This window comes from Ranitomeya imitator, chromosome 2, assembly GCF_032444005.1.
Source record: "Ranitomeya imitator isolate aRanImi1 chromosome 2, aRanImi1.pri, whole genome shotgun sequence".
NCBI lineage: Eukaryota > Metazoa > Chordata > Amphibia > Anura > Dendrobatidae > Ranitomeya > Ranitomeya imitator.
Window position 1 is genome coordinate 67,596,417 of NC_091283.1, and position 144,179 is coordinate 67,740,595.

Below are 144,179 nucleotides of genomic sequence, written 5' to 3' on the forward strand. Positions count from 1 at the left end.
TTCTATAGGGTTGAGATCTGGAGACTGGCTAGGCCACTCAAGGACCTTGAAATGCTTCTTACGAAGCCACTCCTTCGTTGCCCTGGCGGTGTGCTTTGGATCATTGTCATGTTCAAAGACCCAGCCACGTTTCATCTTCAATGCCTTTGCTGATGGAAGGAGGTTTGCACTCAAAATCTCACAATACATGGCCCCATTCATTCTTTCATGTACCCGGATCAGTCGTCTTGGCCGCTTTGCAGAGAAACAGCCCCAAAGCATGATGTTTCCACCACCATGCTTTACAGTAGGTATGGTGTTTGATGGATGCAACTCAGTATTCTTTTTCCTCCAAACACGACAAGTTGTGTTTCTACCAAACAGTTCCAGTTTGGTTTCATCAGACCATAGGACATTCTCCCAAAACTCCTCTGGATTATCCAAATGCTCTCTAGCAAACTTCAGACGGGCCCGGACATGTACTGGCTTAAGCAGTGGGACACGTCTGGCACTGCAGGATCTGAGTCCATGGTGGCGCAGTGTGTTACTTATGGTAGGCCTTGTTACATTGGTCCCAGCTCTCTGCAGTTCATTCACTAGGTCCCCCCGCGTGGTTCTGGGATTTTTGTTCACCGTTCTTGTGATCATTCTGACCCCACGGGGTGGGATTTTGCGTGGAGCCCCAGATCGAGGGAGATTATCAGTGGTCTTGTATGTCTTCCATTTTCTAATTATTGCTCCCACTGTTGATTTCTTCACTCCAAGCTGGTTGGCTATTGCAGATTCAGTCTTCCCAGCCTGGAGCAGGGCTACAATTTTGTTTCTGGTGTCCTTTGACAGCTCTTTGGTCTTCACCATAGTGGAGTTTGGAGTCAGACTGTTTGAGGGTGTGCACAGGTGTCTTTTTGTACTGATAACAAGTTTAAACAGGTGCCATTACTACAGGTAATGAGTGGAGGAAAGAGGAGACTCTTAAAGAAGAAGTTACAGGTCTGTGACAGCCAGAAATCTTGATTGTTTGTTTCTGACCAAATACTTATTTTCCACCATAATATGCAAATAAATTGTTAAAAAAACAGACAATGTGATTTTCTGGATTTTTTTTTCTCAGTTTGTCTCCCATAGTTGAGGTCTACCTAGGATGTAAATTACAGACGCCTCTCATCTTTTTAAGTGGTGGAACTTGCACTATTGCTGATTGACTAAATACTTTTTTGCCCCACTGTATGTTCTCTCGGTGTTTGCGTGGGTTTCCTCTGGTTTCCTCCCACATTCCAAAGACATACTGATAGGGAATTTCGATTGTGAGTACCATTGGGGACAGTGATGATAATGTGTGCAAAGGGCTGCAGAATATGTTAGCGCTATATACAAATAAAGATTATTATTATTAACACTGGTAACTGGTATACCACCCACACTGGCATTGCTGGTCAGACTGAGGCCTGGAATGACTGAGCACACAGGATAATAACTGTGGGTGGAGCAGCGCCATCTGCTGGTAACCTGCATGTATTTCCCTACACTTTCCACCATGGGATAAAAGAAGTGCTCTCATTGATGTACAGTATGTGAGTAACACCAATGTATCAGAGCTTGTTACTTTGTGTCTTTTCCCAAGTGCTTCCGTGATATACAGGAGTCCTTGTGCCTGTTCCAGCAGTGCCCAGGGTCCTGGCAGCGCCTGCCCGGTAGTAGCAGCTCCATGTCCCTATTTGGCATCCTCAGGAGATGGCATGGAGCCAGGACATGCGCTGCAGTGGGATCACTCAGCTCTGATCTCAGGGAGCTCCCAGGGCAGCCATGGAGGTGGAGGAAAGTCTGTCTGAAGCTGAGGGTCAGGAGGAGAATAAGAAAATTGACATGTCCTTGGGTAGGTGACTATCACTAGTGCTGTGCTCCATTGTGGAAAGTTCTCAGCTGGCGTCCTGTGTAATGGACGGCGGCGTTATATAGGGCGGCGGGACAATTACCACCCTGACACATACACACATAGACTACGCTTACACTTCACTTTAATTATTTGCTAGATCTGTACAAATGGTCATTCGTAATCTGAGCAACGTTACTCTCATTAGTCATACCCAAGAAATGAGCTGGAACATATGTTGGCGCGTAGGCGCACATTCACACAGACAGAACCTAGAATAAGAAAAAGAGTAAATACCCTGCAGTAAGTAAATACTAATAGTAAATGATGTAGGGTACCTAGCCGGCACCACTTCTATCGACAGAAGCCAGTCCACCATGACGAGGTGTCCCCGATCAGGATGGTCCTTCACGCTTGTAGATCACCTCTCCTGGAGTCCGCAGACCTCCGAATAGACGAGGACAGAGCAGTGGCCAGACCTGACTGATTTATCATTAGCCTTATGGTACTGTCTAGAATTGTTCGGAACTGTCGCAGAACGCCCCACGGGTCTGAACTTCAGGCTTCCAGAGAGCTTGGTCCTTAGGTTAGGTGCCGTGATTGTAAGGTGAAAGCATAGACATTATTTGTGCTCCATATCACGTTTGATTATTAGGTGATGAATGCACCCCCGTAGAAACAGCCGTGGCAGGATTTATTTCAACAACTTGTCATTTCACATCTCCCCTGAAGTCGACGCAGCTCATTGGTTATCGCTAGAATAAGCAGATTGGACGCCGACATCAGTTGCTCTAAACGCGAGTAGTTGATCAATAAGACCACTTCAGTTTATGCCTCTTTTAGGGTATGTGCACACGATGCGGATTTAGTGCGGATCCGCGGCCAATTTTTCCGCGCAGAAACGCTGCAGATCCGCGCTGTGATTTACAGTACAATGTAAATCAATGTGGAAAAAAAAACGCTGTGCGGAAAAATCTGCGCGGAAACGCTGCGGATTTAAAAGAAGTGCATGTCAGCATTTCTGCACCCTTCCATTATAGAAATCCGCAGTGGTAAAAACCGCAGAAAATCTGCACAAAATCTGCATCAATTCCGCATAAAAACCGCACAAAATCCGCATAAAATCCGCGGCAAATCTGCACCTGCGGTTTCTGCCAGGAGATGCGGATTTTGTGCAGAAAATTCTGCACCCCATTCCGTAACGTGTGCACCTAGCCTTAAGGGCATCAGTCAGCAGGATTTCACACTATTTATATGCACATGTAGCTCTTTCAAAGATAAATCCATCAATACCTTTACCTGGCCAGAATGTTCTTCCATTATTAAGAAATCAGTGTTTGAATTGATATGCAAATGAGACTGAAGAGCTATGGTAGATCTGAAGCCTCTGTCACTCCAGCTCTATGTCTCGTCCAATGCTGCATCCTCTTATTTGACTGATGGCTCCTTCTCCTGAGATCGCACAGCATAGAGGCTGTCAGTCAAGCAGGAGAAGGCGGCGCTGGGCAGAGAACAGAGCTGGAGCGACGGAGGCTTCTGATCTACAATAGCTCTTCTTTCTCATATATATCAATTCAAATGCTGATTTCTCAGTAATGGAGGAACAGACCGGCCATGTAAAGGTATTGTTGGACTTGTTTTTTTTAAAAAGCTACATTAGCATATAAATAGTTAAATCAGTTATGCCTAATAAAGCCATCAACCAGTCCTTTCCTTAATTCTCCGGGGGGGGGGGGGTGTCTTTCATTTATCTGGGAGTTTTGCTTCTCCATTGGTGGGACTCGCATCTTTCAGCAATGTATTTCATATTCTGTGGAAATTTCACATATGTGTCAGATGGGAATACGTAGGGAATAGCCGCAATTATTGCTGAGAATACTTGCCACGTTTTTATATTGGATTGATTATGCTGTATTACAATCAGATAATCCTGTGTATTCATATAGTAGTTTTTTTATTAGTGCGACAGTGACTAGACACATAGCTCCCGCACAGTACGGGGATCTTTTCCTGGCCGCGTCCGGTGGAGACACCAGGGGATATTCTTAGCAATCTATGAGTCAACACAGACTACTATATCCAGAGCCACTGACTACTCGGCTTCCGGTGTCACAGGAGAGAGGTGGAGAGATTTAAAAAAAGTTTTTCCACCTTCTCCATTATGACTGCACATGGATGGCATCCTGGAAGGGGTCTGATGTTTTTCACGGACCCGCAGACAATCAGACACGTGCACGGCCCCATAGAATATGATGAGTTTGAGTGCTCTCTGTGAAAATCACGGCTAGCACTCGTCTGATATAACCGGTCGTGTGCCCTAAACCTCGTACCAAGAGCTGCAATACCACCACATGTACAAGCGAAGAACGCTAGGAAGTGCAGGGGGCTCGATGGCAACTCCGTACATGTCTGATACCATACAGAGGCATCCTGGGGTGTCCTCTCAAATTCTATACGAATCGCACAGAAAAATAATTATGATGTGGCAGATTATCCCTGGCAGAAGATTAATTTTTTACCTAAAGGACACGGACACCTTTGCAGACATTTTTTTTTTTTATCCCCAAAAGATCAAGTTATTGCCTATCAAAAAGATTAGGATAACTTGATGATCACAGGGGGTCCAACAACTGGAGCCCCCAATGATCTTGAGGTCAGGTCTCCTCTGTTCCACTCATTGTTTATGGGGGGGTTATACAAAGCTCATGGATATGGAGTGTAGTCACCAGACTTTCAGTACCTAGGCAAAGAATGATTTAAGCCCCCCAAACTACCAGCAATTAATTGTCCATGATGGCTGATAATGATGTGCTTCTATGTATTCTTCATAATGTAGAAAAATCTGAAAATGGTCACTGGCAATTCCACTGTGAAACCCGCACAATTTGGTGTAGATTTTGTTACTATGAATTTGCTGTGGACATACCGTTAGAAGTCAAAGCGGGGGGAGCCGCTTTGCTGGAAAGTCACATTGACTGTCCCTCCTCTGGCCTGAATGATGTCCCACAAGTTGGGCACATTATCCCAAGTTTCTTTCAGTGTCTTTCAGTCCACTACAATTCAGACACTGAGAAGTCGGTATATACATCACATAGGAAACACCGAGACTGCTGTATATATATCACATAGGATAGACTGAGACTGTTGTATATGTACATAGATAACACCAGTATTGGTGTATATGCATCACATAGGAAACACTAGGGCTGGTGCATATAGATCACATAGGAGACACTGAGAGTGATGTCTATACATCACATAGTATACATCGAGACTGCTGTATATATATATCACATAGGATACACTGAGACTGTTGTATATGCACATAGATAACACCAGTATTGGTGTATATGAATGACATAGGAAACACTGGGGCTGGTGCATATAGATCACATAGGAGACACTGAGACTGATGTCTATACATCACATAAGATACACCGAGACTGCTGTATATACATCAGATAGGATACACTGAGACTGTTGTATATGTACATAGCTAACACCAGTATTGGTGTATATGCATCACATAGGAAACACTAGGGCTGGTGCATTTAGATCACATAGGAGACACTGAGAGTGATGTCTATACATCACATAGGATACACAGAGACTGCTGTATATATATCACATAGTATACACTGAGACTGTTGTATATGTACATAGATAACACCAGTATTGGTGTATATGCATCACATAGGAAACACTAGGGCTAGTGCATATAGATCACATAGGAGACACTGAGACTGATGTCTATACATCATATAGGATACACCGAGACTGCTGTATATATATCACATAGGACACACTGAGACTGTTGTATATGTACATAGATAACACCAGTATTGGTGTATATGCATCACATAGGAAACACTAGGGCTGGAGCATATAGATCACATAGGAGACACTGAGAGTGATGTCTATACATCACATAGGATACACCGAGACTGCTGTATATATATCACATAGGACACACTGAGACTGTTGTATATGTACATAGATAACACCAGTATTGGTGTATATGCATCACATAGGAAACACTGGGGCTGGTGCATATAGATCACATAGGAGACACTGAGACTGATGTCTATACATCATATAGGATACACCGAGACTGCTGTATATACATCAGATAGGAGACATCTATGAGAGTGTTTAGCAATCTAGTATACCTGGTTTCATAGAGCAAGTGTCAAAAACTGCTGGATGTTGGCTTGTGATAATGTACCCGGTCTGTGGGATGACCTTCAGTCCAGAAAGGGATGGCCAGGGTGATTCTTCAGAGTTGTCAGACATGTAATGACAGGTATTTACATTTTTTGTAAAGTGAAATGGATATTATTAGTGTGCTTTCTGCATATATAGAATTGCCAAGACCATTCATGCATCATATATGAGAGGTTTTGTAGAAGAAAAAAAAAGACAAAATCTTTATTTTGTATTTTTGAATATTTTCATTTTTTATCAAAGTAAATGCATTCAATACCTTCAAGCTTGAACAGAGAATTTTGTATGTGTTATGTTACTGTTTAAGAATGCTTCTCTGTAACTACAGCATATATTTAAGTCGTCTTCAAAGAGCCGAGACGCTTTGATATATTATTTACCGGTTACATGTGTTTGGTTATAAAATATATTACGCTCGTTACAATGTGTCAATTGTTGTAATGGCAATAAAATGAGGAGCAAATCACAGCCAAATGTATTCTTGACAGAAACTGGATTACAATATCTCAGATCCACAAGGAAGTCACAGTCACAAAATCGCAACATCATCCTCTAATGTTTAGGGCTGTACAACGAAGAGTTTTTCTAAAGGCCGCCACCAAGCGCATTAGATGAAAACCAATTTTGGCCATATAATGTGTCCAGACTCTGGAATGTCAATGCATGTTACTTATTTATTATGCTTTTATCATATTCCACAGCACTTTACAGACATTATCATCGCCATCCCCATTGGGGCTCACAATCTAGATTCCATAACAGTATGCCTTTGGAATGTGAAAGGAAACCCACGCAAACAAAGGGAGAGCATACAAACTCCTTGTAGATGTTGTCCTTGGTGGGATTTGAATCCAGGACCCCAGCTCTGCAGACTTGAGTAAATCAATCATTTTCTTACAGGTGGTGTTCACTACATGGACAACTCCTTCTTCCAATGTAAAATAACAACACTAAGTGCTCTCTCACACTGCCATATATTCTCTCATATGAGAGAATCTGGTCCGTTATGCTAATGACACTCGGCTCAAACGCTGATCAGAATATCATCCGAGTGTGATCCGATTCTCTCGCATGAGAACATTGCTGTAATGTGCTGCTGCAGTGCAGTATAGAGCAACCTCCACCAGGGGGTGCTGGTTAAGGAAAAGAGGTTGTACACACAGCACAGCAACACTGAACAACAACACAGGTGTCACAGGTAATGAAAGGGACGTCAGACAAGCCAAGGTCATACACGGAGATAGCAGCACGGTACAGAAGGGGCGAGCAGAGAATAGTCGGGGACAAGCAAGTAGTCAGAGCCTACCGGGAACGTGGTAACCAAAACGTGAGACGTAAGACGGAGTCAGGGTACAAGCCAGAGGTCAGAATAAGTCATAAACGGGTGCAGGCAGACAGAGGCAAAAGGAACACTAGTACAAGTATCCAGGTCAGGTGCTCAAACCATGCAGCATGAACTATAGCTGACACTGGCCCACAGGCTGCAGAGGACTTAACTAGCTCAGCCAACTTCAAAGTGAGGCAGAGGGGATTAACTCCCACATGACCAGTCCAGAGATAAGACAGCTGAACATAAACAAACTCAGAACTGGATGATGACAATTGCATCACAGGTGTGAAGAAGACGAAGAACTTAATTTCATCATATTGTCAGTTGACTCTGTGCGAGTACATCGGACTGCACTCGGATGACGCACTCATAGACTTGAATGGGTGAGTGCGATATGATTATCGGAGGCACTCGCAGCATTCTGCGATTATTTTCTCATGCTGAATTGTTATGAGAAACTAATCTCCACTGCCCTACAGTATAATGTTGGGTCACGTGCTATCATATAAAACATCGGATAACACTCGGCCACGTTATACAGCAGTGTGAGCGAACCCTTATACTCACCTATGGTGCCGGCGCAGTTCAAGCAGTGTCAGCGTTTGCTCTCCCGGGGATTGCATGACATTGTTATGTCACGCAATCCCCGCTGCTAATTAGCGCTGGCTTCACTCTCCCTGCCTTTGCACTTATCACATACATCCAGAGGAAGAGAGAGCTGCTGTCAGGCAATCCCCGAGACAGCCAGCGCCGTCATCGCCTGTACAGTGCCGACACCGGAGGTGAGTATGTGTTATTGTTTTACAAGGGGGAAATATAGGGATGGAGCTTCAAAAACTCATTGCAGGAACAGAAAGCCTATATGTCCGCACCATCTTCTAAAATAAAGACATCAATACTTTCCTTGATTCATTCCTGTATTGTCTAGTTTTATACTCACAATCATAGTTGACAACTGCTAGTAAATTCCTGGACAATTAGTCAATATCGAGTACTTTTTTCTACCCCAAAAAATGTGATGCATGTATGGTTTTCTATGAATCTGGAGGATCTTTAGCAGGACATTGTCAGTCTCATAATTTAATAGCTCAGAGTAAATGCAAGTGATATTTTTATGTCAGTGTTTTTGTGAATAGACGTATATCTCTAATAATCTTCATTATTCATTTTTATTTCCTAATTATTGTTTGAAAAAATGTTGGCTCTATGTGATTTTTGGATAACTTGTCCGGAAAAATAAAAACAGCTTGGTATTCCTGTCCACTGAGCCCAGAAAAACACTCATAGATGAATGAATCTTGTTACTGTGGCATCATTTCACAGCCTGGATTAGAAATCCCATAATTGCCAATTATGGAGTCAGTGACAGCTGTTACACATCCTTATCTGTAAACCCTATTTAGTGGAGCTGATCTTTCCATATCACAGTTCAATGGACTATATCAACAAGAGTGTGATGATGATGAAGCCTGAAGCAAGTGTCCTGTGTCCACCATTTAACATCATGTTATCTTTAGATCCAATATTTGGGAATGGTGGAACCACTGTGCCGTGGCCCGAGGAGAGCCTGGAAGGGCATGACTAGGTGAACACCTGACTCTTCACTAGAGCCACTGATGGTGGGGTTAGGCTTGGCTCCAATGGACACCAGGTGCTACTCCAGGACTGATCTCGGACACACGACAGCTGACCCCCAAGGGACAGGTAGCTGGAACGGGTAGGTAGGAAAGTACAGCTGATACAGGCAGGCACAGCATGAACACAGGATCCACAGATGCAAGTGGGTATGGCTGGTATACAGATAAACACTGATAGGTGCAGGCAGGTACAGCTGGTATACAGATAGGCACTGGCAGGTGCAGACGGGGACGGCTGATCTACAGATTGGCACGGCAGGTGCAGGCAGGTCCGGCTGATATGTCCAGCTGATATGCAGACTGGAATGGCAGGTGCAGGTGGGTCCGGCTGATATACTGACTGGTACAGCAGGTGCAGGAGGGTCCGCCTGAGATACAGACTGACAAGACAGATACTAGCAAGGGCACACTAGAACAAAGCAAGAACCAGCAAGTAGTGCTAGGGACAGGCAGACACTAGCGGGTGCTAACAGACAGGGATGTGTTGGGAAAAGACTAACAGCGTTGGACAGGCACCTCCATGCAGGTGAAGATGCCTTAAATAACAAGTGTTTCCCAGTAATTGGCTGGGGAAACTTTAGGACTGTCCGCTCAGCCCCTTTAAGAAAGAGGGAGCGCGTGCGTGCCCTGAGCACAGTGCCTGGGGATCTGCTTGCCATGCAGATTCCCCAGGCAGCAGCCGGAGAAGAAAGAAGAGGAAGAGCGTGACGGGGGCAGCGGCAGTGTGGGAGTCATCATTCCTGCCGGGGGAGAGGCGAAACTTTCAGGGATGCCAGTGCTACCATTCTATTTTAACTAATTTCCTAATTTATATATGTAGCAATCAAAACTTTTCTGTTACACACTTCAATTCCCGTGTGTACACATAGAGTTAAAGGGGTTAGAAAGAAAATTTTAAAAAATAATCTCAAGAGTAAAGCACATCATTAATTTAAAGCACCACTCCAACAGGTTTTCTTTTGTATTTTACCATTGGAGAGGTGCCACTAATCTAACTTCCCCGCCCCTAGTCTTATACTTACCAGTCGCAAGTGTTCAGCTGGTATTGACACCACACCGGTCGGTCTTCTGCTGGTTGTGATTGTGACCTGCCAGATCGCCCCAGTGTTTGCTGGTTGAGCCAGAATTCACAACTTAATGTAAGACCATGAGAGCCACAACAAGACCAGAATGAGGTAATAGACTTACACCGAGAGCTTGTGACCGTAACTCTGACTTCTGGTCAGTTAGAAGTGGTGGTCACAAGATGGCGGATCAGGACCCGAGCAGCGCTGGGAAGAACTGAAGACAGCGACTGGTGAATATAATACCAGGGTCAGGGAACGTATAATAGTAGCACCACTCCAGCGCTGAAATAAAAAAATACTGGAGTGGTGCTTTAACCATATTAATGCAAAAAAAAACTCTGAAAAGTAATTTCCATCCAACTAAGCCTTTTTACTTACTCCTCTGCGGTTCTGGTCTCTTTACTTATTGTGTGTGGGCAGCTCCTTGTTCCATGTGTCCAGGAAGCAGTCCCTCACACGGAGTTAGTTCTTTTTTTCCTTTGTTTCGTCCTCCCCATAGCAGAAGTCCTACTTGGGCCCCTCCCACCTATAAACAAAAAAAAAAAAAATAATCATCAGGGACACAGAAGAGCATATCTCACAACTTTGCAGCCCTTACAAAGTAAGGTTGCCCCTATGTAAGCCACTTTGTGTTCCCACGCACTAGCTTACCTCTTTCATCACCCCAATAAAATATGATTCCAACAAATCTTCCCTCCAAACACAGTAAGATAACCCAGCAGTACCCTCCACATACACAGTATGATGGCCCTACAGAACCCCCCACAAAGTATGATACCCCTACAGTGACCTCAACACTGTATGATGACCCCTATAGTCCCACACACACTATGATGCCCCTTACACAACCCTCCATACAGTATAGTGGCTCTCCATACAGTATAGTGGCTCTCCATACAGTATAGTGGCTCTTCATACTTTATAGTGGCTCTTCATACTTTATAGTGGCTCTTCATACTTTATAGTGGACCCCACAACCCTCCACATAGCACAGTGGCCCCCACACAACCCACTACACTGTATAATGGCACACACATCAAGACAGTATAATGGCCCCCACACAATCGTCCACACAGTATAATGGCCAGGAGGTGGATACAGTTGTAAGTGTGATGCCAGGCGGGGAATTGGGCAGTGCTGTTACCGTGCCACCCCGTGATAATGGTATGCTACTGAAGGTGGATACATACTTCAAGTTAATGCGTGAGTTTCACCTGCGCTATCTACACAAAAGTGACAATGCAAAAGGGCTATAGCAATTGGTATGAGAGAATAGAAATACAGTTAGGTCCATATATATTTGGACAGAGACAACATTTTTATAATTTTGGTTATGGAGATTACTACAATGAATTTTAAACAAAACAATTCAGATGCAGTTGAAGTTCAGACTTTCAGCTTTCATTTGAGGGTATCCACATTAAAATTGGATGAAGGGTTTAGGAGTTTCAGCTCCTTAACACGTGCCACCCTGTTTTTAAAGGGACCAAAAGTAATTGGACAATTGACTCCAAGGCTATTTCATGGACAGGTGTGGCCAATCCCTTTCTTATGTCATTCTCAATTAAGCAGATAAAAGGCCTAGAGTTGATTTGAGGTGTGGTGCTTGCATTTGGAAGGTTTTGCTGTGAAGTAAACATGCGGTCAAAGGAGCTCTCCATGCAGGTGAAACAAGCCATCCTTAAGCTGCGAAAACAGAAAAAACCCATCCGAGAAATTGCTACAATATTAGGAGTGGCAAAATCTACAGTTTGGTACATCCTGAGAAAGAAAGAAAGCACTGGTGAACTCATCAATGCAAAAAGACCTGGGCGCCCACGGAAGACAACAGTGGAGGATGATCGCAGAATAATCTCCATGGTGAAGAGAAACCCCTTCACAACAGCCAACCAAGTGACCAACACTCTCCAGGAGGTCGGCGTATCAATATCCAAATCTACCATAAAGAGAAGACTGCATGAAAGTAAATACAGAGGGTTCACTGCACGGTGCAAGCCACTCATAAGCATCAAGAAGAAAAAGGCTAGACTGGACTTTGCTAAAAAACATCTAAAAAAGCCAGCACAGTTCTGGAAGAACATTCTTTGGACAGATGAAACCAAGATCAACCTCTATCAGAATGATGGAAAGAGAAAAGTATGGCGAAGGCGAGGTACAGCTCATAATCCAAAGCATACCACATCATCTGTAAAACACGGCGGAGGCAGTGTGATGGCTTGGGCATGCATGGCTGCCAGTGGCACTGGGTCACTAGTGTTTATTGATGATGTGACACAGGACAGAAGCAGCCGAATGAATTCTGAGGTATTCAGAGACATACTGCGTGCTCAGATCCAGCCAAGTTCAGCAAAACTGATTGTCCATTTGTAGTATGAAACGACGACCAATGACCCAAAACTGAAAGCCAAAGCAACCCAGGAGTTTATTAAAGCAAAGAAGTGGAATATTCTTGAATGGCCAAGTCAGTCACCTGATCTCAACCCAATTGAGCATGCAATTCACTTGTTAAAGACTAAACTTCAGACAGAAAGGCCCACGAACAAACAGCAACTGAAAACCACCGCAGTGAAGGCCTGGCAGAGCATCAAAAAGGAGGAAACACAGCGTCTGGTGATGTCCATGAGTTCAAGACTTCAGGCAGTCATTGCCAACAAAGGGTTTTCAACCAAGTACTAAAAATGAACATTTTATTTAAAATTATTGAATATGTCCAATTACTTTTGGCCCCTTTAAAAACAGGTTGGCACATGTTAAGGAGCTGAAACTTCTAAACCCTTCATCTAATTTTAATGTGGATACCCTCAAATGAAAGCTGAAAGTCTGAACTTCAACTGCATCTGAATTGTTTTGCTTAAAATTTATTGTGGTAAGGACTATAACCAAAATTAGAAAAATGATGTCTCTGTCCAAATATATATGGACCTAACTGTATATAGGTTCAAGGCACTTACTGTTTTTTTGCCATAGATGGTTATGTGTAGAACCTGTTTTAAGGTTGCAGTGGGATGGTAAAGAGATGAAAAAGCAAATGTGTGCTTTTTTAAAAAAAATTTTATCTATTGGGTTTGCAAAAAAAAATGTGAGATGGTAAAAACGCATATGTGAGTATTAGTTCTTACTCACTTTGCGTGATTGGTGTAGATGCACATCGACAATTCCTTCTGTTACAGATGGGAATGGTTATTTCCCTGGGTTTTAACGATCCTTCCTGTTTAAACAGATTTGCAAACTTTATGGTCTATGATCTAGATGGATATCCATATAGTGAATTCAATGATGTTGGTTATACTCACTGAGGATACAGAAGAATAGTGGAACTATGTGAACTTTGCAGGAATGGGATACTGATGAGCTGGTTAAATGGTGCTGTAATTACGACAAATGTTACATATGTATAGGTTTGGACAGAGCCTTTCCTGATGCACTAGATATATCTATTATGCTGATTCCACAAGTTGTGTGCATACATATGTGATCAGGATGTACTCACTGTTTTCCTTAATGGCGGAATGCCGTGATCCCTCGGGTAGCGGGTGTGCCGCTGATGCTGCCGCTGTGATGGTGCGGTCAGCTGGGAGAGACGTAGCGGCAGGAGCCGCTAGACCGCGAGAACCTCGTGCGCCCCGGCCGGAAGCAACAGCGAGGTGGCGGTAAAGAGTGGTTGGCGGAGCTATAGGTCACTGAGCTACGGAGCCAGAGGAGATAGATGCGATATGGGCACTAAACCAACGCGTTTCAAGGCCTCTAGCCCTCTTCATCAGGGTTATTAGTGCCCGCATCCAAACCTACCCTTTATATATAGAGATCTGTCCTCCCCCTTGTGCTATTCCCCATTAATTATTCAATTAAGGATCCAATTTGGGATTGATTGCAAGCAGATTAAACATGTGTGTTAATGTTCAAGCGTGTGTGTTGATTGAGCTAACTACTAATGAGGACTGGGAATGTGAATTCTAGATGATATATAACAGAAAGTTATTAAAAAATATGTATAATAACAATAAAATACTTTATTAATAATACCTAATTAAAACCGATTGAACATGATTAAAATAAGGTTTCGCTTCCTCAATAAAAAATGTATATATATATGCGCGTGACCTATTAAAAAATACAAAGTGGATTATACCACATTATCATTATCCAGAGCTGTGCATATAGGATTCATAGGCTGTTGGAACTTTCCAACGGCTGGGTGCGTGTACCTGCATTTACGCTTACCGGTTTACCGTATTATGACTGGTTGGGTTTGTTGTTTTACACTTCCCTCAGGTGCAGTGATATTAAAACTTATTGTGTTAGATTCTGCAACTTATGCCCTGAGAAGCAAAGTTTTGTGGAATAAAATATATAAAAAAATCAATAAAAAGCATAAAGCTCTATCTCCTGATTTAACCCTTTGGGTGCTAGGCTATCCAGGGAGAAGATCCACTTAGATTCTGCCCTTGACATTATTTTGATGTAACATAGTAACATAGTAACATAGTTAGTAAGGCCGAAAAAAGACATTTGTCCATCCAGTTCAGCCTATATTCCATCATAATAAATCCCCAGATCTACATCCTTCTACAGAACCTAATAATTGTATGATACAATATTGTTCTGCTCCAGGAAGACATCCAGGCCTCTCTTGAACCCCTCGACTGAGTTCGCCATCACCACCTCCTCAGGCAAGCAATTCCAGATTCTCACTGCCCTAACAGTAAAGAATCCTCTTCTATGTTGGTGGAAAAACCTTCTCTCCTCCAGACGCAAAGAATGCCCCCTTGTGCCCGTCACCTTCCTTGGTATAAACAGATCCTCAGCGAGATATTTGTATTGTCCCCTTATATACTTATACATGGTTATTAGATCGCCCCTCAGTCGTCTTTTTTCTAGACTAAATAATCCTAATTTCGCTAATCTATCTGGGTATTGTAGTTCTCCCATCCCCTTTATTAATTTTGTTGCCCTCCTTTGTACTCTCTCTAGTTCCATTATATCCTTCCTGAGCACCGGTGCCCAAAACTGGACACAGTACTCCATGTGCGGTCTAACTAGGGATTTGTACAGAGGCAGTATAATGCTCTCATCATGTGTATCCAGACCTCTTTTAATGCACCCCATGATCCTGTTTGCCTTGGCAGCTGCTGCCTGGCACTGGCTGCTCCAGGTAAGTTTATTATTAACTAGGATCCCCAAGTCCTTCTCCCTGTCAGATTTACCCAGTGGTTTCCCATTCAGTGTGTAATGGTGACATTGATTCCTTCTTCCCATGTGTATAACCTTACATTTATCATTGTTAAACCTCATCTGCCACCTTTCAGCCCAAGTTTCCAACTTATCCAGATCCATCTGTAGCAGAATACTATCTTCTCTTGTATTAACTGCTTTACATAGTTTTGTATAATCTGCAAATATCGATATTTTACTGTGTAAACCTTCTACCAGATCATTAATGAATATGTTGAAGAGAACAGGTCCCAATACTGACCCCTGCGGTACCCCACTGGTCACAGCGACCCAGTTAGAGACTATACCATTTATAACCACCCTCTGCTTTCTATCACTAAGCCAGTTACTAACCCATTTACACACATTTTCCCCCAGACCAAGCATTCTCATTTTGTGTACCAACCTCTTGTGCGGCACGGTATCAAACGCTTTGGAAAAATCGAGATATACCACGTCCAATGACTCACCGTGGTCCAGCCTATAGCTTACCTCTTCATAAAAACTGATTAGATTGGTTTGACAGGAGCGATTTCTCATAAACCCATGCTGATATGGAGTTAAACAGTTATTCTCATTGAGATAATCCAGAATAACATCCCTCAGAAACCCTTCAAATATTTTACCAACAATAGAGGTTAGACTTACTGGCCTATAATTTCCAGGTTCACTTTTAGAGCCCTTTTTGAATATTGGCACCACATTTGCTATGCGCCAATCCTGCGGAACAGACCCTGTCGCTATAGAATGATGTCGCTATAGAATGATGTAATAACCACCCCTTCGATTTTTAGGTACAGTTTGGATGCCAAAAAAGGAAATTCCCTTACACGATCTATTGTGTTTCTCATAAAAATGCTGTGATAGGGGATGTCCCATAAAGCCCTTTTTGATGTTGTCCAAGTGTTCCTTGATACGGACCTTAAGGGGCCTTTTTGTGCGACCAACGTAGATTTTTTCACATGGGCATGTGAGAATGTAAATGACCCCCACTGAGTCACATGTTATTGCTGACTTGATTGAATATTTATGGATGTTGTTTGCATCCAAAGAAGACGTGTAGGTTTTTTTGCCACAATTAGTGCATTTGCAGCAGGAGCATTGGCCGCATGATGTGAAACCCATAGTTTTACTGGTTGGATACTTGTCCATCTTCTTGAGGTTGCACAATATTGGCTCAGTAGTGGGAGCGAGTAGGAGACCTTAATTTTGGGCTTTTGTGTACACAAACCTTGGGTTTTGAGGTAGTAGATCCCTAATACATTTATCCTCCTGAAGTATGGGCCAATGCCTGCAGATTATATTGTTGAACTTCCTATATCCAGCATGGAATTGGGTAATAATGGGTAACCGGTTTATCTGTTCCTGGATTGTGGATGAGCCAGGATTCTTGTTGGGTTTGTATATCATAGCTTCCCTAGACATGTGTATTACTTCATTATTAGATTGACTTAGGGTTAGCGGGTCATACCCCTTCTCTAAAAAATCAGCTGTTAAACGGTTAATTTCAACATGGTAATCTTTTATGTTGGTGCAATTGCGACTGATACGCATGTATTGACCCCTTGGGATGTTTGTTAGCCAGATAGGAAGGTGACAGCTGGTCATGTGAATAAAGCTGTTGGAGTCTACGTCCTTGCAGAAACATTTCGTTATCAATTTGTTATTTTCTACACAGATGGTTAAATCCAGGAAGTTTACACTTGTTTTGCTTACAGTTGGTGTGAATTCTAGACCGTATTCATTGGTGTTTAGGTTTGAGAGAAGTGAATGTAGGGTTGCAGCTGGACCATTCCAAATGAATATGAGGTCATCAATGAAGCGGCGCCATAAGGTCAGTCCTGCCCGCAGAGTGCCGCTTTTATATATGGTCGTCCTCCCATTTGCCTAGATAGAGGCTTGCATATCCGGGCGCGAAGCGCGTACCCATCGCGGTCCCGTGCGTTTGAAGATAGTATTGATCTTCATACCTAAAATAGTTGTGTTTTAAAATGAACTCAATGCTATCCAAAATAAATTCAGTTAGTGATTCTCTGTATAGCCTAAGTGCCTGGAGGTAAAAATTTGCCGCTTGGCAGCCCTTTCCATGATCAAGTACAATGTAAAGGGATTTAATGTCTAATGTTCCTAAAATGAAGTTTTCACGCCATTCTAGTTGGTTTAGGATTTGCGGCGTGTGATTTGTATCTTTTAAATATGCCGGTTTTAGTTGCATGCACCGTTGTAGGTGCGAGTCTGCATAGCGTGACAAATTAGCTGTTAAGCAGTTGGTGCCAGAGATGATTGGCCTACCAGGGGGGTGTGTTGTGTTTTTGTGGATCTTGGGAATGTGGTAAAAGATTGCTACACTAGGGGTTTTATTGTTGATGAATTAACATTCTTTTTTGGTTAGGATGCACAAAAATTTCCCTTTTACAGCTAGTGTGTTGAGTTTCTTAGTGAATTGTAGCGTGGGGTCTGAGTGAATTTTTCTATATTTGATAGTAACATTCAGAAGTCTCAATGATTCATTGCAGTACATGGAACGGTCCATTACTACAATACCACCCCCCTTGTCTGCCGGACGGATGATTATCCCATTATTTTCTTGGAGATCAATAATCGATTGTCTTTATTGACAGTTCAGGTTGTAATATGTGAATTTCTGGCATTTTTTGCTTAATTTCTTAATATCCTTAGTGACCGTGGTTTCAAAAGCGTTAAAAGAATTAGAGTATTCCTGAACTGGGTTAAATGATGATGGTTGTGAAAGGTTGGTATGGACATAATCTGAGGTGGTGGTTAGGGTTGAATAGTGTGTACTAGGGTTGGTAACAAGACCAGGCAACATAATATAAACGAGCCAGGCGCACCGGGTGCGATCCACGAACGGGGTTGGGGGTTGCGTTCGTGGATCGCACCCGGTGCGCCTGGCTCTGGGATCTTGCACTGGTAAGCGCTGCTCTATATAATTTATTTTATCTCCATGCCACTGGGCTCTGGTGATTTATTGGTATATATTCTATATAATCCACAGCAGCACTTCTCTGCTACTAAGCTAGTGTATTGGCCCCATAGTCAGTGCGCACCGGGGGGATACCCACTCATGTCTTTTATCATCCTTGCACATCGTATTTTTTGATACTATTTTGATGGTACTGTTTACACTTTTGTAGTAAAATATGTGATATAATAAAGTATTGTTACTCTTTTGATTACCTATATGCTCCTGTCGTACTCTTTTTCTCATAACGTGTACTAGGGTTGGTAGCATTTTTCTTTAAAAAATATTTTTTTATTGCAAGATTGCGGCAACATTTTTTTGTGCTTACATATAAACTGAATGGGTTGGCAGTGGAGGTAGGAACGAATTTCAGTCCCTTTTGCAAGAGTGATTGTTCATTTGGAGATAGTTCATGAGAGCTTATGTTGAACATTTTTTGATTATTCACACTATTTGTACTGTTTTTTATTGTTTTCTTTTGGGCAAGTTTCCCACCCCTCTTGCCTCTTTTTGTTTTAAACTTCGTACCCGAAAAAAATCCTGATTCATGGCTATGTTTGTTTTGGAATGGGTATTTTTATTGTTGGGGTTACCTGTACCGACAATGGGCCTATTCGGGATTTTTCTTGAATTAGTTGTCTGTATACGTTTTTTGAAGGAGTTAATAAGTTTTAAAAAGTTCCGATTGGTCTGTTGTGTCCACTATCAGTTGTTTTAGAGGGTGACCTCCGATATTGAGATGTGGATGGAGTAGACTGTTCCCGTTTCTCCACATTGGTTCCTCCACCTGTAAGGTTAATTGAGAAAACCGATTTTGGGTTGGGATTCCAATTGTTTCTAGAATTGGAGATTCTAATGGTAAAGAGTCCACCCCATTGGTTTGTGTAGTATATGCTAGTGCCTTATTCTGAGGTGAATCGGTGTGTGTCGGGTTGTTGCTATTCCAAGTAGATACTGGCGTATACTGTATGGAGTTGCTATACGTTGAAAAGACCAGTGACGCATCCATTGTGTTATGTTAAGTTTAGGTCGTCTAAGGTTACAAACTTGGTTACTGAACCTGCATTAGGTTCTTCATAACTTTCTGGTAACACGGATGCTGGTGTTTCTGCCAGTGGGATATTGTCACGGGCAAATTTTCTCATTTTTTTTATTTATGATCTCTTTCTCTTTTTCTTTTAATTTATACATGATGTTGGAAGTAAAATCATGAATACTATCATCATGATTAAAAGCGTCTAGTTGGTTAAAGAGTTGAGAGATCGCGGAACTGGTCTTGCTAAGGTTTGACAATCGTTTGTCAATAATAAACTGCAAGGCCTGATTGGAGAAACTCGAAAATAGTTTGTCCCATTCTGCCTGTATGGTGGGGTCGCCAAAATCACCTGCAAGTGTTTTGTAGATTTTAAGACCCCTAGGGACTGTGCCAGCTTCGACGTATTTCTCCAATGAAGCCACCTCCCAAATATCTCTCATTTCAAGGATTAGTTGTTTCTCCAATGCTCGAAGTAGATTCTTAACTTCATTTTGATTTCGGTTTGTGGTGCAGTTTTTGCTGTGGGAGAACTGTTTTTGGATGTAGTTGCATCGGAAGTCCCTATCTCTTTTGAGGGCATCGATGGCCATGATGGAGCAGTCTATGTGGTTAAACACAGAAGAAAAGACTATATATAGAAATGGAAGAAACACTGGCGCTCCAGATAATTCCCAGAAAGGGAGAGAGAAGGGAGGCCAGAAGAAGAACTGATTGGTCAGTGTGGAGTGCTGCTGGTGATTGTTACAGGTTCTGTGTTGGCCTGTTGAGTATGTATAACTAGTTAATGCGCGAGTTTCACCTGCGCTATCTACACAAAAGGGACAATGCAAAAGGGCTATAGCAATTGGTATGAGAGAAAAGAAATACATAGGTTCAAGGCACTTACTGTTTTTTTGCCATTGATGGTTACGTGTAGAACCTGTTTTAAGGTTGTAGTGGGATCTTAAAGAGATGAAAAAGCAAATACGTGCTTTTTTTTTATCTATTGGATTTGCCAAAAAAAAAAGTGAGATGGTAAAAACGCATAGGTGAGTATTAGTTCTTACTCACTTTATGTGATTTGTGTAGATGCACATTCACAATTCCTTCTGTTAAATTTGGAGCTATAAGAAAGTCCACACTGCTAAGTATTTCTACTTATTCCTCCGATGCTACAGCATGACAGCACAGATTACCTATCCTACAATCCACCATAGTTAATGTAACATAGATGTGTGGATATACAATGACTCCAGCCTTTCTCTGGGGAGCATTGGGTACGTGGTATTCTGCTGTCATTTAGCATTATCTCTAGCTCAGACACTCTGACAGCATCTAGCCACTAATCTTTTATGCTCCATAATACAAGTCAGACTATAGTCACCCTTGAGGCACAATTTCAATTTCTAAGAATGCAGAGTAAGATGAAGAGGGGAGAATATACATCTACAAAGGCAGATTGTTGGATAAGAAGAAAAGACTCACAGTGTAGAACAGTCTTAATGGTCCAGACCTTCATCAGTCACATTCAGGACCATTAATCTGTAGACGGGCAAAATACACTCAGGCTAATATTATTATTCAGGGGAAGACGTTGCACCACACTTATTAAACCGAAGGCGTATTTCTAGCCTATTAAACATAAATATCATGAAAGTCTCTTTGCTATTGTGGAAAGTCGTATGTGGAACCTCTGGAGCTTTTAAGAACTGACCTGCTATTAATTCTCTGTAGTAGGGAAGTCTTATCTTTGAGAACCACAGAATAACAATACAGTAGAAGCAATAAATGTCTTTCTTTCTATTCCAATCTGGTTATCTTCTTTCTTATTCTCTATATATCATCATCGATTTGTCTTTCTCTCTCTCTTCTTTCTTTAATCATGTATTGATCTTTCTTTATTTCTCTCTTTCTTTCCCTCTACTATCTATCTTGTTTTTCTTTTTATTTACATACCATTATTATCTATTTTTTCTCTTTCTTTTTTTCTTTATCTATTTTTATCTATTTTTCTTTATCTTTTTCTATTCCTCTATCATATTCGTGTTTTTTTTTCTCTTTCCTTCTTTCTTTTTTTTCCTCCTCTCTTTCTATCTCACTAGTTTTCTCTCTCTCTCCTCTTTCTTATATTGACCGCAAATGAACAATCAGTTGATATGCTAGAAGCAGGAGAAATGTGCAAGATTTAGAATGTGAGTGACTGTACTAAGGACCAGATTGTGAAGGCTGGATGATTGGGACAGAGCGCCTCCCAAACAGCACATCTTGTGAAAAGCTACTGTAGGACAAATTGCTAAAAAAATGTACTGCCGCCTATGTTGTCAGAACACACAGTATGAGGCTTTGCTGCAGATCAGAGTGCATATGCTGACTCCTATTCACGGTTGAAAATGCCCACAATGGGTATGTGAGCTGCACTATAGCAGAATGAAGCAAGGTGGCATCATCTTGTACGGGGCGAGACTGGCCAATGGTTACTTCCACGTCCCTAAACACCCTATATAAGGGTCCCCTGTTGTGTGCACATGTGTACGATTGAGCACCTGTATCTCGTAGCAAGATGGGACCTTTTGTTTCCATGAAGTAAGAAGCAGGTGTTAATAATAAAATAAATTCTTGTTTACTACAGTTAACCCTGTCCACCCCTGTACACAGGAAAACAACATGTCACATTATATATACATTCAGGAGTCTTCAGAGTGTTCAGTCATCTTTTCCACCTTTCCACTACTCCCCTCTTTAATGACTGCCGTCCTCGGCAATTCAGGACCTATAAAAACTGGGTTAGAGTAGCAAAAAATACAATAAAACAGAGCTTAGGATGTCTGGATGTCTTCTCCTGAGTAGCTGCTATCGGCACAGAATCGGTCCTTCTAGGCTAAGAACCCTGGAAGACAGCATCACAGTCTAAAACACTGCTACTGTCATTAAAACATAACTGGATCCAGTCCTTCTGGGTAAAGACCCTGGAAAGGATGTAAAACACAGTTCCTAAAAATCACAGTCCCTTGCTGAATGTGTCAGACCCTCCAGTTGTGCTGGCACATGCAATCACGCAGAAAATGGCGCAGTGGGTGCACCAAAACAAAAAGAGAAAGTTTATCCTATTCTCCTATCTCAGGCCCACTTGGCTAAGAGAGTGTCGTAACAGTCCCTATAAATTTTATTGGCAAAAACTCATAGCCTTATGGCCACGAGGGTAAAAACACAAACCGTTCCTCTAACAAAGGCTCTTCTGCCTTCAACTGCTTTCTTTTTTTTCCAATACCCAACTGGTCTCCGGGCATCCATCAGATAAGAGAGGATCTTCTCAACTCAACTAAAATCCCAACTTAAAGTAAACTTCTGGCCTACACAGACTACAAAGGCATTCTGATGGGGCAATAACGAACACTACTCTTCTCGGGTATTTACTTTGGTGCCTTGTACTGACAAGGCTGTTTTTGCCATCTTATGGGCTGCTCAGTGTACCTTCTGGTGGGTGACAGTACTGATTCTTGTAGTTGCAATTCCAGGTTTTCATGAATTTTTGACACATAAATGTTGATGATGGTGTTGGGCTCTGGCGCTGGTGTGGCTGCTGTGACTCCTAGGCCTCTAGTGAGGTACTCCTCTCCAGAAGCTCTGTCACGGGAAGGAGTAGAACAATTTTGATAATAATCCCTGTTGTGAATTCTGTGGCTGAGTTCACTTCTGTGGTCACAAGTGGTATTGCAGTCTCTGGGCTTCCTCCCTCAGGTGTTTTGGTGAGCTCGTTGGCTGCCTTGCTATTTAGCTCCACCTGAGTCTGTCTTCCTTGCTCCTTGTCAATGTTCCAGTGTTGGATCTGAGCTACTGCATCTTTCCTTGGGCCTGCTGCTCTGCTGGATAAGTGCTTCTAGTTTGTTTTCTGTTTTTTTCTGTCCAGCTTGCTATTGTCTTTTGCTGGAAGCTCTGAGAAGCAGAGGGGTGCACCGCCGTGCTGTTAGTTCGGCACGGTGGGTCTTTTTGCCCCTTTGCGTGGTTTTCGTTTTAGGGTTTTTTGTAGACTGCATAGTTCTCTTTGCTATCCTCGCTCTGTCTAGAATATCGGGCCTCACTTTGCTGAATCTATTTCATTCCTACGTTTGTCTTTTCATCTTGCTAACAGTCATTATATGTGGGGGGCTGCCTATTCCTTTGGGGTATTTCTCTGAGGTAAGTCAGGCTTGTATTTCTATCTTCAGGCTAGTCAGCTCCTCAGGCAGTGCCGAGTTGCATAGGTAGTTGTTAGGCGCAATCCACTGCTGCTTATAGTTGTGTGAGGATAGATCAGGTACTGCAGTCTACAGAGATTCCACGTCTCAGAGCTCGTCCTATTGTTTTTGGTTATTGCCAGATCTCTGTATGTGCGCTGATTACTGCACGCTGTGTTGCCTGATTGCCAGCCATAACAGTACAAGGAGCCACACCAATGATTCCCAATAGAGGGAAAAAAGAAATCCTGACATCATTTTTTTTTCTTAGCTCTGTCTTCAGTCTTTTTTTTCCCCTAGACATTAGAGTGCTTCAGGACACAGCTGTGGACATGGATATTCAGGCTCTGTGCTCCTCAATGGATAATCTCGTTGTAAATGTACAAAAGATTCAAGATACTATTGATCAGAAATCGATGCTAGAACCAAGAATTCCGATTCCTGATTTGTTTTTTGGTGACAGAACTAAGTTCCTGAGCTTCAGAAATAATTGTAAGCTATTTTTGGCCTTGAAACCTCATTCTTCTGGTAATCCTATTCAACAGGTTTTGATTATTATTTCTTTTTTGCGCGGCGACCCACAGGACTGGGCGTTTTCTCTTGCACCAGGAGATTCTGCATTGAGTAATGTTGATGCATTTTTCCTGGCGCTCGGATTGCTTTACGATGAGCCTAATTCAGTGGATCAGGCTGAGAAAAATCTGCTGGCTTTATGCCAGGGTCAGGATGATGTAGAAGTATATTGTCAGAAATTTAGGAAATGGTCAGTACTCACTCTGTGGAATGAATCTGCACTAGCGGCTTTGTTCAGAAAGGGTCTCTCTGAAGCTCTTAAGGATGTAATGGTGGGATTTCCTATGCCTGCTGGTTTGAATGAGTCTATGTCCTTGGCCATTCAGATCGGTCGTCGCTTGCGCGAGCGTAAATCTGTGCACCATCTGGCGGTACTGCCTGAGAGTAAACCTGAGCCTATGCAGTGCGACAGGACTATGACTAAAGTAGAACGGCAAGAACACAGACGTCTGAACAGACTGTGTTTCTATTGTGGTGATTCTACTCATGCTATTTCTAATTGTCCTAAACGCACTAGGCGGTTCGATAGCTCTGCCGTTATTGGTACTGTACAGTCCAAATTCCTTTTGTCCATTACCTTAATGTGCTCTTTGTCATCGTATTCTGTCATGGCGTTTGTGGATTCAGGCGCTGCCCTGAATCTGATGGATTTGGATTATGCTAAACGTTGTGGATTTTTCTTGGAGCCTTTGCGGTGTCCTATTCCGTTGAGAGGAATTGATGCTACACCTTTGGCCAAGAATAAGCCTCAGTACTGGGCCCAGCTGACCATGTGCATGGCTCCTGCACATCAGGAAGTTATTCGCTTTCTGGTACTGCATAATTTGCATGATGTGGTCGTGTTGGGGTTGCCATGGCTACAAACCCATAATCCAGTATTGGATTGGAACTCTATGTCGGTAACCAGCTGGGGTTGTCAGGGAGTACATGGTAATGTTCCATTTTTGTCTATTTCGTCATCCATTCCTTCTGACATCCCAGAGTTCTTGTCGGACTTTCAGGATGTATTTGAAGAGTCCAAGTCTGATGCCCTACCTCCGCATAGGAATTGTGATTGTGCTATCGATTTGATTCCTGGTAGTAAATTCCCTAAGGGTCGTTTATTTAATTTGTCCGTACCTGAACACACCGCTATGCGCAGTTATGTGAAGGAGTCCCTGGAGAAGGGACATATTCGCCCATCGTCGTCACCATTGGGAGCAGGGTTCTTTTTTGTAGCCAAGAAGGATGGTTCGCTAAGACCGTGTATTGATTACCGCCTTCTTAATAAGATCACTGTTAAGTTTCAGTATCCCTTGCCATTGATTTCTGACTTGTTTGCTCGGATTAAGGGGGCTAGTTGGTTTACTAAGATTGATCTTCGTGGTGCGTATAATCTGGTGAGAATCAGGCAGGGAGATGAATGGAAAACGGCATTTAATACGCCCGAGGGTCATTTTGAGTATCTGGTGATGCCGTTCGGACTTGCCAATGCTCCATCTGTTTTTCAGTCTTTTATGCATGACATTTTCCGTGAGTATCTGGATAAATTCTTGATTGTTTACTTGGATGACATTTTGATCTTCTCAGATGATTGGGAGTCTCATGTGAAGCAAGTCAGAATGGTTTTCCAGGTACTGCGTGCTAATTCCTTGTTCGTGAAGGGATCAAAGTGTCTCTTCGGTGTGCAGAAAGTTTCATTTTTGGGGTTCATCTTTTCCCCTTCTACTATCGAGATGGATCCGGTTAAGGTTCAGGCCATCCAGGATTGGACTCAGCCGACATCTCTAAAAAGTCTGCAGAAATTCCTGGGCTTTGCTAATTTTTATCGTCGCTTCATCTGTAATTTTTCTAGCATTGCCAGACCATTGACCGATTTGACCAAGAAGGGTGCTGATTTGGTTAATTGGTCTTCTGCTGCCGTGGAAGCTTTTCAGGAGTTGAAGCGTCGTTTTTGCTGTGCCCCTGTGTTGTGTCAACCTGATGTTTCTCTTCCGTTCCAGGTCGAGGTTGATGCTTCTGAGATTGGTGCAGGGGCGGTTTTGTCACAGAGAGGTTCTGGTTGCTCAGTGTTCAAACCATGTGCTTTCTTTTCCAGGAAATTTTCTGCTGCTGAGCGTAATTATGATGTGGGCAACCGAGAGTTGCTGGCCATGAAGTGGGCATTCGAGGAGTGGCGTCATTGGCTTGAGGGTGCTAAGCATCGCGTGGTGGTATTGACTGATCATAAGAACTTGACTTATCTTGAGTCTGCCAAGCGCTTGAATCCTAGACAGGCCCGTTGGTCGTTATTTTTTGCTCGTTTTGATTTTGTGATTTCATACCTTCCGGGCTCTAAAAATGTGAAGGCGGATGCTCTGTCTAGGAGTTTTGTGCCCGACTCTCCGGGGTTATCTGAGCCGGCGAGTATCCTCAAGGAAGGAGTCATTGTGTCTGCCATCTCCCCTGATTTGCGGAGAGTGTTGCAGAAATTTCAGGCTAATAAACCTGATCGTTGTCCGGCCGAGAAACTGTTCGTCCCTGATAGGTGGACTAGTAAAGTTATCTCTGAACTTCATTGTTCGGTGCTGGCCGGTCATCCAGGAATCTTTGGTACCAGGGAGTTGGTTGCTAGATCCTTCTGGTGGCCATCTCTGTCACGGGATGTGTGTGCTTTTGTGCAGTCCTGTGGAATTTGTGCTAGGGCTAAGCCCTGCTGTTCACGTGCCAGTGGGTTGCTTTTGCCCTTGCCGGTCCCGAAGAGGCCTTGGACACATATTTCGATGGATTTCATTTCTGACCTTCCCGTTTCTCAAAAAATGTCGGTCATTTGGGTGGTCTGTGATCGCTTTTCTAAAATGGTCCATCTGGTGCCCTTGGTTAAATTGCCTTCCTCCTCTGATTTGGTGCCTTTGTTCTTCCAGCATGTGGTTCGTTTACATGGCATTCCTGAGAATATTGTTTCTGACAGAGGTTCCCAGTTTGTCTCGAGGTTCTGGCGAGCCTTTTGTGGTAGGATGGGCATTGACCTATCTTTCTCCTCGGCCTTCCATCCTCAGACTAATGGCCAGACCGAACGAACCAATCAGACCTTGGAAACATATCTGAGATGTTTTGTTTCCGCTGACCAGGATGATTGGGTGTCATTTTTGCCGTTGGCTGAGTTCGCCCTTAATAATCGGGCCAGCTCGGCTACCTTGGTCTCTCCATTTTTCTGCAATTCTGGGTTCCATCCTCGTTTCTCTTCAGGACAGGTTGAGTCTTCGGACTGTCCTGGTGTGGATTCTGTGGTGGACAGGTTGCAGCAGATCTGGACTCAGGTAGTGGACAATTTGACCTTGTCCCAGGAGAAGGCTCAGCTTTTCGCTAATCGCAGACGCCGTGTGGGACCCCGACTTCGTGTTGGGGATTTGGTTTGGTTATCTTCTCGTCATATTCCTATGAAGGTTTCCTCTCCTAAATTTAAACCTCGTTTTATTGGTCCGTATAGGATTTCTGAGATTCTCAATCCGGTGTCTTTTCGTCTGACCCTCCCAGACTCCTTTTCCATACATAATGTATTCCATAGGTCGTTGTTGAGGAGATACGTGGCACCTATGGTTCCATCTGTGGAGCCTCCTGCCCCTGTTTTGGTGGAGGGGGAATTGGAGTATATTGTGGAGAAGATTTTGGATTCTCGTGTCTCTAGACGGAAACTCCAGTATCTGGTCAAATGGAAGGGTTATGCTCAGGAAGATAATTCCTGGGTTTTTGCCTCTGATGTCCATGCCCCAGATCTTGTTCGTGCCTTTCATGTGGCTCATCCTGGTCGGCCTGGGGGTTCTGGTGAGGGTTCGGTGACCCCTCCTCAAGGGGGGGGTACTGTTGTGAATTCTGTGGCTGAGTTCACTTCTGTGGTCACAAGTGGTATTGCAGTCTCTGGGCTTCCTCCCTCAGGTGTTTTGGTGAGCTCGTTGGCTGCCTTGCTATTTAGCTCCACCTGAGTCTGTCTTCCTTGCTCCTTGTCAATGTTCCAGTGTTGGATCTGAGCTACTGCATCTTTCCTTGGGCCTGCTGCTCTGCTAGATAAGTGCTTCTAGTTTGTTTTCTGTTTTTTTCTGTCCAGCTTGCTATTGTCTTTTGCTGGAAGCTCTGAGAAGCAGAGGGGTGCACCGCCGTGCTGTTAGTTCGGCACGGTGGGTCTTTTTGCCCCTTTGCGTGGTTTTCGTTTTAGGGTTTTTTGTAGACTGCATAGTTCTCTTTGCTATCCTCGCTCTGTCTAGAATATCGGGCCTCACTTTGCTGAATCTATTTCATTCCTACGTTTGTCTTTTCATCTTGCTAACAGTCATTATATGTGGGGGGCTGCCTATTCCTTTGGGGTATTTCTCTGAGGTAAGTCAGGCTTGTATTTCTATCTTCAGGCTAGTCAGCTCCTCAGGCAGTGCCGAGTTGCATAGGTAGTTGTTAGGCGCAATCCACTGCTGCTTATAGTTGTGTGAGGATAGATCAGGTACTGCAGTCTACAGAGATTCCACGTCTCAGAGCTCGTCCTATTGTTTTTGGTTATTGCCAGATCTCTGTATGTGCGCTGATTACTGCACGCTGTGTTGCCTGATTGCCAGCCATAACAAATCCCTTACTATTCTGGAGGGCGGCTCCTCTCTTTTGTCAGAGACCTTCACCTTACCATGGCGGCGCTGTTTTCTCAAAGCCTTTCATCTGTACTTTCATTCTCCCAATCCTCCATCTTATGCCGTATAAGGCCGCGTTACCCCCACAACGAGCAATGGTCTCTACTGTGCCATTTTGTAGTCATAAAATTGGGTTGTCACTTATGGACTATACTGTGCACACACACTGCTACTTTTTCCTTTGGCTCCTGCCTTCCAGGAGCCATACTTCTGACGCGCGCACAATGTCATACATCACTCTTAAATACTCCACCCCTGACCACTCCTCCTGAGTGCTCCATGCTTTTCCCAAAGCACAGGACATCCATTTCCATCGCATCCTCTTCTGATGTGCTCCTTTTAGCTAGGGCCAGGTCTTTGCTTCAGAACAATCCCCCTTTTGGGCTGGTCTTAAAGTGGGCTGGGAATTCTTTAGCTCTTCCAGGCACCATTGAATCCCACAATAGATGGTCTTTACTTCTAATGCACCGTGAGTCACCATTTTTTTTAACACACATACAGTACCTTCAGACACCAGCTTAGGGTACTTTCACACTGGCATTTTTTGTAATACGTCACAATGCATCGTTTAGGGGAAAAAACGCATCCTGCAAAGTTGTTTTTGCCCCATAGCGTAACGTTACCGACGCATTGCGACGTATTGACACACGTCACAACCGTCGTGCGACGGTTGCACCGCGTTGTGGCGGACCGCCGGGAGCAAAAAACGTTAAATGTAATGTTTTTTGCTCCAGACGGACCGCTTTTTCCAACCGCGCATGCGCGGCCGGAACTCCACCCCCACCTCATCGCACCTCACAATGGGGCAGCGGATGTGCCGGAGAATGCATCCGCTGCACCCGTTGTGCGGTGCTAGCAATGGGCCGAATTCCGATGCTAGTGTGAAAGTAGCCTTAGTTGCATCACTCAGCTGTTGCTCCTGTGTTTTTCATTCACCTACCAATAGGCAGGACTTTTCTTTTCTTTGCGCCTTCTGCTGGCATGTTCCTCCCACAGTGGGTTAGGTTCTCTTCTTTTCGCTGCACTTTGAATGAGATGTGAGATGTGCTCCTCCTCAAACCATGGCCTGGCCCTAAAAATTAACCCTGTCCACCCCTGTACACAGGAAAACTGCAGCCAACATGAGGATGAAAACACATAAAACATCATTCTGAAGTCTTGAAAGAAGGTGTTCAGACATCTTCTCCACCTCTACAACCTCATTAACCAGACACTAAGTTGAGCCAAACATCCCACCCTATAGTAGCAGCATATTCTGTAATCTGTTAACCTTCCTACTGATATAGAGGGTTAAGTGTCATTTGAGCCAGGATCCTAAAGATGACAGAGGCCTAAAACTTGTATGAAGCGGCAGCTGTGCGCCTTTGCTCACACTGGCACCCAGATTGTCTGACAGGAACAGTTTCGGAAATGAAAATCTGCCTCAAAGTTCTGCTGCTGGACATTCTAAATTGAATCCTGTCATCTTGCACAGTTAATTGCACTGCTGTCTCCATGATGGAGTAACTAACAAGGACATGAATCTGCATTCAACGGCTTCAAAGAAGGAGCCCTCCCGCGATATTACTAAAAATGACAGTGCAGATCAGAGTTTTTTCTGTTTGCCTTGAATAGATCCTTTTCCTGGCGGTGGCATATATTCTTCATCAGGTGACATGAATAGAGGATTATGAAAAATATGAATGTAGCTAGTAAATTGCTACAATAAAAAACTACTGTAAATATCAAATACATTCACACTATTGTTATTGTAGTTGTATCTACAGGCGTAATATACAGAATTTTATACAGATTTATCACAATTACAGCGAGTTGACTTAGATTTTTAAGGCTGAATGTAGTGAATGGCTTACAGGGGAAGACTAGGGTTAAAGAAGGCCATTGAGCAAAAAATAATGGAGGCCCCCAACTTCCACCTGTTTCCCTCCTGCATTAAAATTAACGAGGCAGAAGCGTTAGCTACTTCCTACTAGTGAGGTGGATCCTCAAAGTCCTGAATCTAGATCTAGCTCTAGAGCAGACAGGTGGCACTAGGGCAGCAGGAGGGAGGGTAAGTTCCCACCATCAGTTTTTGTTGCGTTTTTGATGCAGGGTATTTTCACTAAGTCAAAAATGCAGTTTTATAGAAGTACTAGCTGAAGAGCCCGGCGTTGCCTGGGTATAGTAAATATCTGTGGTTAGTTATAGCACCTCACTTCTCTTATTTTCCCATCACGCCTCTCATGTTCCCAATCACATCTTTCATTTTCCCCTCACATCTCTCATTTTCTCCCTCACTCCTCCCATTCCCCCCTAACACTTGTCATTTCGACCTCACATCTGTCATTTTCCGATCACTCCACTATTTTCCCTCACTCCTCTCATTTTGCACTCACACCTTTTCATTTTCACCTCACACCTCTCATTTTCAGCTCAGTATATACCTGTTTGTCATCTCCCTTATATATAGTATACACCTGTATGTCATCTCCTGTATATAGTATATACCTGTATGTCATCTCCCCTGTATATAGTATATACCTGCTGTGTGTCATCTCCCCTGTATATAGTATATACCTGTATGTCATCTCCGCCTATATATAGTATATACCTGTATGTCATCTCCTTCTATATATAGTATATACCTGTATGTCATCTCCTCCTGTATATAGTATATACCTGTGTGTGATCTCCCCTGTATGTCATCTTCTATATATAGCATATACCTGTATGTCATCTCCTCCTGTATATAGTATATACCTGTAGGTCATCTGCTCCTGTATATAGTATATACCTGTGTGTCATCTTCTCCTATATATAGTTTATACCTGTATGTCATCTCCTCCTGTATATAGTATGTACCTGTATGTCATCTCCTCCTCTATATAGTATATACCTGTGTGTCATCTCTCCTGTATATAGTATATATCTGTGTGTCATCTCCTCCTGTATATAGTATATACCTGTGCATCATCTCCTCCTGTATTAGACCTCGTTCACACGTTATTTGCTCAGTATTTTTACCTCAGTATTTGTAAGCTAAATTGGCAGCCTGATAAATCCCCAGGCAACAGGAAGCCCTCCCCCTGGCAGTATATATTAGCTCACACAAACACATAATAGGTCATGTGACTGACAGCTGCCATATTTCCTATATGGTACATTTGTTGCTCTTGTAGTTTGTCTGCTTATTAATCAGATTTTTATTTTTGAAGGATAATACCAGACTTGTGTGTGTTTTAGGGCAAGTTTCGTTTGTCAAGTTGTGTGTGTTGAGTTCCGTGTGGCAACATGCATGTAGCGACTTTTGTGAGATGAGTTTTGTGTGGCGACATGCGTGTAGCAACTTTTTGTGTGTCGAGTTGCATGTGACAGGTTAGTGTAGCAAGTTGTGTGCAGCAAGTTTTGCGCATGATGAGTTTTGCGCGTGGCGAGTTTTATGTGTGGTGCCTTTTGTGTTGTGAATTCTGTGGCCAAGCTCCCTCCTGTGGTCGAGAGTGGTACTTCGGCTGGTTCTGTCTATGAGCTTCCTTTGGTGGATGAGAGTGGTACTGCGGCTTCTGAGTTTCCTTCCTCAGGTGATGAAGTTAAGTCGTTAGGTGCTGCTCTATTTAACTCCACCTGGTGCTTTGATCCTGGCCTCCAGTCAATGTTCTAGTATTGGTCTTGCTTCCTCCTGGATCGTTCCTGTGGCCTGTCTATCCTGCATAAGCTAAGTTTTGCTTGTGTTATTTTTTGCTTGCTATTTTTTCTGTCCAGCTTGCTTTATTGGTTTTTCTTGCTTGCTGGAAGCTCTGAGACGCAGAGGAAGCACCTCCGTACCGTTAGTCGGTGCGGAGGGTCTTTTTGCCCCTCTGCGTGGTTGTTTGTAGGTTTTTGTGTTGACCGCAAAGCTATCTTTCCTATCCTCGGTCTATTCAGTAAGTCGGGCCTCACTTTGCTAAATTTATTTCATCTCTGTGTTTGTATTTTCATCTTACTCACAGTCATTATATGTGGGGGGCTGCCTTTTCCTTTGGGGAATTTCTCTGAGGCAAGGTAGGCTTATTTTTCTTTCTTCAGGGCTAGTTAGTTTCTCAGGCTGTGCCGAGTTGCATAGGGAGCGTTAGGCGCAATCCACGGCTACCTCTAGTGTGGTGTGTTAGGATTAGGGATTGCGGTCAGCAGAGTTTCCACGTCTCAGAGCTCGTCCTTGTTTTTGGTAATTGTCAGGTCACTTTGTGTGCTCTGAACTTCAATGTCCATTGTGGTTCTGAATTACCTGTTCATAACAGTACTGGAGGCCCAAAGTACTAATGCTTCTCAATAGAGGGAAAAGAGAAGTTCTGAGACCATTTTTTTTTCTTTGCACTGTGTTCTGTCTTTCTTTTCCCCTTTACATCAGGGTGATTCAGAACACAAGTGTGGAAATGGACATTCAAGGTCTGTTCTCTTTGATGGATAATCTCGCTATAAATGTACAGAATATTCAAGATTTAGTGGTTCAGAATCCTATGTTAGAACCTAAGATTCCTATTCCTGAGTTATTTTCTGGAGATAGAGCAAAGTTTTTGAATTTTAAAAATAATTGTAAACTATTTCTGGCTTTGAAACCCCGCTCCTCTGGTGACCCAGTACAACAAGTTAAGATCATTATTTCTTTATTATGTGGCGACCCTCAAGACTGGGCATTTTCCCTTGCGCCAGGAGATCCTGCATTATGTAATATTGATGCGTTTTTTCTGGCGCTCAGATTGCTGTACGACGAACCTAATTCAGTGGATCAGGCAGAGAAAAATTTGCTGGCTCTGTGTCAGGGTCAGGATGAGATAGAGATTTATTGTCAGTAGTTTAGAAAGTGGTCCGTGCTCACTCAATGGAATGAATGTGCACTGGCAGCTATTTTCAGAAAGGGTCTCTCTGAAGCCCTTAAGGATGTCATGGTGGGATTTCCTATGCCTGCTGGTCTGAATGAGTCTTTGTCTTTGGCCATTCAGATCGGTCGACGCTTGCGCGAGCGTAAATCTGTGCACCATTTGGCGGTATTATCTGAGCATGAACCTGAGCCTATGAAGTGCGATAGGACTTTGACCAGAGCTGAAAGCCAAGAACACAGACGTCAGAATGGGCTGTGTTTCTACTGTGGTGATTCCACTCATGCTATCTCCGATTGTCCTAAGCGCACTAAGCGGTTCGCTAGGTCTGCCACCATTGGTACGGTACAGTCGAAATTTCTTTTGTCCATTACTTTGATCTGCTCTTTGTCTTCCTATTCTGTCATGGCATTTGTGGATTCAGGCGCTGCCCTGAATTTGATGGACTTGGAGTTTGCTAGGCGCTGTGGGTTTGTCTTGGAGCCCTTGCAGTGTCCTATTCCATTGCGAGGAATTGATGCTACGCCTTTGGCCAAGAATAAGCCTCAGTATTGGACCCAGCTGACCATGTGCATGGCTCCTGTGCACCAGGAGGATATTCGCTTTTTGGTGTTGCATAATCTGCATGATGTGGTCGTGTTGGGGTTGCCATGGCTACAAGTCCATAACCCAGTATTAGATTGGAAATCTATGTCTGTGTCCAGCTGGGGTTGTCAGGGGGTACATGGTGATGTTCCATCTCTGTCTATCTCATCATCCACCCCTTCTGAGGTCCCAGAGTTCTTGTCTGATTACCGGGATGTATTCGATGAGCCCAAGTCCAATGCCCTACCTCCGCATAGGGATTGTGATTGTGCTATCGATTTGATTCCTGGTAGTAAGTTTCCTAAGGGTCGACTGTTTAATTTATCTGCACCTGAGCACGCCGCTATGCGGAGTTACGTGAAGGAGTCTTTGGAGAAGGGTCATATTCGCCCGTCATCGTCGCCATTGGGAGCAGGGTTCTTTTTTGTGGCCAAGAAGGATGGTTCGCTGAGACCTTGTATTGATTACCGCCTTCTAAATAAAATTACGGTCAAATTTCAGTACCCCTTGCCGCTGCTGTCTGATTTGTTTGCTCGGATTAAGGGGGCTAGTTGGTTCACCAAGATAGATCTTCGTGGTGCGTATAATCTTGTGCGTATTAAACGGGGCGATGAATGGAAAACAGCATTTAATACGCCCGAAGGCCATTTTGAGTACCTGGTTATGCCATTCGGACTTTCTAATGCTCCATCAGTGTTTCAGTCCTTTATGCATGACATCTTCCGAGAGTACCTGGATAAATTCCTGATTGTATACTTGGATGATATTTTGGTCTTCTCGGATGATTGGGAGTCTCATGTGAAGCAGGTCAGAATGGTGTTCCAGGTCCTGCGTGCTAATTCTTTGTTTGTGAAGGGGTCAAAGTGTCTCTTTGGTGTTCAGAAGATTTCATTTTTGGGGTTCATTTTTTCTCCTTCTACTATCGAGATGTACCCTGTTAAAGTTCAGGCCATTTATGATTGCACTCAGCCAACATCTCTGAAGAGTCTGCAGAAGTTCCTGGGCTTTGCTAATTTTTATTGTCGCTTCATCGCTAATTTTTCTAGCATTGCTAAACCGTTGACTGATTTAACAAAGAAGGGTGCTGATGTGGTCAATTGGTCTTCTGCTGCTGTGGAAGCTTTTCAGGAGTTGAAGCGTCGTTTTTCTTCTGCCCCTGTGTTGTGCCAACCAGATGTTTCGCTTCCGTTCCAGGTCGAGGTTGATGCTTCCGAAATTGGAGCAGGGGCTGTTTTGTCGCAGAGAAGTTCTGATTGCTCGGTGATGAAACCATGCGCCTTCTTTTCCAGGAAATTTTCGCCTGCTGAGCGAAATTATGATGTTGGCAATCGATAGTTGCTAGCCATGAAGTGGGCATTCGAGGAGTGGCGTCATTGGCTTGAAGGAGCTAAGCATCGCGTGGTGGTCTTGACTGATCACAAAAACTTGACTTATCTTGAGTCTGCCAAACGGTTGAATCCTAGACAGGCTCGTTGGTCGCTGTTTTTCTCCCGTTTTGACTTTGTGGTTTCGTACCTTCCGGGCTCTAAAAATGTGAAGGTGGATGCCCTGTCTAGGAGTTTTGTGCCCAATTCTCCGGGTTTGTCTGAGCCGGCGGGTATTCTCAAAGAGGGGGTAATTTTGTCTGCCATCTCCCCTGATTTGCGGCGGGTGCTGCAAAAATTTCAGGCTAATAGACCTGACCGTTGCCCAGCGGAGAAACTGTTTGTCCCTGATAGGTGGACGAATAAAGTTATCTCTGAGGTTCATTGTTCGGTGTTGGCTGGTCATCCTGGAATCTTTGGTACTAGAGATTTGGTGGCTAGATCCTTTTGGTGGCCGTCTCTGTCGCGGGATGTGCGTTCTTTTGTGCAGTCCTGTGGGATTTGTGCTCGGGCTATGCCCTGCTGTTCTCGTGCCAGTGGGTTGCTTTTGCCCTTGCCGGTCCCGAAGAGGCCTTGGACACATATCTCTATGGATTTTATTTCGGATCTCCCCGTCTCTCAAAGAATGTCGGTCATTTGGGTGGTTTGTGATCGCTTCTCTAAGATGGTCCATTTGGTGCCCTTGTCTAAATTGCCTTCCTCCTCTGATTTGGTGCCGTTGTTTTTCCAGCATGTGGTTCGTTTACATGGCATTCCAGAGAACATCGTTTCTAACAGAGGTTCACATTTTGTTTCGAGGTTTTGGCGAGCCTTTTGTGCTAGGATGGGCATTGATTTGTCTTTTTCCTCGGCTTTCCATCCTCAGACAAATGGCCAGACTGAACGAACCAATCAGACCTTGGAAACATATCTGAGATGTTTTGTTTCTGCTGATCAGGATGATTGGGTGTCCTTTTTGCCTTTGGCTGAGTTCTCCCTTAATAATCGGGCCAGCTCGGCTACTTTGGTTTCGCCGTTTTTTTGCAATTCTGGGTTCCACCCTCGTTTCTCTTCAGGGCAGGTTGAGTCTTCGGACTGTCCTGGTGTGGATACTGTGGTGGATAGGTTGCAGCAGATTTGGACTCATGTAGTGGACAATCTGACTTTGTCCCAGGAGAAGGCTCAATGTTTCACTAACCGCAGGCGCTGTGTGGGTCCCCGACTTCGTGTTGGGGATTTGGTTTGGTTGTCATCTCGTTATATTCCTATGAAGGTTTCCTCTCCTAAATTTAAGCCTCGTTTCATTGGTCCATATAGGATTTCTGAGGTCCTTAATCCTGTGTCTTTTCGTTTGACTCTTCCAGCTTCTTTTTCCATCCATAACGTGTTCCATAGGTCATTGTTGCGGAGATACGTGGCACCTGTGGTTCCATCTATTGATCCTCCTGCTCCGGGTTTGGTTGAAGGGGAGTTGGAGTATATAGTGGAGAAGATTTTGGATTCTTGTGTTTCGAGACGGAAACTCCAGTATCTGGTTAAGTGGAAAGGTTATGGTCAGGAAGATAATTCCTGCGTCTTTGCCTCTGATGTCCATGCTGCCGATCTGGTTCATGCCTTTCATGTGGCTCATCCTGGTCGGCCTGGGGGCTCTGGTGAGTGTTCGGTGACCCCTCCTCAAGGGGGGGTACTGTTGTGAATTCTGTGGCCAAGCTCCCTCCTGTGGTCGAGAGTGGTACTTCGGCTGGTTCTGTCTATGAGCTTACTTTGGTGGATGAGAGTGGTACTGCGGCTTCTGAGTTTCCTTCCTCAGGTGATGAAGTTAAGTCGTTAGGTGCTGCTCTATTTAACTCCACCTGGTGCTTTGATCCTGGCCTCCAGTCAATGTTCTAGTATTGGTCTTGCTTCCTCCTGGATCATTCCTGTGGCCTGTCTATCCTGCATAAGCTAAGTTTTGCTTGTGTTATTTTTTGCTTGCTATTTTTTCTGTCCAGCTTGCTTTATTGGTTTTTCTTGCTTGCTGGAAGCTCTGAGACGCAGAGGAAGCACCTCCGTACCGTTAGTCGGTGCGGAGGGTCTTTTTGCCCCTCTGCGTGGTTGTTTGTAGGTTTTTGTGTTGACCGCAAAGCTATCTTTCCTATCCTCGGTCTATTCAGTAAGTCGGGCCTCACTTTGCTAAATCTATTTCATCTCTGTGTTTGTATTTTCATCTTACTCACAGTCATTATATGTGGGGGGCTGCCTTTTCCTTTGGGGAATTTCTCTGAGGCAAGGTAGGCTTATTTTTCTTTCTTCAGGGCTAGTTAGTTTCTCAGGCTGTGCCGAGTTGCATAGGGAGCGTTAGGCGCAATCCACGGCTACCTCTAGTGTGGTGTGTTAGGATTAGGGATTGCGGTCAGCAGAGTTTCCACGTCTCAGAGCTCGTCCTTGTTTTTTGGTAATTGTCAGGTCACTTTGTGTGCTCTGAACTTCAATGTCTATTGTGGTTCTGAATTACCTGTTCATAACACTTTTGAGTATGTGCAAGTTTTGTATGAGGCAACTTTTGCATGTGTTGCAACTTTTGTGCATGTGGCAATTTTTCCACGAGTGCAAGTTTTGCATGTGGCGAGTTTTCCATGAGGTGAGTTTTGCACTTGTGGCGAGTTTTGCGTGAGCCTAGTTTTTGCATGTGGCCAGTTTTGCGCGTGGCGAGTTTTGAGCGGCGACTTTTGTGTTTCGACTTTTATGTGGCGAGGTTGGTGTATGTGTGGTGAAATGTGTGCTGAGGGTGGTATATGTGTTCAAGCACGTGGTAGTTTGTGGCACATTTTGTGTGTGTGTTCATATCCCCGTGTGTGGTGAGTATCCCATGTCGGGGGCCCACCTTAGCAACTGTACGGTATGTACTCTTTGGCGCCATCGCTCTCATTCTTTAAGTCCCCCTTGTTCACATCTGGCAGCTGTCAATTTGCCTCCAACACTTTTCCTTTCACTTTTCCCCATTATGTAGATAGGGGCAAAATTGTTTGGTGAATTGGAAAGCGCGGGGTTAAAATTTCACCTCACAACATAGCCTATGACGCTCTCGGGGTCCAGACGTGTGACTGTGCAAAATTTTGTGGCTGTAGCTGCGACGGTGCAGATGCCAATCCCGGACATACACACACACACATTCAGCTTTATATATTAGACTAGCTGAAGAGCCCGGCGTTGCCTGGGCATAGTAAATATCTGTGGTTAGTTATAGCACCTCACTTCTCTTATTTTCCCATCACGCCTCTCATTTTCCCAATCACATCTTTCATTTTCCCCCTCGCATCTCTCATTTTCTCCCTCACACCTCTCATTTTCTCCCTCACTCCTCTCATTCCCCCATAACACTTGTCATTTCGACCTCACATCTGTCATTTTCCGATTACTCCACTATTTTCCCTCACTCCTCTCATTTTGCACTCACACCTTTTCATTTTCACCTCACACCTCTCATTTTCACCTCAGTATATACATGTTTATCATCTCCCTTATATATAGTGTACATCTGTATGTCATCTCCTGTATATAGTATATAACTGTATGTCATCTCCCCTGTATATAGTATATACCTGCTGTGTGTCATCTCCCCTGTATATAGTATATACCTGTATGTCATCTCCTCATATATATAGTATATACCTGTATGTCATCTCCTTCTATATATAGTATATACCTGTATGTCATCTCCTCCTGTATATAGTATATACCTGTGTGTCATCTCCCCTGTATATAGTATATATCTGTGTGTCATCTCCTCCTGTATATAGTATATACCTGTATATCATCTTCTATATAAAGCATATACCTGTATGTCATCTCCTCCTGTATATAGTATATACCTGTAGGTCATCTGCTCCTGTATATAGTATATACCTGTGTGTCATCTCCTCCTGTATATAGTATGTACCTGTATGTCATCTCCTCCTCTATATAGTATATACCTGTGTGTCATCTCTCCTGTATATAGTATATATCTGTGTGTCATCTCCCCTGTATATAGTATATACCTGTGTGTCATCTCCTCCTGTATTAGACCTCGTTCACACGTTATTTGCTCAGTATTTTTACCTCAGTATTTGTAAGCTAAATTGGCAGCCTGATAAATCCCCAGCCAACAGGAAGCCCTCCCCCTGGCAGTATATATTAGCTCACACATACACATAATAGACAGGTCATGTGACTGACAGCTGCCGTATTTCCTATATGGTACATTTGTTGCTCTTGTAGTTTGTCTGCTTATTAATCAGATTTTTATTTTTGAAGGATAATACCAGACTTGTGTGTGTTTTAGGGCGAGTTTCGTTTGTCACGTTGTGTGTGTTGAGTTGCGTGTGGCGACATGCATGTAGCGACTTTTGTGAGATGAGTTTTGTGTGGCAACATGCGTGTAGCAACTTTTTGTGTGTCGATTTGCATGTGACAGGTTAGTGTAGCAAGTTGTGTGCAGCAAGTTTTGCGCATGGCGAGTTTTATGTGTGGTGCCTTTTGAGTATGTGCAAGTTTTGTGTGAGGCAACTTTTGCATGTGTTGCAACTTTTGTGCATGTGGCAATTTTTCCACGTTTGCAAGTTTTGCGTGTGGCGAGTTTTCCATGAGGTGAGTTTTGCACTTGTGGCGAGTTTTGTGTGAGCCTAGTTTTTGCATGTGGTGAGTTTTGAGCGGCGACTTTTGTGTTTCGACTTTTATGTGGCGAGGTTGGTGTATGTGTGGTGAAATGTGTGCTGAGGGTAATATGTGTTCAAGCATGTGGCAGTGTGTGGCGCATTTTGTGTGTGTGTTCATATCCCCGTGTGTGGTGAGTATCCCATGTCGGGGCCCAACCTTAGCAACTGTACGGTATATACTCTTTGGCGCCATCGCTCTCACTCTTTAAGTCCCCCTTGTTCACATCTGGCAGCTGTCAATTTGCCTCCAACACTTTTCCTTTCACTTTTCCCCATTATGAAGATAGGGGCAAAATTGTTTGGTGAATTGGAAAGCGCGGGGTTAAAATTTCACCTCACAACATAGCCTATGACGCTCTCGGGGTCCAGACGTGTGACTGTGCAAAATTTTGTGGCTGTAGCTGCGACGGTGCAGATGCCAATCCCGGACATACATACACACACACATACACACATTCAGCTTTATATATTCGATTATGTCCACTGTGCTTCTTTTTTACGCTGCATAATTTCACCAGTGGTGCGTTTTTTCAATCTGCAGCATGTCGATTTCTCTTGCTAGTATGCCGAGTCTTCTGTGCCAAATTTCCCCACTATCTTGCATTAGATGCGGAAATTCCACAGGTAAAAAAGCAAACATGCACTTTTGGTGCGTTTACACAGCAGAAAAGCTTCAAAAATGCATATAATCTGCACCTAACAATGTCAATACTAGGAAGTTTCCAAAACAAACAACTTTATTTAAAGTATGACATACCAAACAGAAACAAAAGACACAGTGTCATAAAAATGCAATAAAAAAGCACACAAAAAATGAAAAAAAAAAAAAAATGCAAGTAACCTAAGGTGCGTAGATGGTTCAGAAATTCTGTAGCGTAAAAAACTTAACACAGACTTATCGTGGGAATGTATCCGATTCCTAATACTTGATGAATTAGTAATAACTGGTGAAGCAGAGCTGGATCACTGATGACTGGTGAAGCAGAGCTGGATCAGTGATGAATGGTGAAGCAGAGCTGGATCAGTGATGGCTGGTGAAGCAGAGCTGAATCAGTGATCAATGGTGAGGCAGAGCTGGTTCAGTGATGAATGGTGAAGCAGAGCTGGATCAGTGATGATTGGTGAAGCAGAGCTGGATCAGTGATGACTGATGAAGCAGAGCTGGATCAGTGATGGCTGGTGAAGCAGAGCTGAATCAGTGATGACTGGTGAAGCAGAGCTGAATCAGTGATCATTGGTGAGGCAGAGCTGGATCAGTGATGAATGGTGAAGCAGAGCTGGATCAGTGATGACTGGTGTTGTGAATTCTGTTGTCAGGCTCCCTCCTGTGGTCATGAATGGTACTTCGGCTGGTTCTGTCCATGGACTTCCTCTGGTGAGTGTTTCTGAGTTTCCTTCCACAGGTGACGAGGTTAATTCATTAGCTGCTGCTCTATTTAACTCCACTTAGATCTTTGCTCCATGCCACCTGTCAATGTTCCAGTATTGATCGTTCTTGTGACCTGTCTTCCCAGCAGAAGCTAAGTTCCAGCTTGTATTTCTTTGGTTTGCTATTTTTCTGTCCAGTTAGCAATTTTTATTGTTGTCTTGCTTGCTGGAAGCTCTGGGACGCAGAGGGAGCGCCTCCGCACCGTGAGTCGGTGTGGAGGGTCTTTTTGCACCCTCTGCGTGGTCTTTTTGTAGGTTTTTGTGCTGACCGCAAAGTAACCTTTCCTATCCTCGGTCTGTTCAGTAAGTCGGGCCTCACTTTGCTAAATCTATTTCATCTCTGTGTTTGTATTTTCATCTTTACTCACAGTCATTATATGTGGGGGGCTGCCTTTTCCTTTGGGGAATTTCTCTGAGGCAAGGTAGGCTTTATTTTTCTATCTTCAGGGCTAGCTAGTTCCTTAGGCTGTGCCGAGTTGCATAGGGAGCGTTAGGCGCAATCCACGGCTATTTCTAGTGTGTTTGATAGGATTAGGGATTGCGGTCAGCAGAGTTCCCACGTCCCAGAGCTCGTCCTTTATTATCCGTAACTATCAGGTCATTCCGTGTGCTCTTAACCACCAGGTCCATTATTGTCCTGACCACCAGGTCATAACAGTACAGGTGGCTACAAAGTGCTAATGCATCTCAATAGAGGGATAAGAGAAGTTCTGAGACCATTTTTTCTTCTTTGCAGTGTGTTTTGTCTTTCTTTTCCCCTTTACCTCTGGGTGGTTCAGGACACTGGTGTAAACATGGACATTCAAGGTCTGTCCTCTTGGATGGATAATCTCACTACAAGGGTACAAAACATTCAAAATTTTGTGGTTCAGAATCCGATGTCAGAGCCTAGGATTCCAATTCCTGATTTGTTTTTTGGTGATAGATCTAAGTTCTTGAATTTCAAAAATAATTGTAAATTGTTTCTTGCCTTGAAACCTCGCTCCTCAGGTGACCCTGTTCAACAAGTAAAGATCATTATTTCTTTGTTACGTGGTGACCCTCAAGACTGGGCATTTTCCCTTGCGCCAGGAGATCCGGCATTGCGTGATGTTGATGCGTTTTTCCTGGCGCTTGGATTGCTTTATGACAAACCTAATTCAGTAGATCAGGCAGAGAAAATCTTGCTGGCTCTGTGTCAGGGTCAGGATGAAGCGGAGATATATTGTCAGAAGTTTAGAAAGTGGTCTGTGCTCACTCAGTGGAATGAATGTGCCCTGGTAGCAATCTTCAGAAAGGGTCTCTCTGAAGCCCTTAAGGATGTCATGGTGGGGTTTCCCATGCCTGCTGGTCTGAATGAGTCTATGTCCTTGGCCATTCAGATCGATCGACGCTTGCGTGAGCGTAAAGCTGTGCACCATTTGGCGGTACTATCTGAGCATGGGCCTGAGCCTGTGCAATGTGATAGGACTTTGACCAGAGCTGAACGGCAAGAACACAGACGTCTGAATGGGCTATGTTTTTACTGTGGTGATTCCACTCATGCTATCTCCGATTGTCCTAAGCGCACTAAGCGGTTCGCTAGGTCTGCCACCATTGGTACGGTACAGTCAAAATTTCTATTGTCTGTTACTCTGATTTGCTCCTATTCTGTTATGGCATTTGTGGATTCAGGCGCTGCCCTGAATTTGATGGACTTGGAGTATGCTAGGCGCTGTGGTTTTTTCTTGGAGCCCTTGCAGTATCCTATTCCATTGAGAGGAATTGATGCTACGCCTTTGGCCAAGAATAAGCCTCAGTACTGGACCCAATTGACCATGTGCATGGCTCCTGCACATCAGGAGGATATCCGCTTTCTGGTGTTGCATAATCTGCATGATGTGGTCGTTTTGGGGTTGCCATGGCTACAGGTTCATAATCCAGTATTGGACTGGAAATCTATGTCCTATTAGGTATATACTCACCCTCGGACGCGCCCTGCTTCTTTCCGGCAGCCTTCCTTCCTAAGAATCAGCCCTTCCAGGACCTTCGGTGACGTCGCGGCTTGTGATTGGTTGCGCGAGCGGTCACATGGGCGGCCGCGCGACCAATCACAAGCCGCGACGTCACCGCGACGTCACCGCAAGGTCCTGGAAGGCTGATTCTAAGGAAGGAAGGTTCCCGGTTAGTACCAGGGCGCGTCAGAGGGTAAGTATGGCGATATTTTTTATTTTAATTCTTTATTTTACACTTAAATCTGAATTCCAATACCAATTCCCAATATCTTAAACATATCGGGAATCGGTATCGAAATTCCGATTCCAGATTCAGAAGATCGCCGACTTCATGGCCGACCCCACACAGGGGTCGGGTTTCATGAAACCCGACTTTGCCAAAAGTCGGCGACTTCTGAAAATTGCCGACCCGTTTCGCTCAACCCTAGTCCTGACCACCAGGTCAAAACAGACTGGTGAAGCAGAGCTGGATCAGTGATGAATGGTGAAGCAGAGCTGGATCAGTGATGGCTGGTGAAGCAGAGCTGGATCAGTGATGACTGGTGAAGCAGAGCTGGATCAGTGATGAATGGTGAAGCAGAGCTGGATCAGTGATGGCTGGTGAAGCAGAGCTGGATCAGTGATGACTGGTGAAGCAGAGCTGGATCAGTGATGAATGGTGAAGCAGAGCTGGATCAGTGATGGCTGGTGAAGCAGAGCTAGATCAGTGATGACTGGTGAAGCAGAGCTGGATCAGTGATGACTGGTGAAGCAGAGCTGGATCAGTGATGACTGGTGAAGCAGAGCTGGATCAGTGATAACTGGTGAAGCAGAGCTGGATCAGTGATAAATGGTGAATCAGAGCTGGATCAGTGATGAATGGTGAAGCAGAGCTGGATCAGTGATGAATGGTGAAGTAGAGCTGGATCAGTGATGACTGGTGAAGCAGAGCTGGATCAATGATGAATGGTGAAGCAGAGCTGGATCAATGATGAATGGTGAAGCAGAGCTGGATCAGTGATGAATGGTGAAGCAGAGCTGGCTCAGTGATGGCTGGTGAAGCAGAGCTGGATCAGTGATGAATAGTGAAGCAGAGCTGGATCAGTGATGAATAGTGAAGCAGAGCTGGATCAGTGATGACTGATGAAGCAGAGCTGGATCAGTGATGAATGGTGAAGCAGAGCTGGATCAGTGATGACTGATGAAGCAGAGCTGGATCAATGATGAATGGTGAAGCAGAGCTGGATCAGTGATGGCTGGTGAAGCAGAGCTGAATCAGTCATTGGTGAAGCAGAGCTGAATCAGTGATGACTGGTGAAGCAGAGCTGAATCAGTGATGAATGGTGAAGCAGAGCTGAATCAGTGATCATTGGTGAGGCAGAGCTGGATCAGTGATGAATGGTGAAGCAGAGCTGGATCAGTGATGGCTGGTGAAGCAGAGCTGGATCAGTGATGGCTGGTGAAGCAGAGCTGGATCAGTGATGAATGGTGAAGCAGAGCTGAATCAGTGATCATTGGTGAGGCAGAGCTGGATCAGTGATGGCTGGTGAAGCAGAGCTGGATCAGTGATGACTGGTGAAGCAGAGCTGGATCAGTGATGAATGGTGAAGCAGAGCTGGATCAGTGGTGGCTGGTGAAGCAGAGCTGGATCAGTGATGACTGGTGAAGCAGAGCTGGATCAGTGATGAATGGTGAAGCAGAGCTGGATCAGTGATGGCTGGTGAAGCAGAGCTAGATCAGTGATGACTGGTGAAGCAGAGCTGTATCAGTGATGAATGGTGAAGCAGAGCTGGATCAGTGATGGCTGGTGAAGTAGAGCTAGATCAGTGATGACTGGTGAAGCGGAGCTGGATCAGTGATGAATGGTGAAGCAGAGCTGGATCAGTGATGACTGGTGAAGCAGAGCTGGATCAGTGATGACTGGTGAAGCAGAGCTGGATCAGTGATGAATGGTGAAACAGAGCTGGATCAGTGATGGCTGGTGAAGCAGAGCTGGATCAGTGATGACTGGTGAAGCAGAGCTGGATCAGTGATGACTGGTGAAGCAGAGCTGGATCAGTGATGAATGGTGAAGCAGAGCTGGATCAGTGATGACTGGTGAAGCAGAGCTGGATCAGTGATGACTGGTGAAGCAGAGCTGGATCAGTGATGAATGGTGAAGCAGAGCTGGATCAGTGATGGCTGGTGAAGCAGAGCTGGATCAGTGATGACTGGTGAAGCAGAGCTGGATCAGTGATGACTGGTGAAGCAGAGCTGGATCAGTGATGACTGGTGAAGCAGAGCTGGATCAGTGATGACTGGTGAAGCAGAGCTGGATCAGTGATGACTGGTGAAGCAGAGCTGGATCAGTGATGAATGGTGAAGCAGAGCTGGATCAGTGATGGCTGGTGAAGCAGAGCTGGATCAGTGATGAATGGTGAAGCAGAGCTGGATCAGTGATGAATGGTAAAGCAGAGCTGGATCAGTGATGAATGGTGAAGCAGAGCTGGATCAGTGATGGCTGGTGAAGCAGAGCTGGGTCAGTGATGGCTGGTGAAGCAGAGCTGGGTCAGTGATGGCTGGTGAAGCAGAGCTAGATTGGTAATGACCGGTGATGTTGACCTGAGTAGGTGAAGCAGAACTGTATTGTTGATAACTAGTGAAGGGGAGCTGAATTAGCGATGAGTGGTGACGCAGAGTTATTTTGATGATGACTAGTAAAGCAGAGCTCAATTAGTGATGATTGGGGAAGTAGAGCTAGAGTGACAACAACTGGTGATGCTGACCAGGATAACTGATGACTAGTGAAGCAGAGCTGGATCAATGGTGATTGTTGAAGTTAAAGGGAATCTGTCATCCCATTTTTCGGCTATAAGCTGCGGCCACCGTCATCAGGGGCTTATCTACAGCATTCTGTAATGCTAACAGGAACACATGGGCTACTTGCACAGTGAACAAGTCTGTATGATCATGTTCACACACCACCAAGAAACCTGAAGACACAAAAGAGAATAGTAAAACCAATTGAGTGTTTTTGGTTTTACTATTCTCTTTTGTGTCTTCAGCATTCTGTAATGCTGTAGATAAGCCCCCGATGTAACCTGAAAGATAAGAAAAACAAGTTAGATTAAGCTCACCCAGGGGCGGTCTGGTGCGGTCCGGTCCGATGGGCATCGCTGTCTGGGTCCAGCGCCTCCCATCTTCATGCGATGACGTCCTCTTCCTTGTTTCCTGTCACGGCTCCTGCTCAGGTATACTGATTTGCCCTGTTGAGGGCAGCGTAAAGTACTGCAGTGCACGAATGCCAGGCCTCTCTGACCTTTCCCGGCGCCTGCGCACTGCAGTACTTTGCTCTGCTCTCAACAGGGCAGACAAAGTGCACCTGCGCAGGAGCCGCGACAGGAAGCAAGGAAGATGACGTCATCGCATCGCATGAAGATAGGAGGCGCCGGACCGCGACGCCCATCGGACCGGACCACATCTGGACCGCCCCTGGGTGAGTATAAGCTAACTTGTTTTTCTCATCTTTCAGGTTACATCGGGGGCTGATCTACAGCATTACAGAATGCTGTAGATAAGCCCCTGATGACGCTGGCCACAGCTTATAGGCCAAAAATTGGGTGACAGATTCCCTTTCAGCTGGATTGATGAACCCAAACTGTAAAGTTCAGGACTGTACCGAACGGTCACACGGTCCCGAACACGGGTTTCCATGGGAAACCCGTGTTACAGTTCGCGTCCTGTTCGGGCTGTAAAAAAAAAAAGCTGAAAATTAATAATAAACATTAGAACTATACTTACCTGTCTAGCGACGCGTCCTCCTGTCCCGCTGTCTCCCAGCCGCATTTGCTTCCAGGGCTGCTCATTACCTTCTGTCGATATTCACTGCACTCGGCAGTCTTCGGCTTTTTCCAGCAGTGTTCGTGCAGTGACGTCCCTGAAGACTGCCGAGAACAGTGAATACTGCCGGCAGTTAATGAGCGGCCCTGGAAGCAGATGTGGCTGGGAGACAGCGGGACAGGAAGAAGCGTCGCTGGACAGGTAAGTATAATTCTAATGTTTATTATTCATTTTCTGCTTTTTTACAGCTCCCCCTCCCCATGCCATATATGTAAATTCCGAGTTCCGGTTTCGGACGCAAGTTCGTGTCATGTCCGGCTCCAAACTCAAACTTTACAAAAAACTCGGGCGAGCCCGCCGATCCCGAACATCGGTGGGTTCGCCCATCACTATTGGTGAAGACTGGTAAAGCGACCCTAGATAGATGATGACTGGTGAAGCAGAGTTGGATCAGCGAAAACTGATGTAGAAGAGCTGAGGAATTTAATTTCATAAAGCTTGTAGGCATTTGCCTGTATTCTATATTGATAAAGCCATTGGAGGCCTGTAATGCAGAATCGGTGAATGTCACGTCTCCATGGAGGAGTGGATTTCAATAAAATATGAGAAAGCGTTACAATATAAGCATTCTATCCTGGATGCTGAAATTTGTTTCTGCTTCTGTCACAGTGATACATAGTTGAATTATTCTGCCAAATCTGCAAAATCAGTCCAGCCAATCAATCAATACTCTTTCTAAAGGCTAAATGATGCTTCGACTGATTGGCTGAAAGCCATCCATTCTCGGTCAGCTCTCCTATACAGAGGAGTGCTCTTTTGGCTGTAGAGCTGAAGCCTTTGTCACACCAGCTCTATTCCCCACCCAGTGCCGCCTCCTCCACAGGAAGAAGCTGTGCTGGGCGGGCAATAGAGCTGGAGCAACAGAGACTTCAGATCTATAAATATTTCCACGGCCTCAATTGCATATCAATTTGAATGCTGATTTCTCAGTAATGGAGGAAAGGACCGGCCATGTAAATTTATTGCTGATCTTGTCATTGAAACAGCTACATGCACATACAGATATTTTGGGATGTGAAATCCTCCTGACGGATTCTCATTAAGAAGGATGTACACAATAATTTATCAGTGTAACTAGACTACATGCACAAAAAAGGTCTATCTGTGAAAAATATTTAGAATTGAGTCCTCAGTGGTTGATACCTTTTAATGGCTAACTGAAAAGATGGTAACAAATTGCAAGCTTTTGAGACTACACAGGTCTCTTCATCAGGCAAAGACATTCCTATGTACAGTGGATATCTCTCAGAAATATCTGTGTTGATCTTTTAACTCTATTTTGTTTTCAGATGACATCATAAAACTTCAAAGAGAAGAATCAGACGCTCAGTCCTCCGTGAATCAGACCGGCCAGAATGGCAGAATAAGAAGAGGAAATTTCCAAAACAAGAGATACTTCAGGAATCCACCAAGAAATCGGCAAGGTTTGGCCTTAGTAATGACATTTTAGTTTCGTAATGACTCATTTAGGGATAGTTTTAATAACATGTTATCCTGTTCCCCAGGACCTGGGAGACCTAGACCAGGTTTCAACCAGCAAAGGTATCATGGTGTGATCAGAACCAATGCCCTTGGTCCAATAACCAGACAAAGAGCAAGATCTGCTGCCTCACTGAGTAATGTCAGCCCACTAAATAGGCCAAATCTGACTTCAGCGGTAAGTATATGTTCACGTCAAACGCCTGCTGGATCCTTGAGCCTCTCCAATGTGCAGTCTTAGAAATGCATCCTTACCAAGAGAATCACCAGACAGTCTTGGGTCCTTGCTTCCATCTTTCTGTAGCTGCGCTTTCATTCAGGGGCTTCATTTATCACTCACAACATAGAGCAATTTGAAGGAACATATATTCTGGAGTGTTCCTCTCATTTGTGCATTACACAGACCATTGATTTCATAAGGCATCATGAAACGCGTAAAGCACCACTCCAGTGTCTTATTTTTCATAGCTGGAGTGGCGCCTTAAATGTAAGCTCCCTGCCCTCCCCTTCCGGCGGCTTCACCATTTTCGGACGCCACTCCGGTCCCGCGGCACCATCTTATGCCCATAAGTTCTGAATGGCCAGAAGGCAGAAGTTACGTCACAGCCTCTCAATGCAAGTCTATGAGAACCAGAGCGAGGCCAGAACACTCACATTAAAAAGTGACATCCGACACGCTCCAGCAGACACCGCAGTGCACCGGGCAGGTCACTTCTGGAGACAGAATGTTGCAACGTTGGAAAAGAATTAAGGGGATAACAGTTGAGTTGACAGGGGGCAGGGGAATTACATTTAAAGCACCACTCCTGCAATGCTATAAAAAAAAAACACTGGAGTGGTGCTTTAATTTTTTTTTCTAATAGTGCTGCAGTGGAATTAAACTCAATCCTGGATCGTGGTCCCACCAGCAGAACATCCTGTGACCAATTTACTGACATTTCACGTAACTCTCGATAATAATTATGGAAGTTGGAGGGAGCTGGTTTTACTTAAATCGAGCCTGACAGCTGATTCAGTGGCCATCATTGCAGCCGTGTATGCTTTACTCTAAAAAGATTGATTGTTTTCAGTGGGAGAAACAAAATAATATTCTTGTATTATTATTTTGTTTCTCCCACTAAGAACAATCAATCTTTTGTCAACTGGTTAACATGGTACCAAAACCTTTTTTGTTTTATAAAAAACAGCTTTTAAAACAGCGACCAGGGACAAGGTGAAAAGAACTAGTCACGGATGTGCGTCCCCTGCTCCAGTGTCTTTCTGCCTGACTCAACATCATTCAGTTCACGGCTGGAAGAACATAAAAGCGCTATAGGGTCTTATCTGGGTGTAAGGAGATAAATTCTGGTCAAATTTACTCTCCAGATCCAGCCCTTACACAGGCTCATAGAAATGTAAGCTGCTGCAGATCCACCGGTCTCCTTGAGACCAACCAAAGTAAAAAAAAATGTGATATAAGGGTAGATTCTTCTCTGCGCCCCTTGAAGAATTAGAAGTCCATATGGGTAATCCAATGAAAAAGTGGCTTTATTCAATTCTTTTAGGAGCACCAGGGCTCCTTCATCAGGATACCACACAGAATGTTCCTTCTGTGTTGGATCCTGATGAAGGATCCCTGGTGCTCCGAAACGCCTTGAATAAAGTCACTTTTTCATTGGATTACCCATATGGACTTCTAATTCTTCAAGGGGCGCAGAGAAGAATCTACCTTTATATCACATTTTTTTTCGACTCAATATCATTGTCAGATCTCTCCTCATACAGACGAGGGACACAAAAAACTGACAGGCACTTCCCAACAGAACAAAACAAGTGTGAACAAGTGCGAGCTGCTAAGACTGCATAAAATATCAAACAAAAAAGAATGCAGCAGCCTCTGTAAGCACTATGATGTATACAAACATTGAATATATTACATTTAGACTGCATTACTTCTATATAGAATATATGTCACAATCCATTTTTTGATTTGTGGCAGCTCTTGTTCCACTCGGGGGTTAATGTCAGCTTTTCCACTGCTGGCAATCTGATGTTACTGCAGTGCTGCTGGGTCAGCTGATGCAGGTGGTGACCACTCCCACCATCCTTTAAAAGGTCACCTGATGCATCAGCTGATTGTTGGTGATACATTTTCTTTCTGGAGACCAGCCTAGCTGGAGCAGCTCTCTGGTGTCAGCCACGTCTGGTGATTGGAGTCCAGTTGCTGTTGTTATCTGCGGTGTGGAGCTTAGCAGCGGTCTTCATAAGCTAAGTGTGGTGTTTTTTTTCACCTTGTCCCTTTGATGTTTGTCACTTCCACTTGTGTGTATTGTCATGGACTAAAGGTATCCTGATGGCGGTGGGGGGAAGGACCCACTTAGGGCGTTAAGGGAGTGCAGGGACAGGCTCAGGCTTGAGCTCAGGGGTGTCCCTTCCTTCGTTTCCCTATTGATAGGGCCTTCCTCCCCCCCCTTTTCGATCCCGTTGTGAATTTGTGGTGTCATCCATTGACCGACCACTCATTGGGTCGGGTTCACACCGTGACAATATATTTATAAAAATGAAGGTACAGCCATCGTGTACAGAGAAAGATGCAGGCATGGATTGTGAGCAGCATCAATGGCAGGGACACGACATATGAATTAACTGCATGTCAAAGGTCATGAAGAAGTTAAGTTTAGTAATTGAAGAAAATTCATCCACAGGCATCCATCCTTATGGGCTGCAGAGAGTACCTGCAAGGAGCCTGTACATTCTAGGCTCAACGACACACACATGGCGAGACACATACACATGGACTTACTACCAGTCCATCTTCTCTTCAGTCTTTCTGACTCCCGCAGAGCCCTGGGGCTGTGTGACAGTGGTGACATCACGGTCAGTTGACTGGTTATGTGATTAAGATGTCACCAAAGGTTCTGAAGTTCCGCAGAGTACAAGACCTGTGGTAACATCATGGTCACATAACCCCGATGTCACGAAAGGACCTGAAGCAGTCTGAACATCAGAAGCTTCACTGATAATAGCATTATCAGTGAAGCTCCTGGTGCGAATACTTGGGTCCCCAAAGAGAATGGGGGCCCTGGGCAATTTCCCAGTTTTCTTCCCCTTAATGCTGGCCCTGCTTCTGGGCTACAAATTTTACAGGGCAGATACAATCCATCCCTAATTAAAAACTACCTTATGTTGATGGGAGGGCGAGTGCTCATCTGGTCAGTTTTTTTGAAGCATACTGTTGGAGGTGGTGACTGCCTCCATATTTGACTGAGCTGCTATCATTAGCCTGAGGCTGCTTTTAAATAATACTTCTCCTACCTGCCCTGTAAAAGGCTGTAGACGTTTAGCCCGAGAGAGACGTTTGATAAATATTAGGTCTAGGATCCTATCAAAGAAAGGCCTTGTTGTGACTGATGGGCTCTGATGAATGGATCAATTAAGCCGTATATTCTATATAGCAGTAATGCAGTCCAAATTTCATATATTCAATTTTTGCATACATCTTAGGCCTCTTTCACACTTGCATCAGTACGTGTCCGTTGCTATGCGTCGGGCCGACATACCGATGCACGTTGTGAAATTTGTGCACGACGTGGGCAGCGGATGCAGTTTTTCAACGCATCCGCTGCCCATTCTGAAGTCCGGGGAGGAGGGGGCGGAGTTTCGGTAGAAAATGGCGGACGCGACTGACAAAAAAACCTTCACTTGAACATTTTTTCGTGCCGACGGTTCGCCAAAACACGACGGATCCGTTGCACAACGGATGCGACGTGTGACCATCCGTAGCGATCCGTCGCTAATACAAGTCTATGGGTAAAAAACGCATCCTGCGAACACATTTGCAGGATCCGTTTTTTCCCAAAACGACGGATTGCGACGGATTGCTAAAAACGCAAGTGTGAAAGTAGCCTTAGTGCATAGAGTGCTGCTGCTGCTATATTCTTTTTTTTTTTTTTTCCACACACACAGGTGAAGCAGGAGGGGAGGGACTCAACTTTTTGTCTTGTCATCCAAGTCGCCTCATCCTGATCTACAGCTCTAAAGTATACACGGCTGCAATAATACAGCCGGGTGCTAATTCATGCTGCTTGTGATTCGGGCTGCATGACTAATCTAATTTATAGAGACCAGATAAATATGAAGTCTTATTGGCAATGCTTTATGGAAAATAAAATTCTGTAAATTAGCTCTCTCCAGAGAAAATAAACTAAATGCGGTAGTTTCTAAACTAAACATAAAAATAAACTCATAAGTGCCACCTATTGGAAGTAACTCTGTTAGTTGATTTACAATGAGGCATTGCCAAAAAAGGCTACATATTAATCTGACAATGGGAGGATTACTGGAGCCTGCTTATAGATGCTGAGGGTTGTAGTTTTGCAACATGCGCAAAGCCACAGCTTGGCAGTTGCAGAATGTTGACTGTAACTGGATGTAAATGATTGTTCCCATGTCTGCGGACTGTATCGCTCTCCTAACATTTAGTCTCCTTACAGAGTACTCAGAACTTGGTAACAATTCAAACCCGAAACGTCCAACAAAGCACAAAGCCGTACAGGGCAGCGAATATTCCTGTGCGCTCACTAGCCAGGAGGTGAGACTACATCATTAAGGGGCCATTTTGTAAGAATTCAATTGTCTGTCAAACTATAATTAATTAATTTATTCTAGGAGAATTAACACACAGAATAGAAGACCGCAAATAGGAGACGGGCGAAGGCAGCAAAGAACAAATATAGTCAACCGAAATAGAAGAGTAAGTCGCCTGGTCAGACGGTGTATGGTCATTACTAGACAGTGATTTGTAGCCGTCAGGGCATAAGCGTGGTATTATCATATTTACTGGAAATTCTCTATGTAGTGTAATATTGTGATCAGAGTCGTTAAACAATCTCCAGCATTCAATACATGGAAAATAATACATGGAAGGAAGATAAGATAGGGCATGGCATTCAGCAGAGGTTGCAGTTGCAGCCAAGTCTTGTGTGGGCCCAACAGTCACGTCAAAGAATAGCAGTGGTTATTCCACACATTCTGACAGTATGGCATTAAAGAGTGATTACTAGATTTAAAAATTAACATTTTTCCATAGGATAGTAGATAAGTTACTGATTGTTTGGGGTCCAACCACTGGGACCCTCAGCTTCCCTGAGAATGGGGCTATGGATCGAGCAGAGGTGCGCATACTCGACCTCCGATTTACTTATTTTCTGCTGGAGAAAGCCCAGTACAGTGCTTAGCTAGTCCTGGCAGTCTTAGTGAAGAGAAGCTCCATTTCTGGTTTTGCTATGATGCTAACTTGCCATATGAAAATTAATAATGCATTCAATGTTTTTTCCTTTCCATTTCCAGTTGATACAACAAGTCGCTATAAATCGTGGGAAGAGACAGACCAATGCTGGAAGGTCATTAACATTACTGGCTTATCATCATTAACGTCATTTGGATCTTATAATGAATCTACCCTTCTTCACCAGGTGGCAGAACAATGACGGTTTTGGATCCACCTTAACTGTTTCAGTTCCCAACCCTAAAGCAGGTTTTATTCCTCAGTGAGTAGAGATCTCCATCTCACATGATGCTCAATAACGAGTGCTTTAGTTATTTAAAGGGGGCCAATCACCAGGTCACAAGTGGACAGTATTTTGCTCTTATTTTATTCTCGCTGTTCCCCTGTGTATTATGTTTTTTGTTTTTTCTGAATCCCCCATGTGGTTCCAAAGTTCTGGATCTTTTTACTAAGTTTTTATATTTGTTTTTACTAAGGGGACGGTGCTCATAGGAGACATGCCCCAGAGAATCCTTTTAGCTACGCCTCTTTTCTAACGATCATTCAAAATTAGCTCCAATAAAAAGTGTTGTGAATTCTGTTGTCGGGCTCCCTCCTGTGGTCATGAATGGTACTTCGGCTGGTTCTGTCCATGGACTTCCTCTGGTGGGTGTTTCTGAGTTTCCTTCCACAGGTGACGAGGTTAATTCGTTAGCAGGCTGCTCTATTTAACTCCACTTAGATCTTTGCTCCATGCCACCTGTCAATGTTCCAGTATTGGTCTAGTTCACTCCTGGATCGTTCTTGTGACCTGTCTTCCCAGCAGAAGCTATGTTCCAGCTTGTATTTCTTTGGTTTGCTATTTTTCTGTCCAGCTTGCTATTTTTATTGTTGTCTTGCTTGCTGGAAGCTCTGGGACGCAGAGGGAGCGCCTCCGCACCGTGAGTCGGTGCGGAGGGTCTTTTTGCGCCCTCTGCGTGGTCTTTTTGTAGGTTTTTGTGCTGACCGCAAAGTAACCTTTCCTATCCTCGGTCTGTTCAGTAAGTCGGGCCTCACTTTGCTAAATCTATTTCATCTCTGTGTTTGTATTTTCATCTTTACTCACAGTCATTATATGTGGGGGGCTGCCTTTTCCTTTGGGGAATTTCTCTGAGGCAAGGTAGGCTTTATTTTTCTTTCTTCAGGGCTAGCTAGTTCCTTAGGCTGTGCCGAGTTGCATAGGGAGCGTTAGGCGCAATCCACGGCTATTTCTAGTGTTTGATAGGATTAGGGATTGCGGTCAGCAAAGTTCCCACGTCCCAGAGCTCGTCCTTTATTATCAGTAACTATCAGGTCATTCCGTGTGCTCTTAACCACCAGGTCCATTATTGTCCTGACCACCAGGTCATAACAAAAAAGGCTCTTATCTCTGGAACGGTATGACGATATTTAAAACAACAAAAAAGGGACACTCGGGACAGCAGGCGGAATAAAGTAAAAGCAAAAAATGGCCACCTTTGACCTGGTGAAAATTCCTCTTTAAGAGGCGTTTCAATAAAATTGATGAATGATTTTGAGTTTTTCTCCCAATTTCACAGACCCAAAAAGCCAGCAATGAAGCAGCCAGGAGGGAGATTTAGGAAAACAGGAGCGCAGCCCACAGATCCCCCTCCAAAGGGAGTTCCTCTAAGATTTAATTTCCGGGCTATGGCCAATCACGTGAGTTACAAGCTATGATTGAACTTGCAGTATATGTTGGATTTTCTGCTTGAGCTAAATCTAAACAAGGTACAAGTTACAGACTTTTCAGTGTTGAGCAAGATCATCACACATCGAAGCCATATTCACACTCCAGTATTTCATCAGTACTTGTATCCAAAGCGTAGAGTGGCCTAAAAACAAAGAAGAGGTGTGACTTTTTCCAATAGTACGTCAAAACCATTCAAGGCCATGAACCAAAACATTATACAGTAGCTTTATTTTAAAATAATCACAGATAAATGAGAAAACACAATCAACAGAGTTAAAGAAGATGGGGCACATAATATACATGTATAAAAGTCCTTATGTGAATATGTATGTACAGAAGTGTAGAGGCTGATTAACCTGGTGACAGATCCTCTTTATATCTATTGTTCTTTTCTTATGGGCCAAAGATATTGGCATAACTAAAGTCCAATGGGCCCCAGCCCTAAATTTGGATCTGTGCCCCCCACCAGCATGTTGGTCAGTTGTTCTGGGCTCTTTGCTAATGTCCTTCATCCTCCTCCCTATCCTGCAATAATATCCTGGGAGCCAGTGGCTCTCTGAGCCACGATACATTTTCACTGAATGTGCGTCTTCAGGTGAAAACGGCGCTGGTGTCAACGGACCTATTGACTCCATGGGCCTGGTCACAGTCACATCTGCTACTCAAATCTTTATGCCCTGGTCAAAGGGACCGCTAAGGACCACCTAGACTCCAGTAACCAAGTTTGATTGGAACACCAACCATACTAATTTTCCTGCATATCTCCAAAGTAGATTTTCTTGAAAGAAGAGTACTGGACAGGTTCTCATCACCCTTTAAAAAAGGGGACGGGAGCACGCAGGATTGGGTTCCTTTTCTCCAAGGGTCTTATAGCTGCCATATGATCTGTTTCTATGGTATGTGTGCGTCTTTTCTCAGTGTAATTGTGAAGATACAACCTATAATGCTTGAAAATTCATAGCACTTAAAGTTATTATCTGGGAGTACATTTTTTTTAATAATATGCCTAGGAACTAACAGGGAAGTAGTTGCAACTTACCTGCCTGTTGTGGCTGGTGTTGATCTCCGTTGGCACAGAGCAATCACAGACCATTAATGCCGGCGATTCACCGGCGTCTACTGACGTCACATTGAAGGAACAGCAGCTTCTCATCTACTCTGCTCTGTTGACAGGTGCTTGACTGTTGACATTTTGTGGATTGACAGTCGGCTCCCCGCTGCCTATCTGCAGGGAGCCAACTGTCAATTAACATGACATCGGCAGACACGCCCTGTTGACAGAACATCATGGAAGAAGAAGAGCTGCCCTGTTGACGTGGAGCAGCTGAAAAACAGTCCTGGACAACCTCTTTAATGGGCTGTCCCTGTCTCAGTGGTACCTGCTTATTTAGATGTCTTATTTTGTGCATCACTTTTTTAGATTTATTTTGATAAAACATTCACATTTCATTGCTGCACTGGAGAAGATGAAACGCTGATGTGCTATTGTGTATTTTTCAGACAAATGTCACACTGAATGACCGGTTTTCTAGTCTCAAGATTAAAGGACGGTATGCACCAGCGAGAAGAGGGGGGCGGACAGTCATGCTCGCTTAGCATCAACTCCTTGTGGACAGAAGAATGCACCGTCCATATTACATGTAAACCTCTGCTGCTCTTCTCCGGGACTTTGGTTGTGAATAGAGACAAGTTACTTAATGCGATGCGCTAAAGCATCACGGATCACAACTCCCACCATACTCATATATAATAAAGTTTTTTAATTGTATTACTAATTGTCTTATTTCTGAATTGTTACACATTGGACCTAGGGATTTTTCTTGGGACTTTATAACTAATTTTATGTTCTCTGGCCTTCTCATAGACGTGGAATGGAGGAGAGGTCCAGCATGTGCACCTCTGCTCCATTCATGACCGGGCCGCAGAGCCACGATTTACAGGTCTCTGGGATCAAATTGGTTGAACTCCCAGTAATCGATAAACCAAGTTATAACCTCTTTTTTTGTTTTTCTGGATGTAGGAGTGGAGAACTAATTGGGGATAACTTTATTATCATATACTGATACTGTATATGACCCACAGACCTAGAACTCCCTGCTTTTTGATTGACAGCTCGAGTTCCAGGTTTGTCGCTTCTGTGCAGAGTGAGCTGTCAATCAAAGTAGCAGGGAGCGAATACAGCCGCCAGTCACAATATAGTGATTGAACCGCTCAGTGCGCCCCTGTGACATAAAGCAAGCAGCTCCAGGAAGGATAGAACTTAATTTTCTCCTTATAGCCGTGATTCCAGTAGGGCGGCTGGGCAGCATTTTAGAGCATATTACCATCAAATTAACCCTATTTCCCTGGTTAAATAGCATTTTTGCACATGACAGGCTCCCAGGGCCGGCGTCAGCACCCAGGCAAGTGCCGGGGCCCTGAGCGGGCAGGGGGCCCACTCGCCATCAGGGACACTGGCGTGCTATAGTTCCGGCCCCCACGAGTGGACCCCCAGCCTGCTCCGGGCCCCAGCACTTGCGATACTTACCTCTCCCAGTTCCAGCGCTACAGCGTCTTCCATCCTCTGACTGTGACGTTCAGGTCAGAGGGCACAATGACGTCACCAGTGCGCGCCCTCTGCCTGAGCAGTCGCAGCACAGAGAGCAGGATGACGCCGATGGTGAGGAGTGCAGAGCAGAGCAGTGTCAAGCAACGAGAGGTGAGTATTTTATTATTATTATTATTTTTTTAATATTTAGAGCAATATATGGGGACCATCAGAAGGGGCCTATATATGGAGCATTATATGGGGCTAATTCTATATGGAGTATCTTATGGGGCCAATAATATACTGAGCATCTTATGAAGCCAATTCTATAGGGAGCATTACATGGGGCCAATTTAATATGGAGCAGTATATGGGGCCAATTACATATGGAGCAGTATATGGGGCCAATAATATATGAAGCATCTTATGGGACTAATTATATGGAGCATTTTATGGGGCCCATTATACATGGAGCATATTATGGGGCCAATTATTTTTGGAGCATTATATGGGACCCATTCTGTAAGGAGTATTATATGGGGCCCATTCTGTATGGAGCATCATATGGGGCCCATTCTGTATGGAGCAATATATGGGACTCAGTATACTGTATTGGGCCGATCATATACTGTATGGAGCATTATATGAGGCCCATTATAAATGGAGCAATAGATGGGGCTCATCATATACTGTATGGAGAATTATATGTAGCTCACTATACTGTATGGAGCATTATATGGGGTCAATTCCATATGGAGCAATGTATGCAGCTCATTCTGTATGGAGCACTCTGTGGTGCCCATTATACTGTATGGAGCATTGTATGAGGCTCATTAGTCTGTATGGAGCATAATATTGGGCTCATTATTCTGTTTGGAGCAATATGTGGAGCTCATTAATCTTTATAGAGGACTATATGGTACCAATTATACTGTATGGAGCACTATATGGGGCCATTATACTGTATGAGGCAATATATGGGGCTCATTCTTCTGTTTGGAGCAATATATGGGGCTCATTATTCTGTATAGAGGACTATACTGTCCGGTTTCTGAGCTAATGTAGAATGCACAATAGATATCACTCATGTAATGTAAGAAGTAAGTGAAATCTTTGGCATTGTACTATACCTATATTTCTCTATCATATCCGTACATTATGAAGTGTGGTATGTGTTAGACTGTCGCCACACTAGCAGTATTTGGTCAGTATTTTACATCAGTATTTATAGCCAAAACCAGGAGTGGAACAATTAGAGGAAAAGTATAATAGAAACATATGCACAACTTCTGCATTTATCACCCACTCCTGGTTTTGGCTTACAAATACTGATGTAAAATACTGACCAAATACTGCTAGTGTGACGGCAGCCTTAAAGGGGCCCACCGGGACTCTTTCGCCAAGGGCCCATGAAAACCTGGAGCCGGCCCTGCAAACTCCCTATAACTTACAAGGTAGCTACCTCAATTTTCAAATAGTTTTTTCTCATTCCAGGAGAGAGGAAATTGGCATATTTTTCCTATATAGCATATAGTGCATTGGCAATAAGACTCCAAAGAGGCGCTGCAGTGCCCTGTCTGATGGGAGCGGAGGCAGATCAAGCATGCCTCCCCTAAATTCTTTTTACCTTAGACTGTCAGAGATATAAAATGGGTGTTCTTAACCATATCTGGCCATCTCATAGAGAATGAATGGAACTCTGCAGCACCACATTACTGGAATTATCGGGGGTCTTATCCTTCATAATATCACACTTCTGGAGCACCTTTTTTTTCCCCAAAACTATGGCCGACATTTATTAAAGGGGGTTGTCCAGGTTTGTGATGAAAGTTTGCAGACACTATTTTATATTGAGTGCGGATGGAATATGTTCGGATATGTGTATATCATATATCTGCGGTCTCGCTGCCTGCACCAGAGAATCCTGACTTTGCACTTCCCGCATTGTGAGGATTCCAAATTCTGCAGCCACATAGAGTGGACAACCTCTTTAACTTTAGCGTTTCCTTCACCAATCTCAAACTATTTTATCGATTAAAACGCACCAAATTAATTAGAAGGTGCAAGCTTCTTAATTTTATTAGGCAGACAAGAAAATGAAAAGCACAAATTCTTTGGTCCTGATGGCGGACTTCAGCAGTCACATGCAGTACTCATGATATCACACTATGGAGTAAAAAAATTAAATGAGGACGCACCTTTGAAGACTTGGGCAACTCTTATGTTCCACACCTTTTCAGATACGATGTTCGGCAAATTTGTGTCTCCGACTTGCTTTCGCATGCAAATTGCACAGAAGTCTATTGGGATGAGGTTGTCTGTGGCTCATAAACTGCAATAAAAGATACAACAAAGCTGGATATTTTGTGTTGGCTGGAGCAATCAATAGGTACGAGGTAGTAGTGATGTGTAAATATTGGTAAGAAGCCATAATATGAAGGCGCATTTATGCTGAAAGATTATTGTGAATCAGTCTATACGAGCTGCCAATCACCTGATGAACCAGAAAGACGCTCGTTCGTCGGGTGAAATGATCTTTTGGTTTCACTTACTGTTAGGGCTAGCGGAACGCACCAAGTAAATATAGAAGTTTTATTGCAATAGATGCGTTCGCAGCCCGGGGTCCACAGTGCAGGAGAACCTGCTGCTAGCAAACGGCGGAACTATATGGCAGTATGAGCTAACTCTGTTACTTCACAGAGTAGCCGTGAAATCAACGCACTGTGCCCTGTTTGACTTCACAGAGGCACAGGCTAACTACCCAAGTGAGAGCAGTCAGTGGTCATGCATGCACACAAAACTCCTCGGCAGAGGTGCCAGCATTCTAGGGGCTTATTTCAGCCAGGTCCCTGAATACATACACACAAAATCTCCTCGCCGGAGGTGCCAGCATTCTATGGGCTTATTTCAGCCGGGTACCTGAACACAAACTCTCATGACCACACTGGCGCAAAGCACATAACATAGCGAGATACTAGCGCATGGCCGTGCGGCCATGCGAGCCTTAAATAGTTGCAGCACGTACAGGACTTTCCTAGAAGGACCAATGAGAGGCTGCTACAGAGCCTGCGCACCTACAGGACCTTCCTAAAAGGACCAATAGATTTGGCTGCAGTATCTGAACATGTGACCCTCGATCTCCACTGAGAGATCTTAATCTGGGCATGCTCTGTTATGATAAGGTGGTCTAGGAGCAACATGGAACGAGCTCTGAAGGAAGTGGTAACTGTACTGACCGCAGTCCCTAAGCTCAACACAACACTAGAAGTAGCTGTGGAATGCTCCTAACTCTCCCTAGGCATCTCGTCACAGCCTAAGAGCTAACTACCCCTAAAGAAAGAAGCAGGAAAGCTATCTTGCCTCAGAGAAAATCCCCAAAGGATATATTAGCCCCCACAAATAATGACTGTGAGTGGAGAGGGAAAAGACATACACAGAATGAAACCAGGATGAGCACAGGAGGCCAGTCTAGCTAAACATATAGGACAGGATGGAATACTGTGCGGTCAGTATAAAACACTACAAAAATCCACGCAGAGTTTACAAAAAATCTCCACACCTGACTAAAGGTGTGGAGGGCAAATCTTCCTCCCAGAGCTTCCAGCAAGACAGAATTGATTAACACTGATAAGCTGGACAAACATAGAAAGCACAGAATGGATAAGTCCACAATCTATGGACAGAAAAGAGCAAGCAAAAACTTAGCTTTGCTGAACTGGTCAGGATAACAGGGAACTCCAAAGAGATGTGAATCCAACCAGGAACCATTTACAAGTGGCACTGGCCTAAATAGCCGAGCAGAAGAGACGATAAGTGGAGGCAGCTGATGACAGCTAACTCCAAGGAGCAGCCATACCACTAGAAACCACAAGAGGGAGCCCAAGAGCAGAACTCACAAAAGTGCCACTTACAACCACCGTAGGGAGCCCAAGAGCGGAATTCACAACAATGCTCAGAACGAGAAAAGCAGGACTTAGTCCCAGAAGCGTCTGCTCGCCACTGCCCAACACTGACTTCAATGGCAGAAGCAGGAAAAGCAACAGTAACTCTTTGTACAGAGTCAGCCTGAGCGAGACGCTGGGACCAACGTCTCCGCTAAGCAGGCTCCACTGCGGCAGGAGAAGAATGGGAGACCGCAGCGGAGAAGGCCCGAGATTCCCCCTGTGCAGAGGTGGGAACTTGACCCTTAATATTACCCCCCCTCCTAGGGCCCCACCTCGGGCCTCGCTACGTTCGAAGGCAGCAATGAGCTGTGGAGCCCGAATGTGCTCAGCAGGCTCTCAGGACCGTAACCCTTCCAGTCCATCAAATAAAATTTTTTGCCACGTACCACCTTGCACCCCAAAATAGCATCCATCTTGTAATCGTCCGTAGACGAACCCGATGTCCCGGCAGATGACTCAGAAAACCGGGACATGTATACGGGCTTAAGGAGGGGCACATGAAAGGTGTCGGTGATACCTAGGCGTGGAGGAAGGGCTAGATGGTAGACCACAGGATTAACCTGTTCGAGGACCTTGAAGGGACCCAAGTAGCGAGGTGCAACTTAGTGGACTCAACACGCAGCATGATGTTATGGGCGGAGAGCCACACTAAGTCGCCAGGAGCAAACGTCTGGGCAGGGCGCCGATGTGCATCGGCGGAGGATCTCATTCTCTCCTTGGAGGCCCGGATGGCATCCTGAGTGCGGTCCCAAATGTCTCGTGCCTCCACTGCCCAGTCTGCCACCCTGGAGTCAGCAGAGGACACGGGCATAGGCACAGGAACCCACAGATGCTGGCCGTAATTAAGGAGGAAAGGAGTCTGACCAGTGGAGTCGGCTACAGTGTTGTTAAGGGCAAACTCTGCCCACGGTAACAAGGATGCCCAGTCATCCTGCCTGGCAGAAACAAAATGTCGTAGATATGTGACCAGAGTCTGATTGGCTCTCTCAACCAACCCATTCGTCTCGGGATGAAAAGCTGAGGAGAGATTCAACTCAATACTGATTAAACGACAAAGCTCTCTCCAGAATCGAGACGCAAACTGGGGACCCCGGTCACTGACAATCTTGTCCGGCATACCGTGTAAGCGAAAGATATGTTTGATGAACAACGCTGCCAGAGCCCGTGCAGAAGTTAGCTGTGGAAGAGGCACCAAATTAACCACTTTGGAAAAATGGTCGGTGATTACCCAGATAATGGTGCAGCTACGAGACTTGGGTAAGCCCACCACAAAGTCCATCCCGACCATCTCCTAGGGCCTGTCCGCCATCGGCAGAGGGTAAAGCAACCCAGCTAGCCATTGCTGAGGGGACTTGTTCTTGGCGCAAGAGACACATGCCCGAACATAGTCTGCGACATCACGAGCCATATGCGGCCACCAGTATGTCCTCGCCAGTAACTCAGATGTCCTTTTGGAACCAAAATGTCCACCCACCCTGGACGAGTGTGCCCAAGAGAGAACCTCCGGTCGCAAACTGGATGGTACAAAAGTCTTGCCCAGAGGCACAGACTCTAGCGAAACTGGGGCCACAGTTCTCAGACCCTCGGTGGGGATAATAAGCCGAGGCTCCTCTTAATCCTCCACAGATGATACAACAGAGCGAGAGAGAAAGTCGGCACGAATGTTCTTCTCCCCAGAAAGGAAATGGAGGCTGAAATGAAACCGGGAGAAGAACAAGGACCATCTGGCCTGGCAAGAATTTAACCGCTGGGCTGTCTGCAGATACACCAAATTTTTGTGATCTGTGAAGACTTGGAAGGGAAAACGAGCTCCCTCCAAGAGATGTCTCCACTCAGAGAAAGCCAAATTATGGCTAGCAGCTCCCTGTCCCCGATGGAATAATTCCTCTCTGCTGGTGAGAAGGTCTTAGAAAAGAAGAAGCAAGGATGCTTCCGACCTTGAGCATCCTTTTGGAAGAGGACTGCTCCAGCACCAACAGATGAGGAATCCACCTCCATTATAAATGGCTTATCTACATTGGGGTGATGTAGGATGGGAGCGCTAGCGAAGTGTGACTTAATGGAGTTAAAGGCCTTGGAGACCTCCTCAGACCACAATTTGGGATTTGCTCCCTTCTTGGTGAGGGCAACCAAGGGAGCTACCAAAGTTGAGAAGTGTGGAATGAACTGGCGATAATAATTAATGAACCCCATAAAGCGCTGCACCGCTTTAAGAGAATGGGGTTCCTGCCAGTCTATCACAGCCTGTAGTTTGGCAGGATCCATAGCCAATCCCTGGGCGGAGATGATATAGCCTAGGAAAGGTAAGGACTCCTGCTCGAGCATACACTTCTCCAACTTGGGATTGAGAGAGTTTGCCCGTAGGAGGTCGAAGACTTTTCAAACATCTTTCTCTCAGGTGGGAGTCAATATCTGGAGAGTAGATGAGAATATCATCCAGATAGACTACGACCGAGGTGGAGAGCATATCCCGGAAGATGTCGTTCACAAAGTCTTGGAAAATGGCTGGGGCATTACAGAGCCCGAAGGGCATCACCAGATATTTATAGTGCCCATCCCTGGTGTTAAAAGCCGTCTTCCATTCGTCCCCCTCACGGATGCGAATCAGGTTGTAAGCACCCCGCAGATCTAATTTAGTAAATACCCTTGCTCCCCGAAGCCTACCAAAGAGCTCAGATATCAGGGGCAAAGGATACTTATTCTTAATGGTGATGGCGTTAAGACCCCTGTAATCTATGCATGGACGTAGTTCCCCATTCTTCTTCTGCACGAAGAAGAACCCAGCCCCAGCAGGTGACACTGACTTCCTGATGAACCCTCTTGCCAGATTCTCTTGAATGTACTGTGACATTGCCTCCGACTCCGGGAGAGATAACGGATAGACTTGACCCCGGGGAGGCTCAGCACCAGGCAAGAGGTCAATTGTTGTGAATTCTGTTTTCGGGCTCCCTCCTGTGGTCATGAATGGTACTTCAGCTGGTTCTGTCCATGGACTTTCTCTGATGCCTGTGGGTGTTTCTGAGTTTCCTTCTACAGGTGACGAGGCTAATTCGTTAGTGGGCTGCTCTATTTAACTCCACTTGGATCCTTGTCCGATGCCAGCTGGCAATGTTGTAGCATTGGTCTAGTTCGCTCCTGGATCTTCCTGGTTACCTGTTTCCTCCAGCAGAAGCTAAGTTTTGCTTTGCTTTTTCCTTGTTTGCTATTTTTTCTGTCCAGCATGCTTATGTGAATTTTGCCTTGCTTGCTGGAAGCTCTGGGACGCAGAGGGGCGCCTCCGCTCCGTTAGTCGGTGCGGAAGGTATTTTTCCCTGCACTCTCTGTGTGGCTTTTGTAGGGTTTTTTGCTGACTGCAAAGTGACCTTTCCTATCTTCTGTCTGTTTAGTAAGTCGGGCCTCTCTTTGCTAAATCTATTTCATCTCTGTGTTTGTGATTTCATCTTACTCACAGTCAATATATGTGGGGGGCTGCCTTTTCCTTTGGGGAATTTTCTCTGAGGCAAGATAGGCTTATTTTTCCTATCTCTAGGGCTAGCTAGTTCTGAGGCTGTGACGAGGCGCCTAGGTCATGATAGGAGCGCTCCACGGCTATTTCTAGTGTGCGTGATAGGATTAGGGATTGCGGTCAGCAGAGGTTCCACTTCCCAGAGCTTGTCCTGTATTAATGTGCTATCAGGTCTTTTCTGGTGCTCTAACTACCAGGTCCACTATTTGTCCTAACCACCAGATCATAACAGTACAGCTGGCCAAAAGTATTGATGCATCTCAATAGAGGGATAAGTGAAGCTCTGAGACCATTTTTTTTTCTTTGCAGCTTGTTCTGTCTCACTTTTCCCCTTTACCTCTGTGGTTCAGAACACAGGTGTGGACATGGACATTCAAGGTCTGTCCTCTTGGATGGATAATCTCACTACAAGGGTACAAAACATCCAAGATTTTGTGGTTCAGAATCCGATGTCAGAGCCTAAGATTCCAATTCCTGATTTATTTTTTGGTGATAGATCTAAGTTTTTGAATTTCAAAAATAATTGTAAATTGTTTCTAGCTTTGAAACCTCGCTCCTCAGGTGATCCTGCTCAACAAGTAAGGATCATTATTTCTTTGTTACGTGGTGACCCTCAAGACTGGGCATTTTCCCTTGCGCCAGGAGATCCGGCATTGCGTGATGTGGATGCGTTTTTCCTGGCGCTCGGATTGCTTTATGACGAACCTAATTCAGTGGATCAGGCAGAGAAAATCTTGCTGGCTCTGTGTCAGGGTCAGGATGAAGCAGAGATATATTGTCAGAAGTTTAGAAAGTGGTCGGTGCTCACTCAGTGGAATGAATGTGCCCTGACAGCAATCTTCAGAAATGGTCTCTCTGAAGCCCTTAAAGATGTCATGGTGGGATTTCCTATGCCTGCTGGTCTGAATGAGTCTATGTCTTTGGCTATTCAGATCGATCGGCGCTTGCATGAGCGTAAAACTGTGCACCATTTGGCGGTACTATCTGAGCATGGGCCTGAGCCTATGCAGTGTGATAGGACTTTGACCAGAGCTGAACGGCAGGAACACAGACGTCGGAATGGGCTATGTTTTTACTGTGGTGATTCCACTCATGCTATCTCCTATTGTCCTAAGCGCACTAAGCAGTTCGCTAGGTCTGCCACCATTGGTACGGTACAGTCAAAATTTCTATTGTCCGTTACTCTGATTTGTTCTTTGTCTTCCTACTCTGTTATGGCATTTGTGGATTCAGGCGCCTCTCTGACTTTGATGGACTTGGAGTATGCTAGGCGCTGTGTTTTTTTCTTGGAGCCCTTGCAGCATCCTATTCCATTGAGAGGAATTGATGCTACGCCTTTGGCCAAGAATAAGCCTCAGTACTGGACCCAATTGACCATGTGCATGGCTCCTGCACATCAGGAGGATATCCGTTTTTTGGTGTTACATAATCTGCATGATGTGGTCGTTTTAGGGTTACCATGGCTACAGGTCCATAATCCACTATTGGACTGGAAATCTATGTCTGTGTCCAGCTGGGGTTGCCAGGGGGTACATGGTGATGTTCCATTTTTGTCAATTTCGTCTTCTACTCCTTCTGAGGTTCCGGAGTTTTTGTCGGATTATCAGGATGTATTTGATGAGCCCAAAGCCAGTGCCCTACCTCCTCATAGGGATTGCGATTGTGCTATTAATTTGATTCCTGGTAGTAAGTTTCCTAAGGGCCGATTGTTCAATTTATCTGTGCCAGAGCACGCCGCTATGCGGAGTTATATAAAGGAATCCTTGGAGAAAGGCCATATTCGCCCATCGTCATCACCGTTGGGAGCAGGGTTCTTTTTTGTGGCCAAGAAGGATGGTTCTTTGAGACCTTGTATTGATTACCGCCTTCTTAATAAAATTACTGTCAAATTTCAGTATCCTTTGCCGATGCTGTCTGACTTGTTTGCTCGTATTAAAGGGGCTAGTTGGTTTACCAAGATAGACCTTCGAGGGGCGTATAATCTTGTGCGTATTAAACGGGGCGATGAATGGAAAACAGCATTTAATACGCCCGAGGACCATTTTGAGTACCTGGTGATGCCATTTGGGCTTTCCAATGCTCCATCAGTATTTCAGTCCTTTATGCATGACATCTTCCGAGAGTACCTGGATAAATTTCTGATTGTGTATTAGGATGATATTTTGGTCTTTTCGGATGATTGGGAGTCTCATGTGAAGCAGGTCAGAATGGTGTTCCAGGTCCTTCGTGCGAATTCCTTGTTTGTGAAGGGGTCAAAGTGTCTCTTTGGAGTTCAGAAGGTTTCATTTTTGGGGTTAATTTTTTCCCCTTCTACTGTCGAGATGGACCCTGTTAAAGTCCAGGCCATTCATGATTGGACTCAGCCGACATCTGTGAAGAGCCTGCAAAAGTTCCTGGGCTTTGCTAATTTTTATCGTCGCTTCATCGCTAATTTTTCTAGTGTTGCTAAACCATTGACTGATTTGACCAAGAAGGGTGCTGATGTGGTCAATTGGTCTTCTGCGGCCGTGGATGCTTTTCAGGAATTGAAGCGTCGTTTTTCTTCTGCCCCTGTGTTGTGCCAGCCAGATGTTTCGCTCCCGTTTCAGGTTGAGGTTGATGCCTCTGAGATTGGAGCAGGGGCTCTTTTGTCGCAAAGAAGTTCTGATGGCTCGGGAATGAAGCCATGTGCTTTCTTTTCTAGAAAGTTTTCGCCTGCTGAGCGCAATTATGATGTTGGTAATCGAGAATTGTTGGCCATGAAGTGGGCATTCGAGGAGTGGCGTCATTGGCTAGAAGGAGCCAAGCATCGCGTGGTGGTCTTGACAGATCACAAAAATTTGACTTATCTTGAGTCTGCCAAATGGTTGAATCCGAGACAGGCTCGATGGGCGTTATTTTTCTCCCGTTTTGATTTTGTGGTTTCGTACCTTCCGGGCTCTAAGAATGTGAAGGCTGATGCCCTGTCAAGGAGTTTTGTGCCTGACTCTCCGGGTGTTTCTGAGCCTGCAGGTATTCTCAAGGAGGGGATAATTTTGTCTGCCATCTCCCCTGATTTGCGGCGGGTGCTGCAAAAATTTCAGGCTGATAGACCTGACCGTTGCCCAGCAGAGAAACTGTTTGTCCCTGATAAATGGACTAGCAGAGTTATCTCTGAGCTTTATTGTTCGGTGTTGGCTGGGCATCCTGGAATCTTTGGTACCAGAGATTTGGTGGCTAGATCCTTTTGGTGGCCTTCTTTGTCACGGGATGTGCGTTCTTTTGTGCAGTCCTGTGGGACTTGTGCTCGGGCTAAGCCCTGCTGTTCTCGTGCTAGTGGGTTGCTTTTGCCCTTGCCGGTCCCAAAGAGGCCCTGGACGCATATTTCTATGGATTTTATTTCGGATCTCCCCGTCTCTCAAAAGATGTCGGTCATTTGGGTGGTTTGTGATCGCTTTTCTAAGATGGTCCATTTGGTACACTTGTCTAAATTGCCTTCCTCCTCTGATTTGGTGCCATTGTTTTTCCAGCATGTGGTTCGTTTACATGGCATTCCAGAGAACATCGTTTCGGACAGAGGTTCTCAGTTTGTTTCGAGGTTTTAGCGATCCTTTTGTGCTAGGATGGGAATTGATCTGTCTTTTTCCTCGGCTTTCCATCCTCAGACAAATGGCCAAACCGAGCGAACTAATCAGACGTTGGAAACATATCTGAGCTGCTTTGTTTCTGCTGATCAGGATGATTGGGTGTCCTTTTTGCTGTTGGCTGAGTTTGCCCTTAATAATCGGGCCAGCTCGGCTACTTTGGTTTCGCCGTTTTTCTGCAATTCTGGTTTCCATCCTCGTTTCTCTTCAGGGCAGGTTGAGTCTTCAGACTGTCCTGGTGTAGATACTGTGGTGAATAGGTTGCAGCAGATTTGGACTCATGTGGTGGACAATTTGACATTGTCCCAGGAGAAGGCTCAACGTTTCGCTAACCGCCGGCGTTGTGTGGGTCCCCGACTTCGTGTTGGGGATTTAGTTTGGTTGTCGTCTCGTTATGTTCCTATGAAGGTTTCCTCTCCTAAGTTTAAGCCTCGTTTCATTGGTCCGTATAAAATTTCTGAGGTTATCAATCCTGTGTCATTTCGTTTGGCCCTTCCAGATTCTTTTGCCATCCATAATGTGTTCCATAGGTCGTTGTTGCGGAGATATGTGGCGCCTGTGGTTCCATCCGTTGACCCTCCTGCTCCGGTGTTGGTTGAGGGGGAGTTAGAGTATGTGGTGGAGAAGATTTTGGATTCTCGTATTTCGAGACGGAAACTCTAGTACTTGGTCAAGTGGAAGGGTTATGCTCAGGAGGATAATTCCTGGGTTTTTGCCTCTGATGTTCATGCGGCCGATCTGGTTCGTGCCTTTCATTTGGCTCATCCTGGTCGGCCTGGGGGCTCTCGTGAGGGTTCGGTGACCCCTCCTCAAGGGGGGGGTACTGTTGTGAATTCTGTTGTCGGGCTCCCTCCTGTGGTCATGAATGGTACTTCGGCTGGTTCTGTCCATGGACTTTCTCTGATGCCTGTGGGTGTTTCTGAGTTTCCTTCTACAGGTGACGAGGCTAATTCGTTAGTGGGCTGCTCTATTTAACTCCACTTGGATCCTTGTCCGATGCCAGCTGGCAATGTTATAGCATTGGTCTAGTTCGCTCCTGGATCTTCCTGGTTACCTGTTTCCTCCAGCAGAAGCTAAGTTTTGCTTTGCTTTTTTCTTGTTTGCTATTTTTTCTGTCCAGCATGCTTATGTGAATTTTGCCTTGCTTGCTGGAAGCTCTGGGACGCAGAGGGGCGCCTCCGCTCCGTTAGTCGGTGCGGAAGGTATTTTTCCCTGCACTCTCTGTGTGGCTTTTGTAGGGTTTTTTGCTGACTGCAAAGTGACCTTTCCTATCTTCTGTCTGTTTAGTAAGTCGGGCCTCTCTTTGCTAAATCTATTTCATCTCTGTGTTTGTGATTTCATCTTACTCACAGTCAATATATGTGGGGGGCTGCCTTTTCCTTTGGGGAATTTTCTTTGAGGCAAGATAGGCTTATTTTTCCTATCTCTAGGGCTAGCTAGTTCTGAGGCTGTGACGAGGCGCCTAGGTCATGATAGGAGCGCTCCACGGCTATTTCTAGTGTGCGTGATAGGATTAGGGATTGCGGTCAGCAGAGGTTCCACTTCCCAGAGCTTGTCCTGTATTAATGTGCTATCAGGTCTTTTCTGGTGCTTTAACTACCAGGTCCACTATTTGTCCTAACCACCAGATCATAACAGTCAATAAGACAGTCATAGGGGCGATAGAGTGGAAGGGTATCCACCGCCTTTTTGGAGAACACGTCCGCATAAGACCAATATTGCTTGGGGAGAGAGGATAGATCTGCAGGTACCTCTGTAGTAGCAACCTGAACGCACTCCCTCTGACACCTACCCCCACAAGATTCACCCCATCCCAGAATTCTGCCAGAGGACCACTCGATATGAGGAGAGTGGTACCATAGCCAAAGTATCCCAAACAGGACCTCATCAATTCCCTCAGGAATAGCGAGCAGAGATATAATCTCCTGATGGGATGGCAACATGGACAGAGTAAAAGGGATGGTCTTGTGTGTTATCTGTGAGGGCAGTGTCGACCCATTCACCACTCGTACCATTACTGGTTGAACTAGCATAACCAGGGGTATTGCGTGACGTTGGGCAAAGGCAGAAGTCATAAAATTGCCCTCCGCCCCAGAATCCACGCAGAGCTCTACCGAGTGGGAGGATGAGCCTACAGTAATCGTCCCCTTAAAGGACAATTTGGAGGCAAATGTCGCCGTGTCTAGTGTACCTCCACCTACTACCACTAGACGCTGACGTTTCCTCGACCGCTGGGGACATCTGGTGGCAAGATGTCCTGACTGCTGGCAAATATGACAGGCCTTGAGTGTACAAGCGGTCTGGGACTTAGATCCCGCTCGTGACACTTCCATGGCCTCAAGTGAATCAGGAACCAGGACAGGAGATTCCAGAAGTTTGGCGAAGGTGGGAGCCAGCCGAAACCTCTGCCTACACTGGGCTCGCTCTAACCTCCGCTCGTTAAAATGGAGGTCAATACGAGTGGAGACAGCTATTAACTCCTCCAGTGTGGCAGGAATCTCCCTAGTGGCCAGAGCGTCCTTAACGTGATCAGCCAGCCCCCTCCAAAATATGGGGATAAGGGCTTTATCCGACCACTCCAGCTCAGATGCTAAAGTACGGAAGTGGACGGCAAAATGGTTGACCAAGGACACACCATGAGTTAATGCCAGCAGTTGGAGCGCCCTGTCATGGGTGATTCGAGGTCCTAGAAAGACCTGTTTCAGAGTGCTCAGGAACAGCGGAGCACTCTGCACCACCTGATCGTCACCCTCACACAGCGGCGTAGCCCATTCCAACGCCCTGTCCGACAAGAGAGACACAATAAATCTCGCCTTAGCCCGCTCCGTGGGAAAACGTGCAGCCAGGAGCTCGAGATAAATAGAGCACTGACTCACGAGTCCCCTACAAGATTTACTATCTCCAGAAAATTTTTCTGGCAGCGGGAGGCGAGATAATGTCGGAACAGGGGTGGCAGTGGACAAGGTTGCTGCAGCCACGCTAGCAGCCTGTACAGCAACTGCGATAACATCCACAGCTGAGGTTGTGCGCTCAAGAGCCGCCAACTTACCCTCCAGCTGCTGGATATACCGCAAGGATTGCTGAATGTCTGCCATTTACTAGCCAGACCCTGGCGCTAGTATACTGTTAGGGCTAGCGGAACGCACAAAGTAAATATAGAAGTTTTATTGCAATAGATGCGTTCGCAGTCCGGGGTCCACCGTGCAGGAGAACCTGCTGCTAGCTAACGGCGGAACTATATGGCGGTATGAGCTAACTCTGTTACTTCACAGAGTAGCCGTGAAATCAATGCACTGCGCCCTGTTTGACTTCACAGAGGCACAGGCTAACTACCCAAGTGAGAGCAGTCAGTGGTCATGCATGCACACAAAACTCCTTGGCAGAGGTGCCAGCATTCTAGGGCCTTATTTCAGCCAGGTCCCTGAACACAAACTCACATGACCACACTGGCGCAAAGCACATAACCTAGAGAGATACTAGCGCATGGCTGTGCGGCCATGTGAGCCTTAAATAGTTGCAGCACGTACAGGACCTTCCTAGAAGGGCCAATGAGAGGCTGCTACAGAACCTGAACACCTACAGGACCTTCCTAAAGGACCAATAGATTTGGCTACAGTATCTGAACATGTGACCCTCGATCTCCACTGAGAGATCTTACTCTGGGCATGGTCAGAACGAGAAAAGCAGGACTTAGTCCCAGAAGCGTCTGCTCGCCGCTGCCCAACACTGACTTCAATGGCAGAAGCAGGAAAAGCAGCAGTAACTCTTTGTACAGAGTCAGCCTGAGCGAGACGCTGGGACCGATGTCTCCACTGAGCAGGCTCCACTGCGGCAGGAGAAGAATGGGAGATCGCAGCGGAGATGGCCCGAGATTCCCCCTGTGCAGAGGCGGGAACTCGACCCCTAACACTTACGATCATTGTTCTTGGCAGCTCATCTTTCTGTGTAAACAGGATTTGCACTTCCAAGAACAATGCTAGTCTATGTGCATCTATTATATTGATCATCCAGTGCACATCGTTAGGTGCGGTTTGCCAGTGTAATCAGGATTGGTAAATATTTATCGATCGGCGGTCGTTTAATGCTGCAAAATCGTGAAATGTTAACGAACCTGGATAAAGAAATAAATTACAAAAGCTTCTCCTATACCATGCGATGTTATTCACAGAGAGCAAACAGACTGTACACTGATGCCATCCGTGTGCGATCCGTGATTTTCATGGCCCCATAGAATTGTATTGGCACTTTTCATCCATAATGCTGCTAAAAAATGGACGCAAATCCTACAAAATAGCCGCAGCACAGCACCACAATATACTGCACTCCAAAGTGCTAAAACGTGCCTGAGTAGTATATACCAAATGCTTTTTCAGCCCACTTCAATAATCTTAGTATTAAGTTCCAAGACTGGGTATATCAATCAATAATATTGCTAATTAATAACAATTAAATAAATAATTTACAGTATAATAATAATAAACATTATATACCCAGACAAAACAAAACACTGAGCTGCACTTCAATCCTATATCACATTATCACTGCACACTAGTATCAATATACTACTTTCCCCAACGAAGAAGCTATACGCGAAACGCGCGTCGGGTTTTGCGGGTTCTGAGCCGCGCACACAGGTTATGTATTACTTCTATTTTTAGCCTCTCTCCACTCTTGTCAGCACGGTGCACTTATGCATTAACTACCTAGCTGCTAGTTAGATCTTGGCACATGGCACTTTCCTTTGTAATTTCATTATTGTGGGTATTTAATTTATTTAAAAATCTAAATCTCTTATATATGGAAACTTTTTCCTTGTTATTTGGCACTTTATTGATTGTTTATTGAGAACTATTATTTAATGGCTACTGAATTATGTATTTATTAAGACTAGTGTGCAGTGATAATGTGATATAGGATTGAAGTGCAGCTCAGTGTTTTGTTCTGTCTGGGTATATAATATTTATTATTATTATAAATTATTTATTTAATTATTTAATTGTTATTAATTAGCAATATTATTGATTGATATACCCAGTCTTGGAACTTAAAGGGACTCTGTCACCTGAATTTGGCGGGACTAGTTTTGGGTCATATGGGCGGAGTTTTCAGGTGTTTGATTCACCCTTTCCTTACCCGCTGGCTGCATGCTGGCTGCAATATTGGATTGAAGTTCATTCTCTGTCCTCCATAGTACACGCCTGCGCAAAGCAATCTTGCCTTGTGCAGGCATGTACTATGGAGGACAGAGAATGAACTTCAATCCAATATTGCAGCCAGCATGCAGCCAGCGGGTAAGGAAAGGGTGAATCAAACACCCGAAAACTCCGCCCATATGACCCAAAACCAGTCCCGCCAAATTCAGGTGACAGGTTCCCTTTAATACTGAGATTATTGGAGTGGGCTGAAAAAGCATTTGGTATATACTACTCAGGCACCTTTTAGCACTTTGGAGTGCAGTATATTGTGGTGCTGCGGCTATTTTTGTGTTGCCCCCCCCTTTTTTATTTATGTACTGTACGTATATATGTAATAAAATTACATTTTAATCTTCTACTATGGCATTACTTCCATTGTGTTTGTAGGATTTGTTTAATTGGAAGTGCCTCTATTAGGCCAGAATTTTTTGGTTAATTAAAAAATGGACACGTCTCAGTGATTTTTGCACAGACATGCAGTCTGCAAAAAAGCACGGATGTGAGCAGCTCCATGGATTACAATGGGTACTTGTTCTACCCGTGAAAATCACTGATAAAACACACACAGTACATTAAACATGGACGTCTTAGGCTTCTTTCACACTAGCGTCGGTAACCTCGGCCCGTCGCAGTGCGTCGGGCCGAGGTTACCGACGCTAGCGTTGTAAGCGCCGCACAACGGGTGCAGCGGATGCAGATTTTCATCGCATCCGCTGCCCCATTGTGAGGTGTGGGGAGGTGGGGGAGGAGTTCCAGCCGCGCATGCGCGGTCGGAAAAAGCGGTCCGTCGGCAGCAAAAAACGTTACATGTAGCGTTTTTTGCTCCCGACGGTCCGCCAAAGCACGACGCATCCGTTGCACGACGGATGCGACGTGTGGCAATCCGTCGCAATGCGTCGTCAATACAAGTCTATGGGGAAAAAACGCATCCTGCAAGCACTTTTGCAGGATGCGTTTTTTCTGCAAAACGACGCATTGTGACGGACTGCAGTTAACGCTAGTGTGAAAGTAGCCTTAATGAGGCCTAAGACACAGAACGTCACCTTGTTTTTTCAATAACACAATACTGGGATGTGCACAGAGTCTTTTTGCTTAGTATTTGCAAACACCGGGCACCAAAGGACCATTCATTAACCCCTTAGCGACCGCCGATACGCCTTTTAACGGCGGCCGCTAAGGGTACTTAAACCACAGCGCCGTTAATTAACGGCGCTGTGGAAAAAGTGAATAGCGCCCCCCAGAGGCCGATTTTCTCCAGGGTCTCGGCTGCCGGGGGTATCCGAGACCCCAGAGAACATGATACGGGGGGTTTTAAACCCACCCCGCATTTGCGATCGCCGGTAATTAACCGTTTACCGGCGATCACAAAAAAAAAGCGATCTCTTTTTAATTTCTCTGTCCTCCGATGTGATCACACATCGGAGGACAGAGAAAAGGGGTCCCAGGTAGCCCCCCAATACTCACCTATCTCCCCCGATGCTCCTCGTGTCTCCCGGTGGGCGCCGCCATCTTCAAAATGGCGGGCGCATGCGCAGTGCGCCCGCCGGCCGGCCCCGCGAGAATCTTTGGGGTCTCGGCTGCCGGGGGTAGCCGAGACCCCAAAGAGCATGATCGGGGTCGGTTTTACCGACCCCTGTTTTGCGATCGCCGGTAATTAACTGTTTACCGGCGACCGCAAAGAAAAAAAAAAAAAAGTAAAGTGTAATTCTCTGTCCTCTGATGTGATCGCACATCAGAGGACAGAGAACTAGGGGGATTCGGGGACCCTGCCATACTCACCTGTGTCCCTGGATCCTCTTGCTGCTCCTCCTGGCCGCCGGCAGAAGAAAATGGCGGGCGCATGCGCAGTGCGCCCGCCATCTGTCTCCATCTGCCGGCCGGCAGGAGAACAGCAGTTGGGGCTAAAATTAGGGTTAAGGTTAGGGGTAGGGTTAGGGTTAGGGGGAGGGTTAGGGTTAGGGGTAGGAGTAGGGTTAGGGGTAGGGTTAGGGTTAGGGGTAGGGTTAGGGTTAGGGCTAGGGTTAGGGCTAGGGTTAGGGCTAGGGCTAGGGTTAGGGCTAGGGTTATGGTTAGGGCTAGGGTTGTGGCTAAATTTAGGGTTAGGGTTGGGGCTAAATTTAGGGTTAGGGTTGGGGCTAAATTTAGGGTTAGGCTTCTTTCACACTTACTTCGGTACGGGGCCGTCGCAATGCGTCGGCCCGACATACCGACGCACGTTGTGAAAATTGTGCACAACGTGGGCAGCAGCTGTAGTTTTTCAACGCATCCGCTGCCCAATCTATGTCCTGGGGAGGAGGGGGCGGAGTTACGGCCACGCATGCGCAGTCAGAAATGGCGGATGCGACGTACAAAAAAACGTTTCATTGGACTTTTTTTGTGCCGACGGTCCGCCAAAACACAACTGATCCAGTGCACGACGGACGCGACATGTGGCCATCCGTCACGATCCGTCGGCAATACAAGTCTATGGGCAAAAAACACATCCTGCGGGCACATTTGCAGGATCCGTTTCTTGTCCAAAACGACGGATTGCGACGGAATGCCAAACGACGCAAGTGTGAAAGTAGCCAAAGGGCTAGGGTTAGGGTTGGGGCTAAAGTTAGGGCTAGGGTTGGGGCTAAAGTTAGGGTTAGAGTTGGGATTAGGGTTAGGGTTTGGATTAGGGTTGGTATTAGGGTTAGGGTTGGCATTAGGGTTACGCTTGGGATTAGGGTTAGGTTTGGGATTAGGGTTAAGGTTAGGGTTGTGATTAGGGGTGTATTGGGATTAGGGTTAGGTTTGAGGTTAGGGTTGAGATTAGGATTAGGGGTGTTTTGGATTTAGGGTTTTGATTAGGGTTATGGTTAGGGTTGACATTAGGGTTGTTTTGGGGTAAGGGTTGTGATTATGGTTAGGGTTAGTGATTAGGATTATGGATCAGGTTGGGATTAGGGTTAGGGGTGTGTTGAGGTTAGGGTTGGAGCTAGAATTGGGGGGTTTCCACTTTTTAGGTACATCAGGGGGTCTCCAAACACGACAGCCAATTTTGCGCTCAAAAAGTCAAATTGTGCTCCCTCCCTTCTGAGCTCTGCCGTGCGCCCAAACAGTGGGTTACCCCCACATATGGGGCATCAGCGTACTCGGGATAAATTGGACAACAACTATTGCAGTCCAATTTCTCCTGTTACCCTTGTGAAAATAAAAATTTGGGGGCTACAATATCTTTTTTGTGAAAAAAAAATAAATATTTTTTATTTTCACGACTCTGCATTCTAAACTTCTGTGAAGCACTTGGGCATTCAAAGTTCTCACCACACATCTAGATAAGTTCCTTGGGGGGTCTAGTTTCCAAAATGGGGTCACTTGTGGGGGGTTACTACAGTTTAGGTACATCAGGGGCTCTGCAATCGCAACATAATGCCCACAGACCATTCTATCAAAGTCTGCATTCCAAAAAGGCGCTCCTTCCCTTCCGAGCTCTGCCGTGCGCCCAAACAGTGGTTTACCCCACATATGGCGCATCAGCGTACTCGGGATAAATTGGAAAACAACTATTGCAGTCCAATTTCTCCTGTTACCCTTGTGAAAATAAAAACTTGGGGGCTACAATATCTTTTTTGTGGAAAAAAAAAATATTTTTTATTTTCACGGCTCTACGTCATAAACTTCTGTGAAGCACTTGGGCATTCAAGGTTCTCACCACACATCTAGATAAGTTCCATGGGGGTTTAGTTTCCAAAATGGGGTCACTTGTGGGGGATTTCTACTGTTTAGGCACATCAGGGGCTCTCCAAACGCGACATGGTGTCCGATCTCAATTCCAGCCAATTCTACATTGAAAAAGTAAAACGGCACTCCTTCTCTTCCAAGCTCTACGGTGCGCCCTAACAGTGGTTTACCCCCACATATTGGGTATCAGCGTACTCAGGAGAAATTGCACAACAACTTTTGTGGTCTAATTTCTCCTGTTACCCTTGTGAAAATAAAAATTTGTGGGCAAAAAGATCATTTTTGTAGAAAAAATGCGATTTTTTTTTTCACGGCTCTACATTATAAACTTCTGTGAAGCACATGGGGGTTCAAAGTGCTCACCACACATCTAGATATGTTCCTTAAGGGGTCTAGTTTCCAAAATGGGGTCACTTGTGGGGGGTTTCTACTGTTTAGGCACATCAGAGGCTCTCCAAACGCGACATGGCGTCCAATCTCAATTCCAGCCAATTCTACATTGAAAAAGTAAAACGGCGTTCCTTCACTTCCAAGCTCTGCGGTGCGCCCAAACAGTGGTTTACCCTCACATATGGGGTATCGACGTATTCAGGAGAAATCGCACAACAACTTTTGTGGTCTAATTTCTCCTGTTACCCTTGTGAAAATAAGAATTTGTGGGCGAAAAGATCATTTTTGTGTAAACAAAAGCGATTTTTTATTTTCACGGCTCTACGTTATAAACTTCTGTGAAGCACTTGGGGGTTCAAAGTGCTCACCACACATCTAGATAAGTTCCTTAAGGGGTCTAGTTTCCAAAATGGTGTCACTTGTGGGGAGTTTCCACTGTTTAGGCACATCAGGGGCTCTCTAAACGTGACATGGCGTCCGATCTCAATTCCAGCCAATTCTGCATTGAAAAAGTCAAACGGCGCTCCTTCACTTCTAAGTTCTGCGGTGCGCCCTAACAGTGGTTTACCCCCACATATGGGGTATTGGCGTATTCAGGAGAAATTGCATAACAAAATTTATGGTTACATTTCTGTTTTTACACTTGTGAAAATAAAAAAAATGGTTCTGAATTAAGATGTTTGCAAAAAAAAGTTAAATGTTCATTTTTTCCTTCCACATTGTTTCAGTTCCTGTGAAGCACGTAAAGGGTTAATAAACTTCTTGAATGTGGTTTTGAGCACCTTGAGGGGTGCAGTTTTTAGAATGGTGTCACACTTCATTATTTTCTATCATATAGACCCCTCAAAATGACTTCAAATGTGATGTGGTCCCTAAAAAAAAATGGTGTTGTAAAAATGAGAAATTGCTGGTCAACTTTTAACCCTTATAACTCCCTAACAAAAAAAAAATTTGTTTCCAAAATTGTGCTGATGTAAAGTAGACATGTGGGAAATGTTATTTATTAACTATTTTTCGTGACATATCTCTCTGATTTAAGGGCATAAAAATACAAAGTTTGAAAATTGCAAAATTTTAAAAATTTTCGCCATATTTCCGTTTTTTTCATAAATAATCGCAAGTAATATCGAAGAAATGTTACCACTAACATGAAATACAATATGTCACGAAAAACCAATCTCAGAATCAGCGGGATCCGTTGAAGCGTTCCAGAGTTATAACCTCATAAAGTGACAGTGGTCAGAATTGCAAAAATTGGCCTGGTCATTAAGTACCAAATTGGCTCTGTCACTAAGGGGTTAAAAGCAGTTTCCACTAGAAAAAGTGTTATGTTTGAGCAATGCAAAAAACCTCAGTGTGCACGTACCTGAAAAATCCAAATAAACGTTATGTGCCCTTATAGTTTCTGCTCTAAAAATTCCTCAAAAAACTAAGAGGAAACTCTCCAAATCCACCTCAAAAATATAACACTCCCCAAAAACCTGGAGGGTCTGCTCAGTTACCTCTAAAAAAAGAAATGCAGTATAAAGACTCCATGTGCACATAACCAAAGGGTCAGTCCCCAAAAAATCAAGTTAACCACTATCCATGGGATAGGGTATAACTTGCTGATCATTATGTGTCTGACCACGTAGACCCACAGGAATCCCAAGATTGGGGCTCTGGAACCCTGAGAACTGAGCTCTGCAGGGACATCCTTATAAATTCTTATAAAATATAATTAGGCGATACAGCAACAAAATTGCACAATAAAATGCAAATAGTATTCACCCAAATGCTAAAAATCACTTGTGGCGGGTAACGCCCAGCAGGTGGCAGTCCAGTAACGCAGCATCTGTAGTGATTCCTGCTCCTAGGAAAGCAGATGATACTCATCACAGCCAGCACCTATGTCCACATATGCCATACTTACCAATTGTAAGATGGATGCCACTAAGAGGTTAAAGGAAATATGTCATCAGTAAATTACCTATTTGTTAAATCAGATTCTTAGATTCTTATGTTAAATGTGTTTTTTTTTTCTTATTTTAATTCATATCATTATCCGTATTAAATAAAAATAAATAAATAAATAAAAAGTCTTGTAATCTTCACACTGACCACTATGCCTAATTTTCTATATCTACTTCCTGGACATAGTCTCCATTTGTGGTGTAGAAGTTACCTGAACTTCTAATTTGAGCAGGATCAAAACAAGTTAAATGCAATTGTGGAAGCGAGGGAAGGTGTGCTGTGACCAACATACATTATGATAGGTGGATCCTGTGTTATACGCTGGATAGAGAGATGTTATCTGTCTTCTGTAATCCAGTCTGTGATGATAATGAGACCGCTGAAAAGTCTTCTCAAGAGAACGGGAAGTAAGAGTCTAACGCAAAATTGCTGTTCTGATTTTTAGGATAATAAAAATATGTATACATATAATTCTACCTTTACTTAATTTAAACAATAGGTACATTTCTGAATCTACATTCCCTTTAAGGGAGCCCACTTATTTGTCTAGACACATGATGGTACACACTTACATGATTGCAGCAATAAGCGCTTTAATGAACGACTCAGTTGCAAGAAAATGAATAGATTCTGAGGCCTGCCGGTAACAATAACTAATGGCCGTACTCAAATGTTTAGTCATTGCTTTTTCTACATTTATTTAACCATTTCACTGCTGGATGTTCCAAGCAGTGGCTTTATTTAAAGGGTTTGTCCAGCGCCACTCACTTTTGCATGGAGCTGCTGGTGAGTGACGGAGATGATGTCTCATCCACAGATACATGCCAAGGCACAGACAAGACTGACAGATGTCATGCACATGTCCTATGTATTTTCCAGAAGGTACTGGTTAGAAGCGACGTCATTGGCGCCGTCCACCTCCCCAGACATGAAGTTCTGGTGTCCAGTTACACATTTTAGGATAGGGAAAGGGTCGATGAGGAGTAGGGATAGGCATGGAGGGTAAGCTTACTGAAAAGGTGGCATGGTTATTGGGGGGCAAAAAAGTATGTACATCCCAGAAGAGTGGCTGCAAACATTTTATGTATGGCTAGCAAGGAAGTGAGAAATCTATTTTCATAAAAAAATGGAATGTAGTTGGAGCTCCCCGTCAGGGCAAGGGGTTACTTGGTACCGGGTCCTGCGGTTCACAGGGGGTTGTCACGGTTGCTGACCCGATCCATGGCCCTGTGACGTCCGTATAAAAGGGAAAGGCCTTTAAAGGGATAAGGTTTATGTTCGCGACGCCACCTGTGGTATTCGGTCAGGGTGACCGACGCTGCTTTAAGGGGTCCGCTGGGGTGATGTTATGGCAGCTAGAGGGTATACCTTCCCACAGGTGAAGTATATCCCCAGGGCTACCCAGTGTCTAGATGGTAGAATGGTGAGAGGTGCAGTGAAGAACGAGGAGACAGGATTGCAGTCTCTTTACCTTGTTTACTGTTGGTTTCAGCAGCCACAGTCCAGGGCATCAGATCACAGGGCAGGTAGGGTCCGGCCAGTTTGGAGGCAAGTCCACAGTTCCCTTGTCTAGATGGAAATCAATAGCCTTCCCTTGCGCTGTAGTGGTGTAGTTCCTTACTGCATAAGCTTCAAATAAGGTCCTCACAGATGTAATGTTTCTCTCTCTGTCCCCCGTAGTCAGATAGGACAAAATCCGCATGACTGGTGGCTTGAAGCGGTTTATAGGGACTCTAGCATGCCCCGGCCTCTGAGGGATACCACCGTGCCTCCTGGGTGTAGGTGCAGACAGGTAATGTGCAATTAGCTGTCCTGCCGGTCTCTGAAGTAAGGCGTAGAGGTCCTTACTACCTCGGTCTTCCGGCTACCGGTTATCTGCGCCTCAGAAGGAGGCAGCTTGCTCGGGGCTGGTACCCTTCTGGTATCCTCTCCTGTGCTTTGCTTTCCTGCACGCTCAGTGCAATGTATTCTGCTTTTTGAAATGTCTCCTTCTGGGAGCTGCAGCTCTTAGGGCATGCACAGCTCCGTGGACCCTCTGTCCTGCTCAGACGGCTGTCTGGAACTTTCTGCTTTCCCTACAGACTACCAGTTATATATATACATGGGGAGTCACCTAGTAAATAGGATCAAAAGCTCCTCCTTGTGGCCTGGAGTATTAATGTGTTGCATGCTTGTGGTACCTGGATGCAGTTATCCTTTCTTGCCTCCAAACGTAACATTACTCTCCCCGTGAGGAAGGCGACACTACTGTGATGACCAGGACCCTGGGCGCCACACAATCACCAGGATGGATTTCCTTCCACTGGGGCTAAGGGTACAAAAGTGTCAGCCAGCACTTAGATAATGCCAAATTTTTACCCTAAGGGCTCATGCAGGCGACTGTATTTTCGGTCCAATGTTATTCTATGGAACCGTGCACTTGTCTGAGTACTTCTCTGTCCTAGGAAAAATGCACAGCATACGCAATTTGCACTAGGCCGTGCAATTCAATGAGTCGGTGGAAATAATTGGACTGCACTTGGATAACAGAATGAAGAAGATATAGAAATTTTTTTTCTCCATCTTCTCCACATCCAAGAAAATCGTATCACACTACTGTCACACTCTAAACAAACCCTAGCCTTAGTCTCCCAATCCTTATATACTTTGCTATTCTTATGGTGGTTGGGTAAATCCTAAATTCCGTATCATCAATGACTCTTGTAATCTAGAATATCATTGTGTAAAATATAAACAATCTACTTTATAACAGGACAATAACTCAAACCTAAGAAGACTTCATTGTATTGTACAGGTTGAATCATTTATTAATGAGGTAGACTCGTAGTCAGCGCTTTCTACGGTCATGCCTTACTGTAAATGCCTGGATGAGTCAGGTTTCTTTGCTGATGCAGTGATCGGGGATATAGAAATCCCAAAGGTTTTCTTTCTGCAGAGTAATTATTTGCCAAGAGGATTCTGACTTAAAGGTGAAATCCATTGCATCTCTAAACTCTCCTGTCGGGAAGACTTTTTACAGAAAATTAAAGAGGTTTATTGGTTAGTAGATTGAAGTGATGAGATTGTATTAGGCTCCTTTCACGCATCATTTTTTTGCTATCAGTCACAATCCGTTCGCTCGATGGATCCGCTGCAGATTGAGAAAAACTGATGCGACGGATTCGTTTTTTTTGACGGATCCGACTAGCGGATCTGGCTAATTGGATCCTAAATAAATCGGAGCATGCTCAGTTAAAAAAAAATGGAATCTGTCGCCGGATTCCATCATTTGACGGATCCGGCGCCCATAGGCTTCCATTCAAGCAAACGACGGACGGCGACGAATCCGTTGCTCTCCGATTTTTTGACATACACAAAAATCGTTACTTTGTCCATCGTCTCTGGCCACCAGACAAACAATTTTCGGCAGGTCCGGCAAATGGCGGATGAAACGTGAGGCCATCCATCGCAATCCGTCACCGTCATTATTATCTGTATGTCAAAACCAGAAGTGGAGCTTAGAAAAACTATAATTGAAAGATTGACATCTGTTCTGTGTTTCGGAGACACTCCTGGCATTGACATACAAATACTGATGAAATACTTATCAAAAATACTTATGTGTGAATAAAGCATAGCCTAAACTGAAATGCGTGCTTCATGTCAGCAGCATGTCAATTTCTCTTGCAGGTACGCTGAGTTTTCTTTGTAGATCTTCCTCACACACTTGATTTAGATGCGGAAAATCCGCAATTAAAAAATGCACATACGTTTTTAGTGCATTTGAAAAAAAAAACCATAAATCTGCTCAAGACTGTATCAATAACATTTGTCAAAGCCAAATATCAGAAGTTATTAGGCTATGTGCACACGTTGCAGATTTCCTGTGGATCCGCAGCGTTTTTTTCCGCACAGAAACGCTGCAGATCTGCAAGTGATTTACAGTACAATGTAAATCAATAGGAAAAAAAAATGCTGCGCTAATGGTGCGGAAAATTCTGCACATAAAATGCAGCAGATTAAAAAAAGGACCATGTCAATTCTTTAATCTGCAGCGTTTCTGCACCCATTCCATAATAGAAATCCACAGGGGTAAAAACGCATGAAATCCGCACAGAATCCGCAGTAAAAATGCGCACAGATTTTGACCTGCTTTTTCTGCCAAGAGATGCAGAATCCGCACAGAAAACTCCACAGGCAAATCCCCAACGTGTGCACATACCCAAAAAAAACACAGCAGCTCTGTTTAAAGCATGACATATCAAAAAGAGACAAAAATACTATAATACCACAAATAAAAAAAAAACACTGAAAAACGCAAGTAACATAATTTACTTAATAGGTTCAGAAATGGTGCAGAAAATCTGCAATATCAAAAACTCACCAAATACTTATCATGGGAACGTAGCTTCACAAAAGAAAAGTAGAAAAGACACAATTCACTTTTCATTAACATCTTTGTAAAAGATCCAATAAAAATGGTTGCAATATGGATGGTCATCCTGGTTCAGAGGTCTTTCATCTAATGCAGGGGTGGGGAACGTCAGGCCCGCGGGCCGTTGACGGCCATCAATGACCTTTTTTCCAGCCACAGTCAGATTCTCGGGTACTGCAGTGCTTTGGCTGTCAGCTGTATTCTGACAACTGCCAGCCCTTTAATTTCTTCTTGCACTGTGAAAATGCACAAGCAGTCCACTACTGAACACTGAGGCCTGTGCAAATGAAAGAATACGTCCTGACACCAGTGACAGAGTCAGGACGTACTTCATGGGCGGGGTTAGCACATGATTTGAATGGTCCCCGAAGAATGGTATAAATAACCAAAAGGCCCTTGTCAGGGAACATTTACTTTCAGGGCCGTATTTAGAGTTTCTGCTGCCCTAGGCACTTTTAGTGCTGCCTCCCCCATTGGTGAGTATGACACTATCGGCAGTGACTTTGGCAAGAATCGCTTTTGTGAAAGTCGCCTTTTGCAGCAGATCGGGCAGTTTTTCTGCATCTGCCACGTAACGGATCACTTACGGCAACACCGCGTTTGGTTTCATTCATTCCCTATGGCATTTGCGGTACTTGCTGTGATCTGGGAAATGCGGTGCCATACCTCCCAACTTTTGAAGAAGGGAAAAAGGTCTAAAGGTTGCGCCGCGGCAAATTTTAGGCCACGCCTCTGACCACACCCATTTCGCAACTAATCACACCCATATCCAAGTCCCGACCACACCCATTTAGCACTGCTGATCACACTTTCATATACAATAATTAAAACAAAAAAAATATGGCCACGCAGTGCTCCATAATGTACAATGGCTACGCAGTGCTCCACATACTGTATAATGGCCACACATGATGCTCCATACTGTATAAGGGCCACACATGATGCTCAATACTGTATAATGGCCCCACATGATGCTCAATACTGTATAATGATGCTCAATACTGTATAATAGCCACACATGATGCTCCATGCTTCCTGAGTGAGCGGTCATGTGGTACCGCTCATTAAGGTCATGAATATGCGCATATTCATGACCTTAATTAGCGGTACCACGTGACCCCTCACTCAGGGCGCGCTACAGACGCTGAGACCAGGCATCGCTGGAGCAGGTGAGTATAGTCTTCAAGGAGGGTGGGTGGGACTCAGAGGCGGGGGGGCGGGAGGTGGGGCTTCTCAGTCGCGTTTTTGACCCGGGACTTAAAAAACAAAAAACAAAACCACCTTGCTCAGGTGCCGCCCCCCGCAATGTTGCCGCCCTAGGCACGTGCTCTCGCGTGCCTAGTGGCAAATACGGCCCTGTTTACTTTGCAAAAGACTTTATGAAAGCTGTGTGGACACAGCAGCCTGTTTTATTCTTTCTGTCATGGGAAAATTACAGAGACACAGTTTTCCTTCTAGGTCTGGGAAATTAAATTTGGTAGTATTCATCTGACTATAAAATTCATAAGGAATGATGCCTATAAAATACTCACTTACTGCTGCAGACAGAAAACATAGATATAAATATAGCTTTTTGGTTAAAAAGAAATGTCTATTCATCTTTTTTAAAGGGCGTCTATAAGTCCAAAGTGACTATTGAAACCAAGCACAGGCACTTTGTGCACATTTTGCGTAGTTGAGCAGTTCAGTGTAGCGTCACACCTACATGTTTTCCATCTAAATCTGCCCCTTCTGGTTCCTGCAGAGCTGTTAATCAAGGAAGAGGCCTACAGACTCCTTTAATAATTAAAAAAATGTCCTCAGTTCACTAATGACCTCATTCAGGCATTTGTGACTCACATTTGTGTACTATTCATGTTTTATGGATGAAACATGTACATATTATAGCCCAAGGTACAAAAATAAGAGAGACATCCTTTTCTGATCTTAGTCATGGAACAAACTCACCTATCACGGGGATGCCTATCAGTGGGGCTAGATTACCTGTACATCTGCGCTGGTTAGAACTGCTTCTCCTTCCTATTAGCAGTTCAGGTTTTCCTGACTCTGTTCTTGAAAGGGTTAAACAGTCCTTTTTGTCATCTGGATCTCTCTGTCCTGAGTTGCTCCAGCTGTTCTGAGTTCATCACTTCTCTCTGGTTTAAATACACTCCTGTAAGCTTCAGTTGTTGTCAGTGATAGCTAGCAACTACCTGGTTAGGAGCTGGAGGAGTAAGCTGAGAAAAGAGTAGGCGTTTGGAGTTGTTTCAGGAGATATCCAAGTGTAGTTGGTTTGTCTGCGTGTCTTCCAATCTATAATCCTATTTGTTTTTCTTCACCCTCTCCTTCCCTATATCCCACTCAATTGTTCAATTGTTCAGAGTGTTTTTGTACGATTGCGGTTTTCTTTTATCACTGTCTGTTTCCCCTCGGTGCAGAGGCGTAGCTAGAGCTTTTGCCGCCCGGGGCTGTTCCCGAGTTTGGCGCCCCCCCCCAGCTCAATACACACATAGGTTACCAAAAATGGTTTTCCTGTTTTGTAGAACTTAAACTGGGCCTAATGGTGTCACCCCCACATGCCACACCTGTGACTTAATACCACCACACCATGACCAGGCCACATAGTGACCGAATAATACTACATACAAGGGACAAATACCACCGCACCATTTCCAGACCACATATTACCACCACATAGTGACTGAATACTACAATACTGATCAGTAATAAAAAAAAAGCCACAATACTATCACCATAAGTGCCAGTATTCACAGGAGATCTGTACTTAGTATGCAGTGTCTGTGTAGAGGTAATACAGAGATCACTGGTGACATTATACACAGGACCTCTATATAGTATACAGTGTATAGTGTCAGTGTATAGGTAACACTGACTCACCAGTGACGTCTCTAGGTGAAGTCCTTCATCTTTTATCCAGCACAGACCGCTGTTATGGCTGGCAATCAGGCAACACAGCGTGCAGTAATCAGCGCACATACAGAGATCTGGCAATAACCCAAAACAATAGGACGAGTTCTGAGACGTGGAATCTCTGTAGACTGCAGTACCTGATCTATCCTCACACAACTGGAAGCAGCAGTGGATTGCGCCTATCAACTACCTATGCAACTCGGCACTGCCTGAGGAGCTGACTAGCCTGAAGATAGAAATACAAGCCTGACTTACCTCAGAGAAATACCCCAAAGGAATAGGCAGCCCCCACATATAATGACTGTTAGCAAGATGAAAAGACAAACGTAGGAATGAAATAGATTCAGCAAAGTGAGGCCCGATATTCTAGACAGAGCGAGGATAGCAAAGAGAACTATGCAGTCTACAAAAAACCCTAAAACGAAAACCACGCAAAGGGGCAAAAAGACCCACCGTGCCGAACTAACAGCACGGCGGTGCACCCCTTTGCTTCTCAGAGCTTCCAGCAAAAGTTAATAGCAAGCTGGACAGAAAAAACAGAAAACAAACTAGAAGCACTTATCTAGCAGAGCAGCAGGCCCAAGGAAAGATGCAGTAGCTCAGATCCAACACTGGAACATTGACAAGGAGCAAGGAAGACAGACTCAGGTGGAGCTAAATAGCAAGGCAGCCAACGAGCTCACCAAAACACCTGAGGGAGGAAGCCCAGAGACTGCAATACCACTTGTGACCACAGAAGTGAACTCAGCCACAGAATTCACAACAGTACCCCCCCTTGAGGAGGGGTCACCGAACCCTCACCAGAACCCCCAGGCCGACCAGGATGAGCCACATGAAAGGCACGAACAAGATCTGGGGCATGGACATCAGAGGCAAAAACCCAGGAATTATCTTCCTGAGCATAACCCTTCCATTTGACCAGATACTGGAGTTTCCGTCTAGAGACACGAGAATCCAAAATCTTCTCCACAATATACTCCAATTCCCCCTCCACCAAAACAGGGCAGGAGGCTCCACAGATGGAACCATAGGTGCCACGTATCTCCTCAACAACGACCTATGGAATACATTATGTATGGAAAAGGAGTCTGGGAGGGTCAGACGAAAAGACACCGGATTGAGAATCTCAGAAATCCTATACGGACCAATAAAACGAGGTTTAAATTTAGGAGAGGAAACCTTCATAGGTATATGACGAGAAGATAACCAAACCAGATCCCCAACACGAAGTCGGGGTCCCACACGGCGTCTGCGATTAGCGAAAAGCTGAGCCTTCTCCTGGGACAAGGTCAAATTGTCCACTACCTGAGTCTAGATCTGCTGCAACCTGTCCACCACATAATCCACACCAGGACAGTCCGAAGACTCAACCTGTCCTGAAGAGAAACGAGGATGAAACCCAGAATTACAGAAAAATGGAGAGACCAAGGTAGCCGAGCTGGCCCGATTATTAAGGGCGAACTCAGCCAACGGCAAAAATGACACCCAATCATCCTGGTCAGCGGAAACAAAACATCTCAGATATGTTTCCAAGGTCTGATTGGTTCGTTCGGTCTGGCCATTAGTCTGAGGATGGAAGGCCGAGGAAAAAGATAGGTCAATGCCCATCCTACCACAAAAGGCTCGCCAGAACCTCGAGACAAACTGGGAACCTCTGTCAGAAACAATATTCTCAGGAATGCCATGTAAACGAACCACATGCTGGAAGAACAAAGGCACCAAATCAGAGGAGGAAGGCAATTTAACCAAGGGCACCAGATGGACCATTTTAGAAAAGCGATCACAGACCACCCAAATGACAGACATCTTTTGAGAAACGGGAAGGTCAGAAATGAAATCCATCGAAATATGTGTCCAAGGCCTCTTCGGGACCGGCAAGGGCAAAAGCAACCCACTGGCACGTGAACAGCAGGGCTTAGCCCTAGCACAAATTCCACAGGACTGCACAAAAGCACGCACATCCCGTGACAGAGATGGCCACCAGAAGGATCTAGCAACCAACTCCCTGGTACCAAAGATTCCTGGATGACCGGCCAGCACCGAACAATGAAGTTCAGAGATAACTTTACTAGTCCACCTATCAGGGACGAACAGTTTCTCGGCCGGACAACGATCAGGTTTATTAGCCTGAAATTTCTGCAACACTCTCCGCAAATCAGGGGAGATGGCAGACACAATGACTCCTTCCTTGAGGATACTCGCCGGCTCAGATAACCCCGGAGAGTCGGGCACAAAACTCCTAGACAGAGCATCCGCCTTCACATTTTTAGAGCCCGGAAGGTATGAAATCACAAAATCAAAACGAGCAAAAAATAACGACCAACGGGCCTGTCTAGGATTCAAGCGCTTGGCAGACTCAAGATAAGTAAGGTTCTTATGATCAGTCAAAACCACCACGCGATGCTTAGCACCCTCAAGCCAATGACGCCACTCCTCGAATGCCCACTTCATGGCCAGCAACTCTCGGTTGCCCACATCATAATTACGCTCAGCAGCAGAAAATTTCCTGGAAAAGAAAGCACATGGTTTGAACACTGAGCAACCAGAACCTCTCTGTGACAAAACCGCCCCTGCACCAATCTCAGAAGCATCAACCTCGACCTGGAACGGAAGAGAAACATCAGGTTGACACAACACAGGGGCACAGCAAAAACGACGCTTCAACTCCTGAAAAGCTTCCACGGCAGCAGAAGACCAATTAACCAAATCAGCTCCCTTCTTGGTCAAATCGGTCAATGGTCTGGCAATGCTAGAAAAATTACAGATGAAGCGACGATAAAAATTAGCAAAGCCCAGGAATTTCTGCAAACTTTTTAGAGATGTCGGCTGAGTCCAATCCTGGATGGCCTGAACCTTAACCGGATCCATCTCGATAGTAGAAGGGGAAAAGATGAACCCCAAAAATGAAACTTTCTGCACACCGAAGAGACACTTTGATCCCTTCACGAACAAGGAATTAGCACGCAGTACCTGGAAAACCATTCTGACTTGCTTCACATGAGACTCCCAATCATCTGAGAAGATCAAAATGTCATCCAAGTAAACAATCAAGAATTTATCCAGATACTCACGGAAAATGTCATGCATAAAAGACTGAAAAACAGATGGAGCATTGGCAAGTCCGAACGGCATCACCAGATACTCAAAATGACCCTCGGGCGTATTAAATGCCGTTTTCCATTCATCTCCCTGCCTGATTCTCACCAGATTATACGCACCACGAAGATCAATCTTAGTAAACCAACTAGCCCCCTTAATCCGAGCAAACAAGTCAGAAATCAATGGCAAGGGATACTGAAACTTAACAGTGATCTTATTAAGAAGGCGGTAATCAATACACGGTCTTAGCGAACCATCCTTCTTGGCTACAAAAAAGAACCCTGCTCCCAATGGTGACGACGATGGGCGAATATGTCCCTTCTCCAGGGACTCCTTCACATAACTGCGCATAGCGGTGTGTTCAGGTACGGACAAATTAAATAAACGACCCTTAGGGAATTTACTACCAGGAATCAAATCGATAGCACAATCACAATTCCTATGCGGAGGTAGGGCATCAGACTTGGACTCTTCAAATACATCCTGAAAGTCCGACAAGAACTCTGGGATGTCAGAAGGAATGGATGACGAAATAGACAAAAATGGAACATCACCATGTACTCCCTGACAACCCCAGCTGGTTACCGACATAGAGTTCCAATCCAATACTGGATTATGGGTTTGTAGCCATGGCAACCCCAACACGACCACATCATGCAAATTATGCAGTACCAAAAAGCGAATAACTTCCTGATGTGCAGGAGCCATGCACATGGTCAGCTGGGCCCAGTACTGAGGCTTATTCTTGGCCAGAGGTGTAGCATCAATTCCTCTCAACGGAATAGGACACCGCAAAGGCTCCAAGAAAAATCCACAACGTTTAGCATAATCCAAATCCATCAGATTCAGGGCAGCGCCTGAATCCACAAACGCCATGACAGAATATGATGACAAAGAGCACATTAAGGTAATGGACAAAAGGAATTTGGACTGTACAGTACCAATAACGGCAGAGCTATCGAACCGCCTAGTGCGTTTAGGACAATTAGAAATAGCATGAGTAGAATCACCACAATAGAAACACAGTCTGTTCAGACGTCTGTGTTCGTGCCGTTCTACTTTAGTCATAGTCCTGTCGCACTGCATAGGCTCAGGCTTACTCTCAGACAATACCGCCAGATGGTGCACAGATTTACGCTCGCGCAAGCGACGACCGATCTGAATGGCCAAGGACATAGACTCATTCAAACCAGCAGGCATAGGAAATCCCACCATTACATCCTTAAGAGCTTCAGAGAGACCCTTTCTGAACAAAGCCGCTAGTGCAGATTCATTCCACAGAGTGAGTACTGACCATTTTCTAAATTTCTGACAATATACTTCTACATCATCCTGACCCTGGCATAAAGCCAGCAGATTTTTCTCAGCTTGATCCACTGAATTAGGCTCATCGTAAAGCAATCCCAGCGCCTGGAAAAATGCATCAACATTACTCAATGCAGAATCTCCTGGTGCAAGAGAAAACGCCCAGTCCTGTGGGTCGCCGCGCAAAAAAGAAATAATAATCAAAACCTGTTGAATAGGATTACCAGAAGAATGAGGTTTCAAGGCCAAAAATAGCTTACAATTATTTCTGAAGCTCAGGAACTTAGTTCTGTCACCAAAAAACAAATCAGGAATCGGAATTCTTGGTTCTAGCATCGATTTCTGATCAATAGTATCTTGAATCTTTTGTACATTTACAACGAGATTATCCATTGAGGAGCACAGAGCCTGAATATCCATGTCCACAGCTGTGTCCTGAAGCACTCTAATGTCTAGGGGAAAAAAAAGACTGAAGACAGAGCTAAGAAAAAAAAATGATGTCAGGATTTCTTTTTTCCCTCTATTGGAAATCATTGAATGGCTCCTTGTACTGTTATGGCTGGCAATCAGGCAACACAGCGTGCAGTAATCAGCGCACATACAGAGATCTGGCAATAACCCAAAACAATAGGACGAGTTCTGAGACGTGGAATCTCTGTAGACTGCAGTACCTGATCTATCCTCACACAACTGTAAGCAGCAGTGGATTGCGCCTATCAACTACCTATGCAACTCGGCACTGCCTGAGGAGCTGACTAGCCTGAAGATAGAAATACAAGCCTGACTTACCTCAGAGAAATACCCCAAAGGAATAGGCAGCCCCCACATATAATGACTGTTAGCAAGATGAAAAGACAAACGTAGGAATGAAATAGATTCAGCAAAGTGAGGCCCGATATTCTAGACAGAGCGAGGATAGCAAAGAGAACTATGCAGTCTACAAAAAACCCTAAAACGAAAACCACGCAAAGGGGCAAAAAGACCCACCGTGCCGAACTAACAGCACGGCGGTGCACCCCTTTGCTTCTCAGAGCTTCCAGCAAAAGTTAATAGCAAGCTGGACAGAAAAAACAGAAAACAAACTAGAAGCATTTATCTAGCAGAGCAGCAGGCCCAAGGAAAGATGCAGTAGCTCAGATCCAACACTGGAACATTGACAAGGAGCAAGGAAGACAGACTCAGGTGGAGCTAAATAGCAAGGCAGCCAACGAGCTCACCAAAACACCTGAGGGAGGAAGCCCAGAGACTGCAATACCACTTGTGACTAGAGTTGAGCGACCTTGACCTTTTTAGAGTCGAGCCGGGTTTTGCGAAACCCGACTATGTCCAAAGTCGGGTCGAGTGAAATCGGCCGATTATGACGTAAAGTCGGGATCGACCGAAACACGAAACCCAATGCAAGTCAATGGGGCAGCATAGTCGGCAGTGAGTGGGGGCCAGGAAAACACCTAGAGTGGCCATTTTAATGTCAAAACCATCCATTCTTCTTAATGAAGCTTGTCAAGCGTAATTTACCTTATAATAATTGGAAGGCATTTGAAATTGGGGGTCATTTGGCTAAAGTTGTGGGGGGTAGGGCTGGTTCAAGTAATTAGTGGGCCCAGGAAATCTGGACCACGTCACGGCAGTGGAGCAGGGAGAGGTAAGTATTTCAACTTTGCAAGTGCTGTGAACCTGAGCAAGCAGGGGGGGCCCACTCGTTGGCATTGGCACTGGCACAGGGCCCCTCAAAGTACAGCGGTGTGTTTGCACGGCGGGGGCGCCTCCCACCGGCAGCAACACTTTTGCGTACTATGAGAGGCCCTGTGCCAGTGACGTCGCCAACTAGTATTCCTCCCCCCACCTGATGAAGGAACCTGCACTTTCATCTGCACCTTCCTCTTTGTCCCCGTGTAAGGTGGTATGGTATGCGGGAAGAGCAACCTGACTTTCAGCAGGGTCACAATGTTGTTGTGTAGCGTGCACGGGGAATGTTGCGTTATGGGTCAATGTACCAGCAGACTCATCTATCACTGGCTGGGCAATGGGCACGATGAAGTGGAAACACAGATATAGGCCCAAAGAAGAAAGTGGGCTAAATGCAGTTCAAAATTGGTAACACAGGAATAACCAGGGGGCATTGCAGTGGAGGACAACTGGAATGAGAGGCTGACACAGAGAGTAGGGCCAAATCAGTAAGTAGTCGAAATGCAGTTCAAAATTGGCAACCGTAGTAAACAGGCGGCACAGCTTTGTTCAGTGGAGGAGAACAGCAAGGAGTGGCAGACACCGATAGTAGGCCCCAAACCAACTAGTACGCCAAATGCAGTTGTTCCATTTAACCACAATTTAATGAGAGCCTGAAGATAGAAGCTCAGGAAAGGCAACCTGGGGAACACCTTGGAGTGTAACACACCATCTCTCTCCACCCCATACCCATTTTGTATGGCCTAATGCAGTGTACTTTTCTACAACTACTAAACGAGAGTCGGAAGACCGAAGCAATGGCAAGGAAACCTGGGGAACACCTTAGAGTGTAACACACCCTCTCTCTACACCCCATACCCAATTTGAAGGCCTAATGCAGTGTAGTTTCCAAGAACTACTAAACGAGAGCCGGAAGATCGAAGCTCAGGAAAGGCAACCTGGGGAACACCTTGGAGTGTAACACACCCTCTCGCTACACCCCATACCCAATTTGAAGGCCTAATGCAGCGTAGTTTCCAAGAACTACTAAACGAGAGCCGGAAGATCGAAGCTCAGGAAAGGCAACCTGGGGAACACCTTGGAGTGTAACACACCCTCTCGCTACACCCCATACCCAATTTGAAGGCCTAATGCAGCGTAGTTTCCAACAACTACTAAACGAGAGCCGGAAGATCGAAGCTCAGGAAAGGCAACCTGGGGAACACCTTGGAGTGTAACACACCCTCTCGCTACACCCCATACCCAATTTGAAGGCCTAATGCAGCGTAGTTTCCAACAACTACTAAACGAGAGCCGGAAGATCGAAGCTCAGGAAAGGCAACCTGGGGAACACCTTGGAGTGTAACACACCCTCTCGCTACACCCCATACCCAATTTGAAGGCCTAATGCAGCGTAGTTTCCAACAACTACTAAACGAGAGCCGGAAGATCGAAGCTCAGGAAAGGCAACCTGGGGAACACCTTGGAGTGTAACAAACCCTCTCTCTACACCCCATACCCAATTTGTAGGCCTAATGCAGCGTAGTTTCCGACAACTACTAAACGAGAGCATGAAGATCGAAGCTCAGGAAAGGCAACCTGGGGAACACCTTGGAGTGTAACACACCCTCTCTCTACACCCCATACCCAATTTGTAGGCCTAATGCAGCGTAGTTTCCGACAACTACTAAACGAGAGCCGGAATATCGAAGCTCAGGAAAGGCAACCTGGGGAACACCTTGGAGTGTAACACACCCTCTCTCTACACCCCATACCCAATTTGAAGGCCTAATGCAGTGTAGTTTCCAAGAACTACTAAACGAGAGCCGGAAGATCGAAGCTCAGGAAAGGCAACCTGGGGAACACCTTGGAGTGTAACACACCCTCTCGCTACACCCCATACCCAATTTGAAGGCCTAATGCAGCGTAGTTTCCAACAACTACTAAACGAGAGCCGGAAGATCGAAGCTCAGGAAAGGCAACCTGGGGAACACCTTGGAGTGGAACACACCATCTCTCTACACCCCATACCCAATTTGAAGGCCTAATGCAGAGTAGTTTCCAAGAACTACTAAACGAGAGCCGGAAGATCGAAGCTCAGGAAAGGCAACCTGGGGAACACCTTGGAGTGTAACACAACGTCTCTCTACACGACGGAAGGGCTGATTCTTAGGAAGGAAGGCTGTTGGAAATAAGCATTGCGCGTCCGAGGGTGATTATATTCTTATTAGGTATATACTCACCCTCGGACGCGCCCTGCTTCTTTATTTGGAATGAATGTTTATTTGCAATGTGGTGTTGACTTTCTCTATTATTTTGGTAATTAATGATTTTATTATTTTCATTATTTTGCATCTTCTCGGCAATAATATAAAGAAGACGCGACAGGACAACACTCGGTGGATGCCATATGTGTGTTTTCAATTTAAAAAAACTTTCAGTTAACTACTTGCAGGAGAAAGTAATTGTAGCTGGTGGCCATTTTTAGTACTGTACCAGATTAGAGTTGTGTGTTTGTTTTTAATGTTAAAATGTCTGCATTTGATATCTCACCAGTATTTTCTTTTTTATAAGCAAAATACTTATTTTTATATTTTCTGATGTTGGTTCCAGGGGTACACGGCCAGCAGTGCCCTGGTCAGTGTAGTAGTAGTTGAAAGAATGGACCGCAGACAGGCATCGAAGGCCTAAAATAATAACACATGGCTGTAGGCAATTTTAAATTGGTTCCAGGGGTACACGGACAGCAGTGGTGTGGTCAGTGGAGGCCTAGTGGAAGGAGTGACCGCAGACAGGCATCGAAGGCTTAAAATAATAACACATGGCTGTAGGCAATTTTAAATTGGTTCCAGGGGTACACGGGCAGCAGTGACCTGGTCAGTGTAGTAGTAGTTGAAAGAATGGACCGCAGACAGGCATCGAAGGCCTAAAATAAAAAAATTGGGCTGGCTGTAGGCAATTTTAAATTGGTTCCAGGGGTACACGGGCAGCAGTGGTGTGGTCAGTGGAGGCCTAGTGGAAGGAGTGACCGCAGACAGGCATCGAAGGCCTAAAATAATAACACATGGCTGTAGGCAATTTTAAATTGGTTCCAGGGGTACACGGGCAGCAGTGACCTGGTCAGTGTAGTAGTAGTTGAAAAAATGGACCGCAGACAGGCATCGAATGCCTAAAATAATAACACATGGCTGTAGGCAATTTTAAATTGGTTACAGGGGTACACGGACAGCAGTGACCTGGTCAGTGTAGTAGTAGTTGAAAGAATGGACCGCAGACAGGCATCGAAGGCCTAAAATAAAAAAATTGGGCTGGCTGTAGGCAATTTTAAATTGGTTCCAGGGGTACACGGGCAGCAGTGGTGTGGTCAGTGGAGGCCTAGTGGAAGGAGTGACCGCAGACAGGCATCGAAGGCCTAAAATAATAACACATGGCTGTAGGCAATTTTAAATTGGTTCCAGGGGTACACGGACAGCAGTGACCTGGTCAGTGTAGTAGTAGTTGAAAGAATGGACCGCAGACAGGCATCGAAGGCCTAAAATAATAACACATGGCTGTAGGCAATTTTAAATTGGTTACAGGGGTACACGGACAGCAGTGACCTGGTCAGTGTAGTAGTAGTTGAAAGAATGGACCGCAGACAGGCATCGAAGGCCTAAAATAAAAAAATTGGGCTGGCTGTAGGCAATTTTAAATTGGTTCCAGGGGTACACGGGCAGCAGTGGTGTGGTCAGTGGAGGCCTAGTGGAAGGAGTGACCGCAGACAGGCATCGAAGGCCTAAAATAATAACACATGGCTGTAGGCAATTTTAAATTGGTTCCAGGGGTACACGGACAGCAGTGACCTGGTCAGTGTAGTAGTAGTTGAAAGAATGGACCGCAGACAGGCATCGAAGGCCTAAAATAAAAAAATTGGGCTGGCTGTAGGCAATTTTAAATTGGTTCCAGGGGTACACGGGCAGCAGTGACCTGGTCAGTGTAGTAGTAGTTGAAAGAATGGACCGCAGACAGGCATCGAAGGCCTAAAATAAAAAAATTGGGCTGGCTGTAGGCAATTTTAAATTGGTTCCAGGGGTACACGGGCAGCAGTGACCTGGTCAGTGTAGTAGTAGTTGAAAGAATGGACCGCAGACAGGCTTAGAAGGCCTAACATAACAAACTTGGGCTGGCTGTAGGCACTTTTAAATTGGTTCCAGGGGTACACGGGCAGCAGTGGTCTGGTCAGTGGAAGTCTAGTGGAAGGAGTGACCGCAGACAGGCTTCCAAGGCCTAACATAACAAACTTGGGCTGGCTGTAGGCACTTTTAAATTGGTTCCAGGGGTACACGGGCAGCAGTGGTCTGGTCAGTGGAAGTCTAGTGGAAGGAGTGACCGCAGACAGGCTTCCAAGGCCTAACATAACAAACTTGGGCTGGCTGTAGGCACTTTTAAATTGGTTCCAGGGGTACACGGGCAGCAGTGGTCTGGTCAGTGGAAGTCTAGTGGAAGGAGTGACCGCAGACAGGCTTCCAAGGCCTAACATAACAAACTTGGGCTGGCTGTAGGCACTTTTAAATTGGTTCCAGGGGTACACGGGCAGCAGTGGTCTGGTCAGTGGAAGTCTAGTGGAAGGAGTGACCGCAGACAGGCTTCCAAGGCCTAACATAACAAACTTGGGCTGGCTGTAGGCACTTTTAAATTGGTTCCAGGGGTACACGGGCAGCAGTGGTCTGGTCAGTGGAAGTCTAGTGGAAGGAGTGACCGCAGACAGGCTTCCAAGGCCTAACATAACAAACTTGGGCTGGCTGTAGGCACTTTTAAATTGGTTCCAGGGGTACACGGGCAGCAGTGGTCTGGTCAGTGGAAGTCTAGTGGAAGGAGTGACCGCAGACAGGCTTCCAAGGCCTAACATAACAAAATTGGGCTGGCTGTAGGCACTTTAAATTGGTTCCAGGGGTACATGGGCAGCAGTGTATGGTCAGTGGAAGTCTAGTGGAAGGAGTGACGGCAGACAGTCTTCGAAGGCCTAACATAACAAAATTGGGCTGACTGTAGGCACTTTTAAATTGGTTCCAGGGTAACACGGCCAGCAGTGGCCTGGTCAGTGTAGTAGTTGTAGAAAGAAGGGACCGCAGACAGGCTTCGAAGGCCTAACATAACAAAAATGTCAAAACAATGGTATTGTCAGTGCCAGGCATTGAAGGATGTCAGCGGCTAGACTACACATTGGTGAAGCTGTGAGAGATAATTTTGCTAGTGGTAGAGCACTGTTTGAGCTGGGGGGGGGAACTGTCTTGTGGCCGGCGGTACAGGCACAGGGCCCCTCATATTACAACGGTGTGTCTGACGTTGGGTGCGCACCACCACCGCCAGAGACACTTTATTGTACTATGAGGGACCCAGTGGCAGTGCCGTCGACCAAAAGCGGCCACACCCACCTCTTCAGACAAACAGCACTCTCAAGGGTCCAAGCGCAAAGTGGCGATAGCACGGCCCCGTGTGGGGAGTTTGGCCATTTCGTGAGGTGGAAACATGTCGTATGCTGGACAATCAGGTGAAGAAAATTACGAGATTGGAAAAGTCATTCAGAATAGTCCACAGGCAAGACCTTTTCATAGGAAAGCTAGGTGTCAGCCGGGCAGGGTGGGGCAAAAGATTTTGAAATCCAGTTGTGGTTCATTTTAATGAAGGTTAGATCATCTACATTTTGGGTAGCCAGACGAGTCCTTTTTTCTGTTAGTATTGAACCTGCAGCACTGAATACTCTTTCTGATAGGACACTAGCTGCCGGGCAAGCAAGCTCCTGCAATGCATATTCTGCCAATTCTGGCCAGGTGTCTAATTTGGATGCCCAGTAATCAAATGGGAATGACGGTTGAGGGAGAACGTCGATAAGGGATGAAAAATAGTTTGTAACCATACTGGACAAATGTTGTCTCCTGTCACTTTGAATTGATGCTGCAGTACCTGTCCTGTCTGCGGTCATAGAAAAATCACTCCACAACCTGGTCAGAAAACCCCTCTGTCCAACGCCACTTCTGATTTCTGCCCCTCTAACACCTCTGGTCTGCTGGCCCCTGGAGCTCGTGTGAGAACGATCACGGGCGCTGTGTGCAGGGAATGCCAGAAGCAAACGGTCAACAAGAGTTGATTGTTTTGTTGCTAATATTAGTTCCAAGTTCTCATGTGGCATAATATTTTGCAATTTGCCTTTATAGCGAGGATCAAGGAGGCAGGCCAACCAGTAATCGTCATCGTTCATCATTTTTGTAATGCGTGTGTCCCTTTTGAGGATACGCAAGGCATAATCCGCCATGTGGGCCAAAGTTCCCGTTGTCAAATCTGCGGTTGTGCTTGGTTGAGGGGCAGTTGCAGGCAAATCTACGTCACTTGTGTCCCTCAAAAAACCAGAACCCGGCCTTGCCACGCCACCAATTTCCCGTGCCCCCGGGAAAGCTTCCTCATTAAAAATATACTCATCCCCATCATCCTCCTCATCCTCCACCTCCTCTTCGCCCGGTACCTCGTCATGTACACTGCCCTGACCAGACAATCGCTGACTGTCATCAAGGCTTTCCTCTTCCTCTGGTGCAGACGCCTGATCCTTTATGTGCGTCAAACTTTGCATCAGCAGACGCATTAGGGGGATGCTCATGCTTATTATGGCGTTGTCTGCACTAACCAGCCGTGTGCATTCCTCAAAACACTGAAGGACTTGACACATGTCTTGAATCTTCGACCACTGCACACCTGACAACTCCATGTCTGCCATCCTACTGCCTGCCCGTGTATGTGTATCCTCCCACAAAAACATAACAGCCCGCCTCTGTTCGCACAGTCTCTGAAGCATGTGCAGTGTTGAGTTCCACCTTGTTGCAACGTCTATGATTAGGCGATGCTGGGGAAGGTTCAAAGAACGCTGATAGGTCTGCATACGGCTGGAGTGTACAGGCGAACGGCGGATATGTGCGCAAAGTCCACGCACTTTGAGGAGCAGGTCGGATAACCCCGGATAACTTTTCAGGAAGCACTGCACCACCAGGTTTAAGGTGTGAGCCAGGCAAGGAATGTGTTTCAGTTGGGAAAGGGAGATGGCAGCCATGAAATTCCTTCCGTTATCACTCACTACCTTGCCTGCCTCAAGATCTACAGTGCCCAGCCACGACTGCGTTTCTTGCTGCAAGAACTCGGACAGAACTTCCGCGGTGTGTCTATTGTCGCCCAAACACTTCATAGCCAATACAGCCTGCTGACGTATGCCAGTAGCTGCCCCATAATGGGAGACCTGGTGTGCAACAGTGGCAGGTGCGGATGGAGTGTTTGTGCGACTGCGGTCTGTGGACGAGCTCTTGCTTCTGCAGGAGGACGAGGAGGAGGAGGAGGAGGGGGTGCGAACGGCTACAGACAACTGTTTACTAGACCGTGGGCTAGGCAGAACTGTCCCAAACTTGCTGTCCCCTGTGGACCCTGAATCCACCACATTTACCCAGTGTGCCGTGATGGACACGTAACGTCCCTGGCCATGCCTACTGGTCCATGCATCTGTTGTCAGGTGCACCTTTGTGCTCACAGATTGCCTGAGTGCATGGACGATGCGCTCTTTAACATGCTGGTGGAGGGCTGGGATGGCTTTTCTGGAAAAAAAGTGTCGACTGGGTAGCTCGTAGCGTGGTACAGCGTAGTCCATCAGGTCTTTGAAAGCTTCGCTTTCAACTAACCGGTAGGGCATCATCTCTAACGAGATTAGTCTAGCTATGTGGGCGTTCAAACCCTGTGTACGCGGATGCGAGGCTAAGTATTTCCTTTTTCTAACCATAGTCTCATGTAGGGTGAGCTGGACTGGAGAGCTGGAGATCGTGGAACTAGCGGGGGTGCCGGTGGACATGGCAGACTGAGAGACGGTGGGAGATGGTATTGTTGCCGCCGGTGCCCTAGATGCAGTGTTTCCTACTACGAAACTGGTGATTCCCTGACCCTGACTGCTTTGGCCTGGCAAAGATACCTGCACAGATACAGCAGGTGGTGCGCTAAATGGTGGTCCTACACTGCCGGAAGGGATGTTGCGTTGATGACTAGCTTCATTGGCCGAGGGTGCAACAACCTTAAGGGACGTTTGGTAGTTAGTCCAAGCTTTCAAATGCATGGTGGTTAAATGTCTATGCATGCAACTAGTATTGAGACTTTTCAGATTCTGACCTCTGCTTAAGGAAGTAGAACATTTTTGACAGATGACTTTGCGCTGATCAATTGGATGTTGTTTAAAAAAATGCCAGACTGCACTCTTTCTAGCATCGGATACCTTTTCAGGCATTGCAGACTGAGCTTTAACCGGATGGCCACGCTGTCCTCCACCAGGTTTTGGCTTTGCCACGCGTTTTGGGCAAGATATGGGCCCGGCAGATGGAACCTGTGGCGATGTTGATGCCTGCTGCGGCCCCTCCTCCTCCTCTGCTTCAGAACTGCTGCCGCCTGCACCCTGTTCCCCCAATGGCTGCCAATCGGGGTCAAGAACTGGGTCATCTAATAACTCTTCTTGTACCTCCTGCGCAACTTCGTCTGTGTCACCGTGTCGTTCGGTGGTATAGCGTTCGTGATGGGGCAACATAGTCTCATCAGGGTCTGATTCTTGATCAGCACCCTGCGAGGGCAATGTTGTGGTCTGAGTCAAAGGACCAGCATAGTAGTCTGGCTGTGGCTGTGCGTCAGTGCACTCCATGTCAGATTCAATTTGTAATGGGCATGGACTGTTAACTGCTTCACTTTCTAAGCCAGGGACGGTATGTGTAAAGAGCTCCATGGAGTAACCCGTTGTGTCGCCTGCTGCATTCTTCTCTGTTGTTGTTTTTGCTGAAGAGGACAAGGAAGTGACTTGTCCCTGACCGTGAACATCCACTAACGACGCGCTGCTTTTACTTTTACCAGTTTCACGAGATGAGGCAAAAGAGCTAGAGGCTGAGTCAGCAAGATAAGCCAAAACTTGCTCTTGCTGCTCCGGCTTTAAAAGCGGTTTTCCTAATCCCAGAAAAGGGAGCGTTCGAGGCCTTGTGTAGCCGGACGACGAACCTGGCTCCACAGCTCCAGACTTAGGTGCAATATTTTTTCCCCCACGACCACCTGATGCTCCACCACTACCACTACCCTCATTACCAGCTGACAATGAACGCCCCCGGCCACGACCTCTTCCACTAGACTTCCTCATTGTTTTAAAAACGTAACCAAACTAACGTTATTTGTTGCAGTCACACAACTTACACGGTGAGCTATAACTTCAGTATGATTTAGCTACCCCTTTACAGGTTGGTGAGACCACAGCGAAAATCAGGCCCAATGTTACACACTCTTTTTTTGGTGGCTGCAAATTAGAGAGATGCCCCACACGCAGGACTGTCACTGAAGCACAAATGTTAATATTAATGTCACACTATTATTTTTTTTTTATTTTTATTTTTTTCAGGAACACTTTAGAAACCCCCCAAAAAAAAAAAAATAGATTTTTGCAGGGAGAATTTAGAAAACAAATGTAACAAACTATATGCTTTCTATGGGCCACTGAGTGAGAGATGACGCACACAGGAATCAGGAGTGGCACACAAGCCCAGAGGCCAATATTTTTCTACCAATGATTGATGGAGTTATTTTCTCTGGTAGATTTTGGAACCCAAATCAAGGAAAAAAAATGTAGGCTTTCTATGGACCACAATTGGAGAGAGAGAGAGAGAGAGATGGCACACCCAGGAGTCAAGACTGGCACACAAGCAGAAAGGCCAATATTAATCTCCCATTTTTTTTTTTTGGTTGTTTTTTTTTTTTTTTTTTTCAGGGAGACTTTAGAAAAAAAAATAATAAAAAAAATATGATTTTATCAGGAAGAATTTAGAAACCAAATAAAATAAAATGATTTTTTCAGGGAGAATTTATAAAACAAATAAAACCAAAAATAGGCGTTCTATGGCCCACTGACTGAGAGATGACGCACCCAGGAGTCAAGACTGGCACACAAGCAGAAAGGCCAATATTAATCTCCCACTGTTTTTTTTGGTTGTTTTTTTTTTTTTTTTTTCAGGGAGACTTTAGAAAAAAAAATAATAAAAAAAATATGATTTTATCAGGAAGAATTTAGAAACCAAATAAAATAAAATGATTTTTTCAGGGAGAATTTATAAAACAAATAAAACCAAAAATAGGCGTTCTATGGCCCACTGACTGAGAGATGACGCACCCAGGAGTCAAGACTGGCACACAAGCAGAAAGGCCAATATTAATCTCCCACTGTTTTTTTTTTTTTTTTTCAGGGAGACTTTAGAAAAAAAAATAATAAAAAAAATATGATTTTATCAGGAAGAATTTAGAAACCAAATAAAATAAAATAATTTTTTCAGGGAGAATTTAGAAAACAAATAAAACCAAAAATAGGCGTTCTATGGCCCACTGACTGAGAGATGACGCACACAGGAGTCAGGAGTGGCACACAAACCCAGAGGCCAATATTTTTCTACCAATGATTGATGTAGTTATTTTCTCTGGTAGATTTTAGAACCCAAATCAAGGAAAAAAAAATATAGGCTTTCTATGGACCACAATTGGAGAGAGAGAGAGAGAGAGAGAGAGAGAGAGAGAGAGATGGCACACCCAGGAGTCAAGACTGGCACACAAGCAGAAAGGCCAATATTAATCTCCCACTGTTTTTTTGGTTGTTTTTTTTTTTTTTTTTTCAGGGAGACTTTAGAAAAAAAAATAATAAAAAAAATATGATTTTATCAGGAAGAATTTAGAAACCAAATAAAATAAAATGATTTTTTCAGGGAGAATTTAGAAAACAAATAAAACCAAAAATATGCGTTCTATGGCCCACTGACTGAGAGAGAGAGAGAGATGGAACGCTTAGTACTGGCACACAAGCCCAAAGGGCAATATTAATCTCCCTTTTTTTTTCCAGGGAGAATTTCTGAAACCCAAAAAAAAAATAAAATAGGCTTTCTATGGCCCACTATTTGTGAGAGAGATGGGACGCTCAGGACTGGCACAGATGGCACGCTCAGGACTGGCACAGAAGCCCAGAGGCCAATATTAATCTCCCTTTTTTTCTGGGAGAATTTATAAAACCAAAAAAATATTTAAATAGGCTTTCTATGGCCCACTATTTGTGAGAGAGATGGCACGCTCAGGACTGGCACAGATGGCACGCTCACAACTGGCACACAAGCCCAGAGGCCAATATTAATCTCCCTTTTTTCAGGGAGAATTTCTAAAACCCAAAAAAAAAATAAAATAGGCTTTCTATGGCCCACTATTTGTGAGAGAGATGGGACGCTCAGGACTGGCACAGATGGCACGCTCAGGACTGGCACAGAAGCCCAGAGGCCAATATTAATCTCCCTTTTTTTCTGGGAGAATTTATAAAACCAAAAAAATATTTAAATAGGCTTTCTATGGCCCACTATTTGTGAGAGAGATGGCACGCTCAGGACTGGCACAGATGGCACGCTCACAACTGGCACACAAGCCCAGAGGCCAATATTAATCTCCCTTTTTTCAGGGAGAATTTCTAAAACCCAAAAAAAAAATAAAATAGGCTTTCTATGGCCCACTATTTGTGAGAGAGATGGGACGCTCAGGACTGGCACAGATGGCACGCTCAGGACTGGCACAGAAGCCCAGAGGCCAATATTAATCTCCCTTTTTTTCTGGGAGAATTTATAAAACCAAAAAAATATTTAAATAGGCTTTCTATGGCCCACTATTTGTGAGAGAGATGGCACGCTCAGGACTGGCACAGATGGCACGCTCACAACTGGCACACAAGCCCAGAGGCCAATATTAATCTCCCTTTTTTCAGGGAAAATTTATAAAACAAAAAAAAAAATTAAATAGGCTTTCTATGGCCCACTATTTGTGAGAGAGATGGCACGCTCAGGGCTGGCTGGCACAGATGGCACGCTCAGGACTGGCACACAAGCCCAGAGGCCAATATTAATCTCCCTTTTTTTCTGGGAGAATTTATAAAACCAAAAAAATATTTAAATAGGCTTTCTATGGCCCACTATTTGTGAGAGAGATGGCACGCTCAGGACTGGCACAGATGGCACGCTCAGGACTGGCACACAAGCCCAGAGGCCAATATTAATCTCCCTTTTTTCAGGGAGAATTTCTAAAACCCAAAAAAAAAATAAAATAGGCTTTCTATGGCCCACTATTTGTGAGAGAGATGGGACGCTCAGGACTGGCACAGATGGCACGCTCAGGACTGGCACAGAAGCCCAGAGGCCAATATTAATCTCCCTTTTTTTCTGGGAGAATTTATAAAACCAAAAAAATATTTAAATAGGCTTTCTATGGCCCACTATTTGTGAGAGAGATGGCACGCTCAGGACTGGCACAGATGGCACGCTCACAACTGGCACACAAGCCCAGAGGCCAATATTAATCTCCCTTTTTTCAGGGAGAATTTCTAAAACCCAAAAAAAAAATAAAATAGGCTTTCTATGGCCCACTATTTGTGAGAGAGATGGGACGCTCAGGACTGGCACAGATGGCACGCTCAGGACTGGCACAGAAGCCCAGAGGCCAATATTAATCTCCCTTTTTTTCTGGGAGAATTTATAAAACCAAAAAAATATTTAAATAGGCTTTCTATGGCCCACTATTTGTGAGAGAGATGGCACGCTCAGGACTGGCACAGATGGCACGCTCACAACTGGCACACAAGCCCAGAGGCCAATATTAATCTCCCTTTTTTCAGGGAGAATTTCTAAAACCCAAAAAAAAAATAAAATAGGCTTTCTATGGCCCACTATTTGTGAGAGAGATGGGACGCTCAGGACTGGCACAGATGGCACGCTCAGGACTGGCACAGAAGCCCAGAGGCCAATATTAATCTCCCTTTTTTTCTGGGAGAATTTATAAAACCAAAAAAATATTTAAATAGGCTTTCTATGGCCCACTATTTGTGAGAGAGATGGCACGCTCAGGACTGGCACAGATGGCACGCTCACAACTGGCACACAAGCCCAGAGGCCAATATTAATCTCCCTTTTTTCAGGGAAAATTTATAAAACAAAAAAAAAAATTAAATAGGCTTTCTATGGCCCACTATTTGTGAGAGAGATGGCACGCTCAGGGCTGGCTGGCACAGATGGCACGCTCAGGACTGGCACACAAGCCCAGAGGCCAATATTAATCTCCCTTTTTTTCTGGGAGAATTTATAAAACCAAAAAAATATTTAAATAGGCTTTCTATGGCCCACTATTTGTGAGAGAGATGGCACGCTCAGGACTGGCACAGATGGCACGCTCACAACTGGCACACAAGCCCAGAGGCCAATATTAATCTCCCTTTTTTCAGGGAAAATTTATAAAACAAAAAAAAAAATTAAATAGGCTTTCTATGGCCCACTATTTGTGAGAGAGATGGCACGCTCAGGGCTGGCACAGATGGCACGCTCAGGACTGGCACACAAGCCCAGAGGCCAATATTAATCTCCCTTTTTTTCAGGGAGAATTTATAAAACCAAAAAAAAAAATAAATAGGCTTTCTATGGCCCACTATTTGTGAGAGAGATGGCACACTCAGGACTGGCACACAAGCCCAAAGGCCAATATTAATCTCCCACTGTATTTTTATCAGGGAGAATTTATACACCCCACAAAAAAAAATACAGAAAAATGAAAAGGCTTTCTATGGCCCACTATGTGAGAGAGATGGCACACACAGGGATGGCACTCTAGCAGAAATGCCAAATTGCCAATCTTAATCTCCCACCAAAAAAAAAAAAAAAAAAAAAACAGGGAATGTCCTACAATTACTATCTCCCTGCCTGCAGTAATCTCAGCCAGGTATGGCAGGCAGCTACTATCTCCCTGCCTGCAGTAATCTCAGCCAGGTATGGCAGGCAGCAATAAGGAGTGGACTGATGCACAAATGAAATAAAAAGTGTGGACAAACAAAAAAGATAGCTGTGCAGAAAGGAAGGAACAAGAGGATTTGTGCTTTGAAAAAAGCAGTTGGTTTGCACAGCGGCGTACACACAGCAATGCAGCTATCAGGGAGCCTTCTAGGGCAGCCCAATGAGCTACAGCGCTGAGGGGAAAAAAAAAAAAAAAAAAAATTCCACTGTCCCTGCACACCGAGGGTGGTGTTGGACAGTGCAAATCGCTGCAGCACAAGCGGTTTTGTGGTTAATGGACCCTGCCTAACGCTATCCCTGCTTCTGACAAAGCGGCAGCAACCTCTCCCTAAGCTCAGATCAGCAGCAGTAAGATGGCGGTCGGCGGGAACGCCTCTTTATAGCCCCTGTGACGTCGCAGACAGCAAGCCAATCACTGCAATGCCCTTCTCTAAGATGGTGGGGACCAGGACCTATGTCATCACGCTGCCCACACTCTGCGTTTACCTTCATTGGCTGAGAAATGGCGCTTTTCGCGTCATTGAAACGCGACTTTGGCGCGAAAGTCGCGTACCGCATGGCCGACCCCGCACAGGGGTCGGATCGGGTTTCATGAAACCCCGACTTAGCCAAAAGTCGGCGACTTTTGAAAATGTTCGACCCGTTTCGCTCAACCCTACTTGTGACCACAGAAGTGAACTCAGCCACAGAATTCACAACAGACCGCCATCATTCCTTCCAGCCAGGACTCGTTTCTGCAGGAAATAACACAGTTATCTCGAGCTCCGCTTGCAGAACACATTACTTAATTTTTCACAACTTCTACATTACACCACATGAAGAAAAAAAGGTGATATAGTGTCACTCTGCACAGTAACAGGACCGCCCCCCCATTTAAAACAGTATACTCAAAAAATAAAATAAATACATCACTGCAGTAACAATATCCCTTAATTATCCCCTATGGTAATAATATTCCCCACCCTGGCCCCGTTTATCTCATTCCTGGCTCCAGCCATATGTTGTCGTATCCTGCCCTCATGAGTATCCATTCTACCCCATATGATCTCCCCATCCTGCCCCACCAGCCTCCATCGTATCCGTCCTGCCCCATGATCCAATCCTGCCCCGTGTCTCCAATCATGCCCCGTATCTACATTCTGCCCATGCCTCAAGTCCTGCCCCCAGTGTGTCCAGCATATTACCCCCATGTTGTCCAGCAATCTGCCCCAGTGTGTCCAGCATATTACCCCCATGTTGTCCAGCAATCTGCCCCAATGTGTCCAGCATATTACCCCCAGTGTGTCCAGCAATCTGCCCCAGTATGTCCAGCATATTACCCCCAGTGTGTCCAGCAATCTGCCCTCAGTGTGTCCAGCATATTACCCCCAGTGTCCAGCATTGCCCCAGTGTGTCCAGTATATTACCCCCAGTGTGTCCAGCAATCTGCCCCAGTGTCCAGCATTGCCCCAGTGTGTCCAGCATTCTGCCCCATAGTCTCCTGTACTGCCCCAGTGTGTCCAGCATTCTGCCCCATGGTCTCCAGTATTGCCCCAGTGTGTCCAGCAATCTGCCCCATGGTCTCCTGTATTGCCCCAGTGTGTCCAGCATTCTGCCCCATGGTCTCCAGTATTGCCCCGGTGTGTCCAGCAATCTGCCCCATGGTCTCCAGTATTGCCCCAGTATGTCCAGAAGTCTGCCCCAGGGTCTCCAGCATTGCCTCAATGTGTCCTGAGATCTGCCCCATGGTCTCCAGTATTCAGAGTGTCCAGCATTCTGCCCCATAGTCTCCTGTACTGCCCCAGTGTGTCCAGCATTCTGCCCCATGGTCTCCAGTATTGCCCCAGTGTGTCCAGCATTCTGCCCCATGGTCTCCAGTATTGCCCCAGTGTGTCCAGCAATCTGCCCCATAGTCTCCTGTATTGCCCCAGTGTGTCCAGCAATCTGCCCCATGGTCTCCTGTATTGCCCCAGTGTGTCCAGCAATCTGCCCCATGGTCTCCTGTATTGCCCCAGTGTGTCCAGCAATCTGCCCCATAGTCTCCTGTATTGCCCCAGTGTGTCCAGCAATCTGCCCCATGGTCTCCAGTATTGCCCCAGTGTGTCCAGCATTCTGCCCCATGGTCTCCAGTATTGCCCCAGTGTGTCCAGCATTCTGCCCCATGGTCTCCAGTATTGCCCCAGTGTGTCCAGCATTCTGCCCCATGGTCTCCAGTATTGCCCCAGTGTGTCCAGCATTCTGCCCCATGGTCTCCAGTATTGCCCCAGTGTGTCCAGCATTCTGCCCCATGGTCTCCAGTATTGCCCCAGTGTGTCCAGCAATCTGCCCCATAGTCTCCTGTATTGCCCCAGTGTGTCCAGCAATCTGCCCCATGGTCTCCTGTATTGCCCCAGTGTGTCCAGCATTCTGCCCTATGGTCTCCAGCATTGCCCCAGCCCCAGACAGTCAGAAATAAAGAAAAAAAAAAAAAAGTAAAATCCTCACCTCTCCCGTTCCCAGCGCAGGTCCGGTGCAGTCAGCGTCTCTCCGGCTCTGCGACGCTCAGGACAGAGAGGCAGAGCGGCGCGCACAGTAGTGACGTCATCGCGCCCTCTGCTCTGAGACGTCGCAGAGTCAGAGGAGGCTGCAGCTGCCGGCGCCGCAGGAACCAGGAGAGGTGAGTATAGAGCGGGGGGCGGGGGCGGGGGCGGGACCCGGGGGTGGGGGGAGCTGGCCCTGGTCGTGGCGGCGGACGGCGCCGCCCGAAGATTTAAAGGGGCGTCTTTTTTTTTTTTTTTTTTTTTTTTATCTTCTTCTGCAGCGCCGGCCGCCCCCAGCATTGTGCCGCCCGGGGCGGACCGCCCCCCCCGCACCCCCCTTCCTACGCCACTGCCTCGGTGTCTTTACGTTAGGTCAAGACTAGCATTCCTGCTATCCTACTCACTAGCCTGTGTGGTATTTAAGGTAAGAGAAGGATAGTAACATGATTGTCGCATGGGTGAAAGAAGCCATCTAGAGATGCTAGGAAGCACTGTGCAAGTATCATGGGTGCCCCCTTGTATCCTCCCCTAGCGGCATAGCTTCCTTCGCCTTCTGTCTCATCATGCGCCATCTTACTTACATCACCCATTCAAGTCTATGGGTCTGTTAAAAATGTAAACATTCCGTTATTCACTATTTCCTAGATGTTTAAGGTCTAAGGAGTAACGTTTGAACCTTTGGAGATTGACAAGCCAAGCCTAGCATGTCACAGTGAAGAGACTTATAAATAAGTCATGCACGCTGCTCTTGGAAATTAAATATGCAAATTGTCTCTTCAGAGAGGAAGAGGACTAGAACTATAGCACCACCTATTGTAAGCAGCAATCCTAAATGTCACTATTGACTCTCTAACAAGCCTTGCAATATGACTATTCTGGTTTGGCTTATATCCTAAGTCATATGACAAGGCCTGGTAGAGAGTCGATATTGAATTTTAGGATTGCTACTTCCAATAGGTGGTGCTAGAGTTCTAGTGAAGAGACAATTTGCATACTAGAAGTTTGATAAACCTCAAACAGTTAAAACTGATAAAACTGATAAAAAAACTGATGGTAAAAAACTGATACACTGATCAAAAACTGATAAAAATCATATCCAGAATAAGGATTAAAATTGACCATTTTTTGTTTGTTTTTTTGCATACAAGTAAAATCAGCGACATCTGAATAAGCCCTTATCTATTTCTGCATTACAATATGTGTTTCTGATTGCACTAGTTGTATCCTGACCCTGAATGAACCTGGCTCCGTATGTAAATATGTCATCATTTGGATATGAATTGATGTACATGAGAGGAAACAAGGCTTTTAGTAAAGGATTTGTCCTGGTGTTTAGACATGAATTTTTCTAGAAAGTCAGGTACTTTAGGGGACAGTTAGGGAGTCTTCCTTCTCGTTGACACTAGGCTTTTGAAACTTCATCATGGAGCAGCAAAATCAGAAAAATATGTGGAAGGTTCAAAGACGCCTAATGAATTCTGAGTATATGTACAGTTGTGCTCAAAAATTTACACACCCCGGCAGAATTTTTGCTTTCTTGACCTTTTTTTATAGAATATGAATGATAACACCAAAACGTTTTCTCCACTCTTGGTTAGTGGTTGGGTGAAGCCATTTATTGTCAGACTACTATGTTTTCTCTTTTTAAATCATAATGACAACCCAAAACATCCAAACGACCCTGATCAAAAGTTCACATACCCTGGTGATTTTGGCCTGATAATATTGACACAAATGGGTTTGACTGACTACTAAAGGTAACATCCTCACCTGTGTCCTGTTTGCTTGTAATCAGTGTGTGTGTAATGTGGGCCAAGGTGGTAGCCGTGGCGAGGGGCTGCTGTTGGTCCCTTGCACCCCGGCGCCCCGCTGCATTAATAAACTGTTCTTTCTCTGGTGTGCTGTGTTTGCAATGTATTTCACCCACCGGTGGGTCAGCATTCTCCTCAGACTGCAAAGTCCCGATTTGTCTCAGCAACACGCAATTACTCTCAAAGTCCAGATTCATTTCCAACAGAACTTTACTTAACTCCTTCAGTTGCATTACAGACACCATCCAACAGTCTTCACGTGTCACAGATGTTTCACCTTCTAGGTAGTGATGAGTGAATATATTCGTTACTCGAGATTTCCCGAGCACGCTCGGGGGTCCTCCAAGTATTTTTTTAGTCCTCGGAGATTTAGTTTTTCTTGCCGCAGCTGAATGATTTACATCTGTTAGCCAGCATAGGTACATGTGGGGATTCCCTAGCAACCAGGCAACCCCCACATGTACTTATGATGGCTAACAGATGTAAATCATTCAGCTGCGGTAAAAAAAAGCTGTCCCTGGTTTTTCCTGACAACACATCATCTGGTACCGTGATCTCCATTCCTGTAGTTTTGTGGATTGTCGGCCTAGCTGGTCCCCCGTGCTCCGTCTACTTTCCTCTTCCTTGGGCGAAATTACAGGATTATGCTTCTAATCCTTGTCAGACAGTAGGTCCCGGACGTCATGGAAGTTCCCAAAGGCCTAACCACTGACCACTCCAACTGTCCAGATCACACCAGTCATGAAGACAGACGTGTCACCCTTCTAATCTTCTCTGTTCACTGTCCTATTCACTACTGAGAACCTTCTAGAACAATTCCTATCACTCTGCTCTAGCTCCTCCCACTAACTGCAAATTACCTCAGGAAGACCCTCTTCCTGCCACTACACGGGCCCCTCCCCCTTTTTCAACTGTCACAACTCCAGCTGAAACCAGTTCTTATCTCAATCTAGTATCTAACTCTATAGTGCCCCCCACTGTCCTAAATCCTACATAACCCTGATTGAACACTAAGCCTAACTGTATCACTAAAAATCTCTACCTCTGTCCCTTACACCTGCAGACATATAAACATTACTTGCACAATGTATAAACACAAGTACATTGGTCAGCACACTAAAATAGAATCAAATGCTACCACATTACATGGTACACATATTAAAACATATAAATCGTACCCGGTTTTATTTGACCGATATGCACAGGAATGCAGGGCCCAAGCCAGCTGCCTGCACACCCCTTAGATACGCATAAAAAGCTTAGTGAGTTTTTGGGATCCAGACAGACTCTTGCTTCTATCATCCAGCCACTGACGTTTCCGGATTGTGAGTCAATTTTTCCTGTTTCTCTGTTATTATATTACTGACTAACCAATCTTTATAGTATGTGGACTGTCATGGAGCCTGGGAACTGCGGAGGTGGGTAAGAGATAATCTGTGGTTACCACCCCCACTTACTCTTCTACAGACACCAAAAGGAGCATACGCACCAGAGAAGAATATTCCCAATTATTATTTTGTCATGAGTTCATTTATTTTCTTCATATAGACAGACAGACAAAAGGTTAAGAGGCTTAGAAGAGTTAACAACTTTCAGGCACTTGTTATTTAAATATATATTTCAGTTAATTCCAAGAGTTTAAAAAATAGAAATATTAAAAAATAATTGTATAAACTAATATTTAAAGGGTTACTCTCATCTTGTACACAAAAGTCTTATCCAGGGAATGAAAGGGCTCTATCGCATGCCGGAGTCAGTGGATAGGTGATTACTCATGTTCAGCTCTCTTAAAGAAGGACTCCCATCAACATTTTATCCTTTTAATTTATTGCAATCGTCATATTATATAGCACTGAGTGCTCATTTTGCCTTTCTACCCAATTAATTCTTCTGTTTTCTATTTGGTCTATGACATCACGTAATTAAAAACTCACTAGCTGAATGAATACTTCTAAGTAGAGTTGAGCGACCTTGACCTTTTTAGAGTCGAGCCGGGTTTCGCGAAACCCGACTATCTCAAAAGTCGGGTCGAGTGAAATCGGCCGATTATGACGTAAAGTTGGGATCGACCGAAACACGAAACCCAATGCAAGCCAATGGGGCAGCATAGTCGGCAGTGAGTGGGGGCCAGGAAAACACCTAGAGTGCCCATTTTAATGTCAAAACCATCCATTCTTCTTAATGAAGCTTGTCAAGCGTAATTTACCTTATAATAATTGGAAGGCATTTGAAATTGGGGGTCATTTGGCTAAAGTTGTGGTGGGTAGGGCTGGTTCAAGTAATTAGTGGGCCCAGGAAATCTGGACCACGTCACGGCAGTGGAGCAGGGAGAGGTAAGTATTTCAACTTTGCAAGTGCTGTGAACCTGAGCAAGCAGGGGGGGCCCACTCGTTGGCATTGGCACTGGCACAGGGCCCCTCAAAGTACAGCGGTGTGTTTGCACGGCGGGGGCGCCTCCCACCGGCAGCAACACTTTTGCGTACTATGAGAGGCCCTGTGCCAGTGACGTCGCCAACTAGTATTCCTCCCCCCACCTGATGAAGGAACCTGCACTTTCATCTGCACCTTCCTCTTTGTCCCCGTGTAAGGTGGTATGGTATGCGGGAAGAGCAACCTGACTTTCAGCAGGGTCACAATGTTGTTGTGTAGCGTGCACGGGGAATGTTGCGTTATGGGTCAATGTACCAGCAGACTCATCTATCACTGGCTGGGCAATGGGCAGGATGAGGAGGAAACACATATATAGGCCCAAAGAATAAAGTTGGCTAAATGCAGTTCAAAATTGGTAACACAGGAATAACCAGGGGGCATTGCAGTGGAGGACAACTGGAATGAGAGGCAGACACCGATAGTAGGCCCCAACCCAACTAGTAGGCCAAATGCAGTCTAACATTAACAACTACTTAACGAGCGCCTGAAAACGGAATTTCAGGACAGGAAACCAGAAGAACAGCAAGGAGCGGCAGACACTGTTAGTAGTCCCCAAACCAACTAGTACGCCAAATGCAGTTGTTCCATTTAACCACAATTTAACGAGAGCCTGAAGATAGAAGCTCAGGAAAGGCAACCTGGAGACACCTTGGAGTGGAACACACCATCTCTCTCCACCCCATACCCATTTTGTAGGCCTAATGCAGTGTAGTTTTCTACAACTACTAAACGAGAGTCGGAAGACCGAAGCAATGGCAAGGAAACCTGGGGAACACCTTGGAGTGTAACACACCATCTCTCTCCACCCGATACCCAATTTGTAGGCCTAATGCAGTGTAGTTTTCTACAACTACTAAACGAGAGTCGGAAGACCGAAGCAATGGCAAGGAAACCTGGGGAACACCTTGGAGTGTAACACACCATCTCTCTCCACCCGATACCCATTTTGTAGGCCTAATGCAGTGTAGTTTTCTACAACTACTAAACGAGAGTCGGAAGACCGAAGCAATGGCAAGGAAACCTGGGGAACACCTTGGAGTGTAACACACCATCTCTCTCCACCCGATACCCAATTTGTAGGCCTAATGCAGTGTAGTTTTCTACAACTACTAAACGAGAGTCGGAAGACCGAAGCAATGGCAAGGAAACCTGGGGAACACCTTGGAGTGTAACACACCATCTCTCTCCACCCGATACCCATTTTGTAGGCCTAATGCAGTGTAGTTTTCTACAACTACTAAACGAGAGTCGGAAGACCGAAGCAATGGCAAGGAAACCTGGGGAACACCTTGGAGTGTAACACACCATCTCTCTCCACCCGATACCCAATTTGTAGGCCTAATGCAGTGTAGTTTTCTACAACTACTAAACGAGAGTCGGAAGACCGAAGCAATGGCAAGGAAACCTGGGGAACACCTTGGAGTGTAACACACCATCTCTCTCCACCCGATACCCATTTTGTAGGCCTAATGCAGTGTAGTTTTCTACAACTACTAAACGAGAGTCGGAAGACCGAAGCAATGGCAAGGAAACCTGGGGAACACCTTGGAGTGTAACACACCATCTCTCTCCACCCGATACCCAATTTGTAGGCCTAATGCAGTGTAGTTTTCTACAACTACTAAACGAGAGTCGGAAGACCGAAGCAATGGCAAGGAAACCTGGGGAACTCCTTGGAGTGTAACACACCATCTCTCTCCACCCGATACCCATTTTGTAGGCCTAATGCAGTGTAGTTTTCTACAACTACTAAACGAGAGTCGGAAGACCGAAGCAATGGCAAGGAAACCTGGGGAACACCTTGGAGTGTAACACACCATCTCTCTCCACCCGATACCCAATTTGTAGGCCTAATGCAGTGTAGTTTTCTACAACTACTAAACGAGAGTCGGAAGACCGAAGCAATGGCAAGGAAACCTGGGGAACACCTTGGAGTGTAACACACCATCTCTCTCCACCCGATACCCATTTTGTAGGCCTAATGCAGTGTAGTTTTCTACAACTACTAAACGAGAGTCGGAAGACCGAAGCAATGGCAAGGAAACCTGGGGAACACCTTGGAGTGTAACACACCATCTCTCTCCACCCGATACCCAATTTGTAGGCCTAATGCAGTGTAGTTTTCTACAACTACTAAACGAGAGTCGGAAGACCGAAGCAATGGCAAGGAAACCTGGGGAACACCTTGGAGTGTAACACACCATCTCTCTCCACCCCATACCCAATTTGTAGGCCTAATGCAGCCTACTTTCCGACAACTACTAAACGAGAGCATGAAGATCGAAGCTCAGGAAAGGCAACCTGGGGAACACCTTGGAGTGTAACACACCCTCTCTCTACACCACGGAAGGGCTGATTCTTAGGAAGGAAGGCTGTCGGAAAGAAGCAGGGCGCGTCCGAGGGTGATTATATTCTTATTAGGTATATACTCACCCTCGGACACGCCCTGCTTCTTTATTTGTAATGAATGTTTATTTGCAATGTGGTTTTGACTTACTCTATTTTTTTGGTAAATAATGATTTTATTATTTTCATTGTTTTGCATCTTCTTGGCAATAATATAAAGAAGACGCGACAGGACAACACTCGGTGGATGCCATATCTGTGTTTTAAATTGAAAAAAACTTTCAGTTAACTACTTGCAGGAGAAAGTTATTGTAGCTGGTGGCCATTTTTAGTACTGTACCAGATTTTTGTTGTATGTGTTTGTTTTTAATGTTAAAATGTCTGCATTTGATATCTCTCCAGTATTTTCTTTTTTATAAGCAAAATACTTATTTTTATATTTTCTGATGTTGGTTCAAGGGGTACACGGGCAGCAGTAGACAGGTCAGTGGAGGCCTAGTGGAAAGAGGGACCGCAGACAGGCTTTGAAGGCCTAACATAATAAATTGGGCTGGCTGTAGGCAATTGAAAATTGGTTCCAGGGGAACACGGGCAGCAGTGGCCTGGTCAGTGTAGTAGTAGTGGAAAGAACGGGCCGCTGACAGGCTTTGAAAGCCTAACATAACAAAAATTGGGATGTAGGCAATTTACAATTGGTTCCAGGGGAACACGGACAGCAGTAGACAGGTCAGTCGAGGCCTAGTGGAAGGAGGGACCGCAGACAGGCTTCGAAGCCCTAACATAATAAATTGGGCTGGCTGTAGGCAATTTAAAATTGGTTCCAGGGGAACCCGGGCAGCAGTAGACAGGTCAGTGGAGGCCTAGTGGAAGGAGGGACCGCAGACAGGCTTCGAAGCCCTAACATAATAAATTGGGCTGGCTGTAGGCAATTTAAAATTGGTTCCAGGGGAACACGGGCGGCAGTAGCCAGGTCAGTGTAGTAGTAGTGGAAAGAACGGGCCGCAGACAGGCTTCGAAGGCCTAACATAACAAAAATTGGGCTGTAGGCAATTTAAAATTGGTTCCAGGGGAACACGGGCGGCAGTAGACAGGTCAGTGGAGGCCTAGTGGAAGGAGGGACCGCAGACAGGCTTCGAAGCCCTAACATAATAAATTGGGCTGGCTGTAGGCAATTTAAAATTGGTTCCAGGGGAACCCGGGCAGCAGTAGACAGGTCAGTGGAGGCCTAGTGGAAGGAGGGACCGCAGACAGGCTTCGAAGCCCTAACATAATAAATTGGGCTGGCTGTAGGCAATTTAAAATTGGTTCCAGGGGAACACGGGCGGCAGTAGACAGGTCAGTGGAGGCCTAGTGGAAGGAGGGACCGCAGACAGGCTTCGAAGCCCTAACATAATAAATTGGGCTGGCTGTAGGCAATTTAAAATTGGTTCCAGGGGAACACGGGCAGCAGTAGACAGGTCAGTGGAGGCCTAGTGGAAGGAGGGACCGCAGACAGGCTTCGAAGCCCTAACATAATAAATTGGGCTGGCTGTAGGCAATTTAAAATTGGTTCCAGGGGAACACGGGCGGCAGTAGACAGGTCAGTGGAGGCCTAGTGGAAGGAGGGACCGCAGACAGGCTTTGAAGGCCTAACATAATAAATTGGGCTGGCTGTAGGCAATTTAAAATTGGTTCCAGGGGAACACGGGCAGCAGTGGCCTGGTCAGTGTAGTAGTAGTGGAAAGAATGGGCCGCAGACAGGCTTCGAAGGCCTAACATAACAAAAATTGGGATGTAGGCAATTTACAATTGGTTCCAGGGGAACACGGACAGCAGTGGAGGCCTAGTGGAAGGAGGGACCGCAGACAGGCTTTGAAGCCCTAACATAATAAATTGGGCTGGCTGTAGGCAATTTAAAATTGGTTCCAGGGGAACACGGGCGGCAGTAGCCAGGTCAGTGTAGTAGTAGTTGAAAGAACGGGCCGCAGACAGGCTTCGAAGGCCTAACATAACAAAAATTGGGCTGTAGGCAATTTAAAATTGGTTCCAGGGGAACACGGGCGGCAGTAGACAGGTCAGTGGAGGCCTAGTGGAAGGAGGGACCGCAGACAGGCTTCGAAGCCCTAACATAATAAATTGGGCTGGCTGTAGGCAATTTAAAATTGGTTCCAGGGGAACCCGGGCAGCAGTAGACAGGTCAGTGGAGGCCTAGTGGAAGGAGGGACCGCAGACAGGCTTCGAAGCCCTAACATAATAAATTGGGCTGGCTGTAGGCAATTTAAAATTGGTTCCAGGGGAACACGGGCGGCAGTAGACAGGTCAGTGGAGGCCTAGTGGAAGGAGGGACCGCAGACAGGCTTCGAAGCCCTAACATAATAAATTGGGCTGGCTGTAGGCAATTTAAAATTGGTTCCAGGGGAACACGGGCAGCAGTAGACAGGTCAGTGGAGGCCTAGTGGAAGGAGGGACCGCAGACAGGCTTCGAAGCCCTAACATAATAAATTGGGCTGGCTGTAGGCAATTTAAAATTGGTTCCAGGGGAACACGGGCGGCAGTAGACAGGTCAGTGGAGGCCTAGTGGAAGGAGGGACCGCAGACAGGCTTTGAAGGCCTAACATAATAAATTGGGCTGGCTGTAGGCAATTTAAAATTGGTTCCAGGGGAACACGGGCAGCAGTGGCCTGGTCAGTGTAGTAGTAGTGGAAAGAATGGGCCGCAGACAGGCTTCGAAGGCCTAACATAACAAAAATTGGGATGTAGGCAATTTACAATTGGTTCCAGGGGAACACGGACAGCAGTGGAGGCCTAGTGGAAGGAGGGACCGCAGACAGGCTTCGAAGCCCTAACATAATAAATTGGGCTGGCTGTAGGCAATTTAAAATTGGTTCCAGGGGAACACGGGCGGCAGTAGCCAGGTCAGTGTAGTAGTAGTTGAAAGAACGGGCCGCAGACAGGCTTCGAAGGCCTAACATAACAAAAATTGGGCTGTAGGCAATTTAAAATTGGTTCCAGGGGAACACGGGCAGCAGTAGACAGGTCAGTGGAGGCCTAGTGGAAGGAGTGACCGCAGACAGGCTTCGAAGGCCTAACATAAGAAAAATGTCAATACAATGGTATTGACAGTGCCAGGCATTGAAGGATGTCAGTGCATAGACTAAACATTGGTGGAGCTGTGAGAGAAAATTTTGCAAGTGGTAGAGCACTGTTTGACCTGGGGGGGGGACTGTCTTGTGGCCGGCGGTACAGGCCCAGGGCCCCTCATATTACAACGGTGTGTCTGACGTTGGGTGCGCACCACCACCGCCAGACACTTTATTGTACTATGAGGGACCTAGTGGCAGTGCCGTCGACCAAAAGCGGGCACACCCACCTCTTCAGACAAACAGTACTCTCACGGGTGCTGGCGCCAAGTGGCGATACCACGGCCCCGTGTGGGGACTTTGGCCATTTAGGGAGGTGTTAACATGTCGGATGCTGGACAATCAGGTGCTGCAAATTACGAGATTGGAAAAGTCGTTCAGAATAGTCCACAGGCAAGACCTTTACATAGGAAAGCTAGGTGTCAGCCGGGCAAGGTGGGGCAAAAGATTTCGAAATCCAGTTGTGGTTCATTTTAATGAAGGTTAGATCATCTACATTTTGGGTAGCCAGACGAGTCCTTTTTTCTGTTAGTATTGAACCTGCAGCACTGAATACTCTTTCTGATAGGACACTAGCTGCCGGGCAAGCAAGCTCCTGCAATGCATATTCTGCCAATTCTGGCCAGGTGTCTAATTTTGATGCCCAGTAATCAAATGGGAATGACGGTTGAGGGAGAACGTCGATAAGGGATGAAAAATAGTTAGTAACCATACTGGACAAATGTTGTGTCCTGTCTGCGGTCATAGCAAAATCACTCCACAACCTGGTCAGAAAACCCCTCTGGCCAACGCCACTTCTGATTTCTGCCCCTCTAACACCTCTGGTCTGCTGGCCCCTGCAGCTCGTGTTAGAACGATCATGGGCGCTGTGTGCAGGGAATGCCAGAAGCAAACGGTCAATAAGAGTTGATTGTTTGGGTGCTAATATTAGTTCCAAGTTCTCATGTGGCATTATATTTTGCAATTTGCCTTTATAGCGAGGATCAAGGAGGCAGGCCAACCAGTAATCGTCATCGTTCATCATTTTTGTTATGCGTGTGTCCCTTTTGAGGATACGTAAGGCATAATCCGCCATGGGGCCCAAAGTTCCAGTTCTCAAATCTGTGGTTGTGCTTGGTTGAGGGGCAGTTTCAGGCAAATCCACGTCACTTGTGTCCCTCCAAAAACCAGAACCCGGCCTTGCCGCGCCAACAATTTCCACTGGCCCCGGAAAAGCTTCCTCATTAAAAATATAATCATCCCCATCATCCTCCTCGTCCTCCTCCTCCTGTTCGCCCGCTACCTCGTCCTGTACACTGCCCTGGCCAGACAATGGCTGACTGTCATCAAGGCTTTCCTCTTCCTCAGCTGCAGACGCCTGATCCTTTATGTGCGTCAAACTTTGCATCAGCAGACGCATTAGGGGGATGCTCATGCTTATTATGGCGTTGTCTGCACTAACCAGCCGTGTGCATTCCTCAAAACACTGAAGGACTTGACACATGTCTTGAATCTTCGACCACTGCACACCTGACAACTCCATGTCTGCCATCCTACTGCCTGCCCGTGTATGTGTATCCTCCCACAAAAACATAACAGCCCGCCTCTGTTCACACAGTCTCTGAAGCATGTGCAGTGTTGAGTTCCACCTTGTTGCAACGTCTATGATTAGGCGATGCTGGGGAAGGTTCAAAGAACGCTGATAGGTCTGCATACGGCTGGAGTGTACGGGCGAACGGCGGATATGTGAGCAAAGTCCACGCACTTTGAGGAGCAGGTCGGATAACCCCGGATAACTTTTCAGGAAGCACTGCACCACCAGGTTTAAGGTGTGAGCCAGGCAAGGAATGTGTTTCAGTTGGGAAAGGGAGATGGCAGCCATGAAATTCCTTCCGTTATCACTCACTACCTTGCCTGCCTCAAGATCTACAGTGCCCAGCCACGACTGCGTTTCTTTCTGCAAGAACTCGGACAGAACTTCAGCGGTGTGTCTGTTGTCGCCCAAACACTTCATAGCCAATACAGCCTGCTGACGTTTGCCAGTAGCTGCCCCATAATGGGAGACCTGGTGTGCAACAGTGGCAGCTGCGGATGGAGTGGTTGTGCGACTGCGGTCTGTGGACGAGGTCTCGTTTCTGCAGGAGGACGAGGAGGAGGAGGAGGGGGTGCGAACGGCTACAGCCAACTGTTTCCTAGACCGTGGGCTAGGCAGAACTGTCCCAAACTTGCTGTCCCCTGTGGACCCTGCATCCACCACATTTACCCAGTGTGCCATGATGGACACGTAACGTCCCTGGCCATGCCTATTGGTCCATGCATCTGTTGTCAGGTGCACCTTTGTGCTCACACATTGCCTGAGTGCATGGACGATGCGCTCTTTAACATGCTGGTAGAGGGCTGGGATGGCTTTTCTGGAAAAAAAGTGTTGACTGGGTAGCTCGTAGCGTGGTACAGCATAGTCCATCAGGGCTTTGAAAGCTTCGCTTTCAACTAACCGGTAGGGCATCATCTCTAACGAGATTAGTCTAGCTATGTGGGCGTTCAAACCCTGTGTACGCGGATGCGAGGCTAAGTACTTCCTTTTTCTAACCATAGTCTCATGTAGGGTGAGCTGGACTGGAGAGCTGGAGATCGTGGAACTAGCGGGGGTGCCGGTGGACATGGCAGACTGAGAGACGGTGGGAGATGGTATTGTTGCCGCCGGTGCCCTAGATGCAGTGTTTCCTACTACGAAACTGGTGATTCCCTGACCCTGACTGCTTTGGCCTGGCAAAGAAACCTGCACAGATACTGCAGGTGGTGCAGAAAATGGTGGCCCTACACTGCCGGAAGGGATGTTGCGTTGATGACTAGCTTCATTGGCCGAGGGTGCTACAACCTTAAGGGACGTTTGGTAGTTAGTCCAAGCTTGCAAATGCATGGTGGTTAAATGTCTATGCATGCAACTTGTATTGAGACTTTTCAGATTCTGCCCTCTGCTTAAGGTAGTTGAACATTTTTGACAGATGACTTTGCGCTGATCAATTGGATGTTGTTTAAAAAAATGCCAGACTGCACTCTTTCTAGCATCGGATACCTTTTCAGGCATTGCAGACTGAGCTTTAACCGGATGGCCACGCTGTTCTCCAACAGGTTTTGACTTTGCCACGCGTTTTGGGCAAGATATGGGCCCGGCAGATGGAACCTGTTGCGATGTTGATGCCTGCTGCGGCCCCTCCTCCTCCGCTTCAGAACTGCTGCCGCCTGCACCCTGTTCCCCCAATGGCTGCCAATCGGGGTCAAGAACTGGGTCATCTATTACCTCTTCTTGTAGCTCGTGTGCAACTTCGTCTGTGTCACCGTGTCGGTCGGTGGTATAGCGATCGTGATGGGGCAACATAGTCTCATCAGGGTCTGATTCTTGATCAGCACCCTGCGAGGGCAATGTTGTGGTCTGAGTCAAAGGACCAGCATAGTAGTCTGGCTGTGGCTGTGCATCAGTGCACTCCATGTCAGATTCAACTTGTAATGGGCATGGACTTTTAACTGCTTCACTTTCTAAGCCAGGGACAGTATGTGTAAAGAGCTCCATGGAGTAACCCGTTGTGTCGCCTGCTGCATTCTTCTCTGTTGTTGTTTTTGCTGAAGAGGACAAGGAAGCGACTTGTCCCTGACCGTGAACATCCACTAACGACGCGCTGCTTTTACTTTTACCAGTTTCACAAGAGGAGGCAAAAGAGCTAGAGGCTGAGTCAGCAAGATAAGCCAAAACTTGCTCTTGCTGCTCCGGCTTTAAAAGCGGTTTTCCTACTCCCAGAAAAGGGAGCGTTCGAGGCCTTGTGTAGCTAGACGACGAACCTGGCTCCACAGCTCCAGACTTAGGTGCTATATTTTTTTTCCCACGACCACCTGATGCTCCACCACTACCACTACCCTCATTACCAGCTGACAATGAACGCCCCCGGCCACGACCTCTTCCACCAGACTTCCTCATTTTTTTAAAAACGTTACCAAACTAACGGTATTTGTTGCTGTCACACAACTTACACGGTGAGCTATAACTTCAGTATGATTTATCTACCCCTTTACAGGTGGGTGAGACCACAATGAAAATCAGGCACAATGTTACACACTCTGTTGTTGGTGGCAACAAATGAGAGAGATGCCACACACGCAGGACTGTCACTGAAGCGCAAATGTAAATATTAATCTCCCACTGATTTTTTTTTTTTTTTTAACAGGGAGACTTTAGGAAAAAAAAAATAATAAAAAAAAATGATTTTTTAAGGAAGAATTTATAAACCAAATAAAATGAAATGATTGTTTCAGGGAGAATTTAGAAAACAAATAAAAAAAAAATAGGCTTTCTATGGCCCACTGAGTGAGAGAGGACGCACACAGGAGTCAGGAGTGGCACACAAGCCCAGAGGCCAATATTTATCTCCCACTGATTGATTTAGTGATTTTTTCAGGTAGATTTTGGAACCCAAATCAAGCAAAAAAATAAATAGGCTTTCTATGGCCCACAATTGGAGAGAGAGAGAGAGATGGCACACCCAGGAGTCAAGACTGGCACACAAGCAGAAAGGGCAATATTAATCTCCCACTGATTTGATTTTTTTTTTTTTTCAGGGAGACTTTAGAAAAAAAAAATACAAAAAAATGAATTTTTCAGGAAGAATTTAGAAACAAAATAAAATAAAATGATTGTTTCAGGGAGAATTTAGAAAACAAATTAAAAAAAAATAGGCTTTGTAGGGCCCACTGAGTGAGAGAGGACGCACACAGGAGTCAGGAGTGGCACACAAGCCCAGAGGCCAATATTTATCTCCCACTGATTGATTTAGTGATTTTTTCAGGTAGATTTTAGAACCCAAATCAAGCAAAAAAATTAATAGGCTTTCTATGGCCCACAATTGGAGAGAGAGAGATGGCACACCCAGGAGTCAAGACTGGCACACAAGCAGAAAGGGCAATATTTATCTCCCACTGATTTGATTTTTTTTTTTTTTTTCAGGGAGACTTTAGAAAAAAAAAATACAAAAAAAATTATTTTTTCAGGAATAATTTAGAAACCAAATAAAATAAAATGATTTTTTCAGGGAGAATTTAGAAAACAAATAAAACAAAAAATAGGCTTTCTAGGGCCCACTGAGTGAGAGATGACGCACACAGGAGTCAGGAGTGGCACACAAGCCCAGAGGCCAATATATATCTCCCACTGATTGATTTAGTGATTTTTTCAGGTAGATTTTGGAACCCAAATCAAGCAAAAAAATAAATAGGCTTTCTATGGCCCACAATTGGAGAGAGAGAGATGGCACACCCAGGAGTCAAGACTGGCACACAAGCAGAAAGGGCAATATTAATCTCCCACTGATTTGATTTTTTTTTTTTTTCAGGGAGATTTTAGAAAAAAAAAATACAAAAAAAATTATTTTTTTCAGGAATAATTTAGAAACCAAAAAAAAATAAAATGATTTTTTCAGGGAGAATTTAGAAAACAAATAAAACAAAAAATAGGCTTTCTAGGGCCCACTGAGTGAGAGATGACGCACACAGGAGTCAGGAGTGGCACACAAGCCCAGAGGCCAATATTTATCTCCCACTGATTGATTTAGTGATTTTTTCAGGTAGATTTTGGAACCCAAATCAAGCAAAAAAATTAATAGGCTTTCTATGGCCCACAATTGGAGAGAGAGAGAGAGAGAGATGGCACACCCAGGAGTCAAGACTGGCACACAAGCAGAAAGGGCAATATTAATCTCCCACTGATTTGATTTTTTCTTTTTTTTTCAGGGAGACTTTAGAACCCAAATCAACCCAAAATTAAATAGGTTTTCTATGGCCCACTATTTGTGAGAGAGATGGCACGCTCAGGACTGGCACACAAGCCCAGAGGCCAATATTAATCTCCCACTTTTTTTTTTTTTTTCCAGGGAAAATTTATAAACCCAATAAAAAAAATAATAAATAGGCTTTCTATGGCCCACTATCTGAGAGAGAGAGATGGCACGCTTAGGACTGGCACACAAGCCCAAAGGCCAATATTAATCTCCCACTGATTGATTTATTGATTTTTTCAGGTAGAATTTAGAACCCAAATCAAGCAAAAAAATTAATAGGCTTTCTATGGCCCACTGAGTGAGAGATGGCACACACAGGAGTCAGGAGTGGCACACAAGCCCTGAGGCCAATATTTTTCTCCCACTGATTGATGTTGTGATTTTTTCAGGTAGATTTTGGAACCCAAATCAAGCAAAAAAATAAATAGGCTTTCTATGGCCCACTGAGTGAGAGATGACACAGACAGGGATGGCACTCTAGCAGGAATGCCAATCTTAATCTCCCACAAAAAAAAAAAAAGGAACTGTCCTTCAATTACTATCTCCCTGCAGTAATCTCAGCCAGGTATGGCAGGCAGCAATAAGGAGTGGACTGATGCACAAATTAAATAAAAAGTGTGGACAAACAAACAAGATAGCTGTGCAGATAGGAAGGAACAAGAGGATTTGTGCTTTGAAAAAAGCAGTTGGTTTGCACAGCGGCGTACACGCAGCAATGCAGCTATCAGGGAGCCTTCTAGGGCAGCCCAATGAGCTACAGCGCTGAGGAAAAAAAAAAAATGTAGCTTCCACTATCCCTGCACACCGAAGGTGGTGTTGGGCAGTGGAAATCGCTACAGCACAAGCGGTTTGGTGGTTAATGGACCCTGCCTAACGCTATCCCTGCTTCTGACGAAGCGGCAGCAACCTCTCCCTAAGCTCAGATCAGCAGCAGTAACATGGCGGTCGGCGGGAACGCCCCTTTATAGCCCCTGTGACGCCGCGGACAGCAAGCCAATCACTGCAATGCCCTTCTCTAAGATGGTGGGGACCAGGACCTATGTCATCACGCTGCCCACACTCTGCGTTTACCTTCATTGGCTGAGAAATGGCGCTTTTCGCGTCATTGAAACGCGACTTTGGCGCGAAAGTCGCGTACCGCATGGCCGACCCCGCACAGGGGTCGGATCGGGTTTCATGAAACCCGACTTTGCCAAAAGTCGGCGACTTTTGAAAATGAACGACCCGTTTCGCTCAACCCTACTTCTAAGATCTATGTAGAAGCAGGAGGTCAATTTTCTTTGCATGAGTCATCTTCCTCTTTAACTCTTGACCCAGCTTCTTCCTCCTCCCCCTTCCAGGGGCTTTTGCAGTAACTCATGACTCACACAGGGAAAATTGACTTCCTGTTTCTACATAGAGCTTAGAAGAATTCAGCTAGTCAGTTTTTAATAATGTGATGTCATAATTCTTCTGTTTACCATTAGATCTAACTGAGTAGAAGGGCAAAATGAGCAATTGTAAGTACATAGTGCTACATAATATGATGATTGCAATACATTGAGAAGATACAAATTTTGGTGGGAGGAGTACCTCTTTAATGGAATTGTATGGCACTCTAAAACATTTTAAGTAATTTCTAAAAGCAAAGCTTGCTATAGGACATAACTCAAGGAAGACCTACTGCATCTTGTATGTTGAAGGGGTTGTCCATTTTTAACCCCTTTTCAATGTACCTAGTGTACCTAGTAAAATACAAAGAAGCATACCGGAAGCACTATGTTCCTTTCTAGTGTCATTTTTTATGTTACATGAGCACAGCAGCCCATCATACAGAACAGACGTATAGGCCGCAGTGCTTATGAGACATATACAATGTCTCAAGATCGACTGGGACTCAACGAGAGCATAGAAATGGCGGCAGTCCGAAATGTAAGCAATGCATGCCCTTTTTTATTTTGCTAGGCAAATCAGTCACATTGAAAAGGGGTTGTCCCGTGGTGGACAACCCCATTAATAATTTGTCCATGGAAAGAATGGGGCGTTGTTGAGCGGCAGTCAGTAGATACATTAGGTGGCTTCTCATGTGTGGCTCTCTCAATGGATCTACATGGAAAGACTCTACACATGCGTCTTTGTTATGGTAATGACCCCGGCACCCATTGTTCTAAATCAAATGCAGCTCATTATTGGGTTCTATGGTAAGCTAGGCCAAAATCTGAAACCAGTCTAAGGCCTCATTCAGGCACAAATATTGTACAAAATTTTTACTTTTCATAGTTCCAATTTATGACCCAGACCCAGAATGCACTGAACTGATGGCGCCAGGTATGGACTGGGGCTAAAATTCAGCTGTCACGGGGCTACTGCGGCAGAGAGGTTCCAGAGAACTGCAGCGCTCTGAGCCTAGTTCACACACAGTGAACAGAAGCTCTTCACCTGTTTTCTGACCTAGCTGCTTTGTGCCAGCAGTGCAGGAGTTAACCCTTATTTCTGAGTTGCTGAGAGCTGGGTCTCTCAGCTGAAATGGATCTTGTAATCTGATCCTCTATATAGACCCAGTCCTGACTTCAGCTAGTGTCAGTGATCAGTTCTACTGCCTGGCTTGGAGGTTGATGGAGAGAGGTGTTGGTGTTGGAGGTTTATTTACAGAGATTGGTGTCTGCAGTTTTGGTTGCATGTTAAACCTGCTTTCCTTCCTAGTTTATTCCTTCTCTTCCCTTCTCTGTGTTTCCTCTGTGGTTGTGTGAGCATTTGGTGAGTTTGAATCTTTTAGTTACCTTGTCTGTTTACCCTGTTATTTGTTGTATTATTACACTAGTGCGGTCCACCTCCTTTGGGGGGAGAGGGGGCCACTAATAGGGCCTGTACAGGAGACAGGGATACGCTGGCGGCTCGGGCCTCCTAACCTTCATAGGTACCCCCGAGATAAGGGAAAGCCAGGGCCCCATTAAAGTGGTAGGGACAGGTGCAGGTCCCAGTACTCCGTCCTGCCCCTTTAACGCCGCTTACGGCGTGACATCAGCCCTGGCTTTTGAAATCACACAGGCCCATGTTGTCCCCGTCCCCAAGAACCAGATGGGATATATTACTAATAAAACCCTGGATGGAGGAAAGGAAGATTTACTACAAGACCAATATTTCTTAATGATACCCGTGGCCTGCCGGGGTAAGTGACGAAGTCAGCGACTTTGTGCTCCATCTCAACTCTTAACTGTATAAGTGTCTTGAGAACACCGATTCTGTTAACAACGTATCAGACAAGGCGGCCCATGACCAGACAGGCCATTCTGGCATTTGCCTAAATTGCCAGATGGCCAGTCCGGCCCTGGATGGCGCCGTAGATCCTTGCCTGTCAATTTAGTTCAGTGTAAAAAGTATCAAGTGCTTAAGTACATATAGTTAGGCAAGAGTACAATCTGCCCATCTGAATTATGACTTAAAGAGGTTGTCCAGGCTTTGGGTTCAAGTCTGCAGTCTATGTGACTGCAGATTAATGAATCCTCACAGCTCGCACAGTGGGCACTGTCAGGATTTTCCAGCAGCGGGAGCAGGCTGTAATGTGACTGCAAGTATGCAATTTGTATACTTCTGGCAACATTCTGAATAGAAAAATATGGCCTTGCTTAACACTCACTTGTATACTTGCGTTCATTAGCCCACCCTAACACGGCGATGGCAAGAACAAATTATGACAACGCACACATTTCACGCTGTGAGGATTCACAAGTCTGCAGTCACATAGAGTGACTGCAGACTCTAAGGCTGCGTGTCCACTTTCAGGATGGCCGGCGGTATTGCCGGAGCGGCTTAGCCGCTCTGCGGTAAGCCCCGCCCCCTTTCTGGGACGCAATGATGCCGGATGTGTTCATAGCACACATCCGGGATCATCGCTCCCCACCACAGGACCCTGTGCTATATCTTGCGGCGACACAGCGTCGCCGCAAGATATACGGACATGCTGCGATCTGAAAAGACGCGCAGCATGTCCGGAGTCGCAGGGCCGTCGCGTGCGTGTTACCACGCATAGTGGAGACGGGATTTCATTCAATCCCCTCCACTATGCTGTAACATCTGGACGCTGCGTGTCTGACGCTGCGGCTCTATGCAGCGTCAGACACGCAGCGTTTCCTGCACGTGGAAACATACCCTAAGGCTACTTTCACACTAGCGTCGGACTCGGCCCGTCGCAGTGCGTCGGGCCGACGTACCGACGCTAGCAGTGAATGCGCCACACAACGGGGGCAGCAGATGCATTTTTCCAGCGCATCCGCTGCCCCATTGTCAGGTGCGGGGAGGTGGGGGCGGAGTTCCAGTCGCGCATGCGAGGTCGGAAATGGAGGACCGTCGGCAACAAAAAACGTTACATGTAACGTTTTTTGCTCCCGGCGGTCTGCCACAACACGGCGCATCCGTCGCACTAAAAAAATTCCTCTATTAACCTTTTTTTGCACTAGTTTTAAAAAAATAAGTTAATAAAGGTATTTTTTAGTATTTTTGGGGTCTTCCTGCGAACCATTGTCTATGGGTACTGTACTAGGCTAAGTCCATTAGTCCCATAGGCAATGAAGAGCGCATGGAGAAGTATAAACTATTAAACCCCCACACATAGGTCTGAGTTTTCCCAGTTGTATCCCCAGGTTGCCTTCCTTTTTTATGTCAATGATTGATGGCAGCCGGCAGGCATTCTATGGGGTATGCAAGTGATATAGAGAATGGATGGATGATTAGCAAGGGGTTAACACTGACTGTCTAAATAAGGGATAAACTATGCATCAAAAACTGTGCTAGTGGTCAATTACAAGGAGCACAACAGCAAGGCCCCATGTGCCATTACAAGAGTCAGGACAAAATTATGCAAATTAATGTTCAAGGACATAAATTCTAACCTAATATGCCGCTGATTCCATTGTGATCGTATAACACGAGAATGGAGAACAGGACAATGAATTGCTTGGAGTCAGCAATGGAGCAAATTGTCTGCATTTGTATGTTGTAAGATTGCTCTCACTAAGTGTATTGGGGGACACTCGCTTGGCACGGGATTGACGTAGTCAGGCACGATTTTTCGCTTAAACGCAGTTTATACGGTTTATTAAAGGGTCATAAACCGGGTTATGCACAGTTCATATTATACTTTCCATCAAACACAATAGGCACCAACTGGTGATATTAACTTGCAGCTTAATCTTAAGACTTCATTTACGGCTTTAACTCACGAACACTAAACATGCTGGACCTCTCACTTCGCCCAGTTACCATGGGTGTCTGTACGCCGTACACTCCACCACTGTCCCAAGTCACATACAGCACATATGACACTGGGTCGTGGTCTCTAAACACGCCGAACCTCACTCCGTTCAGTCATCGTGGGAGACCACACAGTTTATGGAACGTCACAAGCACCAACCATCAATGGTACCTTATGGGAGCTCCTGCTCCACCTGCCGACTCCTCGTCAGTTCACTCCTCCGGGAAAGCTGCCTCACAGGGATCACCAACTTGCCTGGGCCGCATATCTTAGTCAGTCCAGACCCACCGAAGGACGGTAGCTTCCCCACATGAACCGCACATGTGACCTGTCCAGGTGCTATTCAGGACCTCGTCTGTTGTGAATTCTGTGGCAGAGTTCACTCCTGTGGTCACAAGTGGTACTTCGGCTGATTCTCTCTGGGAGCTTCCGTTTGTGGAGGGAAGTGGTACTGCAGCTTCTGAGTTTCCTCCCTCAGGTGATCTGGTGAGGTCGTTAGCTGCTTCTCTACTTAACTCCACCTGATGCTTTGATTCATGCTTCCTGTCAATGTTCCAGTGTTGGACTTGTTTTTCCCTGGATCATTCCTGTGGCCTGCTGCTCTGCATAGCTAAGTGCTTCTTTGCTATTTGTTGCTATTTTTTCTGTCCAGCTTGTCTATTTGTTTTGCTGGAAGCTCTGGGACGCAAGGGGTGTACCTCCGTGCCGTTAGTTCGGTACGGAGGGTCTTTTTGCCCCCTTTGCGTGGTTTTCTTTAGGGTTTTGTGTAGACCGCAAAGTTATCTTTCCTATCCTCATTCTGTCTAGAATATCGGGCCTCACTTTGCTGAATCTATTTCATCCCTACGTTTGTCTTTTCATCTTACTCACAGTCATTATATGTGGGGGGTTGCCTTTTCCTTTGGGGTATTTCTCTGAGGCAAGGTAGGCTTATTTTTCTATCTTCAGGCTAGTTAGTTTCTCAGGCTGTGCCGAGTTGCATAGGGAGCGTTAGGCGCAATCCACAGCTGCCTCTAGTTGTGTTTGGAGAGGATCAGGAATTGCGGTCTACAGAGTTCCCACGTCTCAGAGCTCGTTCTGTTATTTTGGGTTGTTGTCAGATCACTGTGTGTGCTCTGATCGCTATGTACATTGTGTTCCTGAATTGCCTATCATAACAGTACAGGAAGCCAAAAGTACTAATGTTTCTCAATAGAGAGAAAAAAGAAGTTCTGAGACCATTTTTTTTCCTTTGCACTGTGTTTTGTCTTTTTTTTCCCCTAGACATTTGGGTGGTTCAGGACACAGGTGTGGACATGGATATTCAGGGTCTGTGCTCTTCAATGGATAATCTCGTTATAAATGTACAAAAGATTCAAGACTTGGTGGTTCAGAAGCCTATGTTAGAACCAAGAATTCCTATTCCTGATTTGTTTTTTGGTGATAGAGTCAAGTTTATGAATTTCAAAAATAATTGCAAGCTGTTTTTGGCCTTGAAACCTCACTCCTCTGGTGACCCAGCTCAACAAGTGAGAATTATTATTTCTTTTTTGCATGGTGACCCTCAAGACTGGGCATTTTCCCTTGCGCCGGGAGATCCTGCATTGGGTAATATTGATGCGTTTTTCCTGGCGCTCGGATTGCTGTACGATGAGCCTAATTCAGTGGATCAGGCAGAGAAAAATTTGCTGGCTTTGTGTCAGGGTCAGGATGAGATAGAGGTATACTGTCAGAAATTTAGAAAGTGGTCTGTACTCACTCAATGGAATGAAGCTGCGCTCGCAGCGATTTTCAGAAAGGGTCTCTCTGAAGCCCTTAAAGATATCATGGTGGGATTTCCTATGCCTGATGGTCTGAATGAATCTATGTCTTTGGCCATTCAGATCGGTCGACGCTTGCGTGAGCGTAAAGCTGTGCACCATTTGGCGGTATTACCTGAGATTAAACCTAAGCCTATGCAGTGCGATCGGACTTTGTCCAGAGTTGAACGGCATGAACACAGACGTCTGAATGGTCTGTGTTTCTACTGTGGTGATTCCACTCATGCCATCTCTGATTGTCCTAAGCGCTCTAAGCGGTTCGCTAGGTTTGCCACCATTGGTACAGTACAGTCAAAATTTCTTCTCTCCGTTACCTTGATATGCTCTTTGTCATCATATTCTGTCGTGGCGTTTGTGGATTCGGGCGCTGCCCTGAATTTGATGGACTTGGATTATGCTAAGCATTGTGGGTTTTTCTTGGAGCCCTTGCAGTGTCCTATTCCATTAAGAGGAATTGATGCTACACCTTTGGCCAAGAATAAGCCTCAGTACTGGACCCAGCTGACCATGTGCATGGCTCCTGCACATCAGGAGGATATTCGCTTTCTGGTGTTGCATAATCTGCATGATGTGGTCGTGTTGGGGTTGCCATGGCTACAAGTCCATAATCCAGTATTAGATTGGAAATCCATGTCGGTGTCCAGCTGGGGTTGTCAGGGGGTACATGGTGATGTTCCATTTCTGTCAATTTCATCATCCACCCCTTCTGAGGTCCCAGAGTTCTTGTCTGATTACCGGGATGTATTTGATGAGCCCAAGTCCGATACCCTACCTCCGCATAGGGATTCTGATTGTGCTATCAATTTGATTCCTGGTAGTAAATTCCCAAAAGGTCGATTGTTTAATTTATCCGTACCTGAGCACACCGCTATGCGCAGTTATGTGAAGGAATCCCTGGAGAAGGGGCATATTCGCCCGTCATCGTCGCCATTAGGAGCAGGGTTCTTTTTTGTAGCCAAGAAGGATGGTTCGCTGAGACCTTGTATAGATTACCGCCTTCTTAATAAGATCACGGTTAAATTTCAGTACCCCTTGCCATTGTTATCTGACCTGTTTGCTCGGATTAAGGGGGCTAGTTGGTTCACAAAGATAGATCTTCGTGGCGCGTATAATCTGGTGCGAATTAAGCAAGGCGATGAATGGAAAACTGCATTTAATACGCCCGAGGGTCATTTTGAGTATCTAGTGATGCCGTTCGGACTTGCCAATGCTCCATCAGTGTTTCAGTCCTTTATGCATGATATCTTCCGAGAGTACCTGGATAAATTCCTGATTGTGTACTTGGATGACATTTTGATCTTCTCGGATGATTGGGAGTCTCATGTGAAGCAGGTCAGAACGGTTTTTCAGGTCCTGCGTGCTAATTCTTTGTTTGTGAAGGGATCAAAGTGTCTCTTTGGTGTGCAGAAGGTTTCATTTTTGGGGTTCATCTTTTCCCCTTCTACTATCGAGATGGATCCTGTTAAGGTCCAGGCCATCCATGATTGGACTCAGCCGACATCTCTGAAAAGTCTGCAAAAGTTCCTGGGCTTTGCTAATTTTTATCGTCGCTTCATCTGCAATTTCTCTAGTATTGCTAAACCATTGACCGATTTGACCAAGAAGGGTGCTGATTTGGTCAATTGGTCTTCTGCTGCTGTGGAAGCTTTTCAAGAGTTGAAGCGTTGTTTTTCTTCTGCCCCCGTGTTGTGTCAACCAGATGTTTCTCTTCCGTTCCAGGTCGAGGTTGATGCTTCTGAGATTGGAGCAGGGGCTGTTTTGTCGCAGAGAGGTTCTGATTGCTCAGTGATGAAACCATGCGCTTTCTTTTCCAGGAAGTTTTCGCCTGCTGAGCGAAATTATGATGTGGGCAACCGAGAGTTGCTGGCCATGAAGTGGGCATTCGAGGAGTGGCGTCATTGGCTTGAAGGAGCTAAGCATCGCGTGGTGGTATTGACTGATAATAAGAACTTGACTTATCTCGAGTCTGCCAAGCGCTTGAATCCTAGACAAGCTCGTTGGTCGTTGTTTTTTGCCCGTTTTGACTTTGTGATTTCGTACCTTCCGGGCTCTAAAAATGTGAAGGCGGATGCTCTATCTAGGAGTTTTGTGCCCGACTCTCCGGGTTTATCTGAGCCGGCGGGTATCCTCAAGGAAGGAGTAATTGTGTCTGCCATCTCCCCTGATTTGCGGCGGGTGCTGCAAAAATTTCAGGCTAATAAACCTGATCGTTGCCCAGCGGAGAAACTGTTTGTCCCTGATAGGTGGACGAATAGAGTTATCTCTGAACTTCACTGTTCGGTGTTGGCTGGTCATCCTGGAATCTTTGGTACCAGAGAGTTAGTGGCTAGATCCTTTTGGTGGCCGTCTCTGTCGCGGGATGTGCGTACTTTTGTGCAGTCCTGTGGGATTTGTGCTCGGGCTAAGCCCTGCTGTTCTCGTGCCAGTGGGTTGCTTTTGCCCTTGCCGGTCCCGAAGAGGCCTTGGACACATATCTCTATGGATTTTATTTCTGACCTTCCCGTTTCTCAAAAGATGTCAGTCATTTGGGTGGTCTGTGATCGCTTTTCTAAGATGGTCCATCTGGTACCCTTGTCTAAATTGCCTTCCTCCTCTGATTTGGTGCCTTTGTTCTTCCAGCATGTGGTTCGTTTGCATGGCATTCCAGAGAATATTGTTTCTGACAGAGGTTCCCAGTTTGTTTCGAGGTTTTGGCGAGCCTTTTGTGGTAGGATGGGCATTGACTTGTCTTTTTCCTCGGCTTTCCATCCTCAGACTAATGGCCAGACCGAACGAACCAATCAGACCTTGGAAACATATCTGAGATGCTTTGTTTCTGCTGATCAGGATGACTGGGTGTCCTTTTTGCCTTTGGCTGAATTCGCCCTTAATAATCGGGCCAGCTCGGCTACCCTGGTTTCACCGTTTTTCTGCAATTCTGGGTTCCATCCTCGTTTCTCTTCAGGACAGGTTGAGTCTTCGGACTGTCCTGGTGTGGATACTGTGGTGGACAGGTTGCAGCAGATTTGGACTCAGGTAGTGGACAATTTGACCTTGTCCCAGGAGAAGGCTCAACTTTTCACTAATCGCAGACGCCGTGTGGGTCCCCGACTTCGTGTTGGGGATCTGGTTTGGTTATCTTCTCGTCATATTCCTATGAAGGTTTCCTCTCCTAAGTTTAAACCTCGTTTTATTGGTCCGTATAGGATTTCTGAGGTTCTTAATCTTTTCGTCTGACCCTCCCAGATTCTTTTTCCATACATAACGTATTCCATAGGTCATTGTTGCGGAGATACGTGGCACCTATGGTTCCATCTGTTGACCCTCCTGTATTCCTGCCCCGGTTTTGGTGGAGGGGGAATTGGAGTATATTGTGGAGAAGATTTTGGATTCTCGTGTTTCAAGACGGAAACTCCAGAATCTGGTTAAATGGAAGGGTTATGCTCAGGAAGATAATTCCTGGGTTTTTGCCTCTGATGTCCATGTTCCCGATCTTGTTCGTGCCTTTCATGTGGCTCATCCTGGTCGGCCTGGGGGCTCTGGTGAGGGTTCGGTGACCCCTCCTCAAGGGGGGGGTACTGTTGTGAATTCTGTGGCAGAGTTCACTCCTGTGGTCACAAGTGGTACTTCGGCTGATTCTCTCTGGGAGCTTCCGTTTGTGGAGGGAAGTGGTACTGCAGCTTCTGAGTTTCCTCCCTCAGGTGATCTGGTGAGGTCGTTAGCTGCTTCTCTACTTAACTCCACCTAATGCTTTGATTCATGCTTCCAGTCAATGTTCCAGTGTTGGACTTGTGTTTCTCTGGATCATTCCTGTGGCCTGCTGCTCTGCATAGCTAAGTGCTTCTTTGCTATTTGTTGCTATTTTTTCTGTCCAGCTTGTCTATTTGTTTTGCTGGAAGCTCTGGGGCGCAAGGGGTGTACCTCCGTGCCGTTAGTTCGGTACGGAGGGTCTTTTTGCCCCCTTTGCGTGGTTTTCTTTAGGGTTTTGTGTAGACCGCAAAGTTATCTTTCCTATCCTCGTTCTGTCTAGAATATCGGGCCTCACTTTGCTGAATCTATTTCATCCCTACGTTTGTCTTTTCATCTTACTCACAGTCATTATATGTGGGGGGCTGCCTTTTCCTTTGGGGTACTTCTCTGAGGCAAGGTAGGCTCATTTTCCTATCTTCAGGCTAGTTAGTTTCTCAGGCTGTGCCAAGTTGCATAGGGAGCGTTAGGCGCAATCCACAGCTGCCTCTAGTTGTGTTTGGAGAGGATCAGGAATTGCGGTCTACAGAGTTCCCACGTCTCAGAGCTCGTTCTGTTATTTTGGGTTGTTGTCAGATCACTGTGTGTGCTTTGATCGCTATGTACATTGTGTTCCTGAATTGCCTATCATAACACTCGTCCAACACCCCAGGCCACCCGCAAGTCCAAAGCCCCACCATGTGGAACTCCTACTCCCAGGACCTCCCAACACACACAGGCTCTCCAGAACCTTCCACGGGAACCACACGGGGACATGTGACCCACACCCTGGTCACATTATATACCCTTAACCACTCCCCTGGATGGGAGTGTAGATGTGTGGCTAGTTTGTCTCGCCTGTTGTGAATTCTGTGGCAGAGCTCCCTCTTGTGGTCACAAGTGGTAATTCGGCCGATTCTCTCTGTGAGCTTCCGTTGGTGGAGGAAAGTGGTACTGCGGCTTCTGAGTTTCCTTCCTCAGGTGATATGGTGAAGTCGTTAGGTGCTACCCTATTTAACTCCACCTAGTGCTTTGATCCTGGCTTCCAGTCAATGTTCTAGTATTGGACCTGTTTCCTCCTGGATCGTTCCTGTGGCCTGCTGCTCTGCATAGCTAAGTTCCTCTTTGCTATTTGTTTGCTGTTTTTTTTTCTGTCCAGCTTGTCAATTTGTTTTTTCTGCTTGCTGGAAGCTCTGGGACGCAGAGGGTGTACCTCCGTGCCGTTAGTTCGGTACGGAGGGTCTTTTTGCCCCCTTTGCGTGGTTTTTGTAGGGTTTTGTGTTGACCGCAACGTTATCTTTCCTATCCTCGCTCTGTTCAGAAAGTTGGGCCTCACTTTGCTAAGTCTATTTCATCTCTACGTTTGTCTTTTCATCTTAACTCACAGTCATTATATGTGGGGGCTGCCTTTTCCTTTGGGGTATTTCTCTGAGGCAAGGTAGGCTTATTTTCTATCTTCAGGCTAGCTAGTTTCTCAGGCCGTGCCGAGTTGCATAGGCAGCGTTAGGCGCAATCCACGGCTGCCTCTAGTGTGGTTGGTTAGGATTAGGGATTGCGGTCAACAGAGTTCCCACGTCTCAGAGCTCGTTCTGTTATTTTGGGTTGTTGTCAGATCACTGTGTGTGCTCTGATCGCTATGTACATTGTGTTCCTGAATTGCCTATCATAACACTCGTCCAACACCCCAGGCCACCCGCAAGTCCAAAGCCCCACCATGTGGAACTCCTACTCCCAGGAAATTCAACACAGGTTGTTCAGTGTGCTATTCAGGACTCCTACTCCCAGGAAATCCAACACACCCGGCTCACCAGGTCCAAAGCCCCACCATGTGCTATTCAGGACTCCTACTCCCAGAAAATCCAACACAGGTGGTTCAGTGTGCTATTCAGGGATCCGGTCCTACTCCCAGGACCTCCCAACACACACAGGCTCTCCAGAACCTTCCACGGGAACCACACGGGGACATGTGACCCACACCCTGGTCACATTATATACCCTTAACCACTCCCCTGGATGGGAGTGTAGATGTGTGGCTAGTTTGTCCCGCCTGTTGTGAATTCTGTGGCAGAGCTCCCTCTTGTGGTCACAAGTGGTACTTCGGCTGATTCTCTCTGTGAGCTTCCGTTGGTGGAGGAAAGTGGTACTGCGGCTTCTGAGTTTCCTTCCTCAGGTGATATGGTGAAGTCGTTAGGTGCTACCCTATTTAACTCCACCTAGTGCTTTGATCCTGGCTTCCAGTCAATGTTCTAGTATTGGACCTGTTTCCTCCTGGATCGTTCCTGTGGCCTGCTGCTCTGCATAGCTAAGTTCCTCTTTGCTATTTGTTTGCTGTTTTTTTTTCTGTCCAGCTTGTCAATTTGTTTTTTCTGCTTGCTGGAAGCTCTGGGACGCAGAGGGTGTACCTCCGTGCCGTTAGTTCGGTACGGAGGGTCTTTTTGCCCCCTTTGCGTGGTTTTTGTAGGGTTTTGTGTTGACCGCAACGTTATCTTTCCTATCCTCGCTCTGTTCAGAAAGTTGGGCCTCACTTTGCTAAGTCTATTTCATCTCTACGTTTGTCTTTTCATCTTAACTCACAGTCATTATATGTGGGGGCTGCCTTTTCCTTTGGGGTATTTCTGAGGCAAGGTAGGCTTATTTTCTATCTTCAGGCTAGCTAGTTTCTCAGTCCGTGCCGAGTTGCATAGGCAGCGTTAGGCGCAATCCACGGCTGCCTCTAGTGTGGTTGGTTAGGATTAGGGATTGCGGTCAACGAGTCCCCACGTCTCAGAGCTCGTTCTTGTTTTTTGGGTTATTGCCAGGTCACTGTATGTGCACTGACCTCTATGTCCATTGTGGTACTGAATTACCTTTCATAACACCCGCCCACCTCACACAACTAGCCTAGTAAGTCTCCCTTACAGCTACACCATACATATACGCACTTGAGGGACTACAGATCCCAGAACAACAACATTGCACCAGACTTACTACGCAGACTCCCTCTGCGACACATATCGGCCATTCACAACACAGCCAGTCACTGTTTCACCACGATCATCACAATAGATATGCCTCCATGCACATCCCAAAGAGCACTCACAGCACCCCCTAGCTGTCACAGGGGTCACTGCATCACAATGTTCATCTTTAGACCCATTGTGGTCTTCACTTGGCAGCAATAAGTGTCTGCACGTGAGGCATAATATTTGAGATTAAAATCCTAATCCTGATCTCAGCAGTAATGATTGCATTTAAGCAACATCATTTATAGCCTAAAACCTAATAAACCATTCATGGGACATCAAAGAGGACTTTGCTTTAAATTTCCACCGTACCTTTTTTGTATGAAATATTATTTTTAACTTCAGCTCCACATCGGGCAGGAATAGCTGTGTTTTCTCTGGCACTAGTAGAAAGTTGGAACTGAAAAGTGATAACAGGAATGCCATAAAATTATGCTGATATAATTGAAAAAACACGTACAGAGCAACCTCATACGGTAATGCACCCACCACCATATCCTGCGAAGGCAGAAGATTTTAGCTGAGGTCTCGAAAGTTAAAAATAATTCCGAAAAGTGAAACAATAACAGCCTTATATGGAAGAGGAAAGCAAACTCCTAACCATGACTCCAAAACGATGGCACTAGACCGTGTAAATCTGCAATGCCATGCTTGTTTATTTCACGGTTGCCATCACAATCCATGTTAACACTTATATGTACATATATAGAGAGTTACCGTCACCCCATTGGAGCAATACTGGATGGCCAAAAAACAGAAATCTAGACCCAGATGTCACAATATAAACAACATACATTATTAAATACATCTCTCGGATCTGATGAGGCTGATGTCTTTACTTTAAAAATTGATGCCAGGATGTCTTTTTTATATTATTTGAAACTTTATTACTCAATCCCCACCCACCTAGCCTGACTGACAGCTTCTGTGTACCTCCTCCCTACTGTTAAATCTCCTCAGCCTCGTTTCTTTAAAAGTTCATCAGTGTCTCCCCTCCCTGCTATTAAATTCCCACCCACCTAGCCTGATTGACATCTTCTCAATGTTCATTTCTGATATTAAATATCCTCCAACTTAGCTTAATTGGCAGCTCCTCAGTGACCCTCCTGCTGCTGAGATCGCACACCCCTCAGTACAAGCTAGGTGAGTGGAAAAATTGTATATATTTGGACACATGAACTCTCTCATTCTTTAGTTGGACTCATAAAATACTAATTTTTAATCCAAGGATTATACCAGTCCATGGGTTTTCATAGTAAGAAAACAAGCTTAATCAGGTGTAAAATATCCATTTAAAGGAAATCTGTCAGTAGGATCTAGTCTCCTAATCCGTCTATATGGGCACGTAGGTCATATAAGAAACTTGAATAAAATGATACATTGATATCTGCGAATCTAGATTTTATTTTTGATGAATCCATTTTTTTAAATATGTAAATGAGCTGTTAAGATCTATGGGCCAGACATAGATCTCCCAGAAAATCTGCCTATAAAGCTTATTGTAAATGAAAGGAGGTGCTACCAGTGTGAGACAAGTAGTTGAGGAGAGCAGACTGTCAGTCTTTACATGTCTCTGGTAACTCCCCCTTTCATTAAAATTAAGCTCTGAAGGAAAAATCTCAGGGAGATCTATGCCCGGCCCATCTATCTAAACAGCTAATTTAAATATTAAGAAAAACAAGCATTTCTCAGGAATAAAACATCGGATTGTAAATATCAAGGTAACGGGGGCGTGGCCTGAGCCTGCAGCATGAGGACGTAGGTTCAGGAGCTCCAGGGAAAAACATCCCAATCCAACTAAAAACCGACAATAATCTAGCCATCCAGCCCTAAAAACGTATAGGAATGATCCAGGACACAGACTAGCCCCTTTCCAGACGTGTATTTTTCAAGTCTGAGGACTTTTGAAGTTGAGGCCTACAACGCAACTCTGAGGCCTGGATCTATATTTCCACAGCCGGCTGGCTGCAGCGTTACCACACCTCCCCAGACTCAGTGAGGTTCCTCCTGGACTAAGAAGAGGCTGGAAAGAGACTATCTAACAGGGCCCTCCTGACACCGGGACCGCCGAAATAAGGTGAGACAGCCGCTGCAGAGCCGCCGCAGAAGCGTCTCCCCCCCTCCTCCACGGCACCCGGTAGCGGTGAGCGGGTGACCAAAAGCCCGCAGCACACGCCGAGGCCAAGCGCAGAGAAGCGGCTGAGAAAGCAGCTTTCACCGGCCTTACTACAGCCAGGCCCGGCGAAATAAGGAGAGACAGCCGCTGCGGAGCCACCGCAGAAGCGTCTCCCCCCCTCCTCCACGGCACCCGGCAGCGGTGAACGGGTGACCAAAAGCCCGCAGCACACGCCGGGGCCAAGTACAGAGAAGCGGCTGCTAAAGCAGCGATCACCGGCTGTACCACAGCCGGGCTCGGCAGAGACGCGACCCGAGGCCCAGACCGGAGCAGGAAACCCTACTGGTCCCTTGCTGCGTCGGAGCCTCCAGACGGCGGAGAAGACAGCCGCGGCGGGAAAGCAGCCTCTCCCCCCTCCTTCCTCTACTCTCAGGAGCGAGCCGCACAACAAGCGGTGAAGAGACCTGCAAACTCACCAGGTTACAGCCGCTGCCTGGGAGCACCATCCAGGACACAGACACAGACCGGAGGTACAGGCACAACCGGAGCCTTACATACAGGAGGTAAGAGCCCCTCCTCCTCCCGCACCCAGCACCCGGCCATTAATCTCCCCATAGAGAAGCAGCCGCAGCGTCGCAAGGGAAGCGATCTGTATACTATAGCGCTCTAGCGAGCATCGTCACCATAGCAACCCACAACGCTCCTGCGCTGTACGCAGCCCAAAAGTCCTATTCACAACGCTCCAGCGGATCATTTGCAGCGCTACAGCGATTCGTTCTCAACGCACCAAGCGCCCAAAAAAGACGCTTCAGCGAACCACAACGCACTAGCGTCCTGGAAATCTGTGAAGCTCTAGCGGATAAATCGCAACGCTATAGTAACCAGTTTAAGGAAAACACACAGTGCCAACTACACAGAACTCTCTAGTGTTCTACACAAGACAACTCCATTGCTTAATTAGTGGCCTTCCTCTCTATCTTCCACAGACATTTGCAATAGTGCCACTGAGCCACGTAATTGCCGCTACAAGATACACAAGAGCGGCGGCTCCCACACCGGGTCCCCCCGGTATCAATCTGGTATCAAGTTGATAAGCCACTCCAAGTCACTCCACTCATCATGAGTTTCTCCAGAGCTAAAGGGTCCTTGCAGACCCAACAATCACCAAAGTCACAAAATACTGCCAAACAAAACAAAACATATAGCAGCTACAAGCCTCACAAAGACCAAGTCAATCTCATTAGTCCTCGTAGAGCCAGATCCAGATCTCCTCCGAGAGACGTGAACCAACAACCAATAGTTAAAAGAAAAACGAGAACAGATGAAAATCCCCACCAAATGGAAAAAATGGACTCCTCCTTCTCTTCCAAAAGAAATACGCCAGGTGCATCGGGCGAAAAGTATGAAAACCTGAGAGACATAAGCGACTCTGACGAATCATACAACGACTGCAGCCCCAACCAAAGCCCTGATAAACAAAGACTTAGAAGAGAAAGCCCTTCAAGTGCCCATTCAGAAATAAACCCTCAAAACCAAAAACCACAGATAAGTATGGTTGAGGAAATGAGATCAGTATTTAGGGAAGAACTCCAAAAACATAAACAAGAATTTTAAGAATAGATGGATAAATTCTGTGACAAAATCAACAAACAAATAGAGAACCATGAAAGGAGAATCCAAAAAATAGAAAGTGGAGCTGCAGAATCGTCTGTGGACTTGGAGTACCTATCAGAAGAGATCCACAAATTAAAAATTAAAATGGCGGACATTGAGGACAGGGGACGCCGAAATAACATAAAAATTAGAGGGCTTCCGGAATCAATCAAACAAGAAGATCTCCCACAGCATATCCAGGACATTTTCAAAACAGCAATCCCGGAGCTGTCTTCCTCTGATCTCATAATTGACAGAGCCCACAGACTTCCTCGACCTCCTAAAATCGCTTCGGACGTGCCAAGGGATACCATTCTAAGGATCCACTTCTTCCAAACCAAAGAAAAAATTATTAATTATCTCAGAATGAACAAGTTTTTCCCTGAACCCTACAAAGACCTGAAAGTCTTTCCGGACCTATCTAAAGAAACGTTGGAAGGCCGCAAAGAATTTAATAAAGTCACCTCATTTCTTAGGGAAAAGGGCATCCCCTATAAATGGGGTTTTCCACTAAAACTGCTAGTGAACTTTAGGGGGCGGACCATTCCAATCTACACACCTAACGATGGAATGAACTTCATTCATTCAAAGACACCCCCACTAGAGATAAAGATTGAAAAAGACACTAAGGTTGCCGATGGGGGATGGCTGATTAAAACTTTCTGCTTTTAGGATGTTGTCCCTGTT

General features: G+C 45.5%; 1 protein-coding gene across 1 annotated transcript; it reads left to right on the forward strand.

Moving 5' to 3' along the window:
* Positions 1 to 1,660: 1,660 nt before the first annotated feature.
* Positions 1,661 to 57,650, forward strand: LOC138661919 (UAP56-interacting factor-like). The gene is made up of 9 exons (XM_069746910.1): positions 1,661 to 1,852; positions 48,719 to 48,853; positions 48,935 to 49,086; positions 53,381 to 53,478; positions 53,556 to 53,640; positions 54,237 to 54,289; positions 54,362 to 54,436; positions 55,731 to 55,851; positions 57,383 to 57,650. The coding sequence occupies exons 1-9, from the start codon at positions 1,783 to 1,785 to the stop codon at positions 57,476 to 57,478; spliced, it is 885 nt and encodes a 294-aa protein (XP_069603011.1). The 5' UTR covers positions 1,661 to 1,782; the 3' UTR covers positions 57,479 to 57,650.
* The last annotated feature ends 86,529 nt before the right edge of the window (positions 57,651 to 144,179 follow it).

Coding starts and splice junctions, on each gene's coding strand:
- LOC138661919 (XM_069746910.1), top strand. CDS start 1,783: ATGGAGGTGGAGGAAAGTCTGTCTGAAGCTGAGGGTCAGGAGGAGAAT. Junction 1,853..48,718: donor GAAAATTGACATGTCCTTGG/GTAGGTGACTAT, acceptor TTTTGTTTTCAG/ATGACATCATAAAACTTCAA. Junction 54,437..55,730: donor AAAGCAGGTTTTATTCCTCA/GTGAGTAGAGAT, acceptor CCAATTTCACAG/ACCCAAAAAGCCAGCAATGA.